The 111,062-nt window shown below is 53.6% G+C and overlaps 2 protein-coding genes and 1 long non-coding RNA gene across 5 annotated transcripts; 2 read left to right on the top strand and 1 right to left on the bottom strand.

The window, feature by feature from the left end:
• The first annotated feature begins 5,347 nt into the window (after positions 1-5,347).
• On the top strand, positions 5,348-11,189 carry LOC134481208 (uncharacterized). The gene is made up of 3 exons (XR_015634383.1): positions 5,348-5,482; positions 10,417-10,601; positions 10,836-11,189. It is a non-coding gene; the product is annotated as an uncharacterized LOC134481208 (long non-coding RNA).
• Positions 11,190-13,999: 2,810 nt separating this feature from the next.
• Positions 14,000-61,058, top strand: Fam222a (family with sequence similarity 222, member A). 2 transcript variants are annotated; one of them, XM_087579205.1, is made up of 4 exons: positions 14,000-15,005; positions 34,569-35,922; positions 40,932-41,059; positions 58,601-61,058. In XM_087579205.1, the coding sequence occupies exons 3-4, from the start codon at positions 40,978-40,980 to the stop codon at positions 59,875-59,877; spliced, it is 1,359 nt and encodes a 452-aa protein (XP_087435331.1). In that variant the 5' UTR covers positions 14,000-15,005; positions 34,569-35,922; positions 40,932-40,977; the 3' UTR covers positions 59,878-61,058.
• A 9,041-nt stretch (positions 61,059-70,099) lies between these two features.
• On the bottom strand, positions 70,100-108,757 carry Trpv4 (transient receptor potential cation channel, subfamily V, member 4). 2 transcript variants are annotated; one of them, XM_087579274.1, is made up of 16 exons: positions 108,699-108,757; positions 94,885-95,306; positions 88,986-89,158; positions 85,455-85,607; positions 84,474-84,614; positions 82,679-82,977; positions 81,406-81,585; positions 78,685-78,843; positions 78,371-78,463; positions 78,045-78,118; positions 76,716-76,881; positions 76,459-76,525; positions 74,862-75,178; positions 72,684-72,811; positions 71,247-71,368; positions 70,100-70,759 (listed from the first exon to the last, which is right to left on the bottom strand). In XM_087579274.1, the coding sequence occupies exons 2-16, from the start codon at positions 95,268-95,270 to the stop codon at positions 70,602-70,604; spliced, it is 2,616 nt and encodes an 871-aa protein (XP_087435400.1). In that variant the 5' UTR covers positions 95,271-95,306; positions 108,699-108,757; the 3' UTR covers positions 70,100-70,601.
• Between the last annotated feature and the right edge of the window lie 2,305 nt (positions 108,758-111,062).

Genomic DNA, 111,062 nt, shown 5'->3' with positions numbered 1-111,062 from the left:
CAGCTGTGGTGCTTCTGACTTGCCAGGTTACTTCAAGAATTAACCACCCACAGGGCTAGAAAGACACCTTGGCTGCTAAGAGCACACTTGCTGCTCTTCCAGGAGACCGGCCAAATCCAGTTCCCAGCACCCATATTAGGCAGGTCACAACCACCCTGGCTGTCCTGGAACTTGTTCCATAGACCAGTTCTGTGGCCTCAAACTCACAGAGATCCACCTGTTCTTCCTCTTAAGATTAAATTGGGATTAAAAGTATGGGTCACCATGCCTGGCACAAAAATAACTTTTTTTTTCTTTTTTCTTTTTTCGGAGCTGGGGACCGAACCCAGGGCCTTGCGCTTGCTAGGCAAGTGTTCTACCACTGAGCTAAATCCCCAACCCCAAAAAATAACCTTTTAAATAGATTTATCTATTTCACGTGGATGAGTGCTCTATTGGCCTACAGGCCTCCATGCCAGAGAGGGCATCAGATCCCATTACAGATGGTCGTGAGCCACCATGTGGGTGCTGGGAATTGAACTCAGGACCTCTGGAAGAGCAGCCAGTGCTCTTAACCGCTGAGCCATCTCTCCAGCCCGAAATAACCTTTTAAATCTGCCAATTGTAATGATTAGGTCTACCCATGGAGCCCTATTGCGTGCTGGTGGCCTTGTGGCGTCTTGGAAGGTGGCTCTTGCTTCTCTCTCTGTGTCACACTGGAGCACACAGAGACGTCAGGAGAGTTAGGGTCTCAAGTGCACCCCGGAGGTCAGTAAAGATGTTTCCATTCCCTACCAGGCCAAGGGTCCAAACCTGCTGCCTGCCCTCCGGTGATGTCCTTCGTGGACTTTGACATTGACTAAGTCAGCTCTGGTAACCAGTACCCATCATCCCGGCACTCAGGAGGCAGAGGCAGGTGACCAGAAATTCAAGGCTAGCCTGGGCTACATAGCTAGACCCTATCTCAAAAATAAACAAAAGAAGTAAATAAATGTTCAGTCCCCAGCTCCGAAAAAAAGAACAAAAAAAAAAAAAAAAAAAAAAGAAGTAAATAAATGAAATTAAATGACTCTCCAAAGGCACGTCCAGGCCACAGGGATTGTGGGTACGGGATTGCTCCTCAACCTGAAGGCCTGGAGACCCCATGCCCAAGGGTCCTCAGCTATGCACCAGTGCCACCTACGCTGGGCCGGTCAAACTGTGGCAACGTCACGGTGCCATCTCACACGTCTGCCTGGGCTGGGGCTGCCAGGTTATTGTTTGATATGGGGGAGGGGCAGTACCAGAGTGGCAGGATCCCGGGGTTGGCATGAACACCCCTCCCCCTCCCAGCCGGGCAGCCCCCCCATCAGCCCAGCAGCTTCCGCTGTCTCCAACCTCATTTATCATTCCGAAGGGGGGCAGTGCCACCATGCGCTCCCTTGGGGCAGCTCCGCCGTGGCCCCATCTGATTGAAATCCAGGCCCAGCAAACACTCCACATGGGAAAGTGGCTGCTCGGAACCCGGAATAAATAACACCTCGGGCAGGAGGCACAAATCCGCCGCTAATTATGGCATATCCTGATTAAATGGGGTGCGTAAATAAATACTGCGGCAGGAAGATGAATCGGCTAGCAAGGCCTCCGAGGCTGGCAGGGCTCTGAGCTCCTCTTACCCACTTTGCCCTGGTAAGGTCAAAGGATGCCGCTGTGGTTCAGCTAAGTGTGGGCCTAGGGGGGCAACCTTTCTGCTCTGGGGGCCTCAGTTGTCAAGCAGAGCCTTAGCCACTCTCTGGTCTGTGACTTTGTGCGGTAACAAGGGTTCTGGCGCCTGGCGGTGTTGATAGCCTCACCGTGACTCAGTTTCCCCATCGGTAAACTAGGTAAGTGGAGATTCCTGCATCGCACACAGTGCGTAGCTCCGCAGAAGGCAGGTTCAACCGATGAAGCCCATACAAGCCCGGCGAGCTGTCGTTCACAGTAAAGGCACACTTTACTGTCCCAAGGGAGGCCACGCTTCCCACCACTGCCCCGCAGCTCCCCTGAGACCTCTGTGTTTGCCAGCACAGGTCCTATCTTGTCATTTCCCAAGAACAGTCCCAATAGCAGCGAGGGGGAGGGGCTATCATTCTGGAAAAGTTTAAATCAATTAACTCCCTTCCAGAAAACAGGCTGGGAACAGTAATGGGGAAGTAATGACTTTTCTCCACAGGATCAGATGACAAAGACCAGGGCCTGGCAAGGTGGCAGAGCAGCTGGCTTGGTTTCCAATGGCCAGTGTGGCCCTGGATGAGTCTCCGTCCCATTCTAAGCCTTGGTTCCCCAGGGAGCAGGCTTGAGGCAGCTTGGGACTGGCTTCTGGATAGCTAGCCTCCTGTCTCTCCCCACCTCCTTGGCCACAGCAGGCATCATTAATGGGTTGTAGAATCATTCTCACCCAGCCTAATCCAAGCCAACACTCAGCATTGCCTCCCAGTGGGTCCAGTTAGCACACGGGGGTTACGTTCCCCTCCCCTCAGTCATGAGGCTGATATTCACCAATAGGGTTAGTTCTGCCCATCGTGGCATTGCTAATGGTCCTTATTGATAATGGTTCTTATTGATAATGGTCCTTAAGACTCACTGAGTGCTATCTGTGGGCCAAGCACTGTGAAAGCTTTCATTCATAAAATCAATGCATCGTGACTGCCAGGCCGGGCAGTTACCATTCAAGCTATCTTATTTTAGACAGAGAGGGAGAGGCTCAAGGTCACACAGCTAATAGATGACAAGTCCAGGACTCAAACCCTTGAAGCAGACCAGAGCAGGACAGAGACCCTCCTCTTGTCATGTGAAAGCTAGGGAAGAGGTCACCATCACTGTCTCACCCTGCTGAGTTCTCTGCCAAACGGAACACAGGTTATCAGTTGGCACCATGACCAGCCTCATTTTAACCGAGGCTCTGAGAGGTGACAGACCTGGCCAGAGTCTCGTGGCTGACTCTCTGGGATAGAGTGATGCCCTTCTGCTGTGTGCTGTGGGCCCCGTGGACAGGAAGGATGACTAGGGTGACTATCTATCTTGGCAGCTCTAGAGAGGCTCCTGTGCCAGGATGGAGGAGAGAAGAGCAAGCAACTTGGAGCCTGGCTCTCCGGATACGCCGGGCTCTGTCACCAGCCCTCCCTCCAGGGTGCTTCAGGCAAGTATCACCTAAGACCGGGTACACTGCAGCCAAAATGGAGGATTCTGGCAGGTGTGTGTGTATGGGGGCCATTGGGAGAGATCTACATGGTATCTGATGATCCCCAGGGTCATGTCTCTCAGAGAACCTACAGGAGCCACAGCTGGTTTGAATATCCTCACTCTTCTTTGCTTTGGGCCTCAGTTCCCTTCTTATCAAAATAATGATTGGTTTTTGTTGGTTGGTTGGTTAGTTAGTTGGTAAGTTGGTTGGTTGGCTGGCTGATTTATTGGTTGGTTAGTTAGTTGGTTGGTTGATTGGTTGGTTAGTTGGTTGGTTAGTTGACTGGGTGATTGGTTGGTTGGTTGGTTAGTTGGTTGGTTAGTTGACTGGGTGATTAGTTGGTTGTTTGGTTAGTTGATTGGTTGGTTAGTTGGTTGGTTGGTTGGCTAGTTGGCTGACTGGTTGGTTGTTTGGTTGGTTAGTTGGTTGGTTAGTTGACTGGCTGATAAGGTGGTTGTTTGGTTAGTTGATGGGTTGGTTAGTTCGTTGGTTGGTTGGTTGGCTGGTTGGTTGGCTGGTTAGTTGGTTGGTTGGTCAGTTGGTTGGTTGGTTAGTTGGTTGGTTGGTTGGCTAGTTGGCTGACTGGTTGGTTGTTTGGTTGGTTAGTTGGTTGGTTAGTTGACTGGCTGATAAGGTGGTTGTTTGGTTAGTTGATGGGTTGGTTAGTTCGTTGGTTGGTTGGTTGGCTGGTTGGTTGGCTGGTTAGTTGGTTGGTTGGTCAGTTGGTTGGTTGGTTAGTTGGTTGGTTGGTTGGCTAGTTGACTGACTGGTTGGTTGTTTGGTTGGTTAGTTGGTTGGTTAGTTGACTGGCTGATAAGGTGGTTGTTTGGTTAGTTGATGGGTTGGTTAGTTCGTTGGTTGGTTGGCTGGTTGGTTGACTGGTTAGTTGGTTGGTTGGTTGGTTGAGACAGGGTCTCAGGTAGCACGGTCTAGCCTCAAGCTCACAATGCAGCCAAGGATGACCTTGGATTTGTGGTCTTCCTGTTTACATGTGCTGGGATTCCCGGCACATGCCACCATGTCCAGCAGATATACTGAGGGGCCTTGAACCCAGGACTTCATGTGTGTTGGTAAACACTCCACTGATGGAGCCTCATCCCCACTGGGTGTGCTTGCAGAAGACCTGAGTTTAGTTCCCAGCACCCACATGGCGGCTGACAACCTGGGAACTCCAGTTCCCAGAGATCTGACGCCCTCTTCTGGCCACTACAGGCACTGCACCCATGAGCCACAAATGCTAATAATATATTAAAACAAAAATAAATTTAAAAAAAAATCACAGCCAGGTGGTGGTGACGCATGCCTTTAATCCCAGCATTTGGAAGGCAGAGGCAGGTGGATCTCTGTGAGTTTGAGGCCAGCCTGGTCTACAGAGTGAGGACTACTCAGAGAAACATTGTCAAAAAAAAAAACCAAAACAAAACAAAAACAAAAAACAAAGGGGAAAAAATCAAATGCCAAGTCCTGTGATGAACTTGAACATGTTTTTTGAGGCAGCCGGTAGGGGAAGAACTTCTGTGGACCCCAAATGCCATCTCTTCGGTCACCCCCTACCTAGCCCTGCCCTCCCTCAAGGCATCTTTCTAAAATTCTAATGTTCGAAGAAAGAATCTGGAAGTGCAAGCTTTGCTCATTCCTTCCAAGCGTTTTGTCATGAAAATGTTTAAACACACAGGGAAATCAAAAGACATTTACAATGACCCTGGACCCTGCCATTAATATTTTACTGCCTCCGCCTTCTCAAATGAGGGTGCCTTGGAAGCTCAGGAAGTGATGTGCCGGGGTGTGTGGTACTGACAACGCCGGCTACCTCTGTGGATGGACCCCGTGGCTTCCAGACTTTACTGGATCACTGGTGGGCACTTGGACAGCTTTCTTCCACCGTCATTTAGGGATGCGAGTGCCTTCTTTTGCCCCATCCTGCCACACCCTGCTACCTGCCTTGAAGTAGACAGGAAATAAGACAGAGAAGCCAGCTACCCCATGCCCTGCGCTTACTCAAGGTCGCTGGCGGGAGGTGCTCACTTGGCCATCCTAGAAAAGAAATAGCTGAGCAGTGCTCCGGGTGGGCATTCCACCCCGAGGGGCCTGGTTTTCAGCAACCAGTTTGCTGTCTCTGCCCACATCCGCTGTGGTTGGGTCCCCTAACGTACCACGCCCCTCCCCGTGTCCAATCAGAAGGGGAACTGGCCGGCTGTCCTGAGGAGTTTAACATTGTTCTACATACATGTGTTGAGTGCTTACTGTATACCTGGGCTGCACCCCGAAGTGGATCTGAACACTTCAGAGAAAAGGAAAATGGTGAGCTTCTTTCTTAAGTTCACCCTTTCAAACGGAAAGCGGTGAGATTTCCTAGCTTGCAAAAGTGGGCGGAGCTAAGATTAGAAAACTGGGAAAAGGGTCAGTAGGTCATCTCAAACTGATTTTGTTTTCTTAAGAATTATGTTTAATTGTGAGTGTGTGTTTGTGGGGGGGAGGGTGTAGGTAGGTGTTAGATCCACTCAGGTTAGGGTTAAAGGCAGTCGCAAGCTTCCGGGCGTGGGTGGCTAGAAATGAACACAGACCTTCTATAAGAGCAGTGTGTGCTCCTAACCACTAAGCCATCTCTTCAACCCTGTTTGCTTTTTGTTTTTGTTTTATTCCCCAGAGTCAGGGTCTCATAGTGTAAACCGTGCTGGCCTGGAAATCATGATCCTCCTGCCTCAGTTTCCTGGGTGCTGAGATTACACATGTGCCCATGTCCAGCTTTGAAAACTTTGTATTGGCACCTTCTGTGGGTCTAGCCCAATCCCAAAGCTCTTGCAAGAGCCTTCTACTAGATTTAATGATGTCACCGCCCACAGTGATTTCGAGGTTCCCTACGTTCACACAGGCAATGGCTGAGCTGAGACCTGAGTGCTAACATTGCTCCTCACTCCTAGGGTTCTGCCCTCCTCTTTCTTATGAGCCCCCTTGAGGCTGACACTGGGTTTTGTTTTTATGTAATTGTTTGCCTACGTAGGTCTCAGCAGTACGCTGCCTACATGCGTCTGCGCAGTACGTACTCATGCCCCTGCGGCTCACAAAAGCCAGGAGAGGCAGTCAGATCCTCTAGAACTGGAGCTACGGACAGTTGTGAGCTGCCACATGGGTGCTGGGAATTGAACCAGGTCCTCTGGAGGAGCAGCGAGCTTTTAACTGCCAAGCCATCACAACAGCCCCTCTGACCACTTTATATATGCATCCTTTGGATTTTTTTCCCCACGGGACTCTAGCTTCGTGAGAACAGAAGGCTAAGCAGAGGCTCGGAGAAATGGAGTGACTGACCCAAGATCAAACAGCAAGTTTGGGCTCACATCCTGGTTTGTCAGACTCCCAGTAGAATACAGGTTGGTGTCGGTGGTTTTTACGGCCTGGCACCAACGCAGTAGAAATGTTTTCAGGGTGACAGAAGGCCTTCTCCCTTAACCGGACACACACACCACATTTTAAAGCAATAGAAAGTGTCTCTGAACAATAATGGTTTACCAAACAGCTTAGCAGAGCCCCTCACAACTGGAGCCCAGCCAGAGAGGGGCAAGGGAGGGAGGCTCTCGGGAGTACTCTGGGTCTGAGCCCTGAGTTGGGGTTCCCCCGCAGGGACTGGGCAGGAAGGGACTGGCCTATCGACAACGGGAACAGCGAAAGGTCCAATCAATGCTATCTCTCCGGGCCATGCCTGGCCAGACATTGATTTCTAACACTGTTGTTAACTCCCTGTTTATGTAACGCCTGAACTTTGCACAACCGAACATTTAATGTGCAGAGAGGGCCCGTTGCCATGAAAACCAAGCTCCACGGACAGCCGGGACGCGGCCCTATCCCTGTTTTATTGGCCTGCACAGAATGTATTTTAACCTTGATAAGTCAATAACTTTTTATACAAAAGGAAATCTGCCAGGAGGGCTTAGGACCCACTGGCCTCTCCCGGTCAGAGGGGAGGCACAGCAGCTGGCTTTAATCCCTTGAAAATCTCTCTGCCACTCACAGGCCTAGCCTGCAGACACCAGCGCCTAGCTGGGGGGTTGGGGCAGGGACCACCCTCACTTCCAGCCTCTCTCTGGTAACTGAAGCCTCCTGCAAAGTTGGAAAGGCTGATTGGAAAGAGAAACCCAGGGATGCTCAAATTCCAGCTCCACCTTTCCATGACCTTGAGCAAGGCCAAGGTCACCAAAATCCACACCTGTAACCCAACCAGTGGGTTTTCTCCATGACTTGTGCCAGGTTTACAGATTAAAAAAAAAAAAAAATCAGAAGTATGGGGGTGGGGGAGTGGCTGGTCACAGCGACCCCAATCGGCAGGGAATGTCATTGTCACGTGTATTTTACAATAAGACCTGTGCCCGTTTGTTCTTCTCATTATTGTCTTGGGATGGGCCAAGGCTGAGGGCAATACCCCCAATTTCCAGCTGTGCAAACTGAGGCCCAGGGAAATTGGCTATCTCATACAGGAATCTACAAGAGGGTTGTTCTTCTAGACTTTTCAGTGCCAAGCCCTGTGCGCTTCCAAATTCAGAAACTTAACCACAGGAATAACACACACACACACACACACACACACACACACACACACACCCCTTAGCTGCCAGTTCTTGGACTCAGCAGACATCACTAGTCAAAGACAGCACAGCGCTTTACCTCCTGAGCCTGCCTCAGAACTCTCTTCAAGACAGAGCTGGGTTCCAAATGGAACTGTATGACTCCGAAGGGCTCTGTGTTCAAGTTCTACTCTGTCCCAAATTTGCTGTGTGACCCTGGGCAGGTGCTTTCCCCTCTCTGGAAGTGAACCATGGTGATGTAATATGGGAACACTCCAGGCTCTGGGATTCCCAGAGAGTTCTCGCATCTGGAAGGAACCCCCCATGAAACCTGACTTCTAACTCTGCCCTCTTCTCAGAGCCCCTGAGCCTTTTCCAACTCCAGCAAATACTGACCCAGGGCATCTGGATGAGGCAAACAATGAACAAGGCCACCCGCAGGGGCTCTGACAGATGATTGCTGGGTAGGGAAGGCAACTGCTGACAGGGAATATCTTGGTTTCTTTTCTGTTGTGATTGACAAACGCAACCTGGTTCCACTCCATCCATTAGAAAGGAGAGAGATAAGCTCTTGCTGGTGAGAACCCAGATTGCTTCTACTCATCTTAATACAATCCCAGATCCCCTGTCCAGGGAATGGTGACACCCACAGTGGGCACCTCTTCCCCCTCAACATAATCAAGGCAATCCCCCAACAAACACATCCGCAGGCCAACCTGATCTCCTTCATCCCTCCCCGAAACCCCTCTCCCTGGTGGTTAAGATCCTATCAAGGTGACATCTAAAAGTAGCCAACGCAGCGGGTAGGAGATGGTGTCTGGACAAGGAGGCAAATGTTTGAGCTGGGGCTTGAACTACACTAAACCAGAGGTGCAAAGAGCCTCTTGGGGGGAGGTGGGGGAGGTGCAGACTCTGCCAAGCTGAGTGGGCAAAGGTGTGGCAGACAGGAAAGAACCACAGGGGTGGGCTGTGGTGGGGGATCAACTAGGAGTCCATCCCTGAGGCAGCCTGAGCCTCTCTTCATTACAGCCTGTAGTTTGCCCTGGTCTCTACCCCATCCCTTCTGCCTGCCCACCCCCCTCCCCAAGATGCTCCATGTCCTGGGGGGTGGGGCAGGTGAGTGACAAGGTTACCAGGGTTCCCTCCCTCCCCTTTTCTCCCCGAGAAGCATAAAGAGCTCTTTCTTTTCTGCTTATTAATAGCTCTGATTAAATTATCTCTGAAAAACCTACATGGTGTGCACCAATGGGGGCTCGGCTCCCTCCCGGCTCTGGCCTAGATTAGAACAACCAGGCCAGGTAAGGCGACTGGGGGAGGTGGGGTGGGAGGCTGAGGCCGCCTGCTCCCCTGCCAGCACCCAGGCTCCGTGTTGAACGCTCAGCCCTGGCCCAGCCTCTGACTCACTGGACCTTTCTGAGCTCCCCAAATGGAAAGCAAGCAGGGAGGGCGAGGTCTTTGCATCAGCCTCCTGTCCCCTGCCAAGGCCCCCTCACCTTTCCCTTCAGCTATGTATCCCCCAGGGCTCACAGGGGTCCATCAGTGGCCAGCAGGGTGTCACTGGGGGCAGCACCTGCTGCAGGTGCTCCTTCTTCCCAGGGTACCCTGCATCAACCCTGTTTGCTCCTGTCTGTCACAGGGGATCCTCCTGGTTCCCTGGGACAGTTGTTAGAATTCGCTGAATATGTGAAGGAGCCTCAAGCAATGGAAGAGACAACCCCCCCCTTCCCGTAATGAGAGCAGAACTAACCTCACACATCATGAATTTCACCTCACAAGGGGGGGGTGCTGAGGCACAGAGGAACTGGATCACATGGAGGCACACCCCTCATCAGTCTGTTTCCACTCCCCCCTCTTCACGTTCATCCTCTATCAGAAAATAGAGCCCCCCTTTAATCCCAGCAGCTGTAGGGGGCAGGGGTAGAGAGACAGGTAGATCCTTGAGAGTTCAGGGCTAACCTGGTCTGAATTTAGGAGTCCCAGGCCTGCCAGAATTCACATTGACCTTGTCTGGAAAAAGGGGGGTGGGGTGGGAAATAGATTTCACATTTTTCAGGAGAGGAGGTAGACGGTTTGCTTTATGAGCAGCCTGGGCTAGATAGCAAAAACTATGTAAAAGAAAAAAGAAAAAAAAAATCTGAACCACCTCATTCATTAATAAGACGGTGCCAGGACCTGTGCCAGGGAGCCGTGGAGCGCCTCAAGCTTAGGGAAACAGACGACTATCAGATTAGACATAGCACGAGGTTCCCAGGCCTTGCTTCATGGTAAGTGGGAGTCTGGGTGGCTTCCCAGAGGAGGAGACTTACTACCTGCAATCTGAAGGAGGAACAAGAGTTGACTACCTGGAGGGAGGTCCCTCTAGGTAAAGGGGACAGCACGTGCAAAGGCCCTGGGGTGGTAAGAGGATGTGCATGCACTTCAGCAAGACTGGTATGTAGGGTCTTGTAGGGATGGTGGTGGTGGTGGGGTGAGGTAACTCCTAGTCCCCAGTGTTCAGGAGCTGGCTGGCCTGGAGGTAACCAAGGGCTGTGACAAAGGAATTTTAGCATAGTCTCTAACCAGATCATGTTAGTATTGGACAGAATGTTGAGCAAAAGCCAGGACTATGAGGGAGGGTGGTTGTGAATGTGTGAAGTGGAAACTTACGTTTTTTTGTTTGTTTGTTTGTTTTTTGGAAAGTCATTTGGATGGTGTTTTGCTGGGGCAAACATATGAGGGAACGTTTCGTTGAAGCGGACACAGGTGTGAAAGGCTAAGGCAGACTCGTGAAGGAACGTTTCGTGGAAGCAGACACAGGAGAGGGGATGTTCTGCTGAAGCAAGCACATGAAAGAACACATGATGGATTCTTCAGTAACAGCACAGGTGTGTTGGTCTGCCTTACATTGTGTAGCTGAGCTGCTTTTGTTGGGGCTCCATAGAGAGAAATGCACCAGAAACACTCTTGTGGTGTGGTTTCCTGCCGCTTCTGAGGACTCAGGCTAAGGCAAGACAAGTAAGGACGTGCGATGTTTGGAGGGTATAAATAGGACTTGGGTACAGCTAGCTGTGAAACACTTGTTGGTGTCCGGTCTTCACTGACTTTTGCTTCCCTGACAGAGGCACAGCCAAGAACTTTTCCTGGTCCCTTCTTGTCTCTCCTGCTGACTTGGGCAGAGGCTGAGGCCTGGCTGTGTCTGCTAGGTCTGCTAACCCAACTCTACCCAACTGGACTGCTGCTATATCCGTGAAGTGTTTGCGAGTGGACCCAGCTGCCGCTGCTGACCTGGGAACTGAACCGCTGATTTCCAGACAACACAGACAGGAGTTGTTCCAAAGAACCTTTCTCAACAGGTCCCCTTCCCTCGTATCCTTTCTTTTCTACTACCTCTGGTGGCTGGTGGGCTACAAGGGAGGTGAAAGCATTTAAGAACAGTCATTAAAAATAAGGCTTGAAATAAAGTTTTGAATGTGTATTTGGAGTCATACATAAAAGAAAGACCCAAGCAGAGCATCTTCCGGGCCTTCAACTGCTTACAAGACGTCTCTACTAACACAGCTGCCTCCGAGCCCGCTGCCCCCCCCCCCAGAACCCATCATTAGCACCTCACCAACTCCCTGACCTTTAGAGACAGACATCCCCCCATCAGATCTCACCCCTAGCTGCCCTTCCTCCCACCCCCAGGCCAACCACACCGTTTTGGAATCATGCCAGGTCCGTAGGAAGCAATTGACCCACATTGGGAGAAGTTGACAGGGAAATGGGCCCAGAAATGTGCATCCAGGTCGCACACTGTCAATCCGGAGGCTGCCCAGGGATGCAATAAACCAAGGTGGAGGGCTCTGGTAGGGTTCCAGTTCCATCAGTGGGTGACCTTGGGCAAGTCTAGCAGCCCTCTTCCCACACAAGATGTGGGTAGTAATTCTATCCTCACGGTCGTTGGTACAGGGTTCTCTGTGAAGGTGAAAGGACTCTGAACCGTGAACAGCACAAGAATAAGGCCCGACATCAGAGAATCTCAGGCTCTGGAGATGGCTGTATTTAGCTTGACCCACACTGTTCACCTTAGCCCCACCCCCCAACCCCAGCCTTCTCTTTTCCTAGACTTGTCATCGTCTCCTACTCTGTTCCGGGCTTGAATATGGTCTCCCCACCTGTCCTTGCCCTGGGTCCTGCCAGCGAGTCGCCTGGGCAACTGGCCCTGACGTCAGGGCGGCTCTGGCAGCTGGCCCAGTGGGGAAGCAGCTGGCAGCTGATCGTGTTTCCAGGTAAATCCCCACCCCCACCCACAATCCAGGAGCAGGGAGAGGCCGGGTGGAAGGACAGGCAGCCGCTGAGAAATACAGCAGGTACAGAGGCAGTCCGGAGCTGCCGGAAGTGCTCCTTTCACAGTGCTGATGCGAGACACGAAACAGGGCCAGCTTCTGCCCCAGATAAGGAGTGCGCGGCCTAGTTGGGCCTGCCCTGGAGCCCTTGCCAGTGCTTTTCCCAGGTTCTAGTTAGAGGTTGGTTGGCTCCTGAAAGTAGGCTAAAACCTGACTGACTGTAGTCCACACAAAACCCTGGATACGCTCAGCAGCCCTCTAGGATGGGTGACCACCACTCACACTTCCTGAGCCCATACGGTGCTCTTTCCCGGCCCCAGCAACAGCCACTACAGAGAGGGGATTAAGATATCTTGTCTTGGGGTTGGGGATATAGCTCAGTGGTAGAGCACTTGCCTAGGAAGCGCAAGGCCCTGGGTTCGGTCCCCAGCTCCAAAAAAAAAAAGAACCAAAAAAAAAAAAAAAAAAAAAAAAAAAAAAAGATATCTTGTCTTCTCGTTTTACAGACACAGAACAGACACCAAGCCCTGGAGATAAACGGTGAAGGTCAACCTTAAGAGAGGTTCTGGGGGACTCCAGGCATCACTTAAAGCCAAGACCACTAAGCATCACTAAGATAACGCCCCAAAAGGGGCTGGACGAGGGTGTCTGGTTGATGTTTTACATTTCCGTAGGGATCCTGAAGTTCTGTCTGGAAAGTTGAATGTCCAACTTCTATGACATTTTTTTTCTTTTTTTTTTTTTCGGAGCTGGGGACCGAACCCAGGGCCTTGCACTTGCTAGGCAAGCGCTCTACCACTGAGCTAAATCCCCAACCCTCTTCTGTGACATTTTTAACAGTGTAGGAAACTGTGTCTCTCCCAGGATTCAGTTTCCCTGTCTGTAACGGAGAATGCTACCTGTAGGTTGTCAGGCAGATAAGAATGGAAACACCTACTTAGGTTTAGGTGATACTGTGCCTCGGTTTCCCTATCTGTTAAGGGGAAGACAAACTGGAGCCTCACCAGGTATGGTGGCTTGTGGTCATAGTTTCTGCACTCTGGAGGCTGGGGCAGGAGGATGGCTTGAGTTTGAGACCAACGGGAGCAACATAGAAAATACTGGCGCCTGCCTCCCTCAGTCATTGTATACATCTGTGGGATGGAGCTGACCAAGGATTCAGCATGTGGTTTGTGCTCCACAGATCTCAGAGCTGATGCCACAAACTCTACCACCATCCCCAGTCGCTCCGTGGAAAAGGCAATCAGGACGCTTCACGTCTTTTGATCTTAGTTTCCTCAGTAAACTGAGAACAAGTGCCAAACATCAGTGTTCCCTTCTGTAAAATGTAGGTCATAAAGGCGATCTCACAGTTTTGAGATTTAAGTGTAGTATGTACTTTGCTCTGTGTGTGTGTGCGCGAGTGTGTGTGTGTTTGGGTTTTCCTAAGGTTTGATGCAAGGTCTTGCAAACGTGTGCGCACCCTTTACCATTTAGTGACACGCCAACCTATTTTTACTATCTTTAACACACTCTTCATAGGGCCTGTTCCAAGAGTAAACGAAATAATGCAGATGGTACACTTAGCATAGTACTTACCCTCAAACAGGTACTCAATGACTAATGCTACTGCTTTTCAACCCTAGGGCTTCGACAAAGGGACTACAACTACCAGCATGCCTTGCGCTTCCGATCCGGACTCCTTCGCCCGATTTAGGCGCGCAGCATGCCGGGAGTTGTAGTCCTCCAAGAGCAGACCCCGCCTTGTGTCCGCTTAGGGAAAGAGGTTGGAGAGCCGCCCTGCCGGCCTTTGAATTTTGCCGCGAAAAGCGCGCGTGGCGGCCCCGGGCCCCGCCTCGCGGAGGACGCGGCGCCGCGTCACCGTGGTAACCGCCTCTCGGCTGCAGCTGATTGGGCTGTGATACGGGGGGCGGGCCGGGGGTGAGACGCAGCGGCGGCAGCGGGCGCCCGCGCCTGTCAGTCGTGCCGGAGCGGAGCAGCGGGCAGCACTGTGAGTCCGGCAGCTCCGCGAAGAGGCTGCGCGCGCCGGCCAGGCCGGGCGGAGAGCCGGGCCCGAGGCTAGGCGAAGGTGCTGGGAGGCGTGAGGCTGTGGCCCCGGGAGCCCGGCGAACCGTCCGGGGCTACGGGCACGGGAAAGACCGGCGCGCCGCCTCTGCAGCGGCGCCCAAGCCCCACGCGGGGTGCACGGCTCTCCATCCCTGAGTCTGCCCTACGCCAGCTGGATCTGCTGGTCCTCAGCGCCAAGGCCCGCGAGGCTGCATCCCAGCCTCTGCCGATCGCTGCGGCTGACACTGCTGCTGCTCGCCGGCTTCCCCTCCCCCCACACCCGGGGCTCGGAGCAGGAGGAGGAGGGGCCGGTTCGTTCTCGGCGCTGCTCTCTGCAACCTGCGGGGGCCGGTGCACGCCGGGCGAGGAGCCCGGGCCGCTGCAGGTGCGTGCAATCCTCCGAGGAGACGGACTCTCCACCTCTGGGCAAGCCCGGTAGCTGCAAGCCGAGGGCGGGCGGGCAAGCGAGAGGAAGCAACAAAGACAGGCTGCAGCTGGGGCTGGCGAGAGGGGCCGCGGCCATCGGCCTCCCAGCGCGGACGGAGAGGGCGCCCTGGGAGAGGCGCGGGCAGAGCTGCAGCGGTGAGCCGGGCCCCGAAGGGAGGCGCAGCGCCTCCCGCCGGACGCATGGAGCACAGTCTCCTGCGAGGATGCGCCGCCTGAGCGCGCGAGCGGCCGGGGTCCCAGGCGGACGCGACCGGTGCTGAGAGGAAAAAAAACCATTCCCGACTTCGGACGGCGCTTCCGGACCCAGGGATCGCCCTCACCGACAGCTCCCCTTCCCACACGAAAAAAGGCATCGGCCCCCTAGGGGGGCCTTCCTCGGGCAATCTTTAGCGCTTCTGCATGGCCGCGACCCGCAGATCGGAGCGCTGTGGCCTCTGAGACTTGGTGCCCTTCGCCTGCCTGGCTGACACGGTGAGTTGCGGGGTACAGAATTTTGGGTTTGAGCTGGGGGCAGCTCCTCCAACTGGGCAACCTGGACTGGCCCTAAAAGGACCCTAGGTTGCCGGGCGCCCATAGGCAGCGATGCTACTTGCCCACCCCTGCCCTGCCCACATAACTTATCTGGAGTGGAGGGTGTGGACCCTCAGCGGTTATGCTACTGGCATTGGCATTTGTCAGAGAGGAAAGGTCACCCCAGCCATGAAACTAACAAAGGTGGTGGCTCTGTCCTTTGGACATTCTTAGGGAACTCTTGTAGTTTTGTAGAGAGATTGGGGGCAGCCAGGGGTGGGCCAACATGGAGGGTCTGCAAAACAACCTTTGAGATCTTAAAAGAGCCAGGGCTCCGAGATGTGGAGTCCCAAAACTTATGATGGTGTCTTTGGAGGCAAGACATTTATGCCTCTATTGTTACAAATAACTCACAAAGACAGCATGTTCCCAATGGGCTGCATGTGACATCACTGCCCGACCTTTGATGTCGCCAGAATGGTGACAACGCAGCTGGCTTTGAGCCACAGCAGAATGGCCAGGGCCGAATGCCTTCATGTAATAGAAGGTGAAGGCCAACTCCTCGTCCTCCCCGCTGCAATCTTATGACCTAAATCCCCACTCAAGGTGGGGGAGGGAGGGAAGAGGGAGGGAGGCAGGCAGGAGGCAGTACCAGCTGTCTTTGCCCCTAAGGACAGGTGTTCAGAACTCTGCCCATGTCTCCTGCAGTGACTGGGTCTTCCAGACTCCCAGACAGAGCAACCTCCAGCTTTTAAGTAGGATGCTGAAAAGGAGGCCCCTCCATGAGCCCTACCATGTACCCGGCCAGCAGCTGAAGTTCACAGGGTCCCCAGAAAAAATGTGAGCTTCGGCCTTCAAACAGGCTGTTCTCTCAAAAATGTGAATGTCCTGCCTGAGCCGGGGTACGGGGTGGGGTGGGGGAGAAGCTGTGACCTTCCTGATATGTGTGCGTCTGTGTAAGTTCAGGGAACTCCTCTGCTGTTCAGCCCCAAAGCCAGGGGTCCTGGTCCAGCTGGAGCTCCCGCCTACGCCATTCTCCTGGCATTTAAGATGATTTTTGACAAGCAGTGTCATAGATTAAGCAAATGCTGGGCAAGGCAGAGTTATGTCTCAGTATGTCTGTCTCTGCCAGGCCAGTTGCAGGGAGGGAGTCGGGGAGGGGATAGGTGGAGACAGCGAGAGCCCCCCTCTCCTCATCCCACTCTGGCAGCAGCACTGTACTGTATGGAGCCCAGAGGACTCCCAGGCCACAGCCTGCTTCCTCTCCTATACCCATCCCATCCCAGTCACTGACAGGACCAGATGGGGCGGAATAGCCACAGTCAAGTTTTTAGGAAAAAGGTTGAAGAGGCTGGGGCAATTGCTCCCACAGTGAGGGGGACGGGTGAGACAGGGCGTCTGAGAAGCCTGGTTTCTCTACAGAGAGAAACCACCCAAGCTCTTATGTTAACAGGTCCATAAATACTGGGGGAGGCTGCTTTGAGGGTTTGACGGGTGATTGTTGTTTCTAGCCGAAGGGGTTTCCTTTCACACAAGCTTCCAAGGACATAGAGTGGAGTGAAGGGTACAACAGCAGATTGGGGCGGGGGTGGGGAGGGGCTGTGGGCACAGGGCTGTTTGCCCGGCCTCTCGACACTTCCCAGCTTAGAAACAAACTTGGAGTATGCGCCAGAGACACACACACACACAGGCGGTTGGAGGCCCTCTGTGGAGTATTTACACTTCCTCAGCCAAGGCGGAGGGAAAGGCTGTCAGAGTTGGGCAACTCCTTCTGTTCCTTTCCCTCCGCTCCCTGGGCTTGGCAGCGAGCGCCAGACAACAGGCAGAGGGAGTTGCCAGTTTACCCGGCGTCTTCCGGAGTGCCAGGCACTTTGCAGCATTTCAGCCGCTTCTTGGAGTGGATTGTGCTGTGTGACCCATTTTGTGGATGAGAAACCCGAGGCTTGAGCCAAGGAAGCGATGGTCTTTTTGAAGTGCGTGGCCCGGCAGCTGCAGTGGGTTCGCCTCGGTGGATGCAGAAGGGCACAGGGGAGGCACCCCGGCCCTAGGACGGGTTCACGGGTGAGACAAGACCAGCTGAGCACAGTGGCAACTTCTGCCAGGCCTTGGGAACCGGCCCTTTCCCTGCAACCTGCAGGGCTTCTTTCTGTGGCCCCCGGAGGAGGGATGTGGAGCATGAAACCCACTTGCCAGATATGAAAGGAGCCAACCTGACCTGGGTGTCATGTGTGACGGCCCTGGGTCACCCAGAGCCCCTGGTGGGCTCTACTGATGGAAGGCAGGTTGATAGATGGCAACAGCACTCAAATGGGTGGAGCTCCTGACCCAGTAGCAGGTAGGGGGCGTGCCGGAGGAAGATGGCACAGGAGTCCCCAAAGGGGCGCATAGACGAGCGGTGCACCGAGCGGTGCACCGGATGAGTGATTCCGAGCTCTGTGAGGGTTGAATGGGGTAGGGTGGCACTGAGGTGGTGGCCTGTGTCCTGGGCTCTCTGGTGACAGGTGCGTGAAAGAGGACCAGTCCTGCAGCATCTTCCTGAGCCCCGCCCCTCAATGCTCCCCATCATTGGCCTTACCCAATACCCTTGTCCGGTTACTTGATGCCTTTGGTGGGAAACTTGAAGCTCCCCCTCCCCCACTTGGGGGGGGGCGAGAGGACCGCTTATTGCAGAGAACCAGAGTGGAATGGTTGTGCATGGCTTTGAGCCTGAGGCTTGGTTTCCTCATCTGTCAGAAGGAGCTATAAGCTGCCCGCTGCCCAGGGGCGTGGTAAGGAGCCTGTGAGGGCTTAGCACAGGCCAATCCTACAGTAAGTGTTCCATAAATGTAGCTTATACCTGCAATGAGCATAATCCCCGGCTCTCCCAGTGCCTCAGAGCTCAAGCCCGGTTCCTAGGCTGGGGTCCCTACCCGTCCAGCGCCTCTGCAGGGGGCTCCCACGTGGTGAGCCTACATGGTGAGCACACGTGGCTCCCATCTGAGTACCAGGGGCTCTGGGGCCTGGCCAGGGCGTCCTCCCCAACCTCCCTCCTGCCCACTCTTGCTTTGCCAACCCTCCCCAGTCAGAGGAAGCAGGCAAGCCGCTCGTATTCATGAACCGTAATTCAATCAGGCAGCGAGCGATTCCTTGGGGCTGGGCGGGGGTGAGAACGAGGAGGCGCGCACAAAAGGGCCGCTTTATTACCTCCCGCGGGCGGGGAATTGCCGCTCTCCCCCAGCTCCGGCCGGAGCCGCCTTTATTGTGTTAACCCATTTGCGTGTCAAGAGCTATTGTGCGCTTTCTCGCCGCCTGTGCGGTGCGGCCGAGGGAGGAGGGCTGCGCTGCCGGCCGGTCACCTCCGCGGGCGCCGCCCGCCGCCCTGATTGGTTGCTAAGCGATTTGCATCCAAGGTAATCACTTTTATCTCAGAAGGATGTCGACTATAATTATAAGCTACTGACATCTTTTGAAATCTGCCTAATGACTATTTTAGTCTGCCCGGGCTGGGGGTGGGGAGGGGGATTCTGAGAAGGGATGGAGGCTGTTGGGGGGGGGGTGTGTGCGCGCATTCCTTCCACCTGGACCACTGATTGCTTAGTTGAGAAACAGCTGAGCGCCTACTGCCAGCCTCAGACAAAAGGCAAGCCTAGACCGTGGCTGGTGGGGCGCCCCTATTCACCCGGGTGGACTTAGTGCCATTTCAGAGATGGGGAAATAGAGGCCTCAGAAGGAACCAGATGACCAATAGATCTCAGTCCCTCTAACCTGTTTCACTGGGGGTGAGGATGAGGGGGGGAGGACACAGGATCTGTTCATGCCCCATAGTCACAGAGCCAGGGGAAGGCAGGGGAAGGGCAGTGGATTCCCATAGTCAGGGACACAGACTAAGATTCTTTTGCCCTATCTCTAGTGCCCTTGGGTAGTCCCTTGCCTCAGCCTTAATGGCACTATCTTCAGAGCAAATCTGCAAGCAATGGGAACCCTGGATGGTGGGGGGGGGACTGGAGGGAACCCCAAGAGTGAAAGACTTCAGCCTCACAGGGAGGACCTCCAGATGGAAGGGACCAAGAATCTGCCCAGCTCAGCATGTATGAGGGTGTCACAGGTCAAGGGAAAACCTTGGCATGGCCGGGGATTGGGGTGGGGGGTGAGTAAAGGAGAGAGAAGCTAGTAGGAACATTAAAGGATAACCTCAAGGTCCAAGCTAATGGCTCCTTGTCATTCAAAGGAAGAGAGGCTTCATTCATGGTCTGGGATCTGGGGAGGTCATCAGGGGTACCTCAGGCGGGGTCCTTAGGTCTGTTTGGGATAGAACCCTGGTTCCTATCCTCACTGGGTAGGTGTGTTTCCTGACAGATTGGTTACCCTCATGGGCATCAGTTTCCTGATTGGTTTATTGGTAATGGCAGTTTTCCCATGGGCTTCTGGGTAGAAGGGCTTGCTCTGGAGCCGTGAGGATGAGTGATCTGGGCTAAGGTCCCAGCCAGTTACCTCAGTTCTATAGCAAGCCATTGCCCCAGCTCTAGCAGCTGTTTGTCCCCACTCCCCAAGCTCCTGGTATTGTGTAGAGGCCTAGGGGACAAAGGCCTGGGAGGTCAGGAGGTGAGAGGCCTGAGGAGCTGGCTCTGAACTGACTCCCAGGGACTGGGATTCAGACACAGAACTTAATAACTGAGGTTATGTGGGGAGAGGGGCCTTCCCAGAGGAGGGAGGCCAGCCCTCAGCTGTCTGCTTCAGGACTCACTTCTGGCTAGTGCTGGCCCCCTGGCTGAGCTTGGCACTGATTGAGGCAAAGGCCGCACACCCTCGCCATCTGTGTGACCACAGGCTCCTAATCTGTCAGGTGGGTCTGTGGCCTGCCTGTGATGAAGAGTGTGAGGCCCAGGGCTAAAATGAGAGTGGGCAGGTGACTGACAGGAACACTGCTCAGCCAGAGGGCTTCTCTGCCCCTGGCACCTGAGATACAAAGGTGGTGTCTGAGGGAGAGGCTCAGACACCAGGTCAGGCTAACTGCCACAATAGAGGGGTTCCTGGTACCAGCTACTGTGCCAGCAAACCAGGGGGGCAGATGCCCCGGGGCCTTAGCTCTCAAAGAAGCATACGGGGACTCACAGGTGGAAACTTAGACCAGGGAGGGCTTCACGGAGGGGGAGGTCCTTGCTGGCTTTCTGGCTGTTCCCTTTTTAAACTCCTCTGTCTGTCATGAGAACCACTGTAGACATCTGTGTGCTAGACCGAGCTTCCCACTTTGGTCTTTCAAGTATTCCTCTTAACTCCTCTGTTGTCCCGCCAAGGGCAGTTTTTATCCTTGTGTAAGTGAAGTAAGATTCAGCAAGTCGAGAGGGAAATCTAGGGCCAGGGCCACCTCACAGGTGAGCATCCATGGAGGTCTTCCTCCAAGGAGGGTGGGGCTGGAGCTAAGGGGGATATTGTAGAGTAACCATCTCTCCGTGCTTTGTGCAACCTTGAGCAAGTTCCCCCACCCCCACCCCCATCTCAACCCAGATGTAACCGCATCCTCTGTAAGCTCGCAAAATGTCAAGGATGGTAAGGCCCGGCTCCCTTCTGCCAGGGCGCCCTTGGCAGACATTGCCAATCAATCGATACCCTCTTCCCCTGCAGAGTTCTTTGCCTGGCCTTGGACTCTTTCCAGCACTCCGGGCAGCTATCGCCAATCAGTCATCAAGGCGTATGGGCTGGAAACAGGTCAGGTGCCCAGCCTTCATGCACTCAGGGGTCCCTCTATGTGGTTCAGAGGGCTAGGGGACCACAGCTGGAGAGTCTGGGGGACCTTCTTGAATGTAGGGGTTGTCCTAAAACTGTTTAAGCTCGAGGGTCGGTTACTACCAGCCACGCAAATTCCAAAGCGCCTGTAGCCTGGAATTTATTTACAGCTAGTGTCTGCTGAGCTCTTCTTGGGCACCCCTTGGGCACCCACATGCCTCTGTTTCTATGAAGAGCTCAGGGCATTTCAAAGATGGAGACACTGAAGCTCAAGTCAAGTAGCATAGCTTACACACTTCAGACCTGGGACTCAAAGGCCTAGGGGTGTCGGGCAGGAATGACAGCCTCCTGAGCAAGCTGTCACTTGCTCTGAAGCCTTCAGAGTTTCTGCTAGGCATGTGGGGAAGAGCGGAGTACAGCAGGAACATCATGGCAGGAGGGCAGGACTATTCACATGAAAGGACCCTCAGGATGTGGCCGGGATGTGACTGGGAAGGGACTGGCCTTGACATTTGGTTGTGGCAGTTCCGAGCGGAGGAGCAAAGAGGTCCCATCTAAGTATCTAGCACCTCTGCCAATCAGGATGCTGCGCTCGGTACTGCCTGCTTCTGGGCTGCTGGAAGCCTTAAACAGGAGTACCTGGTACATAGCAGGTAGACATCCAAGAACTGTCGAATGGATGCCTGAGTGCTTAGAGAGCAGAGGTGTTCCTGAGTACCCTGGGGGTCCAGATGGAATACCCAGGCCTAGCAGGGGAGTGGCTGGAGAGGAGACTTACGCAGGTACCCAGGCCAGGGGCCCTCCACAACCCTGCTGTCTGTCCCAGAGGCCTCTCACCGGCTTCTGCTGTGCCACAGTCTGCACCTGAACAGCCTCACCCAGAGGACAGCAGGCCTGGCACTTGGGGGTGGGGTGGGGAGTGGGGGGATGAAAGATGAAGGTTCGTGACCATTTTTTAACTCAATAAAGGGAGAGACAGGCTGCAGGCTGCAGGCCGGAGATATAATTAGTCCGCAGCAGTGGCGCTTTCTTGATTTAGCTTCTGAGAGAACAAGACAAGGGTGTGATACCCAATTAGCAGTGACATCTAGTCGGAGCCTCAATAGCCAAGATAGCAAGCTGGTTTTATGACTTTCCTCTCCCAGCACGGAGCAGGCAGGGAAAGGTCCGTTAGGACCTTATTCCCTTCATCATGGGACAGTTATTAGTGATCCCGGGATGTCCCAAAGCCAAATGAGGCATTCATTAACCCAAACAAGCAAGCGTTCCCCGGGGCAGCAGCCAGAACCCCGGCCAGCACCAGGAGCCCCCAAGGGTAGCAGGAGGGCACAGGCCCCTCCTTCTCTGGAAGCCTGTGGGAGGAGGGTGAAACATACAAGGCCGTTAGTTTGGCAGAGCTGGCTCAGGTCCTTGAGAGAGTCTTGGCACCTCCCTTGATTTCCCTACCTGCTGCACCTAGGTGGAGGCTGGGCTAATTCCTCTGGGGACGAGAGAGAGTCTGTCTGGCCTCTGGCACCATTTTCCATCCCGTCCACCAACTAGGCTGGCTCCTTGGCCCTGCACCTGCATATTGCACTGTGGTTAGGGAACCCCCGCCCCATCATAGCATGCAGCACCTACCCTGCGGCCGGCGTCCAGTTTCTGGCAGGGTCTGACTACAATTAGCCCCATCTCTCCACCCTTACTGCCCTGTAATCCTGGCACCCGGCACTAGCCAAGGCCTCACCCTGGCTATCCTGGTAAAGTTCAAGGGGGGGGGTGCGATGGCATGTAGAGGAGGAACTGATCTTGCCACTGTCTCTTTGTCCGTCCGTCCATCCATCAGGCCTTGGTCCCAGGCTCCTGGCTGCTTGTCTACCCTGTGGAATCTCGCCTCACCCCACCCTACTGTTCCTGTCTGTCAGCGTAGAGCCTTCCACTCATGGTTCAGACAACTGGCAAATCCAGCCATGCAGAGTAGGAGTTTAATTGCAGACAGTTTTTACGGATCATGGGCCCATCTGTGCTACCATATGCAAAAGGGAAAAAAAAAATCCCCATCTTTTTTTTTTTCCTTTCCCTCTCTCTCTCCCCACTGTAATCCCAAACTAAACCAGAAACACTGTCAGAGGCTTTTGACTGAAGCCAGTGTGGAACTGGGGTTCATGATGGGGCATAACTTTTGGGGCATGAACCTGGCCAGGCCGGTGTATCCCAGTGGGGTCCACCCTGACAATAGACAGGACAGCAGAGGTTTGGCCAGCTGCTCCCAACCCCACCAGGTGGTCTTACATGTCTGAGCCTTTGCATGTGCCAGGGGTGTCCACATAACACCTGGTGGAGGCCTTCTGCATGGGCTCTGGTCAGATTTGGCATGCAGCCGTGTTTGAATGGTGGGTTTCTGGGAAATGAAATGGGTAGGGAGGCTGGCAGAGCATCACTGACTGCTATGTCCCCTGGTGCCCCCTGTCCTGATGTCCCGCCTGGCTGATGTCCTGTCAAGGCAGACAGGCAATCAGGGGTGCATGTTAGGGGGGATCATCCCCAGACAAGGTATCCCCTCAGGGCCCCAGAGCAGGTCTCAGCCGCTTCTGAGAGGATTCACCTCGTGCACCATCTGTCCAGGTTTGCTTCCCAGAGTGAGGTTATTCCATTTCTCCACTGCGCCTCAGTTTCTTCTGTAAATCGGACGTAAGGATGATGGGGATCTACACACAGAGTCACTGAGGACTGTCACCTCCCTTCCAAATGAGGCTGTGTGTGAGCCCTGTCATGGAGGCTGTCCCCTGATGCCTTCCCCAGGTTCCTAATAGGGCACCCGATGCCTTTGAGAATTCACGAGTAGTGGGTACACTGAGAAAGCAAATAAGCAAGCTCCCACAAGAAGGCGTGAGCAGCGAGGGAGTGAATGCATGAGTTTCTGAGCAAGGGGGTGGAGCCAGTGTGAACAGTACAGCGAGCACACAAGCAAGGCATTGAGTGTGCAAATTAGTGAGAGAGCACACGAGCAAGGCATTGAGTATGTGAGTGAGCGAGCACACAAGCAAGGCATTGAGTGTGCAAGTGAGTGAGCACACGAGCAAGGCATTGAGTGTGCAAATTAGTGAACACACGAGCAAGGCATTGAGTATGTGAGTGAGCGAGCAAGCAAGCACACAAGCTAGGCATTGAGTGTGCAAGTGAGCGAGCAAGAACATGAGCTAGGCATTGAGTGTGCAAGTGAGCGAGCAAGAACATGAGCTAGGCATTAAGTGTGCAAGTGAGCGAGCAAGAACATGAGCTAGGCATTAAGTGTGCAAGTGAGTGAGCAAGAACATGAGCTAGGCATTAAGTGTGCAAGTGAGTGAGCACATGAGCAAGGCATTGGGTGTGTGAGCGAGTAAGCACTTGAGCAAGGCATTGGGTGTGCAAGTGAGCAAGTAAGCACTTGAGCAAGACATTGAGTGTGTGAGCGAGGGAGTGAGCAAAGGAACCCAGTGAATGCACAAGTGCCTGCACGTGGGAGTGAGCCTCTGCCGAGTGTGTGCCTGAGTACCTGAGAGGGCGCATGAATGACTGAGCAGCCAGCGAGTCAGTGTGAGTCAAGGCTTGGAGCATTTCCTCCAGGGAGGAAACAGTGTAGGGCTCCCTCGGTTTGTTGGGAATTTGGAGTTTCCCCATAACCCCCTCCCTTCCTACGGTCTAGAAATCACTCTGAATTCAGTTCAAGTGAGGAAAACAGACTCAGAGAGATTAAGGGGTTCTCCAAGGTCATGCCGTGGAGACAGGCTAGAGCTTCGTGTGGCATCCTGGTCTGAGTGAATTCTTAACTCCTCTTGACAGGAGAGGGGACCAAGTCCGGAACTTAGAAGGGACTTAGTCCAAGTCACACAGGAAGAAACCGGCCCCGGCCATTGTGGGTCCATCCTAGTCCATGAAGAACTGAGGGCCTTCAGCCAAAGCCAGACCAGTGTCCCGTTAGGATTCCCCGGCGTTTCCTTGTTGGCATTATAAACCGGCAATACCATTGGTGCCAGCAGCCAGGCCTACATTGTGGTTCTGTCCCGTGCCCCAAAGCCTGGCCCTTGGCACAGCCCTCCTGCAGCAGGTAGCCGGGAAGCCAGGCACCAGGCAGCCTCCCCCCCCCCCCGCCCCGTGGTGATCACCAGCTCCCGATGTAATCATTAAAACTATTAGAAGGAAACGTTCGCTTGAAGCAAATGTCAGACGCCGAGTTGTGCTTTGTAAACGCTCACAATTAATGCCAATCAGGCCCGGAAAAAAGCCGGCCCGGAATCCTGTCTGTCTCATCTCATTTGTCAGCTGGTGCCGCTCCGTGTCGCACATTTTCATACAATTGCTATAAACATAAAAGGGAAACTCCACAGTGTTCCAGGCACCCGGATGGTGCATCGTCTTAATTACTTGGTACTCTGCTGTTCACATCGCTGCCCCAGCTCAGGCGGGGAGGAGAGAAACAGGGAGATGCTGTGACAAGAAGGGTCAAGGTTCCAGGGGTCGGCACTGGCGAGGAGGTGGGAGGCCCAGATCTTTGGCCCCTACCCTCTGCAGGTTCTCCTGGACCTTGGTCCTCAGAGTCTAAGAAGTGAAATTAAAAAACTGCAGACCAGGTCAGGTGCTGTGGTGCACGCCTTTAATCCCAGCGCTGTGGAGGCAGAGGCAGGCGGATCTCTGTGAGTTCAAGGCTAGCCTGGTCTACAAAGTGAGTCCAGGACATCCAGGGCTGGCTACCTTAGAAATCCTGTCTAGAAAAGCCAAAAGAAAAATTAAATTAGAAAAACTATTTCCAAGTTCTACAGTGGGATCCTGGGCTACAGTAGTCTGGCTCATGGAATGGCTGCCTGCCGGGCATCAGGACACCACCTGAGGGCTTTAGTTCATGTCCTGGGACTTGGGGGAGTGACCTCCTTGGTCAACATGTCAAGCTCGTTAGACCTGGAGACACCATGAGTCTATCTTCTCATACTAATTGTAGACCTCGGAGGGTGAACGTCTCCTTACCCGACAGGAGGCGACGAGGCCTGAAGTCTCCGGGCTCGGATTTGAACACTGGTTGCTGGGCTTGAGTCTGTGACTGTGGTGCCGTCCTGTGACCGCCCTTCCAGGGCAGCTGTGGGGTGGAGAGGAGATGAGGTGGCTCTGAGTCCCTGTGAATGGTTGGTGTCTAATAACCAGCAGCCCTGTCACAGCACCACCTGAAGACAGGACCTCAGAGCTGGATGTGAGGGGTGTTGTTGCTTCCTTGTCAATTTCCTGAGGAAAGCTGAAGAGATGCTCATGGCTGCTTAAGCCCAGAAGGGTCCTGCCTATCTTCTATCCCCTAGTGGAACAGTCCCCCCAAACTCTGACAACCCAGATGATTGGACATATTGCCAATCATAAGCCCCTCGGTGCAGAGGAGGAAACAGGTTCATTCTGCCTCGGGTAACGTCCTACCAGGCCACAGAAGCTGGGACTTGAAACCTAGAGTCCTTCCCGTCCTGTCCTCCGGTCCCTCCCCATTGCACCTGGATGGAAGCCTCACCACGCACTGCACCCCCTCCCAGGACTCCTGAGCCTCACCCTCCCTGTGCACAGGGTCTTCTGGGGCCAGGCTGGCACAGTAGGGACACACTGGCCTTTGTGTCCGCCCAGCCTGGCCAGGAACAAATGCTCAGAGAGAAATAGAGGCTCCTTTGTTGTGGCTCCCAGTGGGGGAGGGAGGCTGCCAGCTGCCACCCCATGTGACGAAGAGGCCAAGCCCTTTTCAGAGGTTCGCCCACCCACCCCAGGGGACCAGCCGGAAGCCTGTCATCTCCCACCTCCTCCTGATCCTTTGGGTCTCCCCCTCTTGTTTCATAAAGACTTTGGCTGCTGGAGCCTCCACAGTCAGTCTCCTGACTTGCTGTGGGCCTACTGTGTGCCACCACAAAGCTAGGCCCTTATCAACCCTTATGAACTTAGGATAGAGTAGTCAAACATTACAGATTGGCACTGTAGTTTCCATGTACATCGTGACACAGTAGATGTCCCTAGCCTCAGATCCTGGACCTGCCTGTTAGGGGCAGGTGCCCGCAGCAGTGCCAACGCTGTGAGGCCCCAATGATGGGCTCAAGTGTAGGATACCCACGGGACAAAGTGCCCCAACCTCAGCTGGGACTCTGAGAACCTCCGATGCTGTGATAGCCACCCATGGCCTTTGGATCCCAAGGCAAGGCAGGGGGTCCCAGGTGAGAGAAGACTCGGAGAGTTGGAAAAAGGCTAAGGGGAGTCCAGATCTGAGTCTCAAGCCATCCATTTCCAAAGCCGTCTCCAGAGTAGGAGCACAGACACTCACGTCCTAGCAGAATAGCTGGCAACTTGACCTCAGAGAACCAGAGCTGTGGGGTTGGTTTGGTTCTGATTTGGTTCTAATGCCCAAGACACCGACACAAGACAGGAGAGTGTGGCGTTAATTTTCTGTATCTTACTTGTTTTGGAAGAGCCTCACTGTAGCCCAGGGGAGCCTAGGACGCATTCTGTAGCCAGGTTGTAGCCTGAACTTCCTGGACTCCTCCTACCTCAGCCTCCACATGTTAGAACGAGGAGCAGGCACCACCATGCCAACCACATTTCCTTTTCTTTTCCTTTCTTTTTAATTGCATGCAGTCAGCATCACAAAGAAAAGCTGCGCGCAGGCGGACGCACACAGTTGGTTCGGCACTGCCGTGTGGTCTGGTTGGGGAGCGTGTCAGAGGTCCCAGGTCGGCCCTCCAGTTCTCAGAACCCACCCCCAGGTCCTCAAAAATGCCCACAGAAAACATACCCCCCCAGCTGCATCCGCTCTGCCAGAGGCAGGAGGCAGGGCCCCAGCCCCGTGAGGGCACCACCCAGATCGCTATAATCAGGAGCCTCGCCAAGACTTCAAACTCACCCAATTATCCTGCGAGGGGAAAAAAAACACAAAATGAAAACAAATTAACATGTTTGCATAGAAGCCGCAGCAGCAGCAACACACACAGAAGCACGCTCGCGCGCACGCTCCTGCTGGCATGTGCCCTGGCAAGGCTGAGATGTGCCGCCACCGTCCCTCCTCTTCTGGCATCTACCTGGACTAAGAGAGGAGCTGGCCCAGTGACCGACTCCTCCCCACGCTGGCTGGGCATGGCCTCAGGCTACCAGCTATTGGGTTCTTTTTATCTTTACAGTGTTAGGTATCGAACCCAAGAGCACGTTAGCCATCCTCCCGACTACTAAACTGTATATGGCTTAAGTTTTTTCCTTACTGAGTGAGTAATATTACGTACCAAACTGATTCTTCCCTAGTCTGTAAGGTATGTCTGTTATGATCAGATGGAGATGGAGAAACCGGAGCACGGAGAGATTCGTGGTCCTGGCCATCTCCGTACTCCCGCCCATCTCTGTGCTCCTGCCCAAGCCTGCACAGCTGGCTAACTATGAATCAGGGCTCTTCTTGGCCTCTGATGACCCTTGGTATCTCCAGTCAGTCTTTCCTTGAACATCACTCACACAACCCCTCTTTGCCCTATGAGTTCCTTATAGGGACTTCAGACCCTTTCTCTAGGCTGGAAGACCTGTAGCTCTTAGAGGACTGAGGCAGTTTCAAGACTAGCATGATCCCGTGAGATCCTGTCTCTCTCTTTTTTTTTTTTTTTCCGGAGCTGGGGACCAAACCCAGGGCCTTGCGCTTGCTAGGCAAGCGCTCTACCACTGAGCTAAATCCTCAACCCCAAGATCCTGTCTCAAAACAAACCCAAATAGCTGTGTTCCACCAGCCCTTTACCAAACAGGGCCCTTACCATGCCTTGGTTTCCCTGCCTCATGAGGCTAGAAGGAGGTGATGGGAGCCTGGGGGCTAAAGTTTCCCCGTTGGCACCTTCTCCATGGTTCCCCATCTGCTGTGGTTTGCTGAGCTCTGCCTGACTCACCAGACCCTACTGGGTGCATCTGGGCTCTATACCAAGGCTCCCTTGGCCCCCGGAGTATTCAGATATCCAGCCAAGTACCCTCTTTTCCCAGAAGCTGTCAGGCCTGCATAGCGATCTCCCTACTCCCTAAAGTCGCAGGGCCTGAGGTTCAGGCTGCTGGCTTCTGCCTTGTCTTCTGTGGGTCTTGCCGTCTGGCGCTCGCAGGTACTTTGAAAAGGTTTGGTGACTGCGCCCTGTGGCGCCCTCCCCTCCTCTTTCCAGGAGGTAGAGTGTCTGTCTACCTGCTGCACTGGGGTAGGGTTTGGGGTCCTGCAGCTTAGTGGTCCCTGACCTCCCTCCCCTCGGGTTCGATGCCACCATGGACAGATCCCTGACTACACTGTCACCTCCATAGTCATAGAGAGCCAAGAGTGAGTGACAGGCAAGTACTGTGGTAGCACGTGCCATCGGCCTAGTCTTCACTGCACCGAAGTGGGAGCGGTTCTAACCTCACGTTTCGGATGGAGAAACTGAGGCACCAAGGGGCTTGGTGGCTTAGGACAACCCTGCTGGAGAATGGCAGAGCTGTTTGGTGTTTTCTGGAGCCGGACCTAGCAAGACTTTGGGAGTCGTGCTTTGTGGATATAGAAACTGGGTCAGTAGGACACCATTGATGGCCTTGCTGACTTGAGGGTGAGTTCACTGGCCTCTAGCTGGCCCCCTCCGCATCATCATGCCAACTAAGTGGGACCAGAGCAGTGACTGGAGAGAGTAGCCCAGGGCCCACCCCACAAGGAGCCAGTGCCTACCGAGAGGCTCAGTGTCTCCCTCAGCACTTGCTAGTGACTTGAGAGGCAGGTGTGGATTCACCATCAGGCCCACCAGGTGAGCTTGAACAAATCCCTTTCCTCCCACAGCCTGTGTAGCTCGCCCTTCTGGGTATAGGAAGCCTGAGAGATGGGTCCTCTGGCCGGTTACAACTAGAGGAAAGGAGGGGACACCCCTCCTGCAGGAGCTTCCCAGCCCTTGAACCTCTGTGACTCAGATTGGTTCAGCCCAGGCCCCATGGACAGGTAAAGCCCAGGAGGAAGCTAGGGGTGTATGTTCAGCCCCCTGTGGACAGGTAAAGCCCAGGAGGAAGCTGGGGGTGTATGTTCAGCCCCCTGTGGACAGGTAACGCCCAGGAGGAAGCTGGGGTGTGTGTGTGTGTGTGTGTGTGTGTGTGTGTGTGTGTGTGTGTGTGTTCAGCCCTCTGTGGCCCACATGTGCCACAGGTTGTCAGGCTGAGGTGATGAGGTAGGGTGGGTGACCCCAAAAATCAGATAAGCTGGCTTAGCCCAACCATATAGGAAGATCTGGGAGCCTAAGAAGCACGGGGGATTGAGGCAGAAAGGCCCCAGCCATTCCTACATTCAGCAGGGACCTGCTAAGCACCTGCTGTCTGCATGCCTGCCTTGCTGAGCCCCACAGAGTGCTTAGGGTGGGGGTGGGAGTGTCTCACTGAGGTGACATTCTTAACTGGGCAACTGAGAACCTGGGTCAGGAAGTCCCCCCCAAACCTCGCGCCACACACACACACACACACACACACACACACACACACACACACACGCCCCATTTCAGGGGAGGGGCTTGTGCCAAAGGCCACCATAGAGTTGCAAGGGGTGGCAGGTAGCTCACTCTTCCTTGAGTTTTGAGGAAAAGATACAGGGGGGAAGATTATAAACGCCCCACCCCCACCCCATGATAAAAGTCACTTTCAGGATTTGGAAGAGACAAGCCTGAAGAGTGCAGGAATCAGCCACCATCGACGCCCTGAGCCATTTGGGGGAGGGTCCGCCCAGGTATAGGATGCCTGAGAAACATCCAGTGTGCACCCGGCAGCAGTGGCCCGCTGAGTCACAGGCTCAGTGGAGGGTGTGTGGGCATGGCTATGTCCAGGGCCTGGCCCTAGGAAGACCGGGCTGTGCTCAGACTGCCCTGAGCTCACCGGGTCACACTCTGTGGCCCAGGCTCTGGGGAGCCCCTACCCCCCACCCCCCCACCCCCCACCCCCGGCAGCCTGTTGTCTGGCATGTGCAGGCGCCGGGTGGCCCTTGTTCTACACACATCAGATCATTTGTAACCGTCACCAGGCGATCAGCCCACTGCTGATTCAATCTTGGCTTTGTGCTGTCACAGCCATTTCTCCATGCAGGCTGATTTTGAAAGGAGGCCCAACCTCGGGTTCTACTTCTCGTCGGCAGGTGGGGGAGGGGGGGTAGGCGTATGTGTTTGCACGCATACATGTGCATGCACATCCCCACCACCACCAGACACGCGTGTACACGAGTGCGGGCATCCTAGCCCTCCGCCTATCTTGGATCAGAGGGATTTGAAATGAACTACGCCGCCCAGGGGTTCCTGGCCCATTCTCCCCACACTTTCATTCTCTCCTCTGTCCTCTTAAATACCTACTATGTGCTCCACCTGCTCTGAGCTCTGGCAGCGCAGACAGGACCTTAGCCACGAATCAAGAGGTTGATTCAAGGACGAGGAAGGGTGTGGATGGGGTTGTGGCTGTGTGGTTAAGGAGGGCTTCTTGGAGGAAGAGATATTGGATGGAGCAGAGGAACTGCTTGCTACTTGTGGAATGCGGTGACCGGAACAGGCTGGAGACAGTGTAGCCAGGTGGCTACAGAGCGTCCAGTTGGTGAACCACAGACTTCAAAGGCTTAGTGCAGAGAAGGACTGAAACCTTAGCTCTTACTGTGGACCTGTTGGATCTAGCAGGGTGCCCTGCTAAATTTAATTGCTCTTAGGCTGTAGAGAATTTATGCTTACAAATGGAGCCTGCATTGGGACTTGTCCTGTTGTTGGTCGGCGCTGTGGGGAGGGACAAAACTGGGAATGTGAACGCCTGGGTCAGAAAGAGCTGCGCGGCCAGGCAGCTAGGAAGGGAGTGGTGGTGTAGGCTGTCCTGAGGAAGAGGTGGGGTGGGGGATAGGGGTTGTAGTTAAAAACCTTGGCCCAGGCCCTTAGGGAGGAGAGCAGCATGAGGCTTCAAGGTCTCAGCCCTCACAGAGCCAGGTTTATGGCGAAGGAGTTGCTGCCAGGACCTGCTGCTGCATCCTTCGCCCCCTGAAAGCTGAGCGCTTTCTCTACTTCTGGGTGTCAGAGCTTGTGGTCCCCTGTCTGTCTGTCCCTCTGTCTGTCTCTATTCAGCTCTTCCTCCCCAGCAGCTGCTGCCTGTCCTGTGAGTGATTTACTCTGAGGCCAGCCTCCTGTCTCCTGATGGCCAGAGACTGGAATCCCTTTCCAAACATTCTGAGAACTAAGAAAACACCAGTTTTGCTTGTCTGCGGCAGGAAGGCCAAGCTCCAGAGCGCAGGAAGAAGAAAAACAGCTCCCTCCCCCGAGCCCAAGGCTGACAGCCTCACAGAGGAGCAGAAATTCAAAGCCAGGTGCTCCAGCTCTTGGGCGGCGGGGCGGGCGCTCTTTGGAAACTATGTTGCCCAGTAGGCATTGGTGACACCGATAGGGGCTTTTCATTAGTCAGGGGTCCAGACACCCTCACTCACAGCAGAGATTCAAAGCCGGGACCGGCCCCCACATGCAGCTCTCTTATTCCAAGCGGTGATAAGGACGGTGACCTCGTCCCAGCCTTGTTCTGAAGACACTACTCAACCCCAGCTCCCAGCACCTGGTGATCTTAGCTTTAGGCTACAGATCAAGACCAACCATTTCCAGCCGATTTGCTCCTCCCCACCACCTCTGTTTCTTCATCTGAACAGGTTAGGACCTTTCCTGCCTGTCTGCCTGTCTCCCCTCAACTCTGTATAAACCCTGAGGTCCCCTGGGTGAGGCCCACTAATCCCGGAACTTTTCTCTCTCACTCAGCAGCCCCTTTCCCAGGTTCAGAGCCCTCAATTCAGCATTGTCCCTGTGGTAGACTGCCGAGTTCAATGAGGGGATGTCTGTGACACACTGAGCCCACAGGGGAACACACAGCACACGCCCACCTCAGCTCTTATCACTGCCCCCTTCTCTACTGCCTGGCTTAGCCCTGAACTGTGGGTACAGAGATTTGGGGTCTCCTCACACTTTACATAGCTTTAACTTTGCATACAGTGTTGCCTTTTCCAAGACCCTCCACACCCGGGGTCATCTGATTCCACTTTCCCTTTTTGGGCTCCTCCGGAAATGTACAGCCTCCCTCTGAAAATACCAGGGCCTGGGCCATTCCTCCAGGTCCTATCAACCTTTGCTGGACCCTATCCCCGCCCCCCCCCACACCTCCATACACACACACATTTTGCCTTGGGATCTGGCACTGTAGAAGAGAATGCTTCAGAAGGTCCGAACCAGGGAGAGGGTCTGCAAGACCTCTTAGCTAGGACCTGGCCCATTAACACTAGTCTCCTGCCTCTGACTAGAATACGTCCCCCAGTATGAGTCCCGCTCATCCATGTGGCCATGGCCCTGGCTCTGGAGCATGTAAACTGCTCCTCTGTCACTGCAGCAGGCAATGCCTTCAAACTCTCATATTGTACCTCCATCCCTACACCTTCCAGTCTCTCCCTGTGCTGAGACCACTTATCCATTTGATGTGCTCCTCCTGAAGTTAGGGGCTGACTGGCTTCACCCCCTGCTTTTAGTACCCACCCCGCAGTCCCATCAAGGGACGTTCTACAGCAGCCAGAGCCCTCCCAAGCTCTCTGTTCTTCCTCGGGATCAGCCCACCCACGCCACTCTATTCGCTACTTTGTATCGCGTATGGTTTAATGGCTCTCTCTTTATGTAGCTCCCGCCATGGCCTGGCCTAGACCTGTATACATTTTTGGGAAGGGATTTTTTTTAAAAGTTGTATTCATTATGCGTGTGTACAGGGGAGATGTGTATGCATGTGGATACCGGGCCAGAAAACAACTTTGGGCAATCTGTTCTACATTGGTGAGACAGGGTCACCCTTGTTTTTTGCTGCACACCCCAAGCTATCAGGGCCTGGGAACTTCCAAGATGTCCCTGGAGTCTCCACCTTCTGTCTCACTGTAAGGATGCTGGAATTGGGGATAATCGCCACCACAAACGACTCTTTTCTCTGGGTTTCCAGGATCAAATTCATATTGTCAGGCATAGCAAGTGCCTTTACCTCCTGAGTTATTTTCTCCAGCCTGTGGAAAGGAATTTGAAGAAATTAAGACTCAAATCAAGGGCCTGACACACAGTAGAGGTTTAATATGTTGTCCCCAGAGGCAGGCATGCGTGGGAGAAAGGCGGAAACAGCTGGCTCCCGAGATGACTGGCGTCATTGCCCTCCCTGACTTGGCCCCACCCCTTTCCTGGGGCCTTTGCTCTCGGAGCTGGCCTTGGTGCTGAAGGTCTTGGGGCCACTTCCTACCTGCAGCCCCTAAACTGCCTCACAGTGAGACACACACTAAGGACCTACCTCTCGTCCACCCTTCCCTCTGGAGATATTTCCCTTAGAACCTACTGTGTGTGGGCACTGGTGACCCATGGGGGAAGGGATCTACATCAGGAGCCACTTGTGACACTGTGTGTCTTATGTCTCTCACACACCCTGGGGATATTTGAAGACCCACTGCATTTGGGTTTCAAGTGAAGGTCAAGAAGCACTGTAAAGAATATTCTCCCAGACGGAAGGGCTGATAAGGAGTAGCACCCACAGGAGCCAGGTCCTCAGCACGTAGGTGAGGGCTTTGTGACGGAGAGGCTCTCTCAGTTTTCCTATGGCTCTAATAAGATGCCGCGACCAACACCAACCTGGGGAGGAAGGGGTTCATTTCCTCTTTCACACTCAGGTCACACACCATCACTGAGGGAAGTCAAGGCAGGAGCCATGAAGGAGGGCTGCTTACCCCCAGGGGACCACCATCTCAGGAGTGGAACCACCCAGTGAGCTGATCCCTCTCACTCAACCAGTAATTAAGAAATGTACCACCTCCTTCCCCTACAGGCGCAGATCTTATGGAGACATTGTCTCGAGTCCTTCTTCCCAAGCGACCCTAGCTTGCATCAAGCGGACACAAAGCAGCACAGAAGCTCCCCCAGGCGCTCTGCCTACATCCAGAATTTGAGATTTCCACAGTTTTCACCTTTGCCCCGGAACTACCCGTGTCTGTGGCTCCAGCATCCTTCCCGGACCAGAATTTACAAAAAGCAAGAAGGGACTGAGTGCAGAGGGGTTGGGCCAGAAAGGGGAGCAGGTGGAGCTGGGGTATCTTAGGGGCCCATGGCCAGTGTTTGGGGATAGTAATCCTGGCGGTAGATGAGCTCCTCCCATTGAAGGAGCAGTGCTCCCCACCCCCACCCTTAAAAGAGTGAAAATCCCCCTCTCCTGCCAGCCTGACTGGCGGTGGGAAATAATCACTTTTTACAAGACCCTTATCCATAACCCAGCCCTGGGCCTGTTTTATCAGCAGTGCCCCCGTGACTGGAAGATTCCCCGGCTAGAGAGATCGAGAGAGGGGTTAAAGAAAATTACCCTGGTCTCCTCCATGCTAATGTAATCTCTAACCAGATCTGCCCAGCCGCAGCTCAAATTGCTTTTTAGATTAACATTTAATTATTAACAGGGTCCCCTGGAAGGCCTTGGGCTCTGGGAACAGGGGAGGGGGGATTGGAGGGGGGGACGGAGCAGCAGGAAGGAGTGGGGGGGGTGGGCTTCTGCTGTGGCTGCTTCCAAGAGAGCCATGGGAAGAGAGGCCAAGGACAGGGCATAGGAGGCCAAGGGGTCAGGCAGGGAGAGGCAGAGAGGCAAGGAAAGAGAGCCCTCCCCGTGAGGTTGCCATGAAGCCTGGAGACCCTTGACATTTCTCTGCAGCAGGCTGATGTTTCCTGCGGTTTGTGCTGGTGACTCACATGGGAGTGATCTCTCGGGGTCAGGCATTGACCCCAGTGCCCCCAGCTTGGCGCAGGTCTCCCTCCTGGGTCTGGGCTTCTCAACACTGCAGGTTCTTCCCTGTGTCTGAGGGTAGCTGTGTAGTCAGGACAAGGTGAGGGGGTGGGGGACTTCACAGCTCCCCAGAGGGTGGAGCAGATGAGCGGACCACTGGGCTCCCCAACTTCTTATGCCCACTATGGGTTCTGGCTTCTTCGGGGCTAACTAAGCACTGCTTCTTTTTATATGACAACCTGGCCCTGGGTCTCCCACCTAGCTGGTGTTTCGACTTGTGCTGAAAACACAGGGAAGTACGAAGACATCCTAGGTACTGTGACAGCCTCGAAGTCACCCCAGACCCCAGCGCCCACCCTTGCCTGGCTGCTGTCTCTGCAGTTCTCTGAACTCCTCACCCTGTCAGGGGTGCCTGGTATGCCCTTCCTCCCCAGACTGAGACCCACATTTGGCCTTGAGCAGAGCTGCAGAGATCTGCCTAGGCAGTTCTAGATAAAGGCAAAAACGAGGCTGGAAGTGGCTCTGGCTGTGGCCTTCGTGGAGACACAGCCTCCCTGGAGGCCAAGGGTTTCTCTGCGTCCTACCTCGCTGCAGGGGCAGATGGCCTTCCTGTCAAGGTTTCCCTTCTGAGGAGAAGAGGCCAGGACAATCTATTTTCAGTTTCCATTGGACTTAGGGAGGGCAGTTCTGAGGGAGTGGTGTCCTGGGTCATTGTGGTCACGCTTACCTGTTACCACGTCCAGTATGTGGCCTAAGGGTGCACCCCCCCCCCAATAAGGTGCTTAAAAGTGTTACTGCCCAGGTGGTGAGTGAGTGGGGAGGGCAGGGTTCCTCCCACCTGCTGCACAGTGCACACTCGGTTCTGTTGAATGGTTGTGGAATGTATGGGTGGCCTCTGAGGAGGCTTCTCTCTTCCCAGCCCCTCCAGGGATAGAATCTCAGGTGTGGGGGGGTGCTGAGGAGAATCATGGCCTTGCAGCTACTCCTTGACTGTGGCCTGACGGGAGCGGGGGTCTCCTGGAATCCTCCCACTGTGATAGAATTGCCCTTCAGTAGCCTGAGGTTCAGGGTCTGACACCCTTGGGCTCTGCCAATTAAAAATCTGTCTGATCTCGTATGGCTTGCATCACACACACACATGCATGCACGCACACACACACACACAGTGATTATTTCCTACTGTGGGAAAGGGAGCTGAACTCAGGCTCTAGCCAAGGCGGCCGTGCCACAGCTCAGTTGAAGGGCGGCCTACACTCAGATCTGGAAGCAGAATGCTTTTGCACAGTCAAAACGGAAACACTCAACAGCTGTCCCCAGTACCCAGCACCTTGCTATTTATTCCCAAGCTCTCCCTCCACCCTCTCGGGACTCCCTGCAGCCCCCAGATACGGAGGGAGATGACAGAAGGCCAGCCCCCCCAATCCCAAGACTCTTCTTTGAATAAAATAGACAGCCCAGAGACAGCGTCCGCCCTGCTCATTGTTTGGTCTCGGGCAACAGACTCAATTCTCCTCAGCGCAGGAAGTTTCTCTCCTCCTCCATCCGCTGTCACGGCCCCTTATCTGCAGTCCAGCTATGAAAGGGCATTTCGACAGCCCGGGTGTTATCTGGCGGAAAGACTTTTCCTCGGTTGACTCCCAGATAAGACGTCTTATCTAATCCCACGTCAGGGATGGTGCCTGAGCTCCGTAATCACTGAGGCTTGCAACACTGTCCCTCCCACCCCCAGCCCCCTTTATTATTAAAGTCACAAAAGGCCTTGAGCTTATAAACAGTGCGATTTGCAGACAGTGTGGCTCTCCAGATGGTCCCCGGCTGGGCCGGACTGTGATGATTCCGTTCTGGGGGGGCCGCGGGACCAGCCATCTGCAGATGGGATGGGGCTGGGCAAGGAGGAGGCAGACTGGAAATCACAGGAGAGGTGTGAGTGTTTTACGTGCCCAATAGAGCCCTATTCTTGCCTTGCTGTGTGACCTTGAAAAGGACCCTCGATGTCTCTGGGCTTCTCATACATTTCATCTCACAGCTAATTCATTAGAGGCCTTGTTTTTCGTTTTGTTTTGTTTTGTTTTAATTTGTATCTGTATGCCTGGGTGAGTGTATGCATACATGTACACATGCCCGTTAAGGCCAGAGGGAGGGTGTGATATCTCCCGGTACTGGAGTTATGTGGGTGCTAGGAATTGAACTCAGATCCTCTTTAAGAGCAACAATCCCAGGCACTGGCCCTTCCAGAGGTCCTGAGTTCAATTCCCAGCAACCACATGGTGGCTCACAATCATCTGTAATTGGATCCAATGCCCTCTTCTGGTGTGTCTGAAAACAAACATACATAAAATAAATTTTAAAAAATCTTTAAAAAAGGGGGGGGGGCAGCAGTCACTCTTAGCTGCTGCGCTGGCTCCCAATGTCTGCCTTTTAAGTGATGTCTGCAGAGATAGTGGGAGATAAGACATGGCCCTCAGCCCTTAGAAACTTACGTACAGTCCAGTAGAGACAGACAGACAGACAGACAGACAGACAGACAGACAGACAGACAGACATGAAGCTGGCATTACAGCTTGGTGTGATTGGTGTTGTGGCAACGAGGGACACCCGGCGGAGAGGCCAGCCCTGAACTCAGATGGTTTGGGTGGCAGCGCCCCAGGCAGAGGACACAGCAGGTGCCATGATCTGGAGGTCTGAGGCAGTTAGTCAGGAGGAGGGCCTTGAGGAGGGAGCCCTGGGAGACTGGGCAGCCCAGGGAAAGACGTTTAAAGACCAAAGCGTTGGTGTGATGTGGAAACTTGGGCATATTGCGCTCCCTTGTAATACTTGGCTGGCCCCTGCCCCCATCCCCACAGTTCCCACAGTTCCCACAGTAGGGCACAGGGTTTGGGAAGAAGGGAGAGAGATCTGGGAGACCTGAGGAAGCAGATGAGAAGCTCCCCACTCCTCCTCCAAGTGAAGATGATGTCACTGTGGGTCAGGCAGCCTGGTCCTCCAGAGGTGAGAACTGGCAGGAGCTACCCTGAGAAGCTGGGGTAGTCAGGTCCTTCCAGGACTAGATGCCACACTGGCCTAAGCTCGCTCTGGGGGCTCTGTGGTTGCTCCCAGACTGCTTGGGCATTCAATCACCAGAGGCTGGAGGTCCCTGGGATGCAGCTGGGGTCTGAAAAGCCACCAGTATAGGCGTGCTGCCCTCATTCATCAGCTGCAGCCCATCCTGTCCTCAGCTACAAGTGTGTCGGGATGGCCGGCCTACCAGGATCCCTCATCCTGGAGCAAGCCTGGGACCCTCCTGCACCCAGTGAGAGGTTGGGTCACGACTCAGTTTTATGCCTGGGGGCACCAGAAGAATCATGGAGTGGCTTTAAAAAGTCAGAGTATTGCCCGACCTGTACAGGGACTGGGGGAGACTGCTCCATCCTTCCTCCTCCTAGCCAAATAAGCCTGCCTTGAGGAAGTCAGCACTTGGGGGAGTCTCTGGGTCTGCTGTCTTCAGTCAGCATTGCCTGTGAAGAAGGGCCTGGGTGGGGTTCGCACATCAGGATGGCAGGAAACCTCATGGAGAGACGTAGGCGGGGTCCAGGCAGATAACACCAGCCTTGGGTGTGCCAGTCCCGTGTCCCCGTGGACTGTCACCATGGACATTTCAGGGACCCCCACCCACCCACGTGACAGAGTGTGACACCGGTTTACACTGCATGTGCACAAGTGTGTGCCTACAAAGTGTGAGGAAGCCCAGCACCCTCACCTTGGTAGGGTGGACCATGGCCTGGAGGATGTGGCGTATGCTGGTGGTGCCCCAGCAGGCCTGTTTCTGCCCCATGACACCATCCAGGGTCCCCGAAAAGCCGTGATGCTTTCTGCAATCAGGGTCTTTCATCTGAATGTGAGCCCCACTTCACTCCCTCCCCGAGCGGTGTCGTTTCTGCCTGATCGTAATGGCATATTTTAAAATTACCAGAAATCAAAGCTGGGAAGTGGGTAGCTGTTGCTGCTTTTATTGCCTCGCTGTGTTAAGACTGGAGCCTGGGGGAGGGGAAGAGCACCCCCTCCCCCATAGCCATCCATCCCCCACTTCCTCTCTCTTTCTCTCTCTCTCCCTCTCTCTCTCTCTCTCTTTTTTTTAGACAGTAATAGGAGAAAATTGGTTTTGAAACTGAATAAAAGTCCCTTTCAGAGGAAGCCTTTACTCTCGGGTACCTTTGCTGAAAGTAAAATAGAGCGTAATGAAAGGTGGTTACGTGGTTGTCTTTCATTTACGGAGAGGCCAGGACAGACGGGAGGCTGCCACCGTCTCGGGGAAATACAAGATTGGAATAATTGCGCGGTAACAAGGAGCTTGTTGTGAAATTAGTATCTTAAGAAAGCGGTGAAAAAAGGTTTTTCCTCATGAATACTTCATTATTAGAAGCGGCAGAATCCTGGGCTTCAGACACCTGTTTAGTATTAAATACCTTCCCCCTCTTCCCTTAAACACCACCCCCTCCTCCTTCTAACCAGCTCAGGATGGAGGCAACCCAGGCTGGCTGCCAGGGACAGGGGTGGCGGTAGGGAGGAGCCCTTCTCTGAGGCAGGCAGAGAACAGGGGGAACCTGACTCCCTTATCCTCCACGGTGGCCTCCAAGGCTGGCTTGTACTGAAACCAGTGCTCAGGAAGATGGGCTCTATGGGGACACACGGGCTTCCTGTGCCCCCCTATCCCTGGTGTCTGGCGTAGGGAGATGAACACAAAGTAGGCTATGAGAAGCCCATCTGGGCTGCCACCTAAGGGCTTCTGTGGTTGACTCTGGCCGTACCCTTCCTTTTCGGGGTGAGCACAGTCAGAGTGGAGCACCCCAAAACTCCCCAGCATACCATCCTGACATCTCTTCTCCAGGAGTACTGCGAGAACACCCCCAAACGGGTACCAGACCAGCACTTATGTTAAAGGACACTGTACCCACCAGCACTACCTGGATACTCCTGTATGGACACCCAAAATGACCAAATGGGTCCCTCTCCCATTTGTGCTCCCATATTTGCTGATGTATTATGGGACTATGAGAGAGCTGAGGTCCACCACCAGGCAAAGAAGATCTTGAATTAGGGCACAGAGCAGTGACCCATATGCTGAGCTAGCCAAGGGCACACGAGGCTTATGAGTTCTGGCCATGCTGTGATGGAGGGCCACCCCCTGAGGCCTGGTTCCTTCCTGTGATGCCTCTGGGGCACCTCTGGAAGCCATAGTTTCCTCATCTGAAAGAGATGGGATGTCTGGCCCAGAGCCAGGCACAGTGGCACATCCCTCTGATCCCAGCACCTGGGAGGCCAGCCTGGTCTGCAAAGAGACATGCCTCAGAAACAACGAATCTGACGTTCCTTGGGGTGCTGGGGAGGACAGGAGGTTGCTCAGAGCAGCCCCCGTGAGTGACCAATGCCTCATGTTTCTCTTCAAAGGAATCCTGCTGCAGAGCGTGCCCCACCCGGGGCTCCCAGCTCAGCCATGCTGGCCTGTCTGCAGAGGACGCAGAACCCACCCGGCCAGCACCTGACCTGTCCAAGCAAGAGCCTGGAGCTGCGCAAGTGTGAGTGACCCCGCACCCTGACGTGTGCTTCCTCTTTGTGCAATCAGGGGGCTTGCTTTCTGTTCTTGGGCTTCTGAAGGGCAGGTTATGCCGGTCAGATCTCTGTCTGAGGTGTTCGTATGCACAGAACTTCTACGGTAGAGACAGCCAGGTAGAGACAGCCAGGGAGGTCTGTGCTTGTGCTCCAGGGAGCCCACCCACCACATACCTCCAACCAAGAGTTCTGCAGTTGGAACCCCAGCCCTGGGAGGGAGGCAGGTCAACCCTGAGCTCGAGGCTGGCCTGGGACCTAGAATAGGGATGGGCGTGGGTCTGCAGCGAAGCCCAGTGGAGCTTCTGCCGTGTAGACTAGAATCAGCTGTTGACACTGTTGCAACTTCTTCCACTATTTCTTTATCTTTTTTTTTTTTTTTTTTTGGTTCTTCCTAGGTAAGCGCTCTACCACTGAGCTAAATCCCCAGCCCCTATTTCTTTATCTTGAAAGTAACATTCTTGTTGGACATTCCTAAGGAAGGAAGGGGTGGAGAGGCCCAAGCCCCTCCTCTCTGAGGCAGCCGATGTCCATTTCCTGTGTGCCCACAGATGTTCTATGGGCTTCAGCAAATGTGTACGCAAGCACATCTGACACGGGTCCAGCACTCGCTCGCTTGGCCAAGCATCCTCCAGGTCAGCTGCCAAAGAGCTGCCTCTTCCCAGGTTCCTTTCTCTGGCAAGGGATGAACTGTAATCTGGCCGGCCCCCTGTTTAAACCACCCACAGGAAAGGCTGTGTTGTCACCAGGTGATGCTGTGGGTGTGTTCTGACAGCTCTAGCAGTCACACCTAGGGATGGTGTGCAGCCAGGTGTCAAGGACCCACTTCCCCACATCTCGGCCCACACCTGTGGTAGACACAGTTTTACCTGTGTCGTCTTTATGATGACAGAAGTTCACTGGCATTGTGTCCTGTCCTTTGACTTTGAACATTCTTTTTTTTTTTTTTTTTGATGGGGTAGGAGCTTCTGTCCATTTTGGACAGTGTGTGGGAGCTGCCTGGGTGTCTCACAGAGACTTCATGTATCCCCTGATTTGTCTTTTGTCTTAGATGATTCTGCCTCAGTTCATTTGTACTTCCTGATGTGGCTTTTGGGGTTTAAGGCAAACTTGAGTACTTAGAGGAGCCTTCCCAGGTGGCTTCTTAAAGGAAAATGATTTCCCCAAGGTTTTTTTCCTGCCTCCTTTTAAAAGTGTATGACTTACATACTTCAAAAGGCTCCTCTCTTCCTCCCTCCCTCTCCCCCCCCCCTCTGGTTTGAAAATTGTTTGCCCAGTACTTGGTTGGCAGAGGCAGGCGGATCTCTGTGAGTTCGAGGCCAGGCAGCCCTACGTAAAGACCCTGTTTCATTTGTCTTGCCATTTACTGGTTGTAAAGTGGGAGGCTGAGAGATCTGTGTGTTCAGGACTCAGCCCAACGCTGCTTGCCCTCCCTTCTTTTCTGTTTGGTGGCCCTGGGAATTGAACCCACGGCTTTGCGTCTGCTAAGCAAGCTCTCTAACCACTGAGTTCGCCAACCAGGTCCACCATGTTCTTCTCATTCTTGTTCATCATCCCATCCTGTTTTGCTTTCATTTTTTTGAGGCAAGGCCTTGCGTAGGCCGGGGCTAGCCTTGTACTCACTGTGTGGCCTAAGACGACTCTGAACTCCTGACCCCCGGCCTCTACCTCCCCAGCGCCAGGATACAGGTCACACTACGGACCCTGCTGTTTCATTGCTGGGAGTTAGGAACCTTGGTTGAGTTTACCCAGCTACACATGACCCTGTTCGGTGATGTCCGGGTACATTTCACAGAAGGCCACACAAGCAGGCATGTGAGCCTCTTCATAGCAACTGAAACCCCACACCCAGTGCCAGCCGCCCACTCCCTCCACCCCTTCCCTAGAGGGAAATTCAACTCTGACCTTCATGATTGACTCATTGACACCGTGTGTATTCTTCTGTGGCTGTTCTTCTGCAATTACATTTTGTGTGTGTGTGTGTGTGTGTGCACACCTGTCACTAGGCACACAGTGGAGGTCAGAGGACAACTTGCAGGAACCGGTTACCCATCCCCTTCCAAACTCATGTCCTCGGGCTTGGTGGCCAGCACCTGGCCCATCACAGAAGGCTCTCCAACGTCAGCCACACTGAAGAGTGGATAATACACGCTGGCTGTTCGTTGGGGCTCCTAGCTCTGTCAGTAAACCGCCCTGTCTCCACGGCAACCTCGTGTACTTGCCCTCTGACCCGAGGAGCCACTTACTTGTAAGTGTGGGACCTCAGATCCCAAGAAGAAATAGTGTTTAGTAATGCTGTTTTCATCTCCACACCCCCCCTCGCCCCCAGCGAGTCGTGCCTGTGTGTTCGTTCAGACTTCCTCTCGTGTCCCCTGGGAATGTCCCGAGTCGCTGCATGTAGCTCCCATACGTTTGGGGCCCAGTTTGCTTCTGGAGAGGAGGGTGTTCTGATACAGCTGCTTCTCCCAGAGGGGAGGCAGCTCTCTGAACGCTGCCGTCTTCTGTTGCTGCCGTGAGGGCTTCCCAGATCAGCCGCTCCAGTTATAGTCCGTGAGAATGATCATGACACAGGTCTCGTACAGTCCAGGCGAGCGCTGATGTGCTATGCAATCGAGAGTGTGCTCACCGTCCCCACCCCACCCCACCCCGCCTGCCTTTCCCTGCAGAGTTGGGGTGATGGATGTGCACCACCATGCTTTGGGCTTTCTGTGTATATTTTGTTTTGAGACCGGGTCTCACTTTGTAGCTCTGGCTGTCCTGGTGCCCTCTATGTAGATCAGGCTGGCCCCAAACTCACCGGCACTCAACTGTCCCCACCGCCCTAGTGCTAGGATTAAAGGTGTGCGCCACCACGTCTGGCTCCTAGTTTATCTTTGTTGACTGGAGTTGACTCTCTGACTGACATCGCTAGGACGTTTAATAAAATGGGAATCGGAGGTTGCCTTGACCAAACACCTCCTTCACAGCTGGCATTTCCTGGGTGTTCTTGGGAGTGTTGATACCTGTTATTTTTAAAATAAGAATGGGTGTCGGAACACTTCCCGGCAGCCTTGCGTGTTATGAGCGTACGCTTTCTCCAGGTGGCCACTCTACAGCACACTTTCAGGATCAGATCTGTTCTTTTAAATTTCTTACCTTAATTAGAAAGACAGCTTTAAGACTCAAGAGATGGCTCAGCAGTTAAGAGCACTGGCTGCTCTTCCAGAGGTCCTGAGTTCAAATCCCAGCACCCACATGGTGGCTCACAACCATCTGCAATGGGATCTGATGTCCTTTTCTGGTGTGTCTGAGGATAGCGACAGTGTACTTATAAAATAAATCTTTAAAAAAAGAGAGGGGGCTGGAGAGATGGCTCAGGGTTAAGAGCACTGACTGCTCTTCCAAAGGTCCTGAGTTCAAATCCCAGCAACCATCTGTAATGAGATCTGATGCCCTCTTCTGGTGTGTCTGAACAGCTACAGTGTACTTATAAATAATAAATAAATAAATCTTAAAAGAGAGAGAGACAGCTTTAGCATCTGATAAAGCAGGTTCTTATAATGTAGCCCAGGCTACCTCAAACCTCCTCCCTCCTACCATGTCCTACCACGTCCGTTGTTGTCTGTAATTCCCCCACACCCCCCACCCCCGTCTGTGAAAGCTTCACTTCAGGGTGAACCAGCCTGTGTGTGCCACGTGGGGCCGGTGGCCTTTTAACACTGTTCACTGTTTCTGCTCTAATAATTGTTCTATGTTCCTGCTCCTTGAATGAGTCTGAGATCCAGGTTTTTCGCGGCTGAGTTTCCATAGGGCTGAGCAGAGTGGAGAAGCTCTTAGGCGGCATCTCTCCTGGTGCTGGGGATTTTCTGTGTGTGTGCTGCTTCATGTGGTGTAGCCGTAGAGGCCGGAGGATGACCTCAGTCAGGTTCCTGGGCTTGCTTGTTTGAGACAGCCTCTCTCACTTGGCTGCAACTTGCTGACTCGGCTGCCAGGGAGCCCCAGGCATTTGGCTGTTTTTGCTTCCCCGGTGCTGGGGTTACGGTCATGTGTCACCACGTCCCACTTAGTGGGTTCTAAGGGACACAGGCACTCTGCTGACTGGGCCATCTCCTAGCCTCTTCCCTTGTTCTTCCTGATTAGATTAGCTAATGATATGATCTACTGCCTTTCCCCAAAGATCCATCTATAGTATTTATTAGAAATATTACCCTTCTAGGGATTCTGATTCATTGATTTATCTTCTATTAAAATCGTAGGGCGGGGTTGGGGATTTGGCTCAGTGGTAGAGTGCTTGCCTAGGAAGCGCAAGGTCCTGGGTTCGGTCCCCAGCCCCGGAAAAAAAAAGAAAGAAAAAAAAATCGTAGGGCATTTTGAAGTTATTTTTTTTTTTGAGTTACAGACTTAAACCTTTACAGTGATTTTTTTTTTTACTTAAAAAAATCATGTGTATGGGAAGCAGTATACCATGGCTGGCGTGTGGAGGTCGGAGGACAAGTTGCAGGACTCAGTTCCTTCCTTCCACCATGTGGGTCCCAGGTTTGGCATCAAGAGCCATTACCCACTCACTGAGCCATCTTGCATGCCCTCTATTTTTTTTAAAGGGAAAAGGCTACAAAGTCTATATTTGTATTTTGAATTTTACTTTCCAGTTTTCCAATTTTGGTTGATCTTTACTTCATTCTGACTTACCAGAGCCTCACCTGTCCATCCTTCCTCGTGTCATGATCAGAGATGCTTCTAAAAATGTATTGAAGTCTGTGTGTCTAGGGACGTAGCTCTGGCAAGATGCCAGATCTTGTCTGGAGTTCTTTGTGATACAAAGTAACCTCGGGTTTGGTTTTGTTTTCTGTGAGAACTTAGAAGCCGAACCTGCCTTTGGGAGTCAGTGCTTGTCTCACACGTGCTTCCTCTGTATTTCTCTGGATAACCGAGCTGCCCCCTGCTAGCGAGTTCCAGACTTGTTTCCCCTCATAGAGTCAGTCCATCACAACACCTCGACCCTGTTTAATGTGCCTATTTTAGAACCCTAAACCTTCATAGGAAATAAGTCCTTTTTAAAAAAAGCAAATCTATTTAACACTTTGGGGTTTGGATGTGACTTAGGATAGCTAATCTCTGCTTCTGAGTTCTAATTTTCTTGATAACCTTTGCTAGTTCTGCACTTGTGACTTCTCTGGGTTACTACGTTTAGATGCATCTCTCGTGCTGTCAAGTTGGATTAAGCTTTGTGACACAAACATGACCCCTCCCCCCCACTTATTACTTACTTAGTGGTGTGGCCGATGTGTGTGTACTGAGCTCAAAGAGTTGGAGGATTTTGTTGTATTTCCTCTTGCGCTATGACCTGGGTGCTCTGCTTGTCTTCAGGTAGCTGGAGCTTCAACTGATCAAATTCGTGTGTGTGTGTGTGTGTGTGTATGAGTGTCTGTGTGCCTGTATGTGTGTGTGTGTGCATGTGTGTGTGTGAGAGTTGTGTGTGTGAATGAGTAGGTGTGTGTATGTGTGTGTGTTGCCAGAGAGTGACATCAAGTGCCTTCCTCTGCTCTCCACTGTCTCTAAACACAGTGCTCACCAAGGACCTCCTTGTCCCTCTGCCTCCCATTCACATCCAGCCAAGGATGTGAGCTCAAGTCCTCCTGGTTTGAGGCAGGTGCTCCATGGGCGGAGTCATCCCTACCCTACCCCACCCAGTTCTGTTTCTAGCTCTGTGTCATTTTCCCCTAAGAAAACGTCGAAATCAGTGTGTTCTGCCACTGCTCCCTAGAGCTGGCTTTGCATCAGCAAGTGGCATCTTCTGGTGAAAGTGAGAGTGCTCTGCCCTGTAACCGGGCCCTCTTTCCCTTCCGGGGCCATCGCAGCAGCCCTTGCTGCTCCCACATTTCACTGTGTCCTCAGGAAATAAGATAGCAGCACCAGTGCTTTCAGCCTTGCATTCCGCCATCTGAAGCCAGCTGGCCCCGGAGTGCTGCTGGGTGACACCTCAGGCGATCAGTATTCTGGATTTCCCACATACCAAATTCTCTAAGCCTTGCCTTTTAAGCTGAAGGAGTTAAAGAAAATGAAGCTTTATGCCGCCCTCCATCCCCTAGACCCTTCTTTTCCAACTTAGATGTCTTCCGCGTCCTTCCTTTACCAAACTGTCATGGGTTGACCTGTTTGCAGCCCCTTCCTGGGCCCATAGCCTCTTGTGATGGTTTGTATGTGCTTGGGCCAGGAAGCAGCACTATCAGGAGGTGTGGCTTTGTTGGAATGGGTGTGGCCTTGCTAGAGGAGGTGTGGCCTTCTTGGGATAGGTGTGGCCCTGTTGGAGGGGGTGTGGCCTTGGAGGTGTGGCCCTGTTGGAGGGGGTGTGGCCCTGTGGGCTTGGGCTTTAAGACCCTCATCCTAGCTGCCTGAAGTCAGTCTTCTGCTGGCAGCCTTCAGATGAAGATGCAGAACTCTCAGCTCCTACTACACAATGCCTGCCTGGATGCTGCCATGTTCCCACCTTGATGATAATGAACTGAACCTCTGAATCTGTAAGCCAGCCCCAATTACATGTCCTTATAAAAAAGTTGCTTTGGTCATGGTATCTGTTCACAGCAGTAAAACCTTAACTGAGACAGACACTAAGCCTGGCTTTCATGGTCCCCCCCTACACACACCCATTTCTCCCTCTGTGCCTTCTCTCTCCCTATGCTTTGTGGAGCATTCACACCTCCCCTTGCTCCACTACTTGGTGTTCCTGCTTTACAAAAACAGTGGCTTTTACTACCGGTCTTCTGGTCAGTACCTGCATGAAGCACTGGGCTGTCACCGCCGTCTCTCCGATGGCGGTGATCTCCTCTTGGGGTGTCGTTCATACCACCCATGACCTTGTCCGAGCCTTATTTTGATGACGTCTGATGCTCGTTCAACATGGCTTACCCCTGGAGGAAGTGAGCCTACCTTGCCTGGCTGCTCACCAGAAGTTCTTGCAGGATTCAGAAGAGCTGAGGCCATGTCCGAGTGGGCTCTCAGGGCCTTGCATTCGCTGGATTGTCCTCCATCACCACAGAGCAGTTAGGTTCCTGCCCTGTGCTCTTCAGCCGCCTATGTCCCATGAGCCTCTCCTGTCTCTGGAAGAGGGACTGAGGCTTTGTGTTGGGGGTGTCCCCTGGTGTCCTCTGGCTCAGCACATCACCACTTCCTGCTGTCCTCTGTCCCTCACCTGTTCTGCATTTTTGTTTGCATTCAGGCCTTGGCAGCCATGTGCAACCCTACACAGATGGAGAGGCACCATTAGTCACCTCAGGTCCGGCGTCTGGGCTGTTTCTGGTTGAGTTCTAGGCGGGTCTTGTTCTCACAGGGTCTGTCCTTGTTTTCAGATAGGGTCTCAACATGCAGCCCAGGTTAGCCACAAACTCCTGGCAACCCCCCTGCTTCTGCCTCCTGCGTGCTGGGATTGTAGGCATGGCCCACCTTGCCTAGTTGGACAGCGGCTCTCCATCTCTCTTGCCCCAAGCAGAATTCAAAGAGTGAAAGGGCTAGCCTGAACTTCACTGCTATGCCAGGTTAACCCCAAGGTAGGAAGGTCTTGGTCAGGCTGTGGCCATCGAGAACTTGGGCAAACTAATCAGTGTTTTAGGACCTGCGTCCCCTTTTATAACAAAAGGATCAGATGACATCAACAAATCCAAGGGGTGGGGAGCCAGTTTGAGACCCTTGTCCCTTTCCTGTGTGAGAGGGATCCCAGTAGCCTGTCTTACAGAACTACAAAAGAACCAGCTGCCACAGGTTACATCTGTCAGAGCACAGAGCAGGCTATCCCAGCTGACTAGCAAAATGACGTGAACAGAACAGAGTGTGTGTGGCCCCCTCCCCTCCCTCAGACCTAAGAGCCAAGCCTTTCCCATTGGCCAGAGTCCCAGGGTCCCAAGCAGGACCTGGTCACCCTTGCTGCAGAAACCTGACTTAGATTGGCAGGATCTCAGCAGCTAACAAATATTTGACTTTCACAAACTTTGAGTTGTGCATTGCTGAAAATGCAGGCTCCACAGAGAGCCCCAGGGAGGTGCTCTGTAGCTGGGGGCTTGGGGGGCGGAGCTCAGGGACTGTTGTGCTCAAGGGCACTGTAGGGGGATGAGCAGTTTCCCAAGAGCAGTGGGCAGCCTTTGTCAGACCCTGGGGTTTACCATCTTCCCCCAAAGGGCCCAGGGACTGAGATGGATCTAAGGGTGTTGGGTGGGGTCAGGTCCTATCTGGATCCCATGCAGGGCATGTGTGTGGCTCTAGGAGAGGGACTGGACAGTGGCAGCCAATCCCAACCGTTTGCCTGCCGCCTCCTTGGCCTCAACATCTGTCTCTCCAGCAGTGTGAGAGGTTCCCCACCCCTGAGCATCTCCATGGAAGAGAACCACTGAAGGGCACGGAACCCAAGATGGGGTGGACTTTTCAGTCCGACTCCCACCCTTACCCACAGTTTGGCACTCCCTGTGACCTGCCACTGGGAGCTTCTGCCCCAGTGAGCTTCAAGCTACTAGCATTTTTTTTTTTTTTTGAGAGCTGACTCTTAAAGTTGTCCTTTAACCTCCGCATACGTTGCCTTCCCACCCACAAAATAAAAATGTAAAAGATAAACTATAAGAGACAGGTGCATCAGACTTTGTCCTTCCTGAAGGGGAGGAAGGTCTGGTGTGCCAGGCCCCTGCCCCTTGTCTGTCTGGAGGATCCAGTCAGACTCAAGTGCCGGTGAACCTGAGGGCTTGGAACTTGGTGGGAGCAAAGACCCCAGGCCACACTGCCTGTCCACAGGGAGAGAAAGAACACACACACACACACACACACAAAGATCACACATAAAACACCGGGAGAAGACTGACTCTAAACGGCCTTCTACCACAGAGGATGCTGGGCTTCGTGTGTGGACAGCCACTTCCAACCTTAGGCCACACAGCCCAGTGTATCTTACTGCCCAACAGCCATCCAAGCGCTGAAAGCAAAGGTGTGACTGTTCTGCCGATGGTGGGTGGGCGTGGCAAGAGCTCTTACTTAGCAAAGACCTCAGTTCCAGCCCCACAGCCCTTTATTTTATGTTGCGCGGAGGCAGGAGCTCCCCCTGCAGCCCAAGCAAGCCTCAAATTACAGCAACCCTCTTGCCTCAGCCTCTTGGGCGCCGGGTTACAGGTGTGTGCCCACACCCAGCTACTCTGTGTCTTTATTATAGTCAGGGCGTTTTTTAATGTGTTTCATGTGCTCACCGGCCTTTGCGTGTCTTTGGAAGTGTCTCTGCAGCTCTTCTTCCAACGCAGTACCTTGCCTCTCCCTTGGGTTATCCAGGTCCCAAGTGCATTCTGGGTACGAGTCCTATTTCACGCTTGTGACGTGTGAATCTTTTCCCATTCTAGAGCTGTCTTCTTCATCGGACTTCCCAATCCCCCTTTGAAGCAGGAACTGTTGGATTCTAGTGGCATCCATTTCTTTTGTTAGGGTGCTTTTAGACGAGGACTTGTGTGACCCGAGCTGTCCCGCAGGTCTCGAGGCCAGGGAATACGCAGTGGGTGGAAGCGCCAGCTGTCAAGTCCGAGGACTGAGTCACTGCCCAAGACCCACATGGTGGATAAAGTTGTAGCCCCGTGCACACGTGGGGTGTGCTTGCTCTCCATCCCCACGTGTAATAAATGAATAAAAGGGTCTTGAAAATTTTTAGCTTTTCTTTTTTTAAAGAGATTTATTGACAGTGTTCTGCCTGCATATATGCCCGTGCGCCAGAAGAGGGCGCCAGATCCCACTACAGTTGGTTGTGAGCCACCATGTGGTTGCTGGGATTTGAACTCAGGACTCTGGAAGAGCAATCAGTGCTCTTAACCGCTGAGGCATCTCTCTAGCCCAAGTTTTAGCTTCTCCATGTAGGCCCCTGATATATCAAGGTGATTTTTGTATGAAATGATCCAACCTCATTACTCTGCAGCTGTGAACTAACCGCTCTACCAGTGTCTAAATATCTAAGCTGTCTACACCACCAGTCTAAAAAGATCAACTTTAGCTGGTGGCATACACCTTTGATCCTGGCGGAAGCAGGCAGATTTCTGGCCTACAAAGCGAGTTTCAGGACTACACAGAGAAACCGTGTCTAGGACAATGACCAGCTTTCTCCCTACTGAATGGTTCTGCGAATTTCACATCGGACTCTCTAGTACCCTGCCGTGCTGCTCTTGCCTCTCCTTAGGCCTGGTCCCCCCCGGGGCCTGAGTCTTGTAATTTGGCTTCAAAATTAGAAATGGTTTGGGCTCTTCTGGATCCCCAGAAGTTTCTGCAAGGAGGCCAGCTGAGATTCTGACAGGAATGGCAGAGTCTGGGACACCAACCCTAAGTGTCCCCGTGCAGGAGAATGGGATGCCTTCCCATTTACTGAAGTCGTTTCTTTCCACGTCTTGTCCCTCTCAGACCATTTTGTTCTTTCTGTTACAATGTATCCCTGGGTATCCTATTATTTTCGATGCTGTTAGAAAGAGAATTGGTGTTTTGTTTCGTTTTCTGTCCTTTGTTTCTCCCAGTGCCGGGGATGGAACCCAGGGCCTTGTGTGTTTGCTCCACAGCTGTTCTACGGCCGAGCTACACCCTCGGACCTGGTATTTAATGCTACTTCCTGAAGTGTGAACATAGAGAACTAGAACTGAGAGAAGGTAGAGCTCTGGCAGTGGACAAAGGACAGGAGAGCCAGAGAGGAGGCTGGGCATGGCAGGAATGAGTCAGGGCTGACCTACCTGCGGAGGGTGCAGATTAAACAGCCAAGCTAAAGGGGAGAGGGGTAAGAAATCCGGAGGCTCAGGTGAGGGACAGGCACGTTAGGGTGAGGAAGGATGGAAGTGTCCTCCAGCCCCACCTTCTGGGATTCAGAGGCCACCCTAAGGCTCCAGCCAGCACTTGAGGAAGGCCTGGGGAGTGCCTACCTGTTTCAGTATGTGCAGGATGCCCCCCTGATTAGGCATACGTGGCTTCATTCATGTGCCCAAGCATCTGAACCTTCTCTCACCCCAGAGCTATTATCACCCCAAGCCCAGGAGGTCCCCAGCCATTAACAGAGCATGCCTGCAATTATCCAGGGTCTGATCCTCTGGTCAACCACGAGGGGTCAGTAGGCGCAGCAGATTGAGGTCCCTGGGACAGCCAGCAAGGTACCCAGCAGCAGCCCCCTGTGACGGCTTGAGTCCTTCCCAATAAAGACCAGAGAACAGCTGTTCTCCCCTGCCCAGTAGCCTCCCAGCCCCTCCCGATAGACCTCATTAGGCATTCTGCTGGTGCCACCAGCTAATTAGTGTCACGTTAATTGAGCATTCAGGAGGCTGCCACCTCCAAGGGCGGAGTGTCATGGTGAAGGGGAATACAGATGAAGGGTGGTGCCCAGGGACCCTTTCCTGGAAGAGGACCCACACACCCCTCCCTCCTCATCTCAACACAGAATGTCCTGGGACTTCCTGATCCTCCAGGAGGGAGAGACAGCGGATGAGGAAAGGAAGTGATACTAGCCCCACACTCCTGTGTGAAGAGGACAGCCTTGTTCTGTACCCTGAAACCTGAGGTCCCCTGGAACTACTGCTCCAGGGATGTGTGCCATGAATCAGGAGGGGCCTGGCCACCAGTTCGAAGCTGCTGTCTGCAGCCTCTTGGTCCTGAGCAGGTCCCCACTCTGTGTAATGGAGCCAGCCCCAGTATCTACCTCACAAAGCACAGCTTGTCCCCAGTGATCCAGACCTGGATCCTGCAGCAGGTCTGGGGCACAGAACCAGGAATTCTAGGCTGACGACTCCACACTCCCCCTTGAACAAGTAACTCTTTGCGTGCTTAAGTCTCTCGGAACCTAGAAGCCACCGCCCTTTCAAGAACCAAGGCCTCATGGTCAAAATGAAGCCTGAGAACCAATTCTAGTGGCTTAGCTCCTCAGTGCTGTGGACCCCACAGTGGAGCCCCGCCCTCCCTTCCCTGCCTGGCAGCCATGCAGTGAAGCCATCTCTTGTCTCCCTGAGGCAACATTAAACTCCACTCAGAGGGCTGGTTTTAATTGGCTTAATATACTCGTTAATAACCGCATCTATTTAACGCACCTGTAAAAGGCCCATAACATTAACTTAATGGCAGCGACAGTTCGCCCGGCACTTCCTACCAGCCTTTTAAATCTCCAGACAAGCCTTTAATGGGGGCTTCACGGATGGTGATGGATTGGGGGGAGAGATGAACAGGGAGAGGCAGCCCGGGTCACCCTTGCTTGATGCCGGCCGTCCCCCCCGAGTGCCTAACCTTTCCTGAGAAACCAGGCCTCCCCTCCAGAGCGGTCTCAGGAGGGCACAGTACCTGGCCCAGAGGGAGCACATGACAGATACAGGACCTGTGCCGGGAAAGGAGACTGCAAAGGGAGAGGAGGGCAGTACCTCCAATGTTGCCTTGAACACCAGTAGTGGAGCTTCAGAAGAGTCATTGTGATCAGTGTCCAAGGACACAAGGAAGTCCGGCCCCTCCAATCTGCTCCTGAGAACCTCCGGGGTTCACACAGTGGGAAGCCAGTTTACGAAGGCTCAGAGAAGGACGGTGGTGCCCGGAGGCACACAGGGTACACTTAAAAGCCTGTCACCTGCCTCCCACTCCCCACCCCACTTTCTCCAGCCAGGCCCACTTAGTACCCCACTCGAGATGGACACAGTTCTATGGATTAACCTGTTAGGGTCCTTGTAACCCCATCAGCCCTGCACCACCAGTTAAGGACCAAACTTCAGACGCAACAGGGGGATATTCTGTATCCATCCCTGGGGAACTTACCACTTGGAGCACACACCCAGATGACCACAGTGGCCCCGGGACCAACACTGAGCTCTCTGTGTTGCCAGCCCCTCTAGAGGTCACTTCCTCACTGACCACAGGGTCCAAGCCAGGAGCCCCCTCCAGCCCATCATTCAGCCCACTGAACCTCACTGCTGATTCCCAAGGCAGCGAAGTAAACTATCCCAGGAATCTGCGCCAAGCAGCCAGTACACCCCAGACAGGACAGGACAGGAGTCTCCCAATAATGTTCCCCAGGGTGGAGGGAGAGCGGCTTAGGTCTTCTGAATGCAAGATACTTGTCTGTGGCCTCTCCACACAGCTGGGTGTAAGTGGAGGCCATGCGGCCTTTTACAGAGTTACCAGGAGTCGGTACTGGATACCTTTGATCCCAGCACTCAGAAGGTGGGGGCAGGCCAGCTCTGAAAACTTTTGTGAGGTCTACAAAGTGAGTTCCAGGACAGAGAGATACATAGAGAGACCATGTGTTTAAAGAGAGAAAGAGAGGTAGAGAGATAGATAGATAGATAGAGAGAGAGAGAGAGAGAGAGAGAGAGGGAGGGAGGGAGGGAGATAGGGTGGGTGAATGGATGGATGATGGGTAGATGGATGAATGGGTGGATGTATAGACAGATGATAGGATAAGAAAAATGGATGGGGGGCTGGAGAGATGGCTCAGCGGTTAAGAGCACTGACTGTCCTTCCAGAGGTCCTGAGTTCAATTCCCAGCAACCACATGGTAGCTCACAACCATCTGTAATGGGATCTGATACCCTCTTCTGGTGTGTCTGAAGACAGCTACAGTACACTCACATAAATAAAATAAATAAATCTTAAAAAAAAAAAGAAGACACTGTGGTTTGAAAAAAAAGAAAGGATGGATGGATGGATAGATAGGTAGATAGAAAGAAAAGTCAACTCATAAAAGCCACTCCTCTGCCCACCCACACTACATTCTCCCCAGTACAATCAAGCACTAATCCAGTTCGCGTCAGTCAGGGGAATCAGACACCACTCTCTATGGGAGATGTGCCCAAGAACGCAGACCTGTCCACCACCCCGTCAGCCTGCTACCATCCTGTTTCTGGACTTACTGCTGCCCACCACCCCATCCAGGGTGCCAGCACCTTAGCTTGCTGCCTGCACAGTCGATCCCAGGGAATGGTGGGTATTCCAGTGGGCAGGGGTCCCAAATGGATGTGTCTGCTGGTCCCTTCCATGATGAAGGTGCCAAGAGGAGGCTCCCCAAACCAGTTAGAACATGGGGCACTGAATCTCCCCCCCCTTCACCTGACTGAGGAGCCCACTGTCACAGAGCCCCCCAGCCCTTCCATGAGGACCCCTCCCCTTCCCCTAGGGCCCTGTGTTTACCAAACAGACTGACGGCACGAGCGAGCGCTTGTGGCTGGGTTTTCGCCACAGAAAAGTCTGGAACTTTGCCAACCTGGGCCCAGGAGCCAAGTAGCCCAGGGCCCCAATCCAAGTCCACCGCAAAGCAGGCTGTTTGAAGTACTGGGGGATAGCCAGAGAAAGTCTTTTGGGGACCAAGGTTTAAGGCAGAGGCTACTATGTCAAAGGTGTACGTGGAGGTCATGGTTTAAAGCAGGTTTGTGATTGGGGACTCCAGCAGCCATGGCCATGCCCAAGGCTTACCAAGCACCAGCCAGGAAACAGTGTCTGCCCAAGCAGGCAGGCAGGCAGGCAGGCAGGCAGGCAGGCAGGCAGTCAGTCTCTCTCTCTCTCTCTCTCTCTCTCTCTCTCTCTCTCTCTCTCTCTCTCTGTGTATGTATGTGTGTGTGTCTGTGTCTGTGTCTCTCTCTCTCTCTCTCTCCCTTCCTCCCTCCCTCCCTCCCTCCCTCCTCTTTCCTCTCTCTCTCTCTCTCTCTCTTCCCCCTCGAAGTTAGATGATGGCCTCCCAAGGCTGGCCCCAGCCCCTCTAGGCCCCACCTGGGGTGGAGTAGATTGACCTAGCTCTCACCTTGGCTGGTTGTAACCTCTAAATCTCTTCAACTGAAAAGTAGAGACCCATATGTCATCTTACCTTGTGACCTTACGGCTGTTGGGACTCAGAAACCCAAGGGTCCCTCAGGCCCAGCTGGGACCAAACTCTGCTTCCAACAAGACTTTCAAGGCCATTGCCTTGGCTTCAGCCATCTCCATAGCCTCTCCAAGGTCCTCGTCGAGTGACTCTGTATCGTGGGAGACCCTTCCAAAGGGTCTTACTGATTATAAAGTTTAACCCTGCCTGTATGGCCCCTGGGCACTTGCAGGGACTTGAGTGGTTGGTCAGGAAGACAGGTCTCCAAGCCGACTGCCACATGTCACATCCACCCACCCTACGTACGTCAGAGGGATGCCATCCCCTCCCCTCACACAGTCATCTGGCCCTCCATACACGAGCCACCCAGTCACCGCTGGCAGAGAGGCCCCATATCCACAATCATCCTCCTTCCTCAGCACCCCAGACCAACCACCACACGCAGTATGCCCACTGACCACATGGGGGCGACGGTGCGCCCTCTTTGGGTAACAAGACCGGAGAACAACCCTCTCTCTTTTTCTTCCTTAAGGTTTTGAGCACCTAATTTATTCCATCCATTAGATAGATTTTGTAGATTTAATCATTTTCACAGTTGGTGGCTCATTGGATACTCAAGATAAACTCGGAACGAAAGCATAACGCAGAGGGCAAATGAGTTTTCGCACCGCAATGGCAGACGCTTGCCTGGAAAGAGAGTTTAAGGGGGTTTCATTTTCTCCCCTCCCGGCAGCTGCTTTTGCTGAGTCTGGTAGGTTTCCATAGCTAATTTCACCAGTTTCGTTCATCTGTAAAATTGCATAAAAGTGACATTTTTTTGTGCTCATTATAGCAACTGCTGATTTATGGCCGGCGAGTGAAGAGCTGGTCCCTTTTTTTGCGGGACTCTCAGAGCGGTGCTAAGTGCCCATGAAATTGCTTGTATAATGTAGTTTAAATCCAATCGCAGAGAAAGATTCCCCCATTGGCCAAAGTGACATTTCCATTCTCCACACCAAGTTTATTTTAGGCTACTTAAGAGCAGGGGATGGCCGGGCAGGGCAGGGGTGGATATACCTGCTGGGCCCGGGTTAGGCCCCAAGATTGAGAGGCGAAAGGGTGCTTACCCGCTCTGTGTTGGCACCGCCCCCCACTGCATCACCATCTGTAGCTGTGCAGGTCCCTGAGCAAAGCACTTGCTGACCCGTGGGGCTGGACAGATCTCTCCTCCAAGTCTGTTGCCATACACTTTGAAATGTGAAGCAGCCACCCGGTCCACCAGAAGCCACCAGTGTACACACCCTAGTCGTGACAGGTATAGACCTCCGACCGTTTGGAGTGCCCAGAGTACTGAGAGGCCACTCTGGTGTGCGCAGACCCTGTCTCTGCTGGCATGAGCTCTCCCAGCTGCCTCTGGTGACCCTGTCTGGGGGAGCTAACTCCTGGCCTCTCTGCCAGCCATGACTGTGTGGCTTGCATATGCTGCTGGCCTCCCAAGTACAGAGAACCTTCATCCACACTAACGCCACACCAAGGCTGCATAGGTCAGGGCTCTGGGAGGACTAGACAGGAGGCCTCCGATTGAAAGGACCACGTAGGTGTCACTCTCTGGTGAGGCCCTGCCCTGGGCCAGAGTTGAACAACACAGATTCCCCCCCCCCCCCTCTCAGTTCTGCCTCATGCGCAGGGACCTGCTAAACCCTCCCAGATACCGGAGGAGGTAGCCTTGGTAGCAGCATTGCCCTACTTTACAGACGAAGAAAGGGAGGCTCGGCATAGTGAAACCCTTTACCTGAATTCCCCGGAGTTACAATGTCCTGGCCCTGCGTTCTCTGCCTTACCCCACTTGGTACAGCCAAGGTCACCCTGCTGACCTGGCACCATTGTTATCCCCCTTCCATAGGTGGGAAGGCTGACGGCTCATGTAAGTGCACAGCTCATCCAGGACTACACAGCCCACCTACCCATGGCTCCACCCAGACCCCCACCCACCAGCACCTGTACAGGTCCCCCTGTATGCCACAGTGACCCCTGACCGTGTCCCTCTGCCTCAGAGGAAGCTGTGGGCTAGGCTCTAGAATGGCGTCAGGGTGTCGAGAGAGGGTCTTCAGACCAGCAGCTCCCCTACTCCCCTCAGGGCAGAGCGGGTTGTGGCCACCTGCAGTAAGTCTTACAAGCTAGAATGTCACACCCAGTATTAACAGGGCAGCCACCAGGAGCACCCCGAGTTGGAGCCATCTCGCCCTGCCTGGGACGCCAGCACAGCTAGTCTGTTGCTGGAAGTGGGTTAGGGCCTCGGGTGCTCGCTTGGTAGGGCCTGGCGTGGTGAGGCTCCGGGTTGGAATCCAGGCAGTGCATAGCAGGGTGTAACGGCACACGCCGGGATACCCGGAAGGGAAGGGCAGAGGAATCAGAGCTTCAAGGTTATTCCTGCATCTAGTTTGAGGGCAACTTGGAGCGCGCGCGCACGCGAGCGCGAGCGCACACACATGCACGAGCGCACAGGTTCCTATCTCAAAGAGGAAAAAGCTTGCCTGTGGCTTGAGGACTGGTGGGGCCTGTGTCTCACCTTGCACACGTGTGCAGCTACCTCTCTGAACTGTATGTTTTGGTCCAGACATTGGAAGTGTGGGAGGAATTGGGAAAAGTGAGGGGTAAGGAGACCGGGCAGTTCCCGGAGCTGGTGGGGAGCGAGGGGCTGTGGCTGCCGGCCTGTTTCTCACTTGTGCTTCTGTCCCTGCAGGCGAGTCAGTGGCCAGCTCTATGCCTTCCTCCCGCTACCCAAGCCCAGCCGAGCTGGACGCGTATGCCGAGAAGGTGGCCAACAGCCCCCTGTCCATCAAGATCTTCCCCACCAACATCCGAGTGCCGCAGCACAAGCACTTGAGCCGCACAGTCAACGGCTATGACACCAGCGGCCAGCGTTATAACCCCTACCCTCAGCACACCACTGGCTACCAGGGCCTGCTGGCCATCGTCAAGGCTGCGGTCTCCTCGACTGCCGCCACGCCTGCCGGGCACACCAAGAGCGTGCTCAAGAGCGTGGAGGGCAAGCGGACCAAACTGTCACCAGCCACTGTGCAGGTGGGCATTGCACCCTACCCAGTGCCTAGCACCCTGGGGCCCTTGGCCTACCCGAAGCCACCCGAGGCACCTGCACCACCGCCTAACCTGCCTGCGGCAGCCACTGCCACCTCTGTGATCCCTCTGCCGGGCCGGGGCCTGCCCCTGCCCCCCTCAAACCTACCCTCCATCCATAGCATCCTATACCAGCTCAACCAGCAGTGCCAGGCCCCAGGTGTCGCACCGAGCGCCTGTCAGGGCGTGGCTGTGCCCCACCCCAGTCCAGCCAAGCACGGCCCGGTGCCTAGTTTTCCTAGAGTGGCTTACTCGGCCACAGCCGGTCTGCCAGACTGCCGGAAGGGCACAGAACTGAGCCAAGGAGCCACACCAGCCCTGACACTGGCTGGGGCCACCAAACCTGCAGGGTACTCGGAAGGCGGCCTGGATTACCTGCTGTGGCCACAGAAGCCACCCCCGCCCCCACCCCAGCCGCTGCGGGCCTACGGTAGCAGCAGCACCGTCGCCAGCAAGTCCCCAGAGACTTGCAGCGGGAGGGCATTCGAGAGGGCCAACGGGTCGCCCCACAACTGTGGCATGGGGCTGCCCGGCGGCTTCACCGTGGGCCAGTACTTCGCCGCCCCTTGGAACAGTGTTCTGGTGACGCCTACTAGTGACTGTTACAATGCAGCCGCTGCCGCCGTAGTGACAGAGCTGGGGCCAGGAGCTGCCCGGGAGCTAGCCGGGCCTCCTGTTGACACGCTCTCAGGCCTGACCAGCAAGAGCGTGTGTAACACAGCGGTACTGAGCAGCAGTCTCCAGTCGCTGGAGTATCTCATCAACGACATCCGGCCACCCTGCATCAAGGAACAGATGCTAGGCAAGGGCTACGAGACGGTGGCCGTGCCCAGGCTGCTGGACCACCAGCACGCCCACATCCGCCTACCTGTCTACAGATAAGGTCTGCCCTGCGGGTACGTGGACAGATGGACAGGGTGCAGGCGGTGGCAGGCCATAGCACTGGGCAGGGAGCTCGCAGGGCGCCCCGCCCGCCCGCCCGCCCGCCCTGTGACAACAGGGAAGCCAGGCTGGTTACCTCCTCACTACAGTGGGCAGGCAGGTCAACCTCATACACCAGGGCTTCTCCCCCCTCCCCACACTTGCTGCCCCAGGAAGCAGGGAGGGTCCCGGACAGGCTGCAAGGTTCATCCAGGCAGGGAGAGAGGGCCTTCTGCAAACAAGAAGTTCCTTCTGGGTCTCCAGCAGAGGGGTGCTCCTCACCCCGTGTCATACATACACTGGGTCTCTACCCACAACCTCCCGGTCTCAGAAAGGGAGCAAAGGGGATCCGCAGCTCGTCCCTGGGTCCAAAGTGCCCCACCCCCCCAACTAATCCAGGTGAAGACCACCCTGACTCCAGACTCCCAGAGGCCTCAGGACTACCAGCCCCGTTCCTGCTGACCTTTCCCCGACCCACCCACCCTCCCTACTAGGAATCACGCCCGCCCTACTCTGTGCACCCCAGACCAACCTCTCTTCCGTCCCCTCCAGCACATCTCACAGGGCTGCTGGGAACAGCTGGTGCGTGGCTCACACAAGGGCACCTCGCCCAAGGAGACTCCACATGCAACCTAGACTTGTATATTTATTACAGCCGTCTGCATTTCAAGGAAGGGACACCATCTTCCTATCCGCACAAAGATGTCATGGGGTGTGCTAACAAGGGACCTGTAAATTCAGGCTCCATTCGCAAGGACGATCTTGCCTTCTTCACGTGTCGGGGGTCTCCTGGGGACCAGTGGGAGGGTGACCTGGCTATAACTGGAATACCCAATCCAGCTCCTATTCTACACACCCCCTCCCCCAGGTCTGGCCTGCACTGCGGGGCGGGGGAGGGGGTTTAGATAAGCCCAGAAGTCCTCAAGGCCTGCAGTCCCCTGGCCCCGCAGGCCCCAGGCGTTCCGGAAGGAAGCGGTACTGTATCTCTCCAAGGCCTGTCTGAGCACTAAGTGCATTTACAAATCTCTGAGAATGTTTTTTTTTATACTAAAATTGACCGTTATATTCTACTGTGAGAAGTGCGGTCTGTCTGCACTATATTGTTTTAAAAACGAAGAGAAAGAAGAAAAAAAAAAGGAAAACAGTGTCTCAGCTGTGGGTTTGCTGTGAAGCTGTTCTCTCTCGATGGCTCCCCCACCTCAGGGATCTACGGGAGGGAGCCCCAGGGAGCCTTGTGGGGGTGGGGGGTAGCATAAAGGGCGTGCCCTGCCCAAGTTATTACGAAGCTCTTCAAGATGAGTGCTATCTAGAAGATAATGCTATCCCATGTCTTAGGAGTCACCTCACAGGCTGGTGACCAATGGTCCATCCACAGGAGCAAAATCAAACCTGAGCCCCGGTAGCTTTTTTCCCGTTCTGGGGTGGCTCTGAAAACTCCCTATTGGAACTCCTTCCCTAGATCCTGTTGTCACCCTCCCAGCTTAAATGGTGGCAGTGTGGCTGAGAACAGGCTTGCCATCGTCCTGGCCAGCATGGATCATGCAGGCTGACACCTGGCATATACCCATACGCTTGCTAGTCCTGTCATTGGAGCTTGTCATTCACCAGGGACTAGTACCTCCCAGAAACTCACAACATCCTTGTAAGGTGGGAAATCAGCCTGAGCTTACACTCCTGTGAGCCAGTTACCCCCATGGAGAAAGCCAAGAGCACACCTGTCCTACCATCTGCAGGGTGCAGAGCACACCTGTCCTACCACCTGCAGGGGAGCAGAGCACACCTGTCCTACCAGACCTGCAGGGTGCAGAGCACACCTGTCCTACCAGACCTGCAGGGTGCAGAGCACACCTGTCCTACCAGACCTGCAGGAGTCAGAGTGCCCAGCAGATTGGCAGCTTGGAATAGGGGTCCCACCCCCTCAGCACAAGGGCTTCCTTGTACTCTGCCCTCCAACCCCAACCTCCACACCTCTGTGCTGGGGAAATTCAGGGACTCCAATCTGAGGCAACCCCCCCTGCCCCATACAGAACCCTGACCAGAGGTAGAACACTGCTCGCTCCATCCAGGACTTTCTAGTTCAACCAGGCCCTTGGCTGGGGCCACAGACTCCCGAAACCTTGCAGCCACCCCTGGTCTGCTCAGGAAATGGAGACTCAGTATCCATGTGTGGGCAAGACCAGGTTTTTCTGTGTGAAGTTCATGAGCCAGGCACCTCTGCCTGTGGGGTATGGGAGACCAGGGCAAAGTCACAGTAGAGAATCAGCAGGTGACATGGTGACCTTGGTGGCCCCATCAGATGAGGGATGAGATCACACCCATTTCCCAGAGCAAACACAAGGACCCAAGGAAAACAACAGCACCCACACACTGCCTAAAACCAAAGCCAGTGGGACACTCAGAGCCGAGACAGGCGTAGCAGACAGATGGACAGAGAGCTGAGCCCCTTGGCTACACTGAGCTGCTCTGAAGAAGGCTTTCTGCCAATGACCAGTAAAAACCATCAGGGACATCAGGAGTGGTGACAGAGCAGACCACCCTGCTATCAGCTGGGTCTGAGTTCAGAGCACCCCTCAGGGCATGAGCTAGGCCTCCGAGCCCACAGAGCAATCTGCCCCAAGGCTGGGTTGCTTCTCCCTAAGCCTCAGTTTCCCCTCTGGGAGCTGAGGTGACTGACCCAAAGAGCATTCTGGATGCCGTGGCACTGAGCCGTACTTTCACAATGACCCTTTCACAACCAGACAGGACAGCCTCGGGACAGGTATGGTCACCAACGTGACGGAAGGTGACCCACCCACAGTCGGAGGCTCGGGGACTACGCAGAGCGCTCTGCACAGGTGAAGCTCCTGAGCTGCTGAGTGGCTCTCCCATTCCCTCCCCTCCAGACTCCTAGCCGCTCTGTGCAAGGCTGGGGGCAACAAACAGGCTGTGGGTTTTATCTGCCTTCAGCATAAAAGGCTGGCTTGCATGGTCGGGGCTGGATGCTGGGCAGCCAAGGTAATAGCAGCCTCCTCCACCCTCTCCTACCCCAGCTGCTGCTGTCTCTGTTCTGCATGCCAAGAGCTCTCTCCCTGTACTATCTTGGGATCCCATGTCTCCAAGCTGAGCAGGTGGACGGGCATGTGGTACCATTCCTGGCTACAGTGGTAGAGCCACCAGGGGGCGACTTCTGCATCTTACCAGATTGGGCCAGCCAGAGTGGGACAGACAGCAGATCTGACACCTTAGACTCCACCCCCAGCCCTGCCCAAAAGAAACTGCACCCTAAAGACATAGATCACACTGGTACATTAAAGGCTCTGACGAGTCCTGCAGGCTAGATACCCTTTACCATATTAGCCCACTATTCTGTCAACATCTGAACTTAAGGTTTTGTTTTGTTGTTTTTTTTTCTATTGAAGTCCAAGGCTCAGGAAACTCCCTTTGTGCTGCATTGGAGGAGAGTGCCTTCTTCCTGGGCCTCAGTTTCCCTAGTTGTAACGCAGCATTAACGCACTGTGGTGGAGTAAAGATTTGAATCCAGCTGTGGTCAGGGGTCCTGGCTTCAGGTGACTCCACTGTACCCTATCAGGAAGGAAGGATGACCACTCTGGTTGTTCGAGGCAGGAGGGAGCTCACTACATAGCCTGGCCTTGAACTCGTCCTCCTGCCTGAGCGGCCAAGTCCTGAGATCACAGGTATGTCCTAGCACACCCAAATGAAAACAATTTTGAAGAGAAAACTGAGGCCCGGGGAGGGAAGACAGTTTGCCCTTGATCACTGGGAATTTGATCCTAAACCCTCCAGAAACTAGGCCACCTTCTCACAGAACACGGGCTGCAGCCAAGTCCAGGGTTCCAGGTGTTCCTTAGGCCTTTGCTCAGAGGCCCCAGGTGTGACAAATGCTGACCCCAATTATGGCCACTTGGGAAAGTTAGCAACGCACTGGTTGCTGTAAACTTCGACACCTTTGTAGAGGTCCGAGAGAGACTAAGTTTAAAAAACATTTTTGTGGGGCTGGAGATCCTGCTCGGTACAGCACCTGCTTACAAGCTCTGGGTTCCCCCCCACCAAGCTCCCAAGAAGGCTACTAAAGAGTGAGCCCGGTAATAAGACAAAGCTCAGGTTCGAGTCCTGCCTCTGTCACATCCTCACTGTGTATACCCTGGAGTGGTTTCTATCATTTGGCTTTCTCTGTAAAATGGGACTTAAGGCACCATGCTTCCTACCTACATAGTGAGTGACAGAAACTTTGGCTTCACTCACTAAGAGCAGAAAATACATCCTCTCAGATCACGGAACACCTTAAGGGCAGGGTAGCCTAAGGGTTGGCTGAGCCATCAGGAGCTCAGTGGTGCCATCGGAGGCCTTCTACGCTTTTAATCATTGTCTTGGTCTCTACCACAGCATTATAAAGGGAGAGTATTTAGCAGGGGGAGGGGAATGGGGGGGATGGGGCTGGCTTACAATTTCAGAGGCTTTGTCCATTATCATCGTGGCAGGGAGCGCGGCAGCTGTCAGACATGGTACTGGAGAAGTAAGAGAGCTACATCGTGATCCGCAGGCAGAGAAAGGGCAAGAGTAGGCCAGGCATCGGCTCTAGACTTCCCAGAACCCACCAGTCAGTGCCACACTTCCTCCAACAAGGCCACACCCCAAGCAAGGCCACACCCACCGGAGCAAGACAACAGCTACTCTGACAAGGCCTCACCCACCCCAGCAAGGCCACACCTACTCCAGCAAGGTCACACCCACCCAAGCAAGACAACACCTACTCTGATAAGGCCACACCCACCCCAGTAAGACCACACCCACTCTAACAAGGCCACACCCACTCTAACAAGGTCACACTGCTCCCTAAGGTGTGGGTCTCTGCTGGCCACAGTTCTCCCATCCTCTTACCTCCCAACCTCCCTTTTAGGAGATCCCCAGACCTCATTATCCCCATGGACTCCAGGATCCTCAAAAATAAAAGGGTCAGGAGGTACCCAGCTCTCAAGGACATGCTTTCGGGGGCCAGAGTAGAGGTAAAGGCACAGAGGGGAAACTGATCGCCCACCCACGGGAGCCACAGGCCTGGCATGGAGGTCACATCACCCACTCTGGGAGTTCGAGTTTAGACACCCAGCACTCCTCTAAACAGTGAGGATCCTGAAGAGGTAAAGCCTCTCTTGACCCCTTTGCTTTGGTCGCCAATGTATCCGTTATTTTCTAGAAATCTTTAAACCTTGGGGGACAGTGTTCGTCACACATGCTGTACCCCAAATGAATCCCTCCAGAAAAGCAGAGGTCCCTGAAGGGGAGGGGGGTCACCTCAGTGACAGCTGACAGCGTCCCCATGCAGAAGCAACCTGGGGAGGCAGAGGCCATGAGCACGCAGTGCTGGGTTCAAATCTCACCTTCACTGCTGGTGGCCCTGGCGAGGGTCCTGGCATTATAGAGTTCTGGCTGGGGCTTGTCTGGGTTCTGTATCCAGTAACTGTAGCTGACTGCACTATTTAAAACAACCCAACCAACCAACGTGCTGCAGACCTGGCTCAGTGGTTAAGAGCACTGGCTGCCCTTTCAGAGGAGATGGGTTCGGTTCCCACATCCACGCGGCTCACCACCGTCTGTAATTCCTGTTGCAGACCCTCTTCTGGCCCCCATGGGCACTGCGGGGACAACAATGATAAAAATAAATCACTTTTTAAAAAACCACGAGAACTCAGCAGTATCTAAACTTGTTCATTCCTCAGGCATCTGTGGGTTTTTCTGTGAGCGCAGCAGTTGCCCTGGCCACGTGACTGTTCACCAGCCTGTCACTCATCCTTGCCTTAAGGCGGGTCACGAAGGTCTGCTCACATCCCATTGGCCAACACATATCACATGGTTAAGCCTGGTGTTGAAAATTAAGCTCTGCTTGCAGCAGGACTAAGTAAGCCAGGGTCTTGGACTAGAAATGGGGCGTGATGTCACACACCTGCTGTACCTGCACTTGGGAGGTGGAGGCAGGATTGAGAGTTCGAGGCCAGCCTGGGATACGAGGCAGAACTAAAACATAAAAATAAAGGGAAAAGCTGTGCTGCAACCTAGCACACGTGGTACTGGCTAACTTTCCTGGGGGTGGTGGAGATGGCTAGTCCTGCCTTGAGGGGAAAAGTGACTCTAGCCAAAAACTAGGTCTGACCAATGAGAGAGCATTCTGCACCCCCCCCCCCCCACGCCGAGAGTGGCTTAGGATAGGACAGTAAGAGGCAGCCCTGGGTGGATCAAGTTGCCAGCCTCGTGGGCCATTACCTGGGAAGTCCTAAATGGGACAAAACCCACATAAAATCAGCGGCGGCTGAGGCTCAGATGAAGCCGGAGCCCCTGGATCCAGCCATGCCTGAAGCCAGTCCTGCATGGTCGTTTTCCTCAGATGGGCCACTCTGTGAATTGGGAGGCTGAGTTAGGGCGCTGGTTTGCAGCCAGCCCGAGCAAGCTCGAGGCTGATCTGAGCAGCCCAGCAGGACTCAGACACCGATTCATACTCAGACATCTTGTCACATACAGCCGAGAAAGTGTCTACTCCTTCTGGGGAGCATTAGGGCTACCAGCTTAGGCCAGAGAGATGGCTCAGCGTTGCCTTTTAGGTTATTTGAGTTCAATCCTCAGTGTCCACGTAGTAGAGGGAGGAACTGATTGTCTTCTGACATCATGGCGTGTGTACCCCACCCCCAACACACACACGATAAATTTTATTTTAAAAGGTCTGGTGAGATGGATGGCTCAGTGACCCTAGATCCCAGTCCACCTGTGTCACAAGACACACACAAGTCAGTTTAGCAGTCTGTAACTCCAGTTCCAGGGGATCTGCGCCCTCTTCTGGCCTCTTCAGACACTGCATGCCCATGGTAACGTGAAGACATTCGTACATAAAAAAAATAATAATAATAAAATTAAGAGTGCCAACTTTATAAGACTCCCCACAAGATTTAAATGGGGTGACAGAATCCAGAAGGGGTCTGTTAGCAAAGGTGGGATTATACCATCTATGAAAAGCTCTAGAGACCCCTGCAGAGCAGGCACTGGAACCCTGGAGATACAAGAGTTCACGGAGCTGAGGTTCCTGAACAGACACCCCTGCACTTTGTTCAAAGCATGGAAAGGGTGGGGTGCAGCTTGGTGACAAAGTGCTTGCCTAGCATGCTTGAGTCCCTAGATTCCACCCCAGCACTAGAGAAATGGCATGAGCTCCAGGTTGGGGAAAGCAGGTCTACATTACAGTCATAAACTAATTTATGAATTATGATGTCATATCGATGCTACGTGCCCAGAGGTGTCATCAAAGGCCATCGCTGGTTACACATTCCTAGTGAAACAACTAATTCTCAGAGCTTGCCAGCTTGGTGATGCAATACGCAGGGGATAGGAGCTTTGGCTCTCTCGTTCTCCCTGCCCCAAAAGATAGTGTCCCATAGATCACTAGCTTCAGGGGGTGGGGGTGGGAACGAAATTCACAGAATGGCCCCAACCCAGGTGAATCACTTTCACACCACTGTGAAATCCGAAAATTTTAAGCAGAACCATCCCGAGTTGGGGACCATGCTTGGCAAACTGGCATTTATAAGTAAGCCGTGGGACCAGGTGTGGTGTTGATCATGTTCTAACCGTTAGGACAGTTCAGTCTGGCAGGCACTGAGCCCAGGATCCAGTTCATGGAGAGCACACCACAAGGGAGAATCCTTGGCTGCTGGCGGGAGAGGCTGGAGGAACCAGAGTGCTTCAGCTGGGAGAAGGGGGGGTAGTTGGGGGTGGGGTGTAAAACATCACTGGGCTTTTTTTCCCAGTTCAAACAGGGCCTCATGTAGCCCAGGGTTGCCTTGAACTCATTACGTAAACTTGAACCCTTTTTGATTGATAAGTCTCAATAGACAGACCAGGTTGGCCTCCAGGTCACAGAACTCGGTCTGCCCCTGCCTCAAGGCTTGTACCACCACGTCTGGTTAAAGAAAAAAAAAAAGATCCTTTAATGTCCCCTAAATGAAACATAGCCTTTCTTGGTGACATCGCTGAAGGTCACCTGGGAAAAGGACTGTAGCATACCACAGGCTCTCTGGACTCTCCCCACCACCGCCTTCTCCTTTCCCACACTGCTTTGACCCATTAAGAGTCACCAGGCCATTCACTGCTTCCTGTCCGCTGATTGGCCGCCGTGTAAGAAACACGACACAATCTTGGCTAATACTTCAAGAGCACAGGCTAGGCTGAGGGGATCCACAGCACGCGTAGGAGACAGAGGCAGAGGCATCCCCTTCTGTGCTCTGGAGGCACCTGGATCTGGATACATTGTGTCCCTGCCGGAAGCCGGTATGCATGTGGGAGTGCCTGCGCCCCTGAAGGGTCTCACCTGGATGAAATGGAAATTGCAAATGAATCTGTCCTGGAATTAACTGCGTTGGTGCAGTGACTCAGGATTTCCTGGCATCTGGGATGGTAAACACTGTTTTTGTTCACTGGATGCCTGAACCCACACAACTGTGTGTGGCCACTACAGCCACCGTCCTGTCTCTTTGGAGGAATCCCAAGGAGTTACAGTATCTTCATCCCTTATAGTGACCAAAATATAGTCCATCATAAAGGCGTACTTCTTTATCCATTCATCCCTCAACCAGGGAAATGGAGGCTTATGACAGTGCCCCAAGGACTCCAAAAGTTCCTGACGCAAGGCTAGATCCCAGTTCTCTGCTCTGAAAGGAGAGCCGTCTGGAACCTTCTCCCACACATTCTTCACTGTTCCAAATCGGGAGCACCCAAGATGGACAGGGCCCTCCCTGTGTCTCTAGAACCTACCTTCAGGGGATAGCCAGGTGCCATCTTGCCTTCTGTCCAAAGAGCAAGCCCAGAGCTTGGGCTTAAGTGTGCAGGTGTTTCCACGCCAGTCAAGGAAGGAGGACAGTAAACTGTCACTTCTGTCCTGTCCTGTCCCTCTCCTCCCACCCCACCCCCACCCACTCAGGTCCTCACCTGCCCCAGCTGCTTCTGCCCCAAAGCCCAGCTCAAGGGAAAGACCCCTGTTTGGTCATCTGCCCTTCCAGCGCTGCCCTGTGGTTCTGGGGAGGTTCGGCCAGGCTGGTCACCCTGCCTGGGCTCAAACCTGGCATGACACCCAAAGTGTGTGTGTGTGTGTGTGTGTGTGTGTGTGTGTGTGTGTGTGTGTGTACAGTGGCTGCAAGGCATCCAGGGGAGCCGGGCTGTTAGAGAGCCCCAGGGGGTCCACAGGCAGAAGGGGAGGTGGGTCCTCTAGAAGGATGGTGAAGGCCTGGCTTCAGCAGGACACTGGCCAGGACTGGTTGGTTTCCTCATTCTTCTGACAAGGACAGAGGGGTAAGAGACCACATGGCACTCCCCAGCACAAGCCACCATGGCCAAAGGTTAGGAAGAGGGGGAAGCCGGTCTGTCTGGGGCTCCAGCTCTGTCCACTGCAGCCACCTCCTAAGACATCAGTGCTCCCTGTGGCTGATGCAGGAGGATGGGAGGCACTCGCCTGAGCTGGGAGGTCAGAGGGGACATCGGCCAGACTCCTCCGTAGACAGGCTGCAAATGTGTGGGGACCTCTCCCTGTGCCTGGAGAGCACAGTGTCCCACCAGCACCAACCAATGCTTCTCTGTCACCAGCATCACTGCTCCTATCAGTGTCCCTTGTCCCTGACCAGCACTGTGACTCCCTAGAGAGTCACAGTCCTCATTCCTGCCTCCCATAGCACCACTCCATCCTACTCACCTCTCAAACATCTCACACATCCCACCCTCCTCCACCTCCACCAGCATCCCACCCTCCCCCACCTCCACCAGCATCCCACCCTCCCACCTCCACCAGCATCCCACCCTCCCACCTCCACCAGCATCCCACCCTCCCCCACCTCCACCAGCATCCCACCCTCCACCCCCATCAGTTCTGCTCCTCTCACCAGGACCACACCCTCTACCTCCATGGAGTTTACTGGGACCATCACCACCACCAGCAGCCTTTCCCCTGGCACCCACACTCTGATGCTGATTCTCTTTTTCGGAGCTGGGGACCGAACCCAGGGCCTTGCGCTTCCTAGGCAAGCGCTCTACCACTGAGCTAAATCCCCAACCCCTCTGATGCTGATTCTCATCTAGAGTTGTGCAGTTCTCCCAGGACCCTTGATGTCTTGTGCGCCTGCCTCTCTCTCCCACTTCTGACCTCACGCCCACTGTGTCCACCGAGAATAAACAAACATTTATTGAGCACCAACAGCCCCGATCTCTACAAAGTACAGAAGACCCACCCTAGCCCGGGCTGCAGCAGGTCAGATCTGCAGCGGGTCAGGGCTGCAGTGTCCCTGCATGAGCCTCAGCCCTGGCCAGGTTCCAGCTGCAGGTAGACTCCTGTGATGTCATTTTCCTGAGGAGAGCAATAAATAGTGCACAAGAGGGACAGGGGCCTGAGCCCTGTGAGTGGAGGGGCCCTGAGCTGGCTTAGGTGACTCCATGGGAGTGAGACAGGTGGCCAGGAGCCCCGTCCCCCATGTGGGGAGGAGTAGAAATAAGAGCAAAAGTCTTTGTGGGGACCAGAGGGTCCTGGGGCCTCCCCAGAGTCTCCACAGAGGCCCTCACCTCCGAGGTCACGTGTGGGTGTGGGAAGACACAGGACAGATGCTGAAATGTAGGTGGGAGCAAGGGCCAAGCCTGGGCCATTGACCCCAGCCCTGGCATGGCCCCTACAGTGGTGCGTCCTCCGCCCTCCACTTGGGAGCATAACCTTGCTGGTGGCCGTCACAGTTGGGGTTCCCTAGGTTATCCAGGGGGACCACCACTTCATCTGTGCCTGAGTTCTTGTTCAGCTCCACCACGCGGGGCACCACTGAGGACCAGCGATCTGGCAATGAATACAGGGGGAGGGTCAGCAGACCGTGCAAGCATTGTGCACCACTGTGTGCTGAGCACTCCGCGGTAACTCACTGAAAGAAGTATTGGAGGGTATTGTGCGCGCTTTATGGAGGTGAAAATGGATTCAGAGAAGTGGATCCAAAGAAGTCAAGATGCCTGCCCCAGTGCGTATAGGGAGGAATAAAGGTTGAAGGCTGTGGGGCCTGGGGGCCTGGTTACCTCCATGTCTCCTGCGGTTAAGGCTTAATAAAAAAAAAAAAAACCAAAAAAACAAAAAAAAACCCAAACCAGAAAGGACTTGTCCTCCACAGGGCTGCGCAGAATCTCTCCTGTCAGGCAGCTCCACTATCAGGCCTCAGTGGAAACCCACGGCGGCAGGGAGCGCCCCCATCCTCCCATTCGTGGATAGAACTGCTCAAAACAACCCCAGTTCCTCACCACCACCTCCCCTCCCCTCCCCTTGGTGCCACACTCACCCCTGCGGAGGCGCCCCATGGTATGGGAGAAGCCATAGTACTGGTAGATCTCGCTCTTGCCGGGGTCCTCGTTAATGATGCCCAGGTTCTGGTTCCAGTGAGACCAGTTCACCTCGTCCACCCTGGTGGAGAGGAGATTTTGGTGGGGGAGGGGAGTGTTGCCACATCCTGCCCCATCCCCAGGTCATCTCTCTGCGTCAGCATTTCCAAGCATGCCCTCCTCAGAGAACCAGATCTCCCCTCCAGTCACTTTCTACATCCCCACTAACTACATTGGCAACCCTGGGCAACTCTCATCACTGTTTCCCAGGCTCCTCAGCGCTCATGCGCAATAGCTCCCTCTTCACTCCTCCCTGCTTCTGTGACCTACCGCCGCTTTGGGTTTGCTTGTTCTGGGCATTTTCTATCAATGGAACCATAAGTCATGTGACCTTTCACGGATGGCTTCTTTCATTTAGCAGGTTTTTAAGGTCCATCCATACTGTAGCAGGGGTTGGAACTTTTTTTTTTTGGTTCTTTTTTTTTTTTTTTTCCGGAGCTGGGGACCGAACCCAGGGCTTTGTGGGCCTTGCGCTTCCTAGGCAAGTGCTCTACTACTGAGCTAAATCCCCAACCCCCGGGTTGGATCTTTTTAACGGCCAAATAATATTCCACTGTATGGATATACCACGGTCTGATTACTCATTCCTGGATGGGCGTGTTCCTTGATACCATTTCCTCTTTTGATTAGGGCATCAGTAAAGTCTGGTGACAGTCTCCCAGGACAGATTTGTGCATTTTAACATTATTGTTTTGTTCTTTTTCCCTACAACTTCCATTTGTTGAGCAACTGCATACTGTACTGAGCAAGGGAGACGCATTTGCTGGTACCATTTTACTGATGAGGAACTCAGGCTTCGCGGGGCTTCCTTTCCAAAGATTAGGACACTGGCAACAGCATCAGTACTAGACTAGAGGGGGTGCTGTTACCACCCCATTCCACAGATGAGCAAAGCGACTGGACCTGTCTCCCAGGGGCACGCTATACTCTGCTCTGGCTGGCAAGCCCTTATTAAGGAGCAGTTTGCCTTCTGACAAAAGGGGGCGCACTTGGAATGTGGGTCACTCTGCAGAGGAGTTCGGGAGTCCCAAGCCCCCAAGTTGATCATCTCTCAGTCTCCCCATTTCAGCCACAATACCGAGCCTCACCCGTAGGTGGCAGACATAGGAGCAGAGCCGGCTCCATCTCCAACAGCCTCATTGAGGGCCCATAGAGCCTCAAGGCAGCACCACATCCCAGCGTGTATAAAATGCCAGCTTGAAAGTTCTATATGCCCAAGGAGGTGGGGCCATCATTGTGCCCAGCTCACAGGTGTAGGGACTGAGGCTGAGAGACTTGCCCAGGGTCACCCAGCACCTTAGCTTGTCCTCCCTGGAACCTGGCCCTCTAGACCTCACCTGAAGCACCACCTGCGGTCTGGAGTGCCATCCGAGCTCTTGCCCACTGTCACCATCTCTCCGGAGCGGAAGGCCTTCCTCAGGAACACAGGGAAGGAGCGCTCGATGTCCAGGATGGTGGTGGCCCACTGCCAGAGGAAGGTCACAGGTGCTAAGTTTCCCCAGCAGACATCAACCACGGGCCAAATAAACTCCCTTTTCTCCATTAAGACAGGGTCTCATGTAGCCCAAGCTAGCCTCAAACTCCCTGTGTAGCTAAGGCTAGCCTTAACCACCCACTTTCCCCCCCATTAACACAGGGTTTCATGTAGCCCAGGCTAGCCTCAAGCTCCTTGTGTGGCTAGCCTTGACCACCCATCTCTCTCACCTTCACCTCCTACATGCTGGGGTATATGCGTACACTGCTGTGGGTTCTTATGAATGCTGACCTAGGTGGGCGGAAAATCAGCCTCAGGGGCCTCCTGCCTAGAACAACCTCTATAAACCTGTTTTTCCAGGGGACCAAATATGAGAGAGCAAAGCAAAACAGACCTAGGGGCAGGTTACCATTGCCCGTACCCCAGTCGTCCACAGAAGGGCCAGGAGCTGGAATTTAAAAGGGGTTGGGGAGGGTCCCTCCACCTTTTCACCCTAACATTTTTGAAAACAGGGTGGTCTGGGGCGACTGGGACCCAGAGAAGTAGCAATGTGTGAAAGCTATGAGCAGACCAGAGAGTGGGGGTAACCTTGGGTTTGACATGCACCGTGAATTTCCAGGTGGATACACATGGCCCCAGAGTCTGTTTCCCAGAATCTCAAAGAACCCCCCTTAGGGGTTCTCCATCCCTGAGCGGTGGGCCAGGAACTAAGCAGATAAAAGCCACCCCCAGGAGAATGCTGAGAACCGCCACAAGGGGGCGCCGCAGACACACTTTGACGTTTTAAACCTAGTGCTCCATCATCTTCCAACTTGTTGGAGACCCGGTCTTGTGTGCTGTTGGTACACCAGCCTAGCTGGCCTGCCTTCAGAATTCTCCTGTCCCAGCCTCCCATCCTACCATAGAAGCTAGGGATATCTCTATATAATCTTATAGATTATAGAGGAGTGAGCTACCACAAATGGTTTGAAACATGGGCTTTATAAAATGGTTTGGGGGGGCTGGAGAGATGGCTCAGTGGTTAAGAGCACTGATTGCTCTTCCAGAGGTCCTGAGTTTAATTCCCAGCAACCACATGGTGGCTCACAACCATATATAACAGTGTCTGATGCCCTTTTCTAGTGTGTCTGAAGAGAGCGACAGTGTACTACTCATAAACATGAAATGAATAAAAGAAATCTTTAAAAAAAATGGTTTGGGGGATCCGAACTCGGGTCCTTTTGCTTGTTGAGTGGCAAGCACTTCACCAGCCCCTGGTCTCATTTCTGAATCAAGGTGGGGCATCGGCTCAGCGTAAAACCCATTAAAATGACCGTGCTGCCTGCTGTGTCTTGAGCAAATGCCTGTGTCCATGGGCTTCGAAATGTGGGGCACTCATTGTAGCCAAGATTAAGGTTAGATGAGGCCTGTGGTATGCGCCCATGAGGCAGCACCAGAAAAGAGACTCAAGCTAAGAGGCCTGCTCTGCGAGCAGCACAAGCCCTCCACCACGGCCAGATGAAGCAAGAGGGCTCTTGGCAGACACGACACCATACCTGAACTTCCCAGCCCCCAAAGCCGTGAACCAAGTGATTCTCCATTTTTTTTTAAAGGCAGAGTTTCTCTGGGTAACAGCCTTGGCTATTCTGGAACTCACTCTGTAGACCAGGCTGGCCTCGAACTCACAGAAATTCATCTGCCTCTGCCTCCCAAGTGCTGGGATCAAAGGCATGGGCCACACCACACTACCCAGAATCTATATTCTTTATAAATGACCCTGTTTTAGGGATTTATGTGACGGGGACTGAAAACAGAAGCAGGCTCTCTGAGCATGCTCAGTGCTGACAGCTGACTCTCTGAGCATGCTCCGTGCTGACAGAGGTCATGAGGTCACGCAGAATGGAGCCAGCTGGGGCCCCTGAATTGCACCACAGCTGAAATGAAGGGCACTAAACTGGGGTGGGGGGTGGGGAGGGGGAAATGAGGCCATTCTAAAACAGCGGCCTCACCAGCCTGTGGTAAACATGGAAGGTGGAAGAACACTCCGAGCGGCCGACCTCACCTGCAGCTTCCAGATGTGCTTGCTCTCCTTGGACACCTGGCCCACCGTCTCACCCATGAGGGCGATGAGCATGTTCAGCAGGAGCACGAAGGTGAGGATGATGTAGGTAACCAGCAGGAGAATGAAGACCACGGGGTACTTAGCGCTGCTCAGCATCTCCAGGTCGCCCATGCCGATGGTGAGCTTGAAGAGGTCCAGTAGGAAGGCGCTGAAGGTCTCGCTGTCCCGGCACGCGGGGTATGAGGGCACCGTGCAGTTGCTCTGGTCCTCGTTACAGACCTTCATGTTGGTGCACGGATTCAGGAGGGTGACCAGAGCTGCGGGAGGGGCGGGAAGGCTGAGAGGTGCTACCCCACTGGATGGGGATGAGGGGTACGCACCGGTCGGCCAGCAGGAAGCCAAGCCACTGCTCTCTCCCAAAACTCTCTGAGGAGTTAGGGATTTTCAGAATGGAGTCTAGAGCTACCCAGCCCCCATCATTTTCTCTTAGGGCACATGTGGCACCTTCGAGTGACAGGAGGGTGGGTGTGCCAGCATCCAGTGGGTGGAGTCAAGGATGCTGCTACATCCTACAGCTCATAGGACAAGGATAGCCAGACCCCATCTGTCCCCAGAAGCCCTTAACACAGCCTGTTACTTGCAGACTCCATGCAGGGTCCTCCTTCCCTCCACACTAGCCAGAGTGGAAGCACAAGACTAATTGCCCTGTCTTGCTAGTCCCAAAGGCCCTACTCTAAGAGCCCCTGTGCCTGCAACAATTCCAAGCTGTTCTCACCATCTTTTCCTGCTAAACCCAGATGATAGCAACTAGCCACCAGGGCAGGGAGGCAGACCTCAGCAGGGGAGTCTGGGAGGCTGCACTGCCTTCAGCTAGAGAACATAGTGAACACTTTTCAATCCACACACCGATGCAATCTAATTGTGTAGTGGATGCCCAAACAGTGTATGTGTTTTGAGACCTGATCTACATCCAACAGAAAAAAAATCATTCTGTGATCCATTAGTAATGTCTGCTTTGGGCACAAAAATGAGTGACAGGAGCATGTGTGCTCTGTGTTATATCTGGCCCTAACCTGTGACCTAGTGTACCCAACCTGACCTGTAAGTTTCAGCTTCAGTTTGCTTCACAGAAGTAGCTCACATCCCATTTCCGCATTGACTGGCTTAAAACAATGTTTTCATTACATTCGTTTACTTGGGTGTGCCTATGGGCATGAGCATCTACACACCATGGCACACATGTGGGGACAAGAGGACAAAGTTCATGAGTCAGGTATCTCCTTCCAATCTATGGGTCATGGAGGTCAAACTCAGGTCATCATGCTTGACAGCAAGCGCTGTTACCCATGGAGGCATCTCACTGACCGCTGACCTTTGGACACCTGTGGCTTTACATGGCCTCTCTGACCTGAGACCGATCCTCTGTAAGTGGAATGATGAGCCTTTCACTTTTCAGGCTTGCTGGGAGGGGGAACGCAGCTTGGCTGGCCTTGGCCCACACATAAGGATCTCAGGCAGGGATACCCATTTCCTCCAGCCCATGGTGGCTTCCCTATAGCCCTAGTTACTGCCACCAGCACCCCAGGCCCACACTCACCTGAGGCATAGCCAATCATAAAAAGCAGGTAGACCAGCAGAAAGCGGAAGAGGTCTTTGAAGAGGATCTAACACCGGAGAGGGGCTGGTTAGGGGTATGGTGGAGGAAGGGCACACAAAGGTTTCTCAGCTCTCCACTCCTGTCCCACCTTTCTCTCCAAGCCCCACCCTGTGCCACCCCATGCTAGAGCCCACTGTCCCCCATGCCCACACCCTCAGGTCAGGCCACAGAACAGGCAGGCTGAGTCCAGTGCAAACCTTCTGAATCATGATGCTGTAGGTCCCTGTCAGCTTCAGCCCACGGGTGAAGTAAAGGGCATTCATCCAGCCCAGGACCAGGGCAAAGACCATCACAGCCAGATAGGCCTCGATCCCTGCCAGGTAGAGCGCCGCAGACACAACCACCAGCACTGAGTAGATGAAGCTGCAGGGCAGCAGAGAGGGTGAGAAGGGTGGAGTAGGGAGGGGATGGTGAGATGGTGAATGAGGAGGGAGACTTGTCCTCAAGCCCTTTGGGGCGCCAAGAAGTCCCAGTGTCTTCAAGACCCCAGAGGAGAACAGTAGAGGCCTTGGCATCTCGGTGTTCAGTTAATGAAACCGCTCGATTTCCTTCTGCTTTCTGACAAGCTCTCTCTATTGTGTATCTCTGGCTATCTTGGAACTTGCAATGTAGACCAGGCTGGCCTCAAACTCACAGAGATCCACCTGCCTCTGTCTCCTGAGTGCTGGGATCAAATGCATATGCCACCATCACCTGGGTCCAGACACTACAAGACCCCAAAGCCTTCTGGAATTTTTAACAAAGATTCAGAGGGCTGGAGAGATGGCTCAGTGGTTAAGAGCACTGACTGTCCTTGCAGAGGGCCTAAGTTTGATTCCTAGCACCTGTATTAGGCAGCTTACTACGGCCTTTAATGCCAGGTGATCTGATTACCCTAATGACGCCTCCTGAACATACATACACATGAATAAGTGATAATTAAAAGAAAATGGTAAAAAAAAAAAAAAGAAAAGAAAGATTGATTCAGAGTTCTGTGGAGATTTTATGGCTAAATTTCATTGTTGGAAAAGATGTAGCACACATACACTGATTCCCACATTTTGTGACCTAGGCAGACATCAATAATCGATGGCTGCACTTCTCCCCACTAAACATAGTGTTACAATTCTTTTTTCTTTTTAAAGATCTATTCATTTATTATATATAAGTACACTGTAGCTGTTTTCAGATACACCAGAAGAGGGCATCAGATCTCTTTACAGATGGTTATGAGCCACCATGTGGTTGCTGGGAATTGAACTCAGGACCTCTGGAAGAGTAGTCGGGTGCTCTTAACCGATGAGCCATCTCTCCAGCCCCCAGTGTTACAATTCTTAATCACAAGCAGACACTAGCATTCAATCACCAGCGTTAAGAGGTCAAAATTCTTTCTCTCCATGGTATGGATCAACCTTGACCTTGCCCAGTTGTTTGATTATGACTGCCCACTTGGATGAATTAATTCCTGATAGCGTCCCTATCTGCTCTCCCCACTACCTGGATGACCACCTTCACCCAGAAGTGTTTGCCCCGAGACTTCTACTCACTAGAGCAACTGGAAGGAGCCATCGACGAAGAGAGAATTCACTCCAGGGCATTTCTTCATGAACAAGTCTTTGATCTGGAAGAGAAGAGATGGTGAGAGGAATATGGAGCCAGGAGGAGTTGGGGGAGGACGGGGAAGGGACAGAAGGGAAGGGAACAGAGTGAGGGAGAGAATAGAAGCCAGACTGGAGTAGGAGGGGGAGGGGAGGGGAGGGAGAGGAGGAAGAAGGAGGGGAAGGTAGAAGAGGGAGAACAGGAGGAGGGAGGAAAAGAGGAGAAGGAGGAAGGGGAACTTGGCAGGCAGCTGGCTCTGGGGCCAAGCACTCACACTGGTAAAGAAGAACAGGACTCCTGTGAGGAGCGTGATGACCTCACCAGCCAGCCTCAGGTAGTCCACCGTGGTACGGTAAGGGTAGGGTGGCTGAGGGGGGGAGCAGATGCAGCAGGTCTTCACCTGCCCTCAACACCAGTTCCTCGCTGCCCCAAACATCTGTGTCCTCAGCAACTTCCTCTCCTGTCTCCCCCAGAGTCTCCTCCTCCCAGCCATCAGGGTGCTGGGGTATCTTCCTCCCCACCCCAAGCTGTCTTCACTCCCCTGCCACAGAGGCTGCTCCCATGCCCGTCTCCCCAGCGAGCACTCACCGTGCCCTCCAGTGGCTGATAGTAGGCTGTGAGGGTGAAGATGACCATGGCACACAGATAGGAGACAACGTTGATGTAGAAGGACACGGCCCCGAACTTACGCCACTTGTCCCTCAGCAGTTCGTTAATGGGCTCCACAGCCAGCATCTCATGGCGGTTCTGGGAGAGACAGGGGGTCAAGACGACCTGCCCCATACTAGGGATCTAGGCAGGTTCACTGCAGCACAGCCCCGCCTCCTAAACCATTCTCCAGCGAGGCCCCACCTCCTGAGCCTTCCTCCAGCGAGGCCCCACCTCCTAAGCCATTCTCCAGCCAGACCCCGCCTCCTGAGCCATTCTCCGGCGATCCGCCAGGAGCTTAGCGCTCAAGACGGCACAATTCCACCTCAACCAATCCTTCCTTACTATTCAGTAGTACCACAGAACCAGAAAATTCTTTAAAGAACATCTACTCTAGGCTGCCAAGATGGCTCAGCAGGTAAAGGCGCTTGCCGTGCAAACCTGGGGACCTGAGTTCAGTCCTCGAAACCCATGTAAAGGTGGAAGGAGAGAACAGACCTCACAAAATTGCCGTCTAGCCTCCATATGTACACTGTGCCACACGCGGTGTTTACACACCCACACACTAACAACAAGAACGTCTATTGTAGCCAGGCCTGGTGTCAACCACTGGTAATGATAAGACTGAGGCAGGGGGGTCATAAGCTCATGAACTACAAAGCAAAAGACTCAAAAAAAAAAAAAAAAAAAAAAAGCTGCAGGACTGAAGAGCAAGCTCAGTCGCTGGGAGCACTGGGCTGGGAGTACTAGCTGCCTAGCAGGGAACCCGGACTGGTTCCAGTATCCACAAGGTGGCTCACAACCATCTTGAACTCCAGATCCAGGGGATCCAATGCCCTCTTCTGGCCTCCATGGGTACTGCACATATGTCACACGCACACCCATATAAGCAAATCATAAACATAAAAGTCAAGAATTGGGGCTGGGGATTTAGCTCAGTGGTAGAGCGCTTACCTAGGAAGCGCAAGGCCCTGGGTTCGGTCCCCAGCTCCGAAAAAAAGAACCAAAAAAAAAGTCAAGAATTATATTTTTTAAAAACATGGGGGCTGTTTAGAGGGGCTGGAGAGATGGCTCAGTGGTTAAGAGCACTGACTGTTCTTCCAGAGGTCCTGAGTTCAAATCCCAGCAACCACATGGTGGCTCACAACCATCTGTAATGGGATCTGATGCCGCCTTCTGGTGTTTCTGAAGACAGCAACAGTGTATTAAATAAATAAATAAATAAATAAATAAATAAATAAATAAATAAATCTTTGGGAAAAATGGCCTAGAGAGATGGTTCTGCACTTGCTGCTCTCACAGAGGACCCAGGTTCCCTCGCCAGCACCCACATGACAGCTCTCAACTATCTATAACTCCAGTTCCAGAGGATGCTCTCTTCTGGCCTCTCCAGGCTCCAGGCATGAATGCAGTACATAGACATACCTGCACACGAAACGCCCACACACAGAAAGTGAAAGTTAACAGAGGGTAGGGGAACACCAGGCATGGTGGCTCATTCCTTTAATCCAAGCACTGGGAAGGCAGAGGCAGGCGGATCTCTGGGTTTGAAGCCAGCATGGTCTACAGAGCAAGATCAAGGCCAGCCAGGAACACAGTGAGACATATGGAGGCTATACAGTGAGATCTTGTCTCAAAACAAAACGCAAGGGGTTGGGGGTGTATCACAGCGGCAGATCACTCGCCTAGCAAGCAAGCACAGGGTACTGGCTTGGATCCACAGCACCACAAAAAATGAATTCTCCCCTTCTCATGTTCCCCAAATTCTGGTCTAACTGAAAGTATAAATCTTGGTTCCACCTTCAGGACATCAAATCAAGGAACGGGTTTGGGATATTTAGCTCAACAACAATACAGAGTTGGTGTATTCCTCACACAGCCAGACATCAATAATCAAGCGCTGCACAATGGTGTTCTACACAGTTCTCCTGGTAGGCCCTGGAGGTGGATCGGTTTGCATCAGAGATGCTACATCTGCAAACCTGGATCTATACGACGATAGATTCTCATCTCAGGGATGAGGGATGAGGCACTCGATGTCAGAGTCACCACAGGCAGGGCTGGGAGGCAGACTGCCCACCCTTACCCCTCCCCCGACAGGTCCAGCATACTGTCGGTCTAATGGCTGGGAGTCCCATGACATGAGCACAAAGGGGCTACTGTGTATGTTCCTCAGAGTTAAGGGACTGACAACAGAAGAATGACACGCTAAATACCTGAGCATTTACTTACACGCCTAGGCACAGGGAGAGCATTTCCTGACGCCAACCGATATTTGCAAAAGCCTGCTAAGGCTTGAACAGGGCTTACAACCGTGTGTGACAACAGCTGACAGAACTGTTTCTGCATGAGGGTTTTCTAAAACTGGCTCATCTGGTCCCCCAACAACCCCAGGCGGTATACATCGTCCTCCCCACATTACAAATGAGAAAGCTGACTCAGAGAGGTTACGCCACTCGCCCTGGGTCACACAGTAAATATATGACAGAGCCACGATCCCCAACCTGTCCCGAAGCCCACCCTCCACAGACCCTAGCTGCTGGAGACTGTCCTGAATGCTTAGTCAACAATGATCACCCACTCTGGGTCACAGAGCCCACAGCCCTATGGTCCTGGTCTGACTCGGCCACAGCCACCCTCCCTCCCCACCCCAGTACCCACCTCGATCTTGCTGTTGTAAACCAGGATCTCCAGCACGGACACTTCCTCCCCGCACGTATCCAGGGAGGAGAGGTCGTAGAGAGAAGAATACACAGGCCCGTAGGCCCAGTCCTTGAACTTGCGAGACAGGTGCCGTGTGTCCTCATCTGTCACCTCCCGTCGGATGATGTGCTGAAAGACCTGCAGAGGGGACGTTTGCTCACAGACAGACAGACGCTTGGTAGAACATATGTGGAAGATTGACATGTGACTGACTGACAGACAGACAGACAGATAAATACATAGTAGACATGATCCGTAGACATAAATGATAAACATGATAGAAAGGTTGATAAATGGATGCCTGACAGACAGGTAGAAAGGCAGACAGACAGACAGACAGACAGACTTTCAGTGCTGGGATAGAACCCAAGGCCTGGAACATGCTACACTTCTACTGAGACCCCGCCCCTTAAGTTACCCAAGTTGGCCTTGAACTTGCTCTGTCGCTGCTGCCTGTCATGAACTTTTGATTCTCCTGCCTCAGCCTCCTGAGTCACAGGGGTCACAGGCTGACCACTGAGCTGGGGTTCTAGGATTCTGCTCCACTGTGGTCAGTCCCACACTGCTTCCTAAACATCCACCATACCCCCAGCTCTTCATTAAGAGCCATACGTGGCTCCCCTCCTTAAACGGTCACAGCAGTGCTCCACCACACAAGGAAACTGAGGCACAGAGGGGCGGGGCCTGGGCCTCCCTCCCCCACACACACTAGGAAGCACTGAAAACCACACACAGCCCTGTTCCTAACTGCAGGCTACTCTGGCCTGATTCTCAGGGCAGCGGTGCCTCCCATGGGTCAGCCCAGCAACGTCTGAAGAGACATCTGGTTGTCACAATACATCATGTCACAGGGTGCTACTGGCAGCTAGTAGATCAAGGCCAGGGTGTCCCACAACACACAGTATCCAGTGCCAGGGCTGGGAGTCCTCCTCCAGGCTGTCATGAGAGCCAGAGAGAAGCAGGTCCAGTGTGGGGAGTCAGCTGGCCAGGGGCCGTGGGACTTAGTTTACCTCAATGACTCATCCTGACTGATGGAGGTAGGGTAGGAAGCACCAGTGGGGATGACGTATGTGGTTCTAGATAAAGCTGAGGGTCCTGGCTTGTTGCTAGGGGGGTATAGCAAGTTCTGGAGTTATGATGCTTGCTCCCTCGAGGGCTTGCAGGGATGGGTTAGGGGAGCAGGGGGCGATGAATGTCAGCGGTAGCTCCCGGGGCATCTGGGCCCACTCACCCCGATCTTGCCAGTCTTGGCAGCCATCATGAGGGGCGAAAGACCGTCATTGTTAAGCACAGTCTCCAGGTTGCTGTCTGGGAAGAGGCGGGAGCACTTGAGAAGCAACAGGTCATACATCTTGGTGACAAACTTGGTGTTCTCTCGGGTGTTGTCAGCGATGGCCACCAGCGCGTGGAGCACCGTGTTGCCTCTGGAGTCCTGTCGCCTCATATCGGCTTTCTTGTGAGGGTTCTCTGTCAGGTAGTTGACGATGTGCGGCTGGTTGGTGCAGGCTGCCAAGGACAAGGGCAGCTCCCCTGGGGCCAGAGAAACAGAGGGTCAATGAAGGGGACCAAGGTGGGACTTTGACGGGATGGGGACAGATGCCACCACCCACTCCACATAACTGTGGACAGGGCTTGGGGCAGCTCATGGTGACTGCTGGAGAGGTGGGGGTGGGTGGGTGGCTATTTAGGGACATGGCCCATGCAACCAGGAAGCTGTGGGTCTGAAGTCCTGGTGGCAGGACTCTGTGGGACTTGGGCTCTGAGTCCCATGTCAAGTGTGGTGTTAGCAGGACTGACATTCAGAATATTTTATGGGTCCAATTATGGCAACATGGTGGTAGTTTGGACTGTGAGGTCCCGGCCCTCGTACAGTGTTAGTTGGACCAAAGAACACTTGCATAGTGGGGTGCTAGGAGCTGATACCCCATAAAAGTCCCCAGAGCTCTCCCGACCTCCAGCTACAGATGGGGAAACTGAGGTTCATGTAGTCAGTCATGTGACCAGGATGAAGCAAGATGAGGATCTGCACCCAGATCCCTTCTGAACTTTATCCAGAGCTCCGGCTCCAAGGCATGGCCTCAGCAAGTGGGACAATGGGGACCCATGCTATAGGGACCTGTGAATCAGGACCCGTGGCACCCGGCTCTGGGTATGCAGAGTCACCAGGGCTGCAGACACTGTAGGTAGATGTCTATATGCAGGTGAGGGCTGGCACAAGTTAGGTCAAGACCATGATTGGACAGTAAAAAAAAAAAAAAAGTAAGGCAGGGACAAAGTTTTTGTAAGACAAGAGAAAAGGGAAAGGGGGAGAATCAAGATGTTGATGGAGGGCGACCCAGATCCGGGTGGTCTTGAATGGCCCTAGGTATTATGTATATTTTTTAAGGGATGGACTTCTACAGGTCAGTTTATCTTATCTAGGTGGGCTGCTTATATCCTTATCAATTGGTCATGAGTTTACTGTGTGGATGTATTGTGGATTGAAATTTTAACATACAAATCTGATTGTTAAATTACAGCTTACTGAGTCTTGGTTTTACTGGGTGGTTGGGAGTTTATACCTTAACTACCAGGGAGTGGTTGCTGGGAGTGTGGGCAGAGTCCGTGGCAGGGAGCCGCGATAGGCCAGCCACTGCTGGACTTCTAGAGCCCTGACTTTAGGTTAGTTCCATATGGCCCTCCGGTGACAGAACTAACTCTAGAAACCAGCATGGGAATGGCTTGTGGACCGCCTGGGCCAGAGAGTACTTGGGGGCAGCGTGGAGCCACTGAGATGAATTACTGTTAGTCCTACATGGCCCTATGGTGCCGGAACTAACGCCAGGGAACCACCGCTCAGGTTAGCGAGTACCAGGGGGGCAGCTGGATAAAGACCGCACCACACGCTGGATAAAGATGATAGCCCGTAGTGCCATGTGGCCCCAAGGTGCCAGCGCTGGCACGGGGATAAAAGGTTACCCTTTTTCAAATATTTACCACAACAGGCACCGCCTCTCCCTTGTCTCCACCCCCATCCGCCTACTCACCAAAGTAGAAGTAGCCACCCTCATCCTTGGGCTGGAAGAACCGCCCTCGGGCCTGCGCGTGCACATCGGCTCCCTGGGCCACCAGGAGCTCCACGTAATGCTTGCAGCGCCGTTCAATGGCGATGTGCAGTGCCGTCTGCCCTGGGGAAGAAGGTAGCCAGGCTTGCTGAGGGGTCCGGGTCTGCTACCAGATGTGCAAAGTGGGCCTAAGGACCTCAAGGCCAAGGCTTGTCCTGCAATCGCCAGAAGGCGGTGTGTAGGGTTGACGTGGGATTTGGGGTGCACGACAGGCAGAGCCAGGAGCGGACTTTTAAGCTCACGGGGTGAACGACTTGTAGGTTCCAAGGGCAAAAATTAGACACACAATCTTTAATCCCGGGGGGCACAGAAGCCTCCTGACCTCAGACTTTGGACTGCTCGCCGTATGATATGTAGGCTTTGAGGACTCTCCTAAGTCAGGAGAAGCGCAAGCTTCTTGCAGGCCACGGATTTGAGTCCATGGCCAACCGGGTCAGCCAAATCAACCCTTGGAGACCAGAGTGGTGCTAGGCGTCATGGTTAAACCACTCCAACACAGCCTAGAACTTCACAGACTACGAATGTCGGTATTTTGCAGACTTAGGCCTTGTTTCAGAGACTCTCTGAATGCAGGAGCACAGAGCTGGTGCACACGACACGTCTACCTCCCAGAATTGAAGACGCAACACCATGCTCGGCAGAGCCTCAAGGGGCCTAAGGGTCCACCCACACCGCCTCTAGGCTTCAGTTTTCTAGCTCTCGGGGAGGGGGGGGGGATACCAGATAGCAATGGGTGTCGCATCTCGAAGGCTCGGAATCTCCCATTCTGAAGTTCAGAATAGCAAAGTGTGAAAGGTGGATGCCGCACTTTCCTTTTTTCCTTCCTTCCCTCGTTCTTTCCTTCCTCCCTTCCTTCACTCACCCCTCCAGTCACAGCACATCTGCACTTCACGCCAGACCTACCTCGGTAGTAGATGTCTCTGAAGGGCGAGTTGATGAACTCCCGCATGTTGCCCGTGCGTTCCGCAATGTCCAGCAACACTGGGATGGTGTCGTTTCGGCCATTGCTTAAGTTCAGAAGTGCCTTGGGCAGGCAGGTCTTCCCTGTGGACGGTTCTGACAGAAAGGGGAAGGGAGAGAGAGAGAGAGAGCTCAGAACCTAGCTGTGAATTTGGGACAAGAACAGGAGCCCAGGCCGGGCTGCCGCACCTGCCTGAGATGTCTTCTGCCTGCTCGGTGGGGACACAGCTCCCTCTGTCTCTCACGGTGTCCGTGAACTTACAGCAATAGATTCGCTTTTACATATAGAAAGCTACAGCCTATAGACCGGCATGGACTTAATCATAGTTGGGGAGATTTCTCTGTTACACAGCATCTCATTATGAAGCCCAGGCTGGTCTTGAACTCTCAATCTTCTTGCCTTGGCTCCCAGAATGCCGGGGTTACAGAGTTGTTCCACCCTGCACTTGAGGGAAGTTTAAAATGTCTATTTTATTTATGTGTGTGGGCACATGGCATGCACGTATTATACACCATGTATAGTCACTGCCCATGGAGGTTGTATGCAGGTATTGGATCCCCTGAAACTGAAGTTACACATGGCTGTCGGCCACCACGTGGGTTCTGGGGACTGAGTTCAGGTCCACTGCAAGAGCAACCAGTGCTGTAACCACTGAGCCGTCTCCCCAGTTCATAGAAGGAATTTTTTTTAAAGGGCTTTGAGATCTGAGTAGATGGGAACAGAGAGCTAAAAACCAACCAGGCTGGGAAACAGAGAGGTGTGCTTTGTGTGTGTGTGCGCGCGCGCGCGTGTGTATGTGTGTGTGTGTGTGTTTAAAAAGTCAACCATACAGCTTGTTGATTTTTTGTTGTTGCTGTTGTTTATTTTGAGACAGAGTCTTACTATATAGCCCAGGCTGTCCCGGAACTCACTCTGCAGACCAGGCTGACCTTGAATTCAGAGATCAGCCTGCCTCTGCCTCCCGAGTGCCAGGATTAAAGGTGTGAGCCACCACTGCCTGTCTCGTACAGCACATCTTAACGACAGGACCTGTCAGAGCCTGTCTCCCTCCCTCTGTACGTCCTATGTGTACACGTTTGTGTCTCCGTGGAGATCTCAGGTCAGCACTGGGGGCTGCCTCATCCCTCTCTACCGTACTTTCCAGACAGGGTCTCTCCCTGGGTCTGCAGCTCCCTGGCTCAGGGAGGCTCTGGGGGTCTATGTGCTGCTCCCCACCTCCTCAAGAGCTGGGATTCCAACATGTGCCACCTTGCCTGGCTTTTTCTGTGGATGCTAGGATTTGAACCCAGGTCCTTCTGCTTGCACAGCGTGTACTTTAATCACCGAGCTTGTGAGAGTCTTTAGCAACTCTAAAAGCAAGACATGTCAGACAGCACCTGTCTACCCATGGGAAGCCTGTGGCATTTACCCGCGAGGTATCTACTAGTGTCATTAGAGGGGTGTAAAGGGCCACAATGGGGCTGGAGAGATGGCTCAGTGGTTGAGGGCACTGAGTGCTCGTCCAGAGGTCCTGAGTTCAAATCCCAGCAACCACATGGTGGCTCACAACCATCTGTAATGGGATCCAGATCCAAAACCTTCTTCTGGTGTGTCTGAAGACAGCTACAGTGAACACATGTGCATAAAATAAATAAATCTTAAAAAAAAAAAGGGCCACAATGCTCTCTAAAGCCTAGGTTGAATATAAAGAGGTTGAGGATCCCACAGACACATAAGTGCGAACCTTTTCCGTTACTGTCCAGCATCTTTCACAGCCTGAGTCTGCCATGTGCCCATCACCTCTCCCCAACGCTCACCAACACCCTCTTCAAAGTTCTTTTCCCTCACTACAATGTGTTTGGCTACAGGGACTAGTTTTGATTTCCAAAGAAACAGTAAAAAAGCAATATCCCACCACCGCCAGCAATCAGGCCTGGGAAACAGAGCCAAGGTAGGAGCCATGGGCATGGGGTAAGGGTGGGCTTTGCAGGCTGGCTCGTCAGGGTTGGAGTCTTGGCATCATCTCTCCTTCAACAGCAATCAAGGGGACATCGATGAACCAACCAATATGGTGATTCGCAGGACCCCAGGCACCGATGAGCCCTGTGGAAGGGAGTGAAAGCCATCTCCCCAGACGCAGGGAGGGCTTGAAGCCTGGTCCAGCCTGATCCCCAGCCCTTCTCCCATCTCCTGGGCAGCTAGCCCAGGCTAACACCATCCAGCTGTTTATGGAATCCATCAGTGGTTACACCTTCCCAAAGGCATCAGGTGGGGGCTGTCCTGAATGCCGGCCAGAGCCCCTGGGGACTGCGCAGATGCACCCCCAAGTCACAGCTGGAACACGGGGAAGCAGTTCCTCAGCTGACCACCAGGTGGCGACCTGTCTCTGGCTATGGAGCCTGCTGGAGACGGCTCAAAATGGCCCATTGACAGAGGTGTGAGCTAACTACCCCGTGGAGGTGTTGGAGGGGTTCCTGGGAGGGAGATTCCAGATACCCCTAAAAACCAGATGAGTTCATTAGCCTCCAGCCAGAGAAACGTGCAGGGGATGATCCAGGTTTTGCGGAGCCCGTAGCTAGTACAATTTGGGGGCCCTGTTGTAGACTGTGAACCCATGAAAGCAAAATCCAGCCCAAGACCGGAAACAGTTCTCAGCAAGGGAGGCCTGAAACCTTTGTTGGCATCAGGAGTTTACACCAGGCCAGGCTTTCCAAAATGGCCACTGCTTTGCAGCAGAAACTACACCTGGGCTATTAGCAATGACTTGTGAAGTCCTCTGGCCAGTCACCTCTGACCTGGTGCCAGCTCGTGGTGGCAGCTGGCTTGGAGAAAGGGTTCACAGGCTAAAACAGGGCAACTCACAAAAATCTGGAGTCCACGGGGTTGGGGGTTTAGCTCAGTGGTAGAGCGCTTGCCTAGCAACCACAAGGCCCTGGGTTCGGTCCCCAGCTCTGAAAAAAAGAAAAAAGAAAAAAAAAATCTGGAGTCCACTGAAGGTTAATAAACTAAACGGGCCCTGCAAAGGGAATGTTGTGGGTGGTGGCTGAGGGAGTGGGGCAGGGAGGGGTCTGGTGAGGATGAGGCAGATTTCTAGAAGCACAGATAGGAATGCCCCAACCTTCTATCCTGCCACCTTCCAGCTACCCCAACCTACTGCCCTGCTACCCAACGGGGGGGGGTGGTGGGGGCAGGGATTCTGGCTGCCTGTGGTTAGCACTTTAGGGCACAGTCTGTCATATCATGGGGAAGACACACGTCCGAGGTTAAGTGTAGAAGTGTGTTAGGGCCCCTGTGACTGGACTTTCATGTTAACTACTGCGTGGATGAATTCTGTAGGAAGTCAAGACCTGGAGACGTTCCGTCATGTAACGGTTGGGGGACTCCAGACTCTACCCAGTGCTCTTCTGGTGTGTTTGGCCCAGAGAGACACCCAGAAGGGGAAGAGAATTACTAAAGTAGGGCAGACCCTCCCCCTGCCCACCAGGGAGGCTCACCCCGGAACTCCTCATCAGTCAGGCGCTTCTTGTGGGTCAGCAAGTAGGAGAGCAGTCCGTCCAGGTCGGCAGTGGAGCCCCGGGACACGATGTCAAAGAGGATGGGCCGGTTGAAGACTTTGAGGATGGGGGGTGGTTGGGGGGCGGGAGCTTTGGGGCTCTGTGGCTGCTTCCTAGAGAGGAAAAAGGACACCAGAAGCTTAGCCTCTGCCTGCCCTGCCCTCCTCCCTGACCTAAGGGAGTCAGAGGTTGGGAGAACTGAAACCTGAGGGACCAAACTAAAGAATGCTATGGAATGTTTTACCCAGGAAGGGTAAGCCAGCCTACTGTGTGTTGGGCAGAAAAACAGAGGGACAGCATGCAAGCCTGCCCATCCTCCAGCCCACCCATCTCCCCTCCCTCTATCTAACCACTCATCCATCCATCCATCCATCTACTCACCCATCCATCCACCCATCCATCCATCCCTCTATCCATCCACCCACCCAACAATCCATCAACCCATCCATCAATCATCCACCCATCCATCCACCCACCCATCCACCCACCCATCCATCCACCCATCCACCTATCCATCCATCCATCCATCCATCCATCCATCCATCCACCCATCCATCCATCCATCCACCCATCCATCCATCTACTCACCCATCCATCCCTCTATCCATCCACCCACCCATCAATCCATTCACCCACCCACCCAACAATCCATCAACCCATCCATCAATCATCCACCCATCCACCCACCCATCCACCCACCCATCCATCCATCCACCCATCCATCCACCCACCCATCCATCCATCCATCCACCCATCTATCCATCCACCCATCCATCCATCCACCCACCCACCCATCCATCCATCCATCCACCCATCTATCCATCCACCCATCCATCCATCCACCCATCCATCCATCCATCCATCCATCCACCCATCCATCCATCCATCCATCTACTCACCCATCCATCCACCCACCCATCCATCCCTCTATCCATCCACCCACCCAACAATCCATCAAACCATCCATCAATCATCCACCCATCCATCCACCCACCCATCCATCCACCCATCCATCCATCCATCCATCCATCCATCCCTCTCACCTGACCACTCACCTTCCCCATCCATTCACCTGACATTTACTGAACACTGAACACCTTTGTGTGTGACAGACGGGGTCTTATGTCACCCAGGCTGGCTTTGTAAGGCACACACAGCCCAAACTGATCTCTAGTCTCCTGCCTTGGACTCCTGAGTGTGCCACTATGCCTGGCTTATGCAAGGATGGGCACTGAAGCCGGGACTTCGAGCATGCCAGCCAGTACTCTGCCAGCCTGAGCTTACCGTCTGGCCCTTCCTCAGCACTGAGGCAGAAAACGCCTGACAAAAAGCAGGGGGAAGAACATAAACTACAAGAGAATCATTCACTTGCTCGCTAATTTCATCATTCAACAGTGTTTGGGACAGAAGAGGCCATAAAAGCGGGGAATTAGCCCAGAGCCCACTACACACAAACATGCAATACATGTTAGCCAAAGTCATCATCAATCCTGAGAGCCACGTGTCTGAAGCCTGCACATGCATGGGAGAGGTGCTGAGTCACAGAACAGGATAGAACGACAGGACCCAGAGAGGGCTGAGGAAGACAAAAGAGACACTTGCATAGTCATTCAGCAAACACTGGGCACTGGAGAGAAAGAGCTAGCCTGGACACCACGAGGACAGAGATCGTTTCTCTGTCATGTGCCCATCCAGCCCAGGCTGGGACAGATGGAATACGTCAGAACTTAAGTGAATAGAGGGAGAGGGATGGGGTTGGATTTGGGGGTTGGAGCGGAGGGCCTGGAAGGGAGAATAGAGAAGAAGAAAAGGAAGACAGCAGCTACAGCTACATAGGACACAAAGTGGGAGGCTTGGGTCAGGCTGTCTCTCTCCTTCCTTCCTCTGCTCAGGGCCAAAAGGGATCATGGGAAAGAGATGCTGGCCATGGGATGCTAGCCACAGAATACTCCACACAGCAAGAGCTGGAGTATCCTCCAACCAGCATTCCTGAACCTCTGACCCTCTATATAAAAAAGAACCCGGGGGGTTTGGGGATTTAGCTCAGTGGTAGAGCGCTTGCCTAGGAAGCACAAGGCCCTGGGTTCGGTCCCCAGCTCCGAAAAAAAGAACAAAAAAAAAAAAAAAAAAAAAAAAAAAACCCGGTTCCCGCCCAATACCACTGGATGCTACTGAAAATCTTAGGGGCCTCAAACTTTGCCCTGGTTCTCCAAGTTTTTTCTAGTTTCTCCAGCAACCAGGCTAGGGTGAAACCTCAGGAAGGCTTAAGGGAGGTAGCACACAGTGGTGAGGGGGGGAGTTGTTCCCTGTTGCTCTGGGCCTCAGTTTCCCCATCCGAACACTTACTGGACAAAGCCCATAACATGCGGTAGACTACGCCACCTTGGTCCTGATGAGTCACTCTCTCGCTCACATGTCTCCCCTTGGCCTAGGATGCCCCCTAACCATGTGGTTGTCCTGCCTCGGGGCCACCTTCCCGAGAAATCTTCCAGAACCACCTCCCCTGTCCCCTATCCCCTGTCCTAAGGCATTAGCACCTCCCCATCTAGAATCATGGTTCTTTGCCTGTCATTGCCCTGCCCACCCCAAAACTGAAGGAGCTTCTGAGTTAGGAGCTGAATTGGGCCTGGCTCACTGCAAGATCCTTGGGGTCAGTCAACTCCACCTTGGGGAGCTGTTCCTTGTAGCCGTCAAACCCAATGAACCCGTGGATACTGAAGAGCCAGCTCCTGGCTGCGGCACTCTGACTGGAAGCCAGTCTTTGGTCAGCAAGGGCCTAGGAGAAGACGCCATGGCTTCGGGCATCTCCAGACTTCAGGGTGGTACTCTAGAACACACGTGGAAGCCCTGAGGGGTTTATAGGAAGGAAAAGGACTGATGTCCAAATCTGAGTCTTTTCAGGACATATTAAAGACCGCAGAAGGGACCCAGGAAGGATATAGGCACCTATTCAACCAGATCAGAAACGGCTCACGGCAGAAGGGCATGGGGAAATGTCTGCAAAGTCCTACTGCCAGAGGTCAGAGGAAGAGGGCTCCTACACGACAGACTGTGACACTGTGCTTAGCAGAGCCCATGGAGAAGACAGGCCCTTGTCTGTGACTGGCTGGTGGAGACTACATCCTGAGGGGGCTGGACCATTACCCATGGAGGTTTCTCCACTCTTCTACCTTCCAGTCAGGCCTCCTTCACGGGAGAGAAAGGGAACACCTGAGGCTTCCTGACGGGAAGTGAGTGGAGAGATGAGCCCATGAGTGAGTGGACCATCTGTGGCCAGGAAAATGGAGCTGGGTGGGTGGACCTGAGACTACAAAAGGGAACAGAGGAGGAGGGGAAAGGAAGCAGGTAGCTATCAAGTGTGGATGAGCACAGAGTGATGTCACACACCCAGCTCTCAGGATGCTGAGACAGGAGGATCACAAGTTAAGGTCAGTCTGAGCTGCATACTGAGTCCTGTCTCAAACAAACAGAGAAAAAAAGACACAGAGAGAGAGAGAGAGAGAGAGAGAGACAGAGACAGAGACAGAGACAGAGACAGAGAGACAGAGACAGAGACAGAGACACAGAGAGACAGAGAGAGACAGAGAGAGACAGAAAGACACAGAGAGACAGATGGAATGATAAAGAAAGACAGAGATAGAAACTGAGACACAGAAAGACACAGAGAGACAGATGGAATGACAGATGGATAGACAGACAGACAGAGGTAATGAATGATTTCCGAACAGTACTGACAAATGGCTGGAGGTTATCCAGACATTTTGAGAAGTAAGTGGTAGGTGGGAAGAAAGTTGTGCAGATGGACAACTGGACAGGTTGAAGACAAGAGGGACAAACAAGCAGGGAGCCATCTAGACGAGCATGTTCCGGATGAGCAGACCGGACACGTGGAAGGATGGGCTCTGGGATGATGCAGATGTAGAAACTGGATGCATGCATGGACAGGTGGATGCATACATGGCTGTGCAGGAGGACAGACAGATTGACAGGTGGATCACGGGCTGATGGATGGAAAGGTGAGTGAAAGGCCAGGTGGCACATGCCTCTAATCCCAGCATGTGGGAAGCAGAGGAAGGAGGACCTCCGTGAGTTCAAAGTCAGCCCGGTGTAGAGAGCGAGTTCCAGGACAGCTGGAAGTGTGTGTGTGTGTGTGTGTGTGTGTGTGTGTGTGTGTGTGTGTGTGGACAGGTGGGTAGTTATATTAGTAGATAGATGTACGTATATGTGGGTAGGTCACAGATGGATAGATGAAGAATGGGTAGATGGATGTATGGGTGTGTGACAGACAGGAGGTAGAAAGATGATGGGTGTACTAATGGATGGTTGGAGGGTGGGTGACAAAGACATAGAAAGATAATCAAGCAGATGAATGGGGAAATGATGAATGGAGGGATAAATGGATGATAGAGGGTAGATGGATGAGTGGGTGAATAGATGGATAAATAATGGATGAATGAAAGGATGGATGAATAATGATAGATATATAGTGTGTGAATGGATGGATGGATGATGGATGATGGATGGATGGATGGATGATGATGGATGGATGATGGATGATGGATGGATGATGGATGGATGATGGATGAATGATGGATGGATGATGGATGATGGATGATGGATGATGGATGGATGATGGATGGATGATGGATGATGGATGATGGATGGATGATGGATGGATGATGGATGGTGGATGATGGATGGATGATGGATGATGGATGGATGATGGATGGATGATGGATGGTGGATGATGGATGGATGATGGATGATGGATGGATGATGGATGGATGATGGATGGTGGATGATGGATGATGGATGATGGATGGATGGATGGATGGATGATGGATGATGGATGGATGATGGATGGATGATGGATGATGGATGATGGATGGATGATGATGGATGGATGATGGATGGATGATGGATGATGGATGGATGATGGATGGTGGATGATGGATGATGGATGATGGATGGATGATGGATGGATGATGGATGGATGATGGATGGTGGATGATGGATGATGGATGGATGGATGGATGGATGATGGATGATGGATGATGGATGGATGATGGATGGATGATGGATGATGGATGGATGATGGATGATGGATGGATGATGGATGGATGGATGGATGATGGATGATGGATGATGGATGGATGATGGATGGATGATGGATGGATGATGGATGGATGATGGATGGATGATGGATGATGGATGATGGATGATGGATGGATTATGGATGATGGATGGATGATGGATGGTGGATGATGGATGATGGATGATGGATGGATGATGGATGGATGATGGATGGTGGATGATGGATGATGGATGGATGATGGATGGATGGATGGATGATGGATGATGGATGATGGATGGATGATGGATGGATGATGGATGATGGATGATGGATGGATGATGATGGATGGATGATGATGGATGGATGATGATGGATGGATGATGGATGGATGGATGATGGATGGATGATGGATGGATGATGGATGGATGATGGATGGATGACAGATGATGGATGATGGATGAAGGATGGATGAAGGATGGATGAAGGATGGATGATGGATGGATGGATGATGGATGGATGATGGATGGATGGATGACAGATGATGGATGATGAATGGATGATGGATGAATGGATGGATGGATGATGGATGGACGATGGATGATGGATGGATGGAAGATGGATGGATGGATGATGGATGATGAATGGATGATGGATGAATGGATGGGTGGATGATGGATGGGCGGGGTGGTGGATAGAGGATGGGTGAATGGACATGTGATGGAGTCAATACGAGAGACCGCCAACCAGACATCCAGGAATACTCACTCTACGACCTTCCTCCTCCATCTCTTGTTGTCACTGGGGTGGTGCCGGTAAGTGCCATAGTCGAACAACGAATCCATGGGCGCTTTCTTGGGCCCAGGCACTACTGAGGACTCATACAGGGTGGACTCCAGCAGGTCAATGGGGTTGGGAACCCCCTTGCGGAAAGCGCCCTGGAACTTCATACGCAGGTTTGGACGTCCATCCCCGGGGCCAGCAGGGCGGCTAGCATCCACTGGTGAAAGAGAAGAGGAGCCTTCCTCTCCCTCAAACAGGTTGGCCAGGGAAGAGAGGGGGAAGGCCTCCCCACCAGAAGTGCCACTCTCGTCTCCAGGGGGCTCAGCCACATCCCCAGGCGCTGCACGGGGGCCATCACCAGGATCTGCCATACTGGACCCTGAGCAGATCTGTTTGGACTTCTCGGCCTGCTGGGAAGTAAAGGGGGAGGGTGGTAAGCACGCTGGGGACTAAGGCGGGGGTCAGGCGGAGCCTGGCCAGGGTTGAGGCTTCAGGAAGCCCCCTCCCACGTGGGCAAACAGCACTGTTGCCAGTTGCTTCAAAGCCGCCGTTGTAATGACAGGGGCTGAGACAGCCACTCCCAGATGTGGTCGGCAGCCAGCCCCAGGCAGGAGCCACAACAGGGACCTCTTTCAGGAACCAGGAGACATGGGTCTGCCTCCGGCCCAGCTACCCTGACACTAGCTGCATGAGAAGGTCTGGGAGACAGCTCTAAGCCAGGATACTGACCCCTCTGACCCTGCTTTACAGCCAGTGTGACACTGAGCCAGTCAGCACATCCCAGCCTCAGTCTTCTCATCTATGAGATGGGGAGACAAGGCTTCGTAGGAAAAATGACTGAGACGCAGGGCAGTGCCCAGAATGCCTACAAGTGCCCCCTTGACCAGTAGGCGTTCTGAGCAGCCATGGCACCGTACAGGGCGGTGGTCCCCACGGCATCGTAATTCCCCAGCTTCCGGTTCTGTAACAGAGACATTTAAATTGATGTTGGAGCTAAGTATCACTCTCCCCTCAGCCTGACTGGCTCCTGCCTACCGTGTACCCAACTGTCCCCTGCTCTGAGAACCCTCCTCTACCCCTCAGCTCTCTCTCTCTTTCCTAGATTAACTGCCAGGCAGGGAACACATTCATCCTAAGTCCCCACGGGATGGAAGAGCAGAGACAACAGTGCTCTTTGTACCCATTTCTCAAGTGAGGAAACCGAGGTTTCCAGGAACAGACGCATGCCGTGCGAAGACAAGATTTTTCGGTTTTCAGGCCCAGGGCTCATTCACCTAGAGCCAGCAGGACAGGGCCCTGGGCGGCTAGGCCCTGGGTGTCCTGGAATGTTTTTCCCTTGCCAGTGGGCGCAGGAGTTTGTGAGTGCCTCCTCCTTAGGCCCCACAAGAAGAAAACCAACAAACTGATACCCACCATGTTTGCTTTGAAACTGCCAGGAAAGGTTTGCCCAGGTGGGAACAGGGCAAGGGGCCTCCCTTATGGGCAGATGGGGAGGAGCGCCTGCCGGGGGTGGGGGGGTGGGGTGGCTCCTCTCTTGATGCCAGCAAGGAGGGGGGGAGGGATTTTGGAGTCACTTGGCCTTCAGTTCTAATTCCAGCTTTGCTGTTTACACAGAGAGTGTGCTTGAGGGTGAGACACTGAAGGGTCAGAGCCTCTGTGTTCCCCTCCGGAAAATGGGCTCTAGAAAGAACAGCATCCTCGGACCTGCAGCAGGAGGAATGAGGCTGAGTCTAGTCAGATTTCTCCCTCCTGGGCCATGGTTTTCTCACCTTGAGGTAGCCACACCTGGGGGTCTCCCAGGTATGTGAAGCACTTCTCAGAGCTACTCAAGGCCCCTCTTGAGACCACAGGTCCTCTCCATCTGCTATCTGCACTCCAATGGGACCCTGTGATTCTGGCCTCTGCTCTGTAGAACAGAGTGTGTGCATGGTGGGGGAGGGGTGCTCGGGGCCCAGCTACTAAAAGCATCCTTCCAAACACACTGTGCCTATCTCACGGGGACCTGAGTTCGGGAGAGAGTCAATTGTGGGCCATGTGCCTTCAGTGTGACCAACATAGCTGGCTGTTAGAGAGGCAATTGTGGGCTATGTGCCTTCAGTGTGACCAACACAGCTGGCTGTTACACCCCTGGCCAGAGCAGCCCTGTGGCCCTCTCCCAGGCACCGCAAGTACCTCGAGGAAGCTGCCATCAAGTCTTTTCTCCTCCCCCAACACTGGACAACATCCAGGTTCCTGGGGACCCCAAGTGAGGACACCTGGAGGGAGCTAGTCCTGGTCATACCACATGACCTTGACATGTCCACAATAATGATGATTAGCTCTGGTCATGTTGAAATAATTACAAAATAAATCAGCCATCATTGTTGGGCGTAGAGAGTGCTTACTGCATTGTCTGTCTGTCTGTCTGTCTGTCTGTCTCTCTCTCTCTCTCTCTCTCACACACACACACACACACACACACACACACACACACATGTGCTCTCAGCCAATCCTGAAATGATGATCAGGGTCACAGAGCTATGCTCAGTGACACATGTAGCCCTACTGTACAAGCCAGTGACACCTAGTGGGTCCAGGCCAGGACACCATGAACCCTCCTCATTCAATACCCAGGGTAAAATGCAAAGAGGCAGCCCAAAAAGCCAATAGGGCAGAGGCTGACAAACCCTGTCCTGTGGGGTAGCGCTGCTGCAATTACCCTGTTAGGGATGAGGAAACCTCAGAGGCTCAGAGTCCTGAAAGAAGCTGCCTGAGGCCACACAGGCTAGTGGCAAAGCCAAGGCTCAAACTCGGTGAGCTGCAGAGCTCTGGCTTCCCGGTCCCTCTAGGAAGGACCTGGAGAAGAGAGCCAAGCTGAGCCAGAAGAGCTCAGGGAGGGGGAGCTTATCACCAGGGCCTCTACTCCCAGAGTCTCACATTCTTTACCTGTGGAAGGGAGGTCGGAAACAGCATCCTGCAGAGTAGGACACTGGTGACAGAAAGTAGGTCACATGTCTCCAGGGCACAACCCCACTGACAATGTTGCTTCTTGTATACAGTACACTGTGATACAGACTCAGACTGGGGTCCTCACTCTCCCCGCCTCCCATTGCCCTAAGGCCCCTGGGAAAGTTGGCCACGCCCCTCCAGCCTCAGCCTCACTCAAATCCTTCAGACGGTGAGGAGCAAAACTGTTCCCACTTCACAGCTGAGGAAAATAAGACCACCCAGGGAGCATATGACTTTGAAAAGGGTCCCGAGAAGATCTTTCTCCCATTGGTTGCGCGCAGGCGCTCACATACAATCTTTCTTCCCCTCGTGCCCGCTCTTTTTCTGTGGCCAGGAAGAGTTCACTCCCTGTTCTAATTTGCCCTGAAGGCTGTTATTACACATTCCGAGCCTGTGCCAGCCAAGCAGGGAGGGCCCCCGCAGGAGAGAGGTGGGGATGGGGCAGTGTCTCCTCTACTGTGTTCTGTTTCTTTCTCCATATTCACACACGTGCCAGCATGGTTTGCTGCTACCCCTATGGGAGAGGGTCTGGGATAAGCTGCATGTGAAGGAAGATGCCCTCACACAACATCCCCACAGGAAAGTTCACTTAAAGCAACAGTTGCCAAATATTTTAGTCTCAAGTGTCCCTACCCTGTTTAAAAAAACAAACAAAAAAAAGAAAAACAAAAACTATGTATCAGTCAGACAGGGTGATACAGGCCTACAATCCCAGCATTTGGGAGACAGGCAGGGAACTCAGATGTTCAAGACCATTCTCTGCTACATGGTGAATTTAAGAAGATGGGTCTCAGAAAAGTGTAAGGGAAACAAAGCCTATTCATCAATCGAAGCCAAGTGTGAGCTGCACATCTTCAGTTCCAGAATTAAGGAGGAAAAGGTAAGAAGGGCCAGCCTGGGCTACAAAGTGAAACCTGTCCCCCAGAAATCTATGTGGTAAACTGGCATCCACACAGGGAGCAGTTTCAACAGAATGGATTCAGGGAGCATACAAATTGCAGGACTTGTCCACTCACCTACTCTACAAAACTCTCCTGAACACCTACTGTATGCCAGGCCTGTGTCTAACCAGGGATACCATCAGGAGCAAATTCAGTAGCAATCCCTCCTTGGGAGACAACAAACTAGTCAGTCAGCAGAGTTAGCCGGTGGTATAGTCCCCAGGAGCTCAGGAGTGGCCCAGGGAAGCAATGTGGGATGTCAGTGGGACCCAGGTCCCAGGCAAGGTCTCTCTGCCTTCCTCTCTGTCCACAGAGGCCCAGACATGGTCCAAGATCATATGCTCCACGGTCATGATCCCTTGGCCAGTGGGGCGTGGCAAGAGGTTGCGTGCTGACATCATACATTCTGCAGATCAGATTCTGGGCCCTCTGAACAGCCTCAAAGTTCACCAGCCTCTGGGAGCCTTTGTTTCTGCGCCTGTTCTCGGGCAGAAGTTACCAGGTAATCTGGCACCTGACTGAGGCCGCCTCAGTAAACAGCAAAGGGTGCCCAGGATGCAGTACAGTGCGATCAGAGGGCTCTCTCGCCATTGTCCCCTTTGCACACACAGGGAGGAAGGAGGGGTGGGGGACATCCTCTTCACTCGAAGGGCTTTGCCAGGACTCGTGGAAACCTTGGCACAAGTCTATCAGATGCCGACCTCATTACGTGAGCAAAGAAAGCTGCTTAAACCCAGGGGCAGGTTTGGGCAAGCAAGACATCTCTACTCCTGGGGAGGGGAGCAGGGCGCTGGTTTTCCTCAGGTCCTTCCTTCTGGATCAACACGTTCTAAGTGGGCAATTATTGACCACCATATGTATGCATTGCCCCGGGGTAGACAAAAAGGAATGGAAACAGGAAACTCTAGTGTGGGTGGACAGGCTGGTGGCCTCTATTGTCCAGTCTTTGCTGAGGTCATCTGCTTCAATCCACTACTCAGGGGGAAGAGGTGGGAAGGCATCTTTTTGAGTTTGGTAACAGTCTGGTTTATGCAGTGAGTTCCGACTCTGCCAGAACTACTTAAGAGAGACCCTGTCTCAAAGCGGGGTGGAGAGGCTGGAGAAATGGCTGCTCTTCCAGGGGACCCAGGTTGACGTCCCAGCCTCCACATGGCAGCTAGCTCACAACTGATACCCTCTTCTGGCCTCCGTGAGCACCAAGCACACATGGGACGCACAGACACACATGCAGGTAAAACTTCTAAATTATACACACATAATTTAATTCGATATTAAAATAAATGAATTTTTAAAATAAGAAAAAAAGAACAGTACTTTGAAATTTTTTCCCTGGTTCTAAACTAACTCTGTGTGTTACAGAGAGTGGGGCAGGCAGATGTCACAGTGAGTGTGGCAGGTGACACATTTCACATCGTTATACATCACCTCCTCATCCCCTTCCAAATCCTACGCCCCTGAGGAGGGCATTCATTCAGAGTCACCATTCTGCCAGGACTGAACACCATGTGGGAGCACCAGGGACCCCTGAGGTTTCTGCAGGTGCAGGGCAGGGGAGCACCAGCCCTGGGGGTGGGGTCTGGAGGAGCAAGGTGGAGGACCAGAGCTCCCTACCTGGAGTGGCTAAAAGGTAGAATGTGGAGAATGCGGGCACACTGAGGACTGTGGGAACCCTGGCTCCTGTGGGAGCCTCCAATAAACTAGCTATCTGGTTCAGTCCTGGGGGGCAGGGTAGAAGGATGGGATGGAAGTTAATGGGTTCCAGACAAGGTACCAGCTGTGTGGTACCAGGCCTTCCAGATGAGGAAGCTAAGATCAAGAAGAGAAGCTGTACCACCACTCCCCAGCTCCCAGAAGCAGGGCAACACACCAGCACAGGAACTGGGTTTTTCTTTTGAGACAGGGCTTGTGCATGTCAAACTGGCCCTGGCCTTGCTGTGTATCCGAGGACTTCTGGTCCTCCTGTCTCTACACCCCCTGGGTACTGGGGTTACAGGCTTGTACCACCATAGCCAGTGTAGACATTGTTAGGGATTAAACTTAGGGCTTCATGTGGCCAAGCTAGGCAAGCACTTGATGCACTAAGCCTGGCCAGGACTGGGTCTTTGATGGCTATTTTACAAGGATAAGAAGACTCAGGAAGGGAGGGACAAGAGGAAGCTGTGGGACTCTATGATTCTAGATCAGAAGTGCCCAGGCCTGGGTTACAGCTGACTGGCATCCTCACCAGGGCACTGTCACAAGAGTTAGGTGAGACAGACTTGCACAACCGGTAGATGCTGGATAAGGCCAGGCTGGTATCTGAGCTTTTAATGCCACCCTCAAGTTATTATTACTAGGGCATACAGGAAAAGCCGGGAAACTGAGACTGTCAGGGAAGCTGAGTGGCTGGATTCCTCTTGGGAGGTGGACTCCGGCAGCCACCTCAGAGCAACTAACGGGAGCTCAGTCCCTTGGCAGAGTGGGACCTGCTGCCTGCCAGGATGTGGCTGCCCATAGCCCCCAAGCCCCTGGCAGGAGGCAGCAGGGCGCATCACGCCATGAAGGGCCCTCCCTGCTGGTATTTACCTAGTCTGTCTCAGCCCAGCCCACTTCCTGGTTGCTGCACAGTGGCTGTCTGTCCAGAGCAGACAGAGCTCCAGTGTCCTGCCAGGTCCCTCCACCTGGAGGGTGTCCCCTTCGATGCTCACACTGTCCAAGCAGGACACGGCTGGAGTGACTCACTAGCCCCAAAGAGTGCAAGGCCAACGTGGCCACTTAAGTCACTTGGTTTTCTCATAAGCCTCAGAAGGCTGGCCCACATCCCAGAAATACCCTTAGGAACTCTCCCTGGGGTGGGGACATCTGCAAAAGACCCCAGGTCTGGAGGGCTGGCCTGACTAGAAACCGAGTGACTTAGTAGAAAGGTGTGGCTGTTCAGACATTAAAAGTCACATCCTGTGAGACTCCATTTCCTTGCGGGGTGAGAACACAACCCTGGAGTTTCTGGTGACGTTCATTCAGCTGGCACAACTAGAAACCCACCGGGCTGTCCATTTTCAAAGCCCCAGCGGGTGCTATGGGATCACAGCTAAGTGACCCTGCCCTGCTCAGTGACCCTGATAGTCATAGCCATCCCCCTGCCTCAGCACAGGGCCTGGCACACAGAGACGGGACGTCTCTACTCTAGAAGGCTCTGTGTTCTCCATGCCCCCACCAAAGCCAACATCCAGCTTGGGAATGGTGGGGATGGAGGGATGTCCCAAGTCTGGAGGTCTCCTTCTCTGAACCAGCTACTGTCCTGGGGAAGGTCCCAGGCCACAGAGAAGTCTGGAAAGGGTTTTACAGCCTCAAGATATGGCCCAATCTATCCTGCCTGCCTCTCTCCTGTCACTGGGGGTCACACCTCCCATCTGGGACTCAGTTTTTGCATCCATAAAATGGGGGTAAAACTTCCTACCTTCTAGGAACGATTGTTCCTATCTTTGTTCTATAATTATTTGGTGTGTCATTTCCCTGCTTTAAATTATACTGCAGATGTGGTAGCATTCACCTGTCATCCTAGCACTTGGGAGGTGGATCCTTAAGTCTAAAGCCAAACTGAGGGCTGGAGAGATGGCTCAGCGGTTAGGAGCACTAACTGCTCTTCCCAAGGTCCTGAGTTCAATTCCCAGCAACCACAACCATCTCTAATGGGACCTGATGTCCTCTTCTGGTGTGTCTGAAGACAGTGACAGTGTACTCATATACATAAAAATAAATAAATATTTAAAAAATAAATAAAGCCAAACTGAAGAAGATCTTATCTCGGGACACCGAGAGCCGGGGATGTACCGGTGGCACTGGACACTTGGTTGGCACGTGCAAAGCCCCGGGTTTTACCCCCAGCACTACCAACGTAGTATCCCCTCTCTCAAGGGCTGTCGTAAAGGTGAAATGCTATCATTTGAGTCCTGCATGGTGTGCGGCAAATAGTAAGTGCTCAATAAACGGTGGTGGCTGTGTCACTGTATTTAACTTCCCCCTCAATCTACAGCGGGGGAGGGGAGTCCAGAGAGGTGAGGTGCTGCCCATTCTGCTCTTCTGAAAGGTGATCAGACTGCCCATCTCTGGGCTGGGGGACAGAGCTTGACCCTCAGTGGCCTAAACACCTCATGGCAATGGGGCTCGACAGGAAGGGACCCTGAGGCACAGACACTAAGTCCTGCCTGGGCACTGATCGCAGCCGCAGGGGTTTTCCTAGAATCATGGCAGAGACTCAGTTGGGAACCCTGTCCTCACGCAGTAGAGGCACTAAATAAATAGTGCTTAACACAGATTTTTTTTTCTTTTTTTTTCCGGAGCTGGGGACTGAACCCAGGGCCTTGCGCTTGCTAGGCAAGCGCTCTACCACTGAGCTAAATCCCCAACCCCTTAACACAGATTTTTATCTAAAGCCTAACTCCTCGAGCGAGGTACTCATGTCTCCTTCCCAGCGGAGTAAACCGAGTCACGGGGGCACGAAAGGATGAGCCGGATATTTCGGGTGATGGGGCCTGCCGCATCTCTCTTCATCTCCCTTATGAAGCAGGCAGCATCCAGATTCCCACATCACACCAGAGGACTGGAGACACCCAGACACACACAGCTGAGCTCAGCGTGCACCGGACAGAAGCGGCAAGGACTGAGATTGTCCAGGGTGATCCCCTGGGAATGCCCAGGTAGCTGGCATCATGGATGGTGAAAGGCTGACAGGCTTGGAGTCTACGTAACTAGGACCCTCTCAGTTAGACTGTTCCGTGCCTCTGAGCTAGCCTGCTCCGGGCCTCCAACCTTCAGCCTCAGAGGGAAATGACCTCTGCACCTGCTGTGGGATCCTTGGTTGCTGTGGGTGTCATAATGACAGAGTCAGAGACACACATCGTCATTCTCCTTAGGGACGACTGGTCTCCAGAGGAGAGCCTCCACCCAAGTGACTACCTACCCAACTTCTGCCCTCCTACCCACGAACAGGTAGTTTATTGAGCACATACTATTTGTAGGGCTGTCTGACCTATGAGATCCAGCAAACCCATAGGGTTCTACTTATCCTGAGTCCCTCTGCAGATAAGGTAACCGAGGCTCGGTTAGGCCCACACACATCTACTGGCTCTCAGTCAGAGCTTGTACTCTAGAGGGGTTCTGATGGCCCTCACAAGCTGACGTGTCCCTCCCTCCCTCCCTTTCCCAGTTCATAAGCATTCTCGAACCCTATCTGGGTCAAGGTGACCCAGGAGGTAGCCAGGCTAGTGGGTCCCCACCGGCAGTTAGCTCTGAGATCAGTTTCCACTCATCTCCCGGGGTCCCCCCAGAGCCCGAGGTCCCAGCCCCTTCACACATGCGTGCTTACACATGCACAAGCACAGGAAGACCTGCCCATGGGCAGTCATCTGTCCAGTCAGCCGGGTGGACCCCAGGCCACTCCACCCTCAGGAAAAACAGTTGCCCAAGGGACTAAGGAACCCTTTGTGCAGGGCAGGGAGAACAGTGTGCGTGTGGGGAGGGGAGCCAGCCTTACTCACTACCGAAGGAAGACACAATTCCCGTAGTCGCCTGGCCACCCCCTTCCCTCTCCACCTTCTGGGGCAGCTCCAACATCCTGACTTCATCCATGTGCCTGGCCTGGACTGTGCCTTACCAATCAGAGAACAAGACCAGAGAGGTGGGGTGACTTCCCAGGGCTCACACAGCTAGGCGTGGCCAGGGCCTGGGACAGAAAGGGGAAGCCATAGTCAGAAATGGGCTGGAGGGAGGGACAGAAGTGAGAGTCACAGCCAAAGGGACCTTCCGGCTTTTCTGCCTGACCAGCTTACAGGACCAAGTGACCCAGCATCCAGTGCACAGGACCCAAGGGCACCCAAGGCAAAGAAGCCCAGGGCCAGGACGGGGGTGGAAGCCAGAGTGGCAGGAACTTGGATGCTGGCAGAACTCTCCCTGATCTACACCAAGGGGTGACAACACTGGGAACAGAGAGGTAAAGACACTTCCTGGAGTCACACAGCAGCTTTCATGGCAAAGCCAAGCCAGTGGCAGGCTTTTCTGGGACTTGAGGGGACCAAGAGTTTTACCTGACAGACACAGCTCTGCCAGGAAGAAGCAGGTCCTCTAAACCAGCCGTTCTCCACCCGTGGGTCGAGACCCCCACAGGGATCACATATCAGATATTTACATTCCAACTCATAACAGTAGCAAAGTTACAGTGATGAATTAGCAATGAGATCGCCACACCCTGAGGAACTGTATTAAAGGGTCGCAGCGCTATGTGCTAGGAAGGTCGGGTCGCAGCGCTATGTGCTAGGAAGGTCGGGTCGCAGCGCTATGTGCTAGGAAGGTCGGGAGCCACGGCCTTACCTTTTTCCCTTCCTGTGATGGACACCTCAGATGTAAGGTGTCCCCAGTGGGAACGAGGCTGTCACACGTGACCAGACGACAGAGGCCGACTGAACTGGACACATCCACAGCGACTCCACAAAGCATGGGAGTACTTACTCCGATGCGCAGATGGGGAAACTGAGGCTGGGTGGACAATCCACTCCCTGGGAGCCAGCTGGGGCTCAAACACTTCTAAGTGTTAAGCCAGGAGAGCGGGAAAGGTTGAGGGCTCCTGGCCCTCGGCCACTGTGAAGTGCTGCCCTGTGGCTGGAAGGCTCCATCCTCCCTTCAATGCAAGTCTAGCTTTGCCCAACGCTTGGCATGGAGGGCGCCCAGGATTCCAGGAAGCATGCCCTGGAGAACCCGGGTGAGGTAGGAGCCCCAAGCTTCAGGGTCTGTCGGCCGGGGGCTCAGGCTGGCAGAGCAAACCTGAGAGAGAGCCCCTTTGACAGACAAGGAAAATGAGGCTTGGAAACACCTGGCAACCACCCTAAACTCCCGGCAGAAAGCAGCAGGCTTAGGTGTTCTGAAGCAGCCCACCTTTCCCTGATGGTTGTAGGACCTCTTCCTCAAGTCTCAGGTCACCCCACCACCACCACCACCAAAAGAGTCACAATAAATGGGGACAGGCCACCGCAGAGATTAAGGTCATGGATTTGGGAATCAAACCATTAAGACTTGAGTAGCCCATTCAGAGCTGAGGGAAATGACTTCACCCTGCAGACCTCAGTCCTTCCCTCTGAATAATGGATCCAAGCTTTGTTACCTGAATGTACTGAGAGCATTTACCCTAGCACCTAGGACATAAAAAGTACTCAGTCCATTCTTGTACCCTAGTAACTGGTAAGGCAGCCCAGGGAGGACCAAGGCAGACTGCATCTGTACCCAGAGCTCACTGCACTAGCTACGTCGGGGGCCCAGGGCCACAAGGATCTCCAGAGATCAGAATTAATCTTTAACAGGTGCTCCCAGTCAGTGAGGTGGAACATTCTAGAGGCCCTGTGGCATGAAACAAATGTTCTCTCAGATCCCCAGATCCTGTAACAGATAGGAACCCATCTCCTGGGTCCTGTTGGAGAAAGAACGGATGTTCTCCCCAACAGTCAAACAGGGAGAAACTGAGGCAGGAAGCAGGGCCAAGGCCCATAAGAGATGCCTACTCTTTTTTTTTTTTTTATATGTTATACACTGTAGTTCTCTTCGGATACTTCAGAAGAGAACATCCCATTACAGATGGCTGTGAACCACCATGTGGTTGCTGGGAATTGAACTCAAGACCTCTGAAAGAGCAGTCAGTGCTCTTAACCGCTGAGCCATCTCTCCAGCCCCAAATGCCTAGTCTTACAGACCCCCTCCCCTGGGTATACAAAAACACTATGAGCCTCTGAAAACATTTGCTCAAGGGTTGGGGTGTAGCCCAGTGAGGCCTCAGGTTTCCTGATATTACCCTGTCTCCCCAGCCTGGGGACCTCTGAGTTTCCCAAGCCATACCCTGCAATGCGTCCACTCTACAGCTAACAGGATCTCGCTATACCACACAAACAAAGGTAGTGCCCTCCTCCCCCAGATCCCCCACCCGCCAACCCCCCCCAACAACTTTTGGGACTTCCAAGTTGGCTTTGGCCTGGCTCACACACTCTGGACAAACGGAAGTTTCTCTGCTCCCCACACCCTACAGCCCCCAGCGAGGAATAGGCAAGACACGCCTTAGCTAGTGCCAGTCCCTCCTGATACCCTCTCCCCTGGTTCTGCATTTCTTCTTCGAGGTACAGCCCAGTCTCCACCTTGATGGAAGGCACCTTGATCCCTTCTGGGTCTGTCTTCCTCCCTCAGCCCTTCTTTTCTGCATTTAACGACGTCGACCATCTGAGTGCATCCTGGTAGCCCTTCCTTCCCATGAGACAGTGCTGCCCGCCAGAGAGCCACAGCTGTGGGAGGGACACTCCTCAGACTATAACTGGGCCAATCTGAGGAACCAGCATCCTGTGGCTTCTGAAGAGCCCCTACTGGGGACAGGGAAGCAGGTGAGACCCAGGAGGGGATGGAGGCATCTGGATTTCCCCAGAAGTCCAGGTACCTTCTCAGGGTTCAGAGAAATCCTCCAGTACATCTCAGACCCCTCTCTCCAGTGAATCTCATGCAAACGCCCTCCGATGCCACCATCCCTTATGGCTTCAAAATGAGCCACAGCAAAGCCAAGAGGCATGCTTGCCTCTTTTTTTTTTTTTTTTTTTTTTTTTGGTTCTTTTTTTCCGGAGCTGGGGACCGAACCCAGGGCCTTGTGCTTCCTAGGTAAGCGCTCTACCACTGAGCTAAATCCCTAGCCCTGTATGCTTGCCTCTTTTTAGGGAGTCCCTGTTCACAGAGACTTCCAAAAAATCAAGAAGGAGGGGGTCTCCCCTGGTCTTCTCTATAGCATACAGGAGGAAGGCATTAAAATGGCCTTTTCCTATTCTCTATCAAGACAGTGTGGAAACAGAATGGCCAGCTCAAACTGCTGTGACAAACTCCTCCAGGGGGTCCCCCAACAGCCCCACGATGCGTTTCCATAACAACATCGGAGAGGAAGAACTGAAGTTCAGGCAGCTAGGCGACTAGGCCAAGGTCACACCGCAGAGGAGGGCAAAGCATGCCAGGAGCCCACCCAGACTGCACTCCTAGCCTGGTGGTGACTGACAGGACCCGGGCCTGGCAGGCACCTCACCTTGGGCAGCACCAGATCTGAGCTGTCCCCACATGGCCAACCGCCAAGGCAGCCGAGCTCAGCTCTGCCAGGGTTTCTTACCTCCTTGAACAAAGATCACAAGTGGCACGTGCTCAGAAGTTCAAGGTTCACGCCACCCCCTCCCCAGCCCCAGTGGAGGAGCCAGACTTCATTCCTTAGCACTTCCTAACCCAGGCTGCGTGCCGCACTTGGGGAGAGCATGGCCGATGAGCAGCCAGCCAGCCCCCACGTTTCAAACCACTAGGCTCCATCCTTTCCCCAAGCTAGGGTTTCTTCATCTACACAGGGCACGGGGAACGGCCGGGCTGGGCCCTTCTGGAATGGAAGACAGCCTCAAGGGAGTCTGAAGTTGGATTTTCGGTAAAGTGGGGAGTGTGGAAATCTGGAAATCTAGGCGGCCACCTCGAGTCTCCAGGGTGATGCTTACGTTAAAGATTTGCACCCTTTCCTACCGAGCCATTTCTCAGAAGCTCCAAGAAGCGGCCCTGGAAGCTGCGGGCTTGCAGTTCCCTCCCCTGAGCCCATCCCTGCCACGAACCCTAGGTGGAGCTGGTCCCAGGCAGGTGGGGGTCCCTGGCCTTCGGTTTCCGGACTCGGGTCTAGGTGACCTAGATCTGCACTCCCCCAGGCTCGGGTAGGCGCCCAATCCACAGGTGACCTTCGTGGTGGCGTCACCTCCCGCTATCCCGCGCGCGGCGGGGACCGCGAGCCTCGAACCCGGTCATTGGGAGGGGTCGCCAGGACCTCGCGGACCCCTTCCCCGGAGCGGCCCCACTTACCTTGGGACGCGGGCGCAGCGCAGCCGCTTCCTGATCCCGCCGCGTCCTCCTCCCGTTGCGCTTCGGCCCCGCCACCCCGCGGGGTCCCGCCCACCCGCGCCCGCCCACCCCAGGGTCCTCCCCGGCCTGCGCGCCGCCTCCTGGCTCGGTGCCTCGCTCTTCCATTCATCCCTAGTTCCTGCGCCCAGGCCATCGCCTGCCCAGTCCGGGAGCCCGCTTGCCGGACAGCTCACACCCGTCAAGGCTAGCCCGCGAGGCACGTAGCGGACTGTAGAGGACTCCCTGCCACCCACCCACACTCTACCCACTAAGCCGCTTCTGGACCTCAGAGTCTCCACTCTGAAGCTCCACCTAGCCATCATCCGGAAGATGCTAGGGGCACCAGGTCTTCACAGAGCCCCTAACATCACGGTTCCTTTTCCTAAGCTGGGGGGACGGCCATGGTGAGCCTTGGGAGGTCCTTGTGGTTCTAGCTCAGCCTGCCCTGGGCAAACAGCAGGCCGGCCGGGGCGGGGTAGGGGTATTGGTGGGAGCGTGGGGGAGGGAAGAAGGATTGAAGGGGCCTAAACAAAAGCCATGCCTTCAACCCAGCATAGCGAAACAACTTAAATCTTAATAGCTAACTCACTCATTAAGTTGCCTGTTTGTAGCTGTAGCGGGGTGGCATCGACAAGTAAAAACCTCTTTTTAGCTGAGCCTGAGGTGTGAGCTGGGCGGGCTTTCAGATGGGAAACACGCTGAGAGAGGAGGGTGGGCCTCCACAAGCTGCTGCCTCGGGGTGGGGAAAGAACGTCGCTATTTGGGTGGCCGTGGTCTCCAACAGAGTGAGCTGGCAGCTGTCTGGCAGGGATGTGCCCGCTGCCCCCTTACCTTCCTGACGGGAAGCCTGCTGCTCAGGCCTTTCACACCTGAAGCTGGGGCTGAACCAAGGCATGGATCCAAGAGGCCGACTTGTTCCACGGGGACAGAGGAAAAGAGCCTTCAGCAGTCTCCTTGCTCACCCAGCTCCATCTCACAGACTGGGAAACTGAGGCTCCCATGCAAAAGATCCTGTGGCTTGGACTAGGAGGCTGGTGACTGACAGCTACATGGACACCCAAATAAAAATCTTGCCCCCGGCACGGATTAGGTAAGAGCTCCGGGTTCTTCATCAAGAGGTAGAGGACCCTGCGTCTGGTCTACAGGGCTAACACCTGGCGCTTAGCGCGTGCTCTTACAAGCTCGGGTTGAGGGGCCTGGCTTCGGAGATGGCTCAGTTTGGTAAAGTGCCTGTCCGTAAACCCGTGGCCCTGAGTTCAGCCACCAGAATCCAGATTTTTTAAAAAATCCCTGCAATGGGGGTTGGGGATTTAGCTCAGTGGTAGAGCGCTTGCCTAGCAAGCGCAAGGCCCTGGGTTCGGTCCCCAGCTCTGGAAAAAAGAAAAAAAAAAATCCCCGCTGTGGTTCCACACACTCATGATCTCGGTACTGAGTAAGGCAGATCCCTGGGGTTCACTAGCCAGCCAGCCTAGCCTACTTGGTGAGTTAGTGGGAGATCCTACTGAAAAACAAGGTGGATGACCCTGAGGAACTCCTGAGGTCGACCTCCGGCTTGCATAGCCCACACACACAAAGAGCTGGCAGAACAAGGTGTGCAGTCCCAGCCCTAGGATGGCTGAGGCCAATCTGGGCTACATAGCAAGAGCTTGATTGATGGAGCCTGGGGTAGGAGAACCTGAGTCTGTGAAGTTCTTGTTCACTGGGTAGAGTTTTAGCTTCCCAAGAGGCAGAAAATAGAGGCGATGGACGGCTCTGGCTGCACAGTTTGAATGTCTTCAATAGCACCGATCTGAGTTCTTAAAATCAAGACAGGCTGGGGTAGAGGACGTGCCTTGTATGTGGGAGTTTTTTGTGTTCTGTTCCCAGCAAGACACACACAGATGTGTACACACACACACACACACACACACACACACAGAGAGAGAGAGAGAGAGAGAGAGAGAGAGAGAGAGAGAGAGAGAGAGAGATGGTCTCTCCTATTCAAGTAGTGATCTTGGGGCTAGACTGATGACTCAGTCATTAAGAGCACTGACTGCTCTTCCAGAGGTCCTGAGTTCAATTCCCAGCACCCACGTGGTGGCTCACAGCCATCTGTAACAGGATCTGGTGCCCTCTGTTGGCACACACGTGTACCTGGAGATACAGCACTCATCTACATACATAAAACAAGTACAACCACTTTAAAAATGGCGACCTTGGTGAACACTGAGTATACTTCAGCATAGGAAGCGGAAACTCAAGAGAACAAGGTTGGTTTGTAGTATCAAGATCTTCCCAGGGCTGGAGAGATGGCTCAGAGAGGTTAAGAGCACTGACTGCTCTTCC

Source organism: Rattus norvegicus, chromosome 12, assembly GCF_021556685.1.
Source record: "Rattus norvegicus strain SHRSP/BbbUtx chromosome 12, alternate assembly SHRSP_T2T, whole genome shotgun sequence".
NCBI classification, from domain to species: Eukaryota; Metazoa; Chordata; class Mammalia; order Rodentia; family Muridae; genus Rattus; species Rattus norvegicus.
This window is presented reverse-complemented; position numbering and strand designations above follow the sequence as displayed.

Excerpts from the sequence above, each read along its gene's own strand:
- Fam222a (XM_087579205.1), top strand. The coding sequence starts at position 40,978 with ATGCTGGCCTGTCTGCAGAGGACGCAGAACCCACCCGGCCAGCACCTG. Across the intron at positions 41,060-58,600 it reads GAGCCTGGAGCTGCGCAAGT|GCGAGTCAGTGGCCAGCTCT; the intron begins GTGAGTGACCCC and ends CTGTCCCTGCAG.
- Trpv4 (XM_087579274.1), bottom strand. The coding sequence starts at position 95,270 with ATGGCAGATCCTGGTGATGGCCCCCGTGCAGCGCCTGGGGATGTGGCT. Across the intron at positions 78,464-78,684 it reads ATCAGCCACTGGAGGGCACG|CCACCCTACCCTTACCGTAC; the intron begins GTGAGTGCTCGC and ends TCCCCCCCTCAG. Across the intron at positions 76,882-78,044 it reads GGCTCCTTCCAGTTGCTCTA|CTTCATCTACTCAGTGCTGG; the intron begins GTGAGTAGAAGT and ends GCTGCCCTGCAG.